This window comes from Copadichromis virginalis, linkage group LG19, assembly GCF_057382275.1.
Source record: "Copadichromis virginalis isolate Kocher_CV1m ecotype Utaka linkage group LG19, C_Virginalis_male_GT1.1, whole genome shotgun sequence".
Lineage (NCBI taxonomy): Eukaryota > Metazoa > Chordata > Actinopteri > Cichliformes > Cichlidae > Copadichromis > Copadichromis virginalis.
In genome coordinates, this window is record NC_140636.1 from 32047918 (window position 1) to 32192096 (window position 144179).

Below are 144179 nucleotides of genomic sequence, written 5' to 3' on the forward strand. Positions count from 1 at the left end.
GAGCGTTGCATCCTCAGTTTCCTGCTCTTAGCTGAGAGGAGTGGCACATGGTGTGGTTTTCTGCTGCTGCAGACTATCTGCTTCAATGTTCAACCTGTTCAGCTCTTGTGCTCTTCTGCATACCTTGGTTGTAATGAGTGATATTTTGAGCTACTGTTGCTATCAAACGCTTCTATGCAGTCTGGCAACTGTCCTAACTCTAGCCTTTGACAACAACAAGGGATTGTCTTCTGGATTTTTTTTTCTTTTCTGGGTTGTTTTCTGTAAACCTGAGATGTTGTGCAGGAAAATCCCAGTAGATCAGCAGTTTCTGAAATAGATCAACAACCATGGCACATTCAAACTCACAAATCACCTTTGACTGGTGATCTTGAGCCTGTCTTATGCCTTGAGCTCCACTGATCTGCTGCCATGTGATTGGCTGATATTTGCATTAACAAGTGATTAAAAATGTCCTTAATAAAGTGGCTAGTTAGTGTATGTTACAAATGAATGCAACTGCAATGTCCAAAACACTATTCTATTTTTCCATTAGCAATGCAAAAGCAGCATATTATTGTTACAGGCAGCAAAAGCAGTGTTATTTTAGCTTTTAGCTATTAATTAGCAGAAGAATAATTTATTGATGAAATAACTTTTACTTACAAAAAACTTTGGCCAATGTTAGTCATTTCCACTTAAAAATCTGATTTTGGTAACTGCTGCAAAAATGTGAGGACAACTTTGTGAGGGCCGCTTCAGAGTAGAAGAAGGTGCTGGTTATGTTTTTACAACAGATTTAACACGGTATTTGTGGTCTCCAGAGTGGAAAAGGTTTTAATCTGCAAAATAATTATTAGCTTCGGTGAAGCAAAAGAGGAGCCATACTGTAGGAAGCAGATTACTTTAATCAATTATGAAAGAAAAATCTCAGAAGTGTGCATGACTAAGCATATTGCAGTACATTTCCTGGGTTACTTTCCATCAAAGCACTGGCTATATGTTCTTGCACATTATGTACGTGCTCTGAGATCTGTCGCTCGCATTTAGGTACACATTTATGCTCACCCCCACACTAACCGACCTGTGTGAGACACTCAGCAGACAGGAATCCTTTCAGACGAGATTAGCTGCCAAACCTGAAATGTGCCTTAAGAGGAAGCAGGAAACTGAAGCAGCATCTAAAATGTTTTCTGGAAAATTCATTTAGTAAAAGAACAACAGGCTCACACTAACAGTAATTATGGGTTTAGCTTCATGTTTTGCTAAAATGCATCAAGCTAATTTTAGTTCATAGGTCACATACAACCTAGCTAGTGGCAGGTAAACCGAAATTTAAAAACTACTGTTCAAATACTGAAAATGTAATGAAGTGTACAATGTAAGCATATAATGCAGGATCAGTTTTCCCACATTCAGTCAGCCTGTTCTCTCTGCATGCACATTAAGGTTTACAAACGACACAGAGGACTTGCAGTCATGGTAAAACAAAAGTAAACTCTCTCTCATAGTCATGATAAAATATCAACTGGGTGCTAGCAGTTCTCAAAATTAGGTAAATATAACCTGAGACAAACAGCAGCACATGATATATCACATTATGCCATTATTTATGTATCACAAACAAAGCCAAAATGCAGACACAGTGTGTGAAAAACACTGATTCGGCATCTTTTATGGGCATCTTTGCCCAGTAACTGTGCTGCAAAACAGGCCCGAATCATAACCACCACCATGCCTGAAAGTTGGTACAAGAGCCCTTTATCTGTCCAAAGGGAATTGTTTCAGAAGACCAGATGGAATAAATCACACTGCCAGAGAAAAGACTTTCTACATGCAACCCTTCCAAACAAGCCATAGTTGTTCAGTCTTTTTCTAAATGAGCTGTCATGAACTTTAACATTTAACATGCTAACTGAGACTAGCAGAGTGTGAGATGTAGCTCTTAGATTTTTTTCCATTTTCTATAAGCAAAAAAGCCTGAAACAGGACTGCCAGTAACTGTTTGTTTTTATGTGTCCTGTGAGCCTTGATCACCCAATCATTACCTAATCAGAGAAGTGAGACAGCAGGTTAATGCGGATGACAAGAGAATAATAAGATGATGAATGAGGAAAGACACTGAGGGCATGCGTAACAGATGGACTTTAAATTGCTTGGAAATGGCCTCATAATTCTTCCTGGATTGATGGAAAGTCACAATTGCATCTCTGAGGTCAATGCTGATGTCTTTTCCTACTTAGCATCGTGTTAACATGCACCTGAATGCACCTGAACACACTTCACTTGCTGAAAACCAATTAATCCAATGCATTTGATTAACAGCACCTTGGTGCTACTTACCGTCATATAAAATCAAAAAGACTCCAACACTGCTTCTGCACTTCGGCTTTAATTTTTGGCACATGTATTATGTCTTACTTTGTAGTGCATCTGAATTTATAAACTGTTAAGATCACTGTACAATCCAGTGTAGGGGTTCTCCAATGTAAACATTCATACGTTGTAATTTGAGCGTTACTGCATTAGAAATAGCAGATCATTGTCTTAAAAGCCATAATCAGTGACTTCTTTGCAATCCAGGGGGCTGGACTGGTCCCTTTGGTGGACTGGTTCAAGCATGTGGGCCTATGTGTGGGAACCCTGACATCGATGGACTCTCAACCTGTTATTGTTTGTTTTTCACTTTCACAACTGTCAGCATGACACAGTGAAGCCTTCATACATAAATGGCTAAAATCATATATCAGTAGTACCGTTTAAGTTCACTCATAGGACTCCAAAGAGATCTTTCATGTTTATGGCTAAAATAATAAGCCTGGGAGAATATATGGACAACAGTGGGGACTGATGTTACACACAGGAAGTGAAAATAAAAGCTCTTCAGCTGCATCTGTTCGTACCGTGATTGATGAACGAGATGGTGTTAGCAGAGCAGCAGAGAGCCAGTGATATTAGGAGACGTTTCAGTCAGGGATAATCCATTTATAACAACACATTCACACATGCATGCACATACAGTCTCATATTTGACTCCTCTGTGGTGACACAGCGAGCAGGATCTCAGTGGGGCATGTATGTACCTGCTTGAGTTTCTGTTGTCTTCAAGCCAACCGTTGCTGCTTGGCGTTTACCACTGCCTTCATGCCGTCAACTAGCTGTTGCACTGAAACCCATCTGTTCTCTCCTCTATCCCCTGTTTAACTCTGTAAATGCAAAGTGGCTGATATTCATGGGGGGAGACGAGAAGGGTCTTTTTCTGCATTCTGGTTCATGCACGAGTCACTGAGGCTCGTCGTGTTAGTGAAAAGTAAGTCATGAACTCCCCAAAAAAAGGCGATGGGGGTTGGCGGCAAGTGACAAGTCAACCAGGAAAAAAAAGGGTAACGTCATGCCTGGACAGAGAGCAGGAGAAGGAGGTTTCACTTGAACAAGGGCCAAGACTTTTAGCCCAGGGGGAGGTAACAAACAGGAATAAATGATAGTGATGACACTCCTAGATAAATTTCATGTTCGTGTGATATTTGGGAATATTTGTTGTGACACAGAGTCTGACACTTACACGGAAATGTTTCCAACATCTAGCTATACCAATTCTTAATGGTTTTTATAACTGCTCTTCAACATGCTGACATTAAACTTGGCTTCTCAGTGAAAGGCTAAAGATTCTTAAACTCTTTTGCTAAAAAAAACCCAGATCCTGCTTTAAAATCTGGCCATGACCTACTAGCTGCATTTGTGATTTCTTGATACAAAATTTCATCTTATTTTGTTTGCTTTATGTACTCACCTTTTCTGAATACAGCCAGATTTATCAGTGTATTATAGACTTTTCTAGATTTTTAATCACTATATATAAGTTGTAACGGGTGTTAGTGCAGTGCTGTGATTTAACAGGTTGTAGAAGCACCTTCTGTAGCAATAAATTGAAGTGATGGTTTCCTGCATGACTTTATTAGTCTCTCACATTGGTGTGGAGGCATTTTGGCCCACTCTTCTTTACAATGTTACAGGTATTTGTTTTGCACAGCTCTCTGAAGGTCCAATTACAGCATTTCAAACTCCTTGATTCTCCTTTATCCAGGCATTAGGCTGTAGATTCGCTGCTGTGTTTGGGATCATTGTCTTGTTTCAGCCAAGCATTAGCCATCGAGCAGATGGCCTCACTTCTGACTCTAGAATACTTTGGTTTGCAGAGACCGGCTTAATGACTGTAAAGCCCCCAGGTCCCGTGGCTACATTAAAAAAAAGCCCAAATCATCATCCCTCCACCACCGTGCTTCACAGATGATATGAGGTGTTTGTGCAACTGTTAAGTTTGTTTTTGTCTAAATGTGGTGCTGTTCATTATGGCCAAAAATCTCAGTTTGGTTTCTTTGGTTTGTTTCAGACATCCTGTCTTTTACGTCAGACACAAATACTTCCTCCTGTTTTTTTTGTTTTTGTTTTACTTGAACCTGTCCGTTATTTACACTCTTAAATGTTAGGAAAGCAGAGTGGGTGTATTCAGTGAGCACTGTCAACCACTTTCTTTTTCACACTGCAGCACACACAGTTGTACTGCATCTGGCGCAACCTTTGCAACTTTTTCCGTACCATACAAATAAAGTTTTTTTTTAAATGCCTATACAAGATTTTAAAGATTTTTAAATCATCTTTTTCAAATGGATTCCAGGATAGTTTCTCATGCTGCTTTTAAATCCAACGAAATGAGGCATATATGACAAAGTTTAATTCATAAAGCATATAGAATGTAATACTTGGTGTTTACTAAGTCATATATCATTGTAATCTTCAACCTAATTTTATATGATAAAATCCTGTGAGGTTACTGGAGTGTTTACAGTCAATCAGCAGCATCTGTGAGGCTTTAATCTAAACTTTGGCTGGTCGTTTATGAGACCATGTACTGCGAGGCTTTAATGTGTGTGGAGCGCGGGTTAGAGAGTGATTGAAACTGCTGCTAAAACAACACCTTTACATGCGTGCCTTTTGTTAACTGAACTACAGACCAGTCAAACCAGCAACACCTCCATCCTTAGTCCACGCCAGGGTGGAGCAGAAAAATCACTGCAGTTGACAAGCTGGATTAGGCCAACCGTCACCTTTGGTTTTTGTTTCTATGTTGCTGTAAGGTTTCAGTCAGTTTATGTGATTGGATCTGTGACACAAGACACACAATGGCATGTTTCCACAGAAAATCGCGGGAGTATGTATTGACCAACTTTTTTTTCCATGCGTTCATTCGCATTTGTTTTTACCTGTTTGATTTGTGAAAAATACGAATATCTTTTATGATTTGTTCTGAACCAAAAAAGATAAATATAATGAATTTACTATTAAAGACACTTTTTTGGGGATTTTTTAGTTCGCTCTGCATCTGTTTTTGTGCGAACAGCAAAAAAGCAGCAAATGCACGATTAGGACTTGTATTTTGGCACAGTGTAAATTTAAGCTCTTAATGAACAAAAACTTATTTACATTTATCTTCACATTTATCTCATCCTCCAGTACATCAGGTCTGTCAGTGTGTGGCATCAAATACTATAATCATATTATTTTTAACGGCTTCATGGATAAAAGGTGGTTTAGATAAAATTGTCAAAAACTCTGACTAACGCTTAAGAGAACATAAATCAGAAAGAGTGACTGAGCAAGTAATTAATATCCAACAACGAAGTAACTGATTTTTAATTAAAAATAAAATCTTTCCATTCTCCAAGTTTTACCCCTTTGGCATTTGTAAGCAGCTCTGTTCAAACTGCTGTAACACACTCCAATTTATCCATTTGAGGACTTTTCTGTACCTCATGCTTTTCTGCTTTTGCACACTATCATTTGTGATTTCTTTCTTCATAAGTAGTTTGCTTTTGTTGACCCCTGCTGGAAACAAAGAGACATTTTCTAATGCGCAGATTTGAATTATGAAATATGGCCACCACTGGTATCCACATATGAAAATAAATACCCTCTCAAGCCCCTCAACATGCATTAAAAATAAATAAATGCATAAATGAGAATTTAGAAAGAATGACTACTCCTGGGTTCAAATCCAACATGTGATCTGGCCGGGGCCTTTCTGTGTGGAGTTTGCATGTTCTCGCCAGCTTCCTCCCACAATCCAAAAACATACAGTTAGTGGGTTTAGGTTAACTGGTGATTCAAAATTGGCTATAGGTGTGAATGTGAGTGAAACCCTGACTGGATAAATGGAAGAAAATGAACAACTGGCTTTTTTGTGCAGTACTGTAAGAAGCCAGAAGAGGGCACCACATGATAGCATGTAATTATGTGTAATCAATTTCCAGTAAAACTGTCTCCTATTCTGTGGTAAAAGAAGTAGGTTGCACAATATTTGCCCCTTCCAAAAAAATTTTTTTCCTAATTACTGAGAGCTCTTCTTGTGTTCAGGCAACACACACACACACGTGCACACTTGAACCACCTAAAGAAGGTTATTTATACTCTCAACCTTTCAGGACCCCATCATTTGTATGCAAATATCTTGCTGTAGGGTGCTCTTATCTATGGAAATTAACTGCAGGCTTCAACTGACGCTGCAGATAAAAGAGCAGGTTTGATATGAGGCCTCCTAGCTAGGAGACCCTATTATTAGGGCTAATACTTGCTGTTTCACACACGCACGCTCAAGCAGAGCTGCACTGGGTCTGACTCTTTGTCTCTTTCCTTTCTGCTCTCCTGTCTCTCGCTCATGAATATTTCACCAGTTTCATTCCCCTGTTGAGTTTTGCTCTTGCAGGCTGCTTCTCTCTAAAGCACCTTTTCATCTCTCACCTTCTTCTCCTTTCGGTTCCTAACTCTTTTATCATGATGATGAGTGAATGAGAGGAGGTGGATTGGTATCGACCTGTGTGAGTCCCAGTTAAAGCAAGAAAAAAAAAGAAGGTGGGTATTTATTATCATGCACTGCATGGGTAAACAAAAAGGTGCAGGTAATGAGCTGTCAGAGGTACTCGCTGGATTCATCATCCTTGTCTTTTTATTTGTCTATAACCTGGAGTCTAATTGCACTGTTTGCTTCATTCCACCCTGTGCTCCAGATGTGCACATAAAATGTGCGGAGATTTGTGAAAGTAAGTCACTGATGAGAAGAGCAGACAGTCACTCCACTCCACCGCACTGCACACATGGCAGGAAACAGGAAACAGGACAACATGGAGGGAAGTGCAGCAACAACACGATGCCTTCCCCCTGCTGTCCCTCCTCCTCATCGCCACACACGTTCGCTCACCGCAGATGTTCCCATGTAATTCTCCGCCCTCCCTCCTCAATCCTCTGCAAAATCGCAAAACGTCGGCGTGATACTGGTAACCATAGAAACCGCTGCACGACTCGCTGCTTGAAATGCATTCGCATCAATCCCACTGAAAACTGGGACTATTCCACCCACTAGAGGGAAGGAGGCTGGGTTCATCACCATGAACAGAAGCAGTAAACGTTAGAGTACACACACATACGCAGCCACCCACCCACAGACATACACACACACACACATCTTATCTCTTATTTTTTTGTGATTTGACACCCTACTGTACATGGAAGTGGAGCAAAACAGATCCAAGTGTCTCAGTTGATCACTTACATTATTATCATTATTTGATCACTACTACTGACCACTAAAAATATATACAGTATAAATGGTTTCTTCTTTTCTTTTTTAAACAGGGGTGTCGCACGTAAGGCTCAAAGGCCAGAATTTCTTTTTTTAATGTTTGTTTTTTGAGAATTTTAGAGGAAACACATGATAACATTCATTATCTCCCACCTGCTGTTCCAATTATCCAGTCAGGAGCCATGAGTGAACGAATGCAGAACAGGATCAGACTCAGTTATTATTTCCTGATCTAAACCTTATGCTGTCTTCACAAACAAACAACACAACCACTAAAGGCTTTAAACTCCACAGTAGTTTTCCCCTCTACAGCCGAGAGTCTCACAGTTTCTGTTCACATGTAACATATTTTCTTCAAATCTAGGGCAACATTGTAACAATGGCTTTCAGAATGTATCTTTAGTATTGGCAGTTTACTGAGCTCTATGCTCTCTGATTGGAGGATGTTATTTACATACATTTAATGTAGGCTAAACTATTGGACAATTATGTGTCATTGTGGTAGTTATAAATAAAAACCTATGCCAGCATATAGCAATATAGCAATAGTATCGATCGCAACGCTGGTATTGATCAATACTAATGTTATAGGATTGATACTTTGTTTCTATCTTCTACACTCATTGAATTGTGTTAAATAGATGATTTTTTTGGAAATGTAAAAATATACCTCAAACATGCTCCATAAACAGTAGTGCAATTTTACCGTCTCATATATTTTATTTATAGCCTATAAAGCATTTAAACAACTGAAGTTGTCACATTCACATTCCAGGTTTCCAAAAAGTTAGTTTCATAATACATGCTAACCTAAAAGGTGGGTTTTTGTTGTGTTAACTAATTACTGTAGAAAGTAAAACTCCCAGTGATTTAGTGGTTATTAAGATGTGTTAAGAATGCTCTCCCATACATAAACTGTATTGGTAGTGGTATCAGCAGTACTGGCCCTGTATTTACTTGGTATTGAATTGATACCAACATCAAGTAAAAACATGCACTCACATAATTCTTGCTGCCTTGGCTATAGCTTGGTTTTTGTTATTGTGCCTGCTGGTGCACCCGGCAGTCCAGTTATCAGCCCAGTTTACGCCCTGGGACAGCTGTCACGCTGGTATGTAAACAGCTGACTGAGTCCCATCGAGAAAAACTGTAGCTGAAGACACAATAGAGATGCAGACTTGCTCTTTATTCTATTGCACTATGAGTAGTGTGTGTGTGTGTGTGTGTGTGTGTGTGTGCATGTAGTGCCAGGTGTCAGCCAGATTAGTGACCAGTCGGCAGTGACACACTCCCCTGGAATCCTCCCTCTGTCTGTCTCCTCCCAAATCCTGTCTGACTCTGTCTGTGCTTGACTGCTTGTCTCTCATGCGCACCACATGACCTCACAGTCCAAAGATCAAGGATGCCTGCGAGTGTGTCAGCCTGCACTTGGTCTCCATGGCAACAGTCAAAGTCAGACAGGGGGAGAAAAGAACGGTGACACAAAGAGAAGCTGGTTTGAAGCGATCAGTCACACCAGGATGCAGACCATTTATGGCCCTGGGTAGACTTCACCGGGGAATGCTGACATCACCTTCATGAGCTCACTCAAGATATGATAGAAAACTCTTCAATATACCTCCCAATAAACAATAAGAATGACACATGTAACCTAATGCAGACTGGATTTACTGCAGCACCACTGTTGATGTAGGGATACATGATACTGGATGTTTTTATATAAATAATGTCAAATCTTTCAATTTTGGATCTGTATGGCATTAAACAGAGGAACACACATCTCTGACTGTGACTGTGCCCTTTTGTTTGCAAGCAGCAACCAATCAAAAGAAAACTGTCTTAAGGAGGGATAGGCTATTGGTTCTAATTCTGTGTTTCTTTTACCTCAGAAGTCAGATGTTGAGGCAGGGAGTGACATACCGTGTTCCAGTCTTAGTAGTCAGAAAAACAAAGAAAAAAAATGGTTTTATTTTGTTTCAATAGCACAGTAGAGCAGTTCATGCATCACTGGCAGTACAACACAATGGGTATTATTCTGTGCCTGAAAACAAGCATTTCAGAGCTCTATGTAAGGCGTATTTAACCAACCACAAACATGCAGCAGTGTTAGCATAGGTTAAGAGTTTTAGATTTTTTCCTCCGCTGAGGAGGTGCGTCATTATTCTGTCTGTAAACATGAAAACTTTGTAGAGGTAGCAGTCGTGTGAATAATCAGTTAAAATTTGGCTTAAATCCGCCAAAGTTTTTATGGTTAAACTATGATTCTTATAAACGTGCTGTGTACTGTCAACATACAGAACATGCCATATATTAAGCATTTAAAATATCATAAAATAACATTTGACCTTTGACCTCTCCTTCAAGATCAATAGGTTGATCTGAAGGTCAAAGTAATATTTTTTTTGTCTATATTTTGTTACTAAACATTTAAACAAACCTACCAATTGATGAGAAAAAAAAAAAATACAGTACTATATCTTTAAAAGTAACTACTGCTCAGAGAGTGAGTTGGCTTGGTTGATGTTTGTGTTCTTCAAACGCTTCTTATTACTGTTTACGTGCACTGTTATCATGTTGGGTTTGTGAAATCAGGATTGGTGGGACTTCTCTGACTTGCAAAGTAGGAAATCCAACTTTCGGGATTCCACCCGGAAATTCTGACTCAGAAGTTGGGATTTCTGGCATCCCACTTCAAATGGAACACAGCATTAAAGGGACAGTGGCCAAAACAGTTCTTTCAGACAGAGGCTGAACTTAAGAGACTGCACTAAAACTCAGTGTTACATAAATAAGCAATTTGATTGAACTGGGTGAAACAAAGCTACTTAGAGAATAAAAACAAGGAGCTTCATTCCTTACAAGGATTGCTTAGCAGCTTTACACTAACACATTCTAATAACATTAAACACACAGCACAGTTTGGACTAATGCTTGTTTGTTTGGAGTCCTTTTGCAGATATTTTAATGGTTCAAACATCTGGAAAGTATCCCTCCAGAAAATCTCCTGGGTGAGGTGTTTTGACCGTGTTCAACTGGAAGGAGATAATCATGCCTGCTCAGGACGAGAGAGATTTTGTCTCTATGGCCCTAGGAACTTGTTATTGTTCCCTTGTAGATGACTCAGGGAGGGGATGTCTGGGCATCTCTGCTTAGACTGCTCTTCATAAGCAGTAGAAAATGGATGGATGGATATTTTGTGGCAATAAATGGTCAAAATAAAGATTTGAGGTTAAGGTAAGGCTAAATGCAAATGCAGCTGGGGCATTTCATCTACACTAAGACATTAATGTCCAGTAATTTGTTTAGTAGTTAACTATAAAAGAGGTGGACTAAACAAAAGACCATAAACACGAATGTAGACACCACTGCAGACAAATAAAATAGTAAATATCCCTCAGTAGATTAAACTGGCAAAACATCTGAAATCTATAACTGCTGCAACCTAGCATCAAAATGTAGATCCCCATGGAAGTTTCTAGAATATGAAACCATTAGAGGCTAGTACTGCTAAAGTGGGGACAGTTTATGACCGGGGGTGGGGGTCTCACAGCAGGAAGGCCTTTGAGTTGTTCATTCTTCCTGTCACTACGTGGGTTTTCTTCTGGTACTCTGGCTTCTACCCACACCTCAGAGTCAGGTTCGGTTAATTAGGGATTCTTAACTGGCTGTGGGGATGACTGGTTGTCTGTTTGTCCTCTATGTGATTAATTGACAACTTGTCCAAGGTGTTGCCTGCCCCTCATGCCTTATGTTGGCTTGGAGAAACAAAATGTATGTGGTTGTGGGATGGGATGTAAAACGTTATCTCACTTTGTTCCCTTAACAAGCAGGACAGACATAAAGAAATGAAGACTGTTAATGTTCAGATTTGTATAAAATCCTGTTATGCAAACCAGTTGTAATGGTAAGAAAATAAAAGCAATAAAATTATGCAATTAAGTCAACAAGTACAGTCATCACAGAGCAGGGTCACCTTGGGAGGAGAGGAAAAAATAGAAACGAGAGCAGAGAGCTCGTCATCAGAGCAGAACATGTCCTGAGGCCTGGACACAGATTGAAGCTTCTCTCTGTCTCTGTACTCGTCTACCATCTGTGCTTCTCAGACACATAGCCAGATTACCTTGGTGAAACAAAGGCATTTTGTTTTGTGCCTGCTGAGGAAAGCTTTTATCACAAGTGCAAAAAAAAAAAGAAGAAGAAGCGAAAAGACCACGCTGATCTCTGTCTGGGTAAGTCTTGCACAATCATCTCAGGGGACCAAAAAAAGGGAGAAAAAGTAACAATTCTCCATAAAATCACTCTTGTTGTTACATCCAATGGATGAAAAAATGAAAAAAAATTGAAGAAAAGGGTTTAAAAGAACTTTTCAAAACACACGTGTGACAAAGTTCTAAGCGCCTTATCAGATTTTCCATATTTGGGCAAAAGATAATTTCCTGAAGCATTGTTTCCAGGAAGACACCGTAGCAGCACTTCCTGCAGGGATATCCTTGTATATTTCTGTCCACAGGATATTTATACTAGTTCTGGTCCTATTCATGTCCCTAATATAGTATTTAGCAAAGTAAATTAACTGAAATACTGAATGACAGGGAACATTCGGCCCACGTCTTCTTTATCAGCCTCAGCCGCAGAGAAAACATTTCACTGATTGACAGTTTACTTGAGATACTCATCACAACTTCTTTTTTTTTAATTGAAGACATTGTTTCCAAATGATAATAGAGAGTGTGTGCATGCCAACTTTACCACAGAAGGAAGAAATTAGAGCAGAAATTTGAACCATTAGAGAAAAAGAGAGTTGACCCTTGGATGGAAATAAAAGTACAGACTGAGAAATAAAAATACTTAAAATAATAATAGTTAGATGAGATGACTAATACCAATTTCATCTTTGTTTGCAAAGTTTAATGAGCATTAGTTTGGCAAAAAAAACAGGGAAAGGCCAAACGTGGCTCACAAACTGTACATAAAAGGTGGGTAGAGTCCCTGTGATGTCATTCACTGTCTTTTCTACTTTGCATTTTGAAACCTCAACAGCTTTTTAGTGGCTACTGTGTTGGTTTTTTAGAGCCTGAAGTGATCATATTTGATTTAGAGTGCAGCGTGCTAATCTATCAGCTAAACCTAGCAAGCTTGCTAAGCAAGATGTAGCCATAACGTGTGAAGTAGCCTGAAGCACAAACCTCTTGGACATCTTTAGTGTACAGCCGGCTGATAATTTGATGAAAAATGGACCAAATGGTGCCAGCAGCAAAAAACATGGAAGAATAGTGAAGCCTTCACATTAACTTGGCAAGCCAAAAGTTGTTGGTTCAATTCCAGCTGGATACACAAATCTCCTTTGGGGGAATCTGGTGGAAAACTCAAACCAAACATGGCGCTGCCTGCTGTAGTGATCTCTTGCAAGGGAGAAGCTGAAAGCAGCTACAATTGTTATGAAGTGAGTAAAACTTAATTTACTACTAGTCATAATTTAGGAATCTAACTGGTTTCAGTCGCCTCAATATCATAAGATTATCCATCCATCCATTCTCTTATGCTTATTCAATTTAGGGTCATGGGGGGCTGGAACCTATCCCAGCTGTCTTAGGGTGAGTGGCAGGGTGCAGGCTGATCTCAAGATTTATTACAGTGAATCCAGTGGCAAGTCTAGGTTCAGAGTTTTAGGAGTGCTCAGCTCTCAGTCATGAGGTCATGCATACAGTGCCTTCCAATTAATATTGTAATGTTACCTTCAAAATGAATTTAAATTGGTAACGACCTATTGTGTCCAAGAATAATTCAGAATGAATAATCGTAGATTTTTATATTTTTCACCAGTTTTAGGGTGGAGCCTTTGGTTATCAAATCTGAGGCAAAGGCTCAATCATGTTGACCAAATTTTTCAAAGTAAGAAACATGCACAACATTGTTTCAGATCACACTGCCAAGCCATACACAAGAAGCAAACTGCTCAGACTGCAAAGTTGCTTTTACATTAAAGTTTTTTGAGTCATACAAATCCTCCCTATATTGTGCAGACTAAGCACAGAAAGGCTGTGATAATAAAACATTAAAAAAATATTTTTTAATTATTTGGTGAAAAATATTTATTGCTTTTCCAGCTAACTTCATTATCTGCCAGTTTACTCACCTGGTTGTTCCTGCTCTTGTACAGTTGTTCTGTCCTGGTCTCCTTTCCACTGAGAATCACACACAAACACATTAAGATAACATAATAATATCATTTGATTAATATTATTATAAGAACAAGTTGGGAATCCATATTTGATATCAGTATAACACACAGCTTAGTTATCTGAAATCATCATCTGTGACTATGGGCAAAACCACTCCCTTTATAATATACATGTCCACTCTTACCTGTTTATTTTTCACTCTTTTTGCTGAATACAAACTGCTGCTGGACATAGACGGGTAACATCGTTTTGACTAGCTCTCACCTGGATGTGGAGCTGTACTGTATACAAACAATGAAGCACAGAACAGGAACAGAAATCTTTAACAAGCTGAAATGATAAAGCAGCTCCTTTATTATTTTCGTGTGTAGCGATATACGGTACCAGCAGACTAGTTGCACAGAAAGCTAAAATTAGCTAACAATCGCTAGTGATTTAGCTCATTTTTATTGCTATTTAGAGAACAAATAAAAACAAATAAACATAAAAAATAAGCAGACACTTTATCATGCCCCAACTCAGAACATTCTCCCGCATCTTTTTAAGTGTTCATCAGTGTCTTCATTCTGCCACAAAATCGTGATTAATGACAAGCAACGATGTTGAAGCAGCAGAGCGTCAGTGTGAGCATATTAGCACCACTGGACAGTTTTCACTCTAACAAAACTCTATCAAAAGTTCTTGCTATAACTATTTGCAATCAGTCACCAAATTCATTTTTGTGCAATAATCTAGGAAACACCGATTTTACCTAATCGTAAAGAGGCCGAAGTCATATTTTTACTCTGGTGTGACATTAGAGGAACTCCAGATTTTGACACATTCATGATGGCTTCGCATGGCAGCCTCAGAGGTTCCCTTTGGGCCTGCATCAGTCTAAAGATAACATAAAGTGACTGGCACCGGTAAACTCATAAATGACCGTATCATTTCTTAAATAGCACACAATCCTTCAAGTAAAAACAAAACACACACACACATGCACACATACACACACACGTATATATATATATATAGTATCAGTGGTTATGAGGCAGACTATTTCCTACTCATTCACAGTAACTTCCTGGAATTTACAAGAAAGGTTACTGCACCTATCCAAGAAATAGTCTCAGACAAAAAGCTGTCCACTGCTGACTTTAAGACCATGAATAGTAAAGGATCTATTCTCATGTCTCTAGTATTTTTATCAAGTAAATAAATAAAAAGTAATGTCCTTGAATGACTAACTTGTCCTTGTTTATATATGCTTTTCTTTATCTCTTCTTTAGCATCCTGGTATAATGCTAAATAAGCCAAGAGAACTATAGTATGAGTGCCTAGTTACAATTGCAGTATTGATTGCACAGCAGTGTTGCACAGTGACCTGTTTAACCTGCTCTGTTTCACATATTTAGGCTCAAGCAGTAAAACTGTATCCCTTACTTGCTCTTCTTCATTCTCTCTATCAGGGTCTGCAGGCTGACCCGGCTAGCTGTTGCTAAGTTTATCTCAATAATCTGTGCCTCAGAGGCATGCAAAGGCAACCCAGAAAAGACAGAGTGCACTGTCAGAAAAATCAGCAAAGGGAGGAGGTGGTAATGGGAAGAAGGGAGGAGGATGGGATGAAAACTCATGATGGCCTGTTCTGTTTTGCAGGAGGTGCAAGCTGTAATCTCCTGCAAATGGCTTTGTCAGCACGTGGGTGTGTGCAATGGTTAAGCGTGACAGACCGTTTGCATCACATAACAATAGACAATATCAGCTTCAAATGATTGTAGGGTGTTTTTAAATTCATTAGAAATGAGCCCCATGCCATGCTCCCTGTAACCTTTTCTGCTGCTGTTTTCCTGCAAGGCTCTGGACCTGACTCAGCCACTTAATAATTAACAGCAAGCCCCCAAACCATTTCATGTGGTCCATACTAATTTGGTGATGAAGCACTGGACTGTGTGTATGTGTCTCTTATAAGCTCACTGGCTTTCACACCAGCCACATTGAATTTTTGTTATGTATACCACAAAAAGAGGTTACAGCCATTTGTTCTTTTGTCATTGAAAGAATAACTGCTCCACTTAAAGCTCTCATGCTTGTGGCTAAAATGTACACATTTATAGAAATGTATACTTTCAGAGAATACCAGGACACCACCAGAATTATGATCCAGTACCACAAAACAAATGCTTTAAAGAATTATACATAGTTTCAGACTGTGTAAAGGTGCCCTGAAGACATTCCAGCAGTTAGTAGCAAGATGTAAGATTCAAGCATAGACTGCATACTCCGAGAGGTACAACCGAGTGCTGGGATAGTGTACAGGAACATCTGCACAACATGTGGACTAAGGGCCTCAACTCCACTGACAAAGGTGATTGACAACAGCAGGGCAAAGGTCCTGTGGGATATTTCAGGTTCAGACATACAAGCAGCTGCTGTCCAACCAACCAGATGCAGTGGTTGACAGAAAACCGCAATTGTGATGGATAAAGCAGGCAAAGCAGCAACTTCAGAAAGAAAGACCATGAGCAGAGAAGTAGTAGGGGCTAAAGGAACAGCTGGATCTGATGTAAAAGGTAAAGTCCACAGAAGTTTAGGGGGTTATAAGAGATTTTGGAGATGTAACCCTGAAAAACTGTAACAGTGGCTTCAGCAGATTCAACAGGCACAACACCAGAGGTCTCTGTCCAGAAGAGTGCAGTCCTAGGAACAGCTAAGATACTGCGCAGAACTATCAAACTCCCAGGTAGAGGACCAAGCTTGACTGGCATTTTCTCCCTTTTCCCCTTAATTAAGAATGGCTTCTTGATAGCTACCCTTCCACTGAGAATATGCCTGTGAGGATTCAGTGACCAGTACATGGATCAACTAAAAATGCCCACATGCGTCTCTGGGGTCCTGTGTAAAGTCTTTGTTGTATTTTATGCCCATTTCTTAGGGACAGGACTTTCTGTTACTGTTCATGTGATGTAACCAGTATTTTAATCCTGCCACGTTCTTCTTTTGTCCTCTTGTCTATAGGTCTTTGGGAATCACCTTGTTGGTGGAAAAAATACATTTTTATGCTTGCCAAACTGTGTTATCTTTGTTTTTTTAATAGATTCAACTAAACAGATGTGAACAAACTGTGTGCACGTCTGCTAGTACTAAAGTGCCTAAAGATAACATTCAAAATTTCTGCAAACTATTGCCCTACTACAGCTGAAGAGGTTTGTGAACTGCACATCACATGTCCTATACTTGACACAACTCCATTTCTGCATGTTGTAGTTTTTCTTTTTTTCTTCTTTTCTTGAGTAATTGATTTCCTGATTTTTAGGTTTCGTAGGTTTTTTAAATTTTGTGTTGTGTCACAGGTTATAAAGATGATGTGTGCGGGAGAAAACCCATTTCTGAATTCTTTGACCACATTATCATAATTACATCATCTTGTGATGCCGTGCCTATAATGTCAACTGTAAACATACCAAATTAGTTCACAGTTTCAGCACACCATGCCAAGATATGCCTAGTTATTGCCTAAACATTTCGACCTGGAGTCCAGATCTAAGTACAACTGTACTGACCTGAGAGAGACAGGATCATGGCTAAGCTGGAAAGCTGGACCCTCCGTGGCCACTTACCAGTACTACGTGAAGCACCCTCTGTAACCGACCAGCTGCAGCACCACAGCAGCAGTGATCACTGAGATACATGGCTACAAGATGAACACTCACAAGGAGCAGTACCCTCCATGACAAAGGAGACTAGAGAAGAAGATCAAGGCAGCAAGGAGGGACGCTGACCAGCTCTTCATACTGGAGACCCTTTCTTGGATGTCTGCCAATATGATGGTTACTGGATCCTGTTCAGGGAGGTTGCTGTGGTCTGCACTTACATCCACTAGCCACTGAGAATTGCTGTTATGGGTTGCATCCGTCTCCCAAATGCTCTTCCAGTATTGCTCCATCACTGTTTATGTTTCTTACATCTGGTTGTGCATTTTAGTAAACCTTTTTTTCACCTACAGAATTGAAAAGGGAGTCATTCTAATCAAAAAGTGGTCATCATGATCATCTACTTTAATCAATTACCAAAGCAAATAAGAAACAAGCATTTTTCAATGTTTTCTCAAACCTTGTCATCCCCATTATTTCCCTTTGATTCAGCAGCAGCTTTCTCTGCAGGCATGTTGTGGCAGTGTCTGTTTGCTTTCTGTCCCAGTGGTTGTGCGGTGCCCTCTGATGACTCATAAAAAAAACTCAAGAGAAAAAAAAGAAAATAAAAGGACCTCTGCGCATGCTTCTGCGTTTTGCATTTGTCTCTTGGTCAAAGTGTTGCTATAGTGTTTGCCACAAACAAACAATAATATTCATCCTCAGTTGCATTGCGGCCACATAGGATACAGACTCTGTGACACTTTACAATTCATGCCTGGGGCACACAGCAGTGGGCCACTCATCTCACCTTTGGGTAAACCACAGGGAGTGGCCAGAATCAAACCAGCTTTAGTAAGTTTCCATTTTAGTTCATTACAGTTGAAGAAGAAAAAGGCCTGTTTGATGTCTGCGCAAGTGTATTTCTTGAACTTTTAATGCGTTTAAAAATTTACTTTCATAACATTAATTATGCATACCTAACATTTCTGCTCAACATTTTTGATGAACAAATACAGAACAGCTTATTTTTACTTTTTCTTTTAATGACAATTTTCTATCAATCCTTTAACTGCATAAAAGCAGCTTAACAATCACAAGAATACAGACTTGATGCTCACTGTGTTGAACTACAAATCTCTAGCAAGATTCAAGCAGGATGTGATTGGCATGCTAGACAAAAATTCCCAGAATGACACATCCAATGCATCCAAACGAATAATATGTTTATACAGGAAGCATATCGGTCCAAGGATTAAACAGAAGGTGGATGTGTACAGAAAATACTTTCATGCAGAGCCTTTGGTTTGTGGTACAACTGAAAAATATATTCCTACTAGGACACCAACGCCTCTCCCCTAAGAAGACACGCGTCCTCGTAATCGCACTTCCTGGGAGAAAGCATTCACTCTCTCCTCTGCTTTCATTCTTGGCTGCATTCCTGTGCAGAGTTGGTCACGTTTCAACTCAGCAAGTCGACACAGAAGCCCATCAGCCCTTCTGTCTCCTCTCCTAAGAATATGCATGCAGGGTGTTGGTAGCTGGGCGTGTACCTTGCAAACACAGAGTAACAATGCTTTTTACACAGATAAGTAGATGTTTGTGCTAATTGTTAATACCATGTGCGTGTTTCCAACTTTCCATGCAACAATAAAGCAAAAATAAATGGATGAAAAAGAGCCCATGAAGATGAAACAATGAAAAAGAGACAGATGGCAACTGGGAGAGAAAGAGGAGCACTTCAGCCTACTCTTATCTCTGTTTCATTTGGCTGAGTCTTCGGTACTGTAGCACCCTGGGTGGGAGTTTTTGGAAGCCCGCTTGTTGTGTAACACCATTTGCTTCCTCCACACAATCTATACTACAGCAAGGTTGAATTACACCGGCTTTAATCTTTATGGGGAAGGGTATTAAAATGTTTTGCTGGCTTCATGCTACCCCTTCCGACTTCCTCTTTAATACAGTGTAAAAGGGAATCTACAAAATTCAATGAATGCATTAGTTAGAAGGCCCAGTGTGTGAAATTCTTCCCTTTTCAGTCCATCTACCCTGCTGAATACACCGACTGACTGATTGGGCATTCTGATGTGAAATTACAGCTTCTCAATTTAAAAATACAATCTGTTCAATAAGTGCTGTGGGAGGACTGACAATTAGCCAATCAGCGCCATGGACAGTATCAATGTTGTTGTCAAGCTGAGTGCCAGACTGAGTGGACAATTCTGTGTGATATCAAACAAAGTCAGCCTGAATTCAAAATCAAAAACTGCATTTTTTACTTCAGTATGTCCGGGGAAGGTCTTTGTGCTTAGGAAGCACTGCAGACTGGGAGCGCTATGATCTCATTCTGAACACTGGGCTTGGATTCCCTTTGGCTGCTAGTCAAGGTCAAGACACCAGTTATCCTCTTTTTCATAACAGTCAGCACAACTTTGTATATATTTCACTTGGACGGATGATTTCTGCCTGCATCACATAAGGTTTTGAGAGGAAAAGTCTGAGGGGAAAAAAGTGTCTCTGTGGGATTTGAATCATAGTCTCTTGCGTAAATGACACAGATCACAGATCAAAGATGAACTTTGACCACCGTTTCAAGAAATGAGAGCAACAGGAGCTGTCATACATTTTCTTGACTGACACAGCTTGGTGTGAACAGGGCTGCTCAGGTGCTATATCCTGTCATCGCATAGCAACAGTCAACTCTAAATCTATGCTAAAGCCTTATCGGGGATTCACTACACTAAAAGCCTGTTTGGACTAAAAAGACTTGATTAGATTTAAAAATTGCAGAAGTGACATATTAGCCTTGTAGTTAGCCTTGTAGTTAAGTCGCACTCACAGCACCTTGAATATATTACTTGTTTTCTGAAGAGAACTGAAGCTGAGGTCTGGTATAAGGCTTGGGTTTAAGTCTCAGTTTTTGGACTAGGTTTTTAGAGTAATGAAACATTTCCACTACAGTATAGTAGTTATATTTTTTCCTAACTTCACATTGTGGCTGCTCGTTATATCGGATATAGCAACAGGAAATGTGAACCTGAGCAAGAGAAGCCGCCACACTGCAGGGTAGAGACAGCTCAAAACTAGAGCTGAAGCTATGGGAATTCCCAACCTTTTAACCAGTGCTTTTTATAGCATCTTGTCTATTGTGAACAGGAGACACTTCATCTAACAGTGGCATCTCTAAAGACAAAAATAGCCACCTTATTTGTCACCTACAGAGGCAATGCGTAAGTGTTAAATCAAATATGGACTTTTTGTTTGAAGGTCCATATTTATCTTCATTAAAGGGGACCAGTTGGGCTTTTTGTTTCCTGTCATGTGACAGAGTGCTCATATGGTGATTCGAATGATCAGTTTCAGGCAATTCATTTCCACTCTTGCCTCTATATGATGTCAATGAGGGCAGATATGCACACAGCCCATCTCCACAGTTCAAGCCAGAGGCAGCCAATCACAAGACAGCTGGCTTAAAAAAAAGGCGGTAGCAGGGGGCGGGGGGTTGTGGCACACTGTAGTGAGATAATGCTTTGAGGTCAGAGATTCATGACTGTGGTTACTATAGCATTTTGTATATGTGCGCATGTATGTATGGATTGGACTGCTTGGGAAAACACAGTTAATAAATATTTTAACTCACACTTGGTGAGCAAAGAGTGATGAACCAGCAGTGTGATTGTTTTAGTCAGTACATATGTATGTGTCTGAGCATGTTTGACTGCTGGGCATCCCTGGAAAGGCTGAGTCAGTCGAGAACCACAGGGTGAGTGAAAACAGGGTTGGGAGGGAGAACAGGTACTGAGCGTTATGAAAGCAGAGTACGTGGGAAAGGGAAAAGAAACTCGAGGACACTGTGTGAAGGGTATGCTGCAACCTAAAAAAAGCCCTTCTCTTTTCTATCACGCAAATGAGAAGGACAAAAGCCATCAGTACATATCCCAAACTCCTCTTTAGCTCTTAATACAACACAAAGATGTGTTTTACATTTTTTTTATCCACATGGCATGCTTATCTTGAAAGACATTTCCTCTTCTTTTTCTTTCCCATCTGCTGCTGGTTCTAAGAACAGAGGACCTGTATAGTAAAACAGATTAGCTGACTTTAATGGAGTACATTTTCTACCAATAGCCTATTTTAGCACACATGTTGTGTTTAAAGAGAGCAGATGAAGGGCGAAGGAAGCTCTGATTGTCCAAAATCTGTGATTTTGGAGAACTAGAATTACTGTCATGTCCATCGTAAAGCACTAGCTAAAGAGCGTGAGTGACTAAATTTAACTGAAATCCTAGGTCCATCTGTTTGCTTAGCCCATGTTCACACCCAGCAGGCATGTTTGTGCAAATTATTTTGTTTTTAAGCTTGTGATTTTAATAGGAACCAGAAACTTTAAAAAGTACTCCATGAGGCATGCTGAAAGTGCAAAAAAAACTATGAACAGTCATTACAGTTCTAATAAAATAAGAACATATGGATAAATTTGAGTTTAAATCTCATATTCACTATGTTTGCATATATGTCGATATTTGACATTAGCTGTAATAACATCTAGCACTGAAATACTCAGAGATTCAGCTATTTGTGACACATTCCAGATAGTGCATTATGTTTTTATAAATGATAAATCGTGATCTTAAATCTTCCTTTAATCGCCTGTGACTCTATAAACAAGACCTCTAAAAACAAGACCTCTAAAAGCTAAGATTCTGAAAGAAAGTGTCTATTGCTCAATTGTTGTTCTGACCTTTTCCATTTATGTCTTGGATTAAAAGGCCCCGTTAGCTTGCTTTAGGTCTGTTAGGAGTGGTAACTAATGCATCTACACTAACCCACTCATATATATGACTAAGGTACACAAACTATATGTAAAAGATTTTTAAATCGGGATGTGACCATATTTGGATGAAAGGGTAGACCTGTGAAGGGTTACATAACTATCTTGATGATTAAGGTGCATCAGTGCAGTAGGTGTGGCGAGAAAAATCCCAAATATTTGGCCAATAGAGGGGATTTAATTAGTGTCTTTTAGCAGAACAAAAAAACAATGTTACCAGACTTTCATTCAAAACACACAATTGCTTAACAATGGAAAAAAAATGCACACATAAGTGTTTGTAATGTGTCACTCGGACACATTAAACTAAGCTGTCATGTAGTTTTGTAGTAGTCTGTAGTTAAAGTGAGGTAGCAATTCTTGACACCAGCACTTGCCAGAATTGGGTTTGGTCTGAAATTTACCCGTTAAAACCTGAAATATGAAATAATTGCTAGAAATATTTGAAAATGGGGAGTTTATTGAACCATCTGACAAATTTGTTTTAAAAAATGAATTCAATTTTAATATACATATATGACTTAATTATATCATGTTTGTTATATCTGGCATTTAAAAAAAAGAGATCACACTGATGATGTAGAAGTCTAAAAAACTGTATGTATCAAATATGATAAGCTTCTATGTTATAGTTTGACATGAAAGTGATGAAGGAAATGCAAAGCAGTACACTGTTTCTTGAAGCCCCTGTGGGCGATGCAACAGGTTACCAATTTTTTTTTTCTTCCTATAGTGCCAAATCACAACAGGAGGCACTGCAAGGCACATTATATTAAAAGGTAAAGGCCCTTCAATAATACAGATAAAACCTCAACAACCAGACCCCCACTTGGTTACAGTGAGTAGGAAAAACTCCCATTTTACAGAAAGAAACCTCTGGCAGAACCAGGATCAGGGAGGGGCAGTCATCTGCCTCAGCCAGTTGGGGGTGGGGGGAGGGAGACGGGACAAGGGTTACTGCTGACATACAGTTCACCCTGGCTTAAAAACTCAGTTATCTAGAAGCTGGAAATTAGTTTAAAAAAAGAACAAAAAAAAAAAAAAGAAACGTCTTTTGTTGAAGGCTTTAAACACCTTTAATTTTGCTGTTTAGTTCGGCATTGTAAAATGGAGGTTCATGAGATTTTCACTATAATTTGGAGCTGGTCTTAAGTGGTCAATTGGGAAACTGAAGTTTTGACATGTTACTGCTTGTCAAACATACAAGAAATCAAATCAACTAATACAAGGTAAGTAAGGAAAGTCATTTTTGACAGACAATTTGCACTGCAAGCCCAGCCCAGATACAAAATTAGAAGTATCAGGTAAACTACAGATCATAGTCATTTTTTAAGTGTCAGGGAAACTGAGAGAGAGAGAGCGAGCTGTTATCTGTTGTTATCAGCTGTCATACAGGTTTTAGATGAGAGCAGCCTCACAAGGTTTTCAACACATTACGTAAGCCCACTCAGCCTATTCTGTATTGTCCTCGACATCAAAAGCAAAGACACCTTTGCACTGTATCTTTGTATTATTGTATAATAATTAATGCGGTCACAAAAGTGTAATCCCATTTACTTCAGTCAAAAGCTGATCACTTTCTTTTACCATGTGAAAGCAACAACTTTATTTAGTTGCTGCAGAATAATCTCTTCCATTGTTAGAGGGCATTACTGGGAGTTTTAAAGATGATATTTAAATCATTTAAATCAATCCTGGTGACAGTTGAAGTAGCTTAAATCCAGGCAAAAAAGCAGAATGAAAATCAAAATAAACAAGGCTGCTGACTTGTCTTCATATGTGAAAGTGGATTCAGCATTGCTATTTGATTAACTGACATACTTATGCCTGGATTTAAAGCCTACTGGATTTAAAGCTGGATAGATTTCAACACAGAAATTAGCCACAGTAATTAAAATGTGCAGATATCGACTCAAGTTCTCAAGTGATTTCTTTAAAATAAGAAAGAACCAATGAAATATTATCCAAAACACTTAAAAAGGCAAATTTCTAGTCATGAAAAAAAGCCAGAACCACACCCGCCTACAGTGCCCACAGCTTGTGGAAGGCAAGGGCGTGATTGGATAAGCATCACCATGGCAATGCGATGACGTCTTCATCCCTTGGTCTCATTGGAGGAAACCCCGTGGGCCTCAGTCTCTGCAGCGTTCCGCTCAACCAAACTACCACCATAAGCCCGCCTTTTCCCCCCGCGCTAGCCAGCTACAGGTTTACAGAGCTTACTATTCCTGTCAATCAAATGCGAGACGGACTTATGATTGGAGAGTCAACACTCAGATGACTTTCCCCCCCCACACCCCCCTTTATTTTAGCAGTTCAGTTGGGTTTTTTCTGCTGCCACCGCCGTTCTTCTCCTTTCTAGTCACTATCTCATAACGGAGCATTTTGGGGAGAAAATTTAGACTTCATTAGGTCAGCAACAGTGAGTATTTATTTTTTTCCTGGAAAATATACGGTTAGTGGTGGATTGCTTTAGTGACACGTTGTGGGTACGTTTAGGCTTTTCTGGAACTAGTGACTTTTTTTCATAATGAAAGGAGTGGCCGTTGTAGCCAGCTAGTTCTTTTGCTAACTCGCTAGCTAGGTGCAGCAGACAGCTTTGTGGCGGGTTCAATTGTGAGACGGGCTTGCCAGTAGATCTCCTACTTCCGATGCTCGCAGCAAACCGCAGCTTTAAAAGAACCGTATAGCGAGATCAAGTGTCTTTACTGTTAACACTACAGGTTACTTATGTTTGGGATCGGAAATTTCTGTACGCTAAAGCGATTTAACGCGTTCAGTTTGGAAAAATTGTGCTATTTTAAACCCGTTTTTACGCCCCGTTACGATTATCGTTGGGATATCTTGTCCTCCAGTTGTATATTGATATGTCCCATCGTACTAATTGTTAACGTCTTTCCGCAGCTTGTGGGGATTGCCACAGTCCATCCCATCCTACGGCCATCCTAAAGCGTAACAGTCCTCGACTGTCACTCACCTTCCCGGGATTTCTCATTTCTCGCTTCAATAAATATATAAACTATGGCTAAAACGGATCTTATCCAGAAAGCCAAGCTGGCAGAGCAGGCTGAGCGCTACGACGACATGGCAGAATGTATGAAGGCTGTTACAGAGATGGGAGAGGAGCTGTCAAACGAGGAGAGGAACCTGCTGTCCGTCGCCTACAAAAACGTGGTTGGGGCGAGGCGGTCCTCATGGAGGGTGATATCCAGCATCGGACTGAAGACCGAGGGTTGCGAAAAGAAGCAGCAGATGGTCAAAGAATATCGCGAGAAAGTGGAATCAGAACTGGATGAAATCTGCAGATGTGTTTTGGTAAAGTGTATATATATTTTTAATTGTACTTATTTTTTTTTTCTTTAAATCGCGCAGCATAGCGCATGTTGCTTATATGTGAGATGGAGACCACAGTCTTGGAATATGTACTCTGGAAGCTAAGCTGTAATGTCTTATTGCTGACTAAATTATAATTATTGTAACCAACTTTAGTTAGTGGTGACTAAAACTGCAGCGTTTCTTTTTTTAGAATCTACGTTTGCTCTTGAGGGGAGTGGCAAATGCTTGATGTGTTTTGTTGTAAGGAGAGATTTCCACAAGATTTTTTTTTCTTTTAAGAATGCACTTAATTAAGCAAATAGACTTTTTACCTGAGATCTAAATATGATACGCACACACATTTTAATTTTGCATTTTAAAATTTTTTTATTTTTTTTAAAAATTGAATTCAATGCTCTTTCCTGTAAGTTGTCCTGTAAATATGGACTCTAAAACCAGTGGGGACAAGGAAGTATTCTGTTGTCCTCCCACTGTTCCTGTCTTTTGGGAATCTGGATTTCAAACAATGGGCTTAAACTTGTGAGGGTGTGCTGTAACTGAGGAAAGGTCAGATTAGCTGCACCAAAAAGGTGTCTAAATGGGTAAAGGCTTAACCTAGGAAATGCACTGCATGTATGCTGTAGATGATAGTCAGTGTAGTCTATAATATTATTGGTGCCATTTATACATGCAGAAATGCCTCACTCTTCCTCAAGTTCAGCTTGATTGGTTTAAAAAAAAAAAAAAAAAAAAAAGTCATCCTTTGTTGTGCAGATCCACCTATTAAAACCAGTCCAATTAAATACCTTCTCAGACTTTGCTTGCTGCATTTCAAGGCTTATCATTACAAAGTTGCTGGAGTATGCTTTACTACTTAACCCAATGCTACATCACAGATTGGTTCTTTACATTGTTTCTAGCTGGCCTTGATAATGGATTAGAGGGGATCAAAGTGAAACCTTAGTTATAAGATTGAAATAATTTTTCTGAGCTGATGCCTTTTTCAAATGTGTTGCAAAGACGTAGAAAGCATTCATTTTCCACAATCTTCCATGCGTGTTCATGAGGATGTGCGCTTGCATGGCAGTGACTCAGCTTTCAGCTTTCTCCCTACTGAGTCTTGACTGAGGGTCTGTCAGCAGAGAAGGGCGTGTCAGTGCTCATGCCTTAACTTGTCTGCTGAAGCCTTACAAGTTGGTAATGCACCCACAAAGAAGAGCAAAGACGGCAATAGACGAGTAAGCTGCTTATGTGCCGCCTTATTTGATTTCCTGCACAGTGACAAGTGCTAGACTTTTCACTGTGCAGACAGCAGAGGTGTGGAGATGCTTTGCTCCGGTTTTCACGCATGTGCATTTAGAGCTTTAAAACACAACTATAGGCTTGTCAGCTGAGCAGATGCAGGCTATTGAAAAGTTTTAAACCCTAAATTGTACACAGTCTAAAAAAATTAAAGCCTTCAGCAAAACTCTTAATTTCCAGCGTAGGCATCTTTGATATTCTAAAGGGAGGACACAGACACATTGCGTTATTCTGCCTGATTAACCTTTGCTATGTAAAAAGTAAAGGAAACACCCTGCAGCTAATAGTGAAATGATAAGGGATCCGCCCATACTCTGAAAGCACATCAATTCACATTAAAAATGTGAAGACACTTGCACAGTTGGGATTAAATGTAACAACACCATGCTGTGTGTGTGTGTGTGAGCACTGGTGACTGAAATCAGAGCTTTGTGTGAAAGCTCTGAAGGGAAATGCACTCCTCTTCTTGTCTATTGTGTAGAATATGCAATGAAAGAGGAACGCTTAGCACTTGTGTGTTTCAGCTGAGCGTGTTTGGAAATGGCGGGTATGGACCTTTTTGTTTGAAAACGGTTTAAATTTGTAAAACGGAAGTTGTAGGTAAAATTGATGTTTGTCTGCAGAGTATCAAGCTTTTCATTTAGTCAAACAGTTAATCTGCACTTTCAATCGGTTAAGCCATGTGAGTTTCACTGACAGATTAGCCAAAGTAATCCTCTATACATATCCACTCAAAGATGAATGACTTAGCCTAGCTTAATCATCACGAAGTTGGGGAAAATACTGTTAGGTGACCGAAACGTAACAGTTGATAGTAATTTAACTTGGAAATAGAATCTAGTAGCTAAATGCAATATTTGCACAAAGCAAGGCAATTGGTAAATGGAAAAATACGCAAATACAAATTTAAAACTAACAGTTTAAAAAGCTAAAAATAAAGTTTTAAGTAAAATGTAAGCAAAATGGCTAGATGTGGTTGGTAAGACTTTCTACATTGGTCTTTGTTGCAGATGGATGGTAAAAAGGAGTCATTTATGTCTTAAGTAACTAGTTATTTACTCAAAACTGCAAAAAGTAGTTTGCAAGTACAGTTTTTAAAGCTTAAGATGGTTTTACAACCAAAGCTTATTGCTCTAGGCAAGTAGTAAGTTAAAGAACTTTGGCTTTATTTATAAAAAAAACCCCCAAAAAACCCCATACGAAATTAGAAAGGAGAAGGTAGCTGTAAACTAGCCACTGAGCATCAGGGCTCGCGTTTCCTTCTCTCGCAAACTTGATTCAATTTCAGGCAGATTCTGAATTTGCCAGCTAGAGATGGACAGCATTTTCTTTCTTTCTCCTTTTTTTTTTTTTTTTTTAAATTTAAATGAGTATGCAGTATGCACATGGAGCAAGTATGGGTCTTTTCTGAACTTTGTGGTTTCAAGTAGTAATTATGGGAATGATCCATTGCAGCCAGAGCTTCTGTTTCCCTAGACTTTGCTCATGGAATTTCTGTGGGGATTGTGGTATATGGGGAAAAAAATCAAAAATTTTATACCGTTAAACCATTACCGTATACCTCTCAGCACTAGTCGGGATGGAGTTTGTTTAGGCATAACATGCAGGTGGAGAAATGATCAGCTTGTAGTTTCTGCTGTTACCCCAGTATGTTATGTATAGCCCACACAAATGGTTAACTTATGTTAATGTGGGTTGTATGTAGCTTTTTATTTTTATTGAAAGAAATAAACTTTGGGCACCTGATTGTATATCTTACCATAACTATATCAGATGTAGTTATCATCTAAACTGTTCAAATTCAGATGAGGTGGATTTAATTAGTTTTCTTAGTTTTCTTTGTTATCTGTGCAAAGATGCTCATTGTTAGTCTTTACTGCATGTGCTAAAATTGGGGGGGGGGGGGGGGTGCAAATGGACCATTGTAATGGGAGTATTGTAAAAACATAGTACCTTATAAAATATCTGAGAAAATCTCTAGCCTATAAGCAATGCCATGGCTGTTTCAAAATGGCAATAACGGCAGTGTCAGCAATAAGATGTGAAACCATGCTGCACAGTCCTTGCACAAAATGCAAGTATCTGGGGCAGCTGGGGACACACCAGAGGCCTGGCCTGGTTCTGTGCAATTTGGAGCAACTTCAGCTGAAATTACCACAAAGTAAAATGATCCTTCAAAATGACAGTGTGAGCATATGCACTTGACTCCTGATGGATACAGAATGTACTCGTAAAGAGCAAAGGCAGGAGAGCTTTCTAATGGATGTAGGCCAGCATGACACTTGGATGAATCATTGCTCATCCAGTGGTGTTGAATGTTGCAGTCCTCATATCTTTTAACTTGGGGCTCAATAAATAATATTCATACTGAAGTTTTGCTGTTCAGTATTTGGTCTGTAAACTTGAAATTAATCTCACATTTATTTTCACAGAAACTGCTGGAGGACCATCTAATTAAAAATGCTTCAAATTCGGAGAGCAAAGTCTTCTATCTAAAGATGAAGGGTGACTACTATAGATACCTTGCTGAAGTTGCCAGTGGAGAAAACAAAACAAGTGAGTTAACATCAGTACTACGGTTATTTTATTCTCACACTAGCATTTGTAAGTTTTCATTTATTTAAGTTTACAGTTTTGCTTCCTGCTGAAAGTGGAGTGTAGTCTTTAAGTTGAACAATTTCTGTTCAATGGATTTGTTTGGGAACTTTGATAATTACACAAATGATTTATTTTTTCCTTTAGATACCATTGAAAGCTCACAGCAAGCATACCAGGAAGCATTTAACATCAGCAAGGCTGAAATGGAACCCACACATCCCATTCGTTTGGGCTTGGCACTTAACTTCTCGGTCTTCTTCTATGAGATCCTGAACTCCCCAGAAAAAGCCTGTGAATTGGCCAAACAGGTACAGACTTTAATAGTAATCTGACAACTAATTGAGGTCTTAAGTTGTAAACAGCTGGAAATGGATCAGTTCTAAGTGTTGCTGTTTATCTTTGCACTTGCAGGCATTTGATGATGCTATTGCAGAGCTCGACAATCTACAAGAGGAGTCCTACAAAGACAGCACTCTTATCATGCAGCTCCTCAGAGATAACCTGACAGTGAGTGCTTTACTCTTTTGACATAAAACAGTTTTCACTGAACCGAATGTATCATAGTTGTTTCAGTGTCATGAACCTGATGTTCAGCCACACCTAAAATATTGCTGGGCAGTATTTTTAATTTCTAATTCAAGTTTCAAGCAAGAAGAAGGGGATTTTTTTTTTTTTTTTTTTTTGGTGTGTATCACTGTGGTTGTTGGTTTTGTGACTTTGGTGCTTTTTAAACCACAAAACTGATGTGTTAAACACTAAGTCGCACCAAGGCAAGGTAATATGTTAGCGCTGGTTAAGCTCCTATTACTCCTACAGTAGTAAGTTTTTTTTTTTTTTTGTTTTTTTTTTTCTTTTCTTTTTTCTTCCTCCTTCCCTGTACAGGAGACATCTTATATGTTGCTTAAAGATGTATATCATATATTGCCATTGAATCGTGTGCACTGACTCTTACAAAGAGTTACAAACATCTGGGGAAAAGACACACAACCTGCAAAAATTAGAAATGTAAACTTTTCCTTTAAAGAAAATTGACAAAGTATGATCACAACTAGTAAGGATGTCTTAAAGCAGTGCTGTCACTCAGTTTGCAGTTTCAGTGATAACCCAGACTGTTAATTTGCATCGAGATACCCATAAAACAACTTTGCTTGGGCAGCTGCCTTATTATTTTTTTTTTTTTTCCAGTGTCCCACCCCAATGTATGACAAGGAGTGTTGTAATTTAATTTTTTTTTTTTTTTTAAGGTTTGTTTGGAAAAAAACAATCAATACTTAGCCACAAACATTTAAATACCATTACTCTTTATCCCAAGTGACAAATCTGCAGTGTACAGATCCTTTTTGATGAAAGATGCAAGCATAAGCATGAATCGGCTATTTCTGCACATGCACAGACTTCCTGTGGTTATCCAGCCAGTCTGTGTGCTGAGGGGAAGAAGGCTTTCTGTCACTTGACAAGTCAGTGTAGCAAAGGCCAGAGCATGACTTGTCTTTGGCTTATGCATGTTGTGTGACATTGAGGTTATAAAGTCACGATTACTTTTAATTGGCTTAAAAGAAACATGTCATTCTTCAAAACCGTATCCCTTCATGATAAAATGGCTGAGACTGTCAGGTTGCGTGTTCGGATAAGTGTTGGACCCCACCCAATCAATTAAAAATGCCTTTTAACAGTGTCCCTGTTTTTTAGTGTGTACAATACAGTAAATTTTCATTAAATTGATCATAATCTGTGAATGAATCTGGATATTTGCCTGTCTTAAATCTCTCTGTCTCTCTCTCCCCCTCCCATAGTTATGGACATCAGACAGCGCCACTGAAGAGGGAGAGGGAGAAGAGGGCTCCAAGCCATCGAACTAAGAAGCCCAAGCCCATGCTGCTGGGGTTGACTCCAAAAAATAAAAGGAAAAAAAACAACAACTTTTTATACATCCTTCATTCCTTAAAATGCTCCACTTAAACATTCTACCATGAAAACATTGCTGAAAACGGTTGTGTATTAATATGGGGGGGAGAAACGACAAAAACACACACTTGATTTGGACACAAGAGAGAACCCTCCATTCCTGTACTTTGTGGTCTCAGCCATCCCCTTTGTGTGCAGTTTACCGTGAATGCTAGCTCAACATGATATCAGATTCCCTACCTCAATTAGAGGCAAAACAACTGGAAAGCTAAACTTCATAAAATGGTTGTATTTTGTTCCAATAACAAATATTACACACATACTAATTTCCTTGTATATCTTACTGTAGTACACCTGTTGCTACATAGCAGTTTTAATTTTTTTGGCCTTTTTATTTTGATACACCCAGTGAAGAAAGGACAGGAAAGCGGGGGCAGAGAGAGGGGAAGACATGCGTCAAAGGGTTGTGGGTCAGATTCGAACCCGGGCCGGCCGCTCTCAGACTTATGGCATGTGGTCGCCTGCTCGACACACTGAGCTAAACCGGCGCCCAGCAACAGGTTTAACTTCCCTCACTTTGTCCTGGGTCTGATGAAGCATTTATACTTGGTGGGTAATAGTGGGCCTCGTGTGATCAAATTCAGGGACATGCTTGTCTCTTAAACTTTGTGGTGTTGATACACTTCCTAAATATAATAAGTTGTTAATGCGCATCACTTCCTTTAAACCTCTCTGGTGTGGCGAGTTCGAGAACAGCGCTCAGAGGCAGCCAGCTTGTGGATGTCGAGGACTCTGATGTCCATGCACTAGACCCCGATGGACAGCTGGTTGAATTTCAGTGAACTTGTCTTTTCATCACTCATACACCGTGATGAGACTTGAAGTTTCCTGTAATGTCCTTAATGCATCACTGTCTTGATACTTGATGTCCACTGGGAACTAGTTGGACTTTGTTTATTTTCTCTCGTTGTAAATTTCACGTCACAGAAGGAAAACCAGACTGAGATGTGGATGTTGAAGTAGATGTTCACACTCCAGTCTGTTATATTCTGATTTATTTATAATGTCAGTCCTCCTCATCCTCCAGCAGAGAGGCCACCTTGATCTTCTGGGTCTTGTGCATCTTCAGACTGACATGGGAAACTGCTGTAACACAAACCTGTCCAAATGTCAAGTTTATCCATTTCCAATGCAAGTTTGTACACATCCTAGAAAGGGTGAAATGTTAGTCTGTCCAGTGATTGTCACTAGAGATTTGGACCACTATTTTGCTATTCATTCAGTTGTAGACACCCCCCCCAGAAGCCTTGTTGAACAGTCTGTTGAATCTGTATGTATCGGCTATGTTAACATAAATAAAACCTTTTATAAACCAAGTTCAGCCTTTGCCCTTTTCTTTTCTTTTTTTTTTTTTTTTTAATTTTTTTTTTAACTTGGTGCTTATAAACAAAAGGAAAAATGAGGAATTTTTAACTGTACTTAAAACTCCCTGTAGGATTAAATCAATAAAAAGCGAACTTGAGATGACTCAAACAGTGAATTATGACATTAAATTTGCATTTACAATTGACATTTTCCACATTTGATATGGGTTAAATGTTTACCTTTACTGCAATAAAACTTAAGCTAGCAATATTGATCTCCGCATTAGCACAGCTTGAGGTAAAATGCTTTAACAAACACTGGTGGAAAATACAGATGAAACATGAATATATTTGAAATGAAAATGTTTTGTCCCAGTGAGTTAAGTGCAATACATGACAACATATTGGCATAGAGGAAAACCTGAGATGTTTTCGATGTGTGAGAAACTTAGAATAGTGGATGTAATGGAGAACATGCAGAGAGGGTTGGCATGTCAGAAGAGGATGCTAGGGAGTGAGATGGAGGCAGATAATTTTCTGTGGCGACCCCTAAAGGGAGCAGCAGTATGTACATTTGTTCATACTCCGATTTGAAGGTAAACTCGGGATGACCTGGGCTTGTAATTTGGTGTGTTCAGTTTTATTTTGGTTATAGTTTCACTATTGGTTTTAGTTTTCAGTCACGGAGAGGATTTCTTTTTCTCGGATGCAAGATGTACTTTACTCAAGTGGTATAAATACACACTGAGGAGTATGATAAGACGATCTCAGTCATATATCAACAACTCCTCATGCTTATGTTTACGGAATTGAGATTTTCTGTGTATTTAAAATTTTAAATGCAAAATGGCATTTACATTATTTCTATAGGTTTATTTATAAACTACAGATTATATATATATATATATATATATATATATATATATCAAAATCAAGCGTTTTATCTAATGTCGTACATCAGTTTTGCTCTTCATGTGTCTGACGTCATTCGTCACTCCTTTCCAACGGCACATTAGCTTTTAGCGGATGTTTTCCATTCGGTGGACTTCCGGGTAGCTTAGCTAGCTGTCGAAACAAACGGATTATTTACCCCCGACAATGACAGCACATGTATAGAGAGCTCTGCTTAAAATGGAGAGCATACTTTTATTTACCCTTCTGGCTCCTTGCTGGGTAAACGCTGCAATTAAGCCAATGACTGCTACCGATGGGGACCACGAAGACCACCCCGAGTTTGGTAAGAAGCTAATTTAGCAATTCAGCCTAAGCAGAAGTTAGTTTACGGTAACATTAAAGCTATCTTCTGGATAATTTTGGTAAATAATAAATACTTTAAAGCAATGCCACTTATATTTTCTCGATCTTAGATATGTTATAACTTATTAACTCACGAAATCCCGAACAGTTGTTAATTGCGAGCACAGGGGCGTTTTACTGCGGTCAAGTGAGCCCTCACTTACGAAGTCGCAGTCAAGCTAGCCGCCCCGCCAGCCGCACCTAAAATGTTGTTGCACTACTCTTACGCATATTACGGTATAGGTGCCGACTGGCTTAGAAACGCAGTGTTTTGTGTCCTGACACTATTTTACTTCACAATCCACTCCCAGTTTTGGTTAATCTCCACTTTCACCCCTGTGATCCACAGCCCAAATTACTGTATGATTCAGAGAAAATTAACAATAAAATTTACCCAATTTACTCAACTATACTTTTAATGTCCTCATCTTTGACCTCAGATTACAGGAAAACTGAAAGAGGTGACGCAGATATCTCACTGGATTCTGACTCTGGGTGACCCCCACTCTGCATGCTGTGATCCACAGCCAAAATTACTGTACAGTTTTTGAGAAAATTGATAGTAAACTTTGCACAATTTACTCTACTGTACTCTATATATTCTCATCTTTGAGCTTAGATTACAGGAAAACTGTAAGAGGTGACGCAGATATTTCACTGGATTATGAATCTAGGCCATCTCCACTCTTCACCCTGTGATCCACAGCAAAAATTACTGTACAGTTTTTGAGAAAATTGATAGTAAAATCTTCCCATTTTGCTTTACTGTACTCTACATATTGACATCTTTGAGCTCTGATTACAGGAAAACTATAAGAGGTGACGCAGATATTTCACTGGATTCTGAATCTAGGCTGTCGCCACTCTTCACCCTGTGATCCACAGCCAAAATTACTGTACAGTTTTTGAGAAAATTCATGGTAAAATCTTCCCATTTTGCTTTACTGTACTCTACATATTGACATCTTTGAGCTCCGATTACAGGAAAACTGTAAGAGGTGACGCAGATATTTCACTGGATTATGAATCTAGGCCATCTCCACTCTTCACCCTGTGATCCACAGGCAAAATTACTGTACGGATTTTGAGAAAATTGATAGTAAACTTTGCACAATTTACTCTACTGTACTCTATATATTCTCATCTTTGAGCTTAGATTACAGGAAAACTGTAAGAGGTGACGCAGATATCTCACTGGCTTATGACTCTGGGTGACCCCCACTCTGCACCCTGTGATCCACAGCAAAAATTACTGTATGGATTTTGAGAAAATTCATAGCAAAATCTTCCCATTTTGCTTTACTGTACTCTACATATTGACATCTTTGGCCTCAGATTACAGGAAAACTATAAGAGGTGACGCAGATATCTCACTGGATTCTGACTCTAGGCTGTCGCCACTCTTCACCCTGTGATCCACAGCCAAAATTACTGTACGGTTTTTGAGAAAATTGATAGTAAACTTTGCACAATTTACTCTACTGTACTTTTAATATCCTCGTCTTTAACCTCAGATTACAGGAAAACTGTAAGAGGTGACGCAGATATTTCACTGGATTATGACTCTGGGTGACCCCCACTCTGCACCCTGTGATCCACAGCAAAAATTACTGTACGGATTTTGAGAAAATTGATAGTAAACTTTGCACAATTTACTGTACTATACTCTATATATTCTCATCTTTGAGCTCAGATTACAGGAAAACCATAAGAGGTGACGCAGATATTTCACTGGATTATGAATCTAGGCCATCTATACTCTGCACCCGGTGATCCACAGCAAAAATTACTGTATGGATTTTGAGAAAATTGATAGTAAAATCTTCCCATTTTGCTTCACTGTACTCTACATATTGACATCTTTGAGTTCCGATTACAGGAAAACTGTAAGAGGTGACGCAGATATTTCACTGGATTATGAATCTAGGCCATCTATACTCTGCACCCTGTCATCCACAGCCAAAATTACTGTACAGTTTTTGAGAAAATTGATAGTAAAATCTTCCCATTTTGCTTTACTGTACTCTACATATTGACATCTTTGAGTTCCGATTACAGGAAAACTGTAAGAGGTGACGCAGATATTTCACTGGATTATGAATCTAGGCTGTCGCCACTCTGCACCCTGTCATTCACAGCCAAAATTACTGTACGGTTTTTGAGAAAATTGATAGTAAAATCTTCCCATTTTGCTTTACTGTACTCTACATATTGACATCTTTGAGCTCAGATTACAGGAAAACTGTAAGAGGTGACGCAGATATCTCACTGGATTATGACTCTGGGTGACCCCCACTCTGCACCCTGTGATCCACAGCCAAAATTACTGTACGGATTTCTGATAAAATTAAATCCTATTCCATTACCAAACAAAATGAGTTCATTGAAGTATTTGCTTAACTACAAGAAATGTCTTTCCACACACAATTTAAATTTTTCAAAATGTCATTCACACACCACCTCAAGTATCAACTTCAGTTTTAGACATTATTTATTCAGTGCTTAATCACAACAATAGTCAACTTAAGGCACTTACATAATAAGTTAAACCTTACAATAATACATACAGAGAAAAACCCAACAATCATATGACCCCCTATGAGCAACAGTGGGAAGGAAAAACTCCCTTTTAACAGGAAGAAACCTCCGGCAGAACCAGGCTCAGGGAGGGGCGGCCATCTGCCTCAACCGGTCAGGGTGAGAAATTACATTTCTCAGATTACTGATTTCTCATATTACTACTACACAGTTTAGATACACTCAACAAAAATATAAACGCAACACCTTTGTTACTGCTCCCATTCCCCATGGGATGGACGTAGAGACCGAAAATTCATTCCAGATACACAATATAACCATCCCTCCCAAACAGTGGTCACAAATCAGTCCAAATGTGTGGTAGTGGGCACATCTGCCATATTGAGATAATCCATCCCACCTCACAGGTGTGCCACATCAGGATGCTGATCTGACATCATGAGTAGTGCACAGGTGTACCTCAGACTGCCCACAACAAAAGGCCACCCTGGAATGTGCAGTTTTTTGCGCTATTGGGGGTCTGGGGACCCAGAACCGGTCAGTATCTGGTGTGACCACCATTTGCCTCATGCAGTGCAACACATCGTCGCATGGAGTCTATCAGATTGTCAATTGTGGCCTTTGGAATGTTGGTCCACTCCACTTCAATGGCTGTGCGAGGTTGTTGGATATTCGTGGGAACTGGTACACGCTGTCGTATACGCCGGTCAAGCACATCCCGAACATGCTCAATGGGTGACATGTCCGGTGAGTATGCTGGCCATGCAAGAACTGGGACATTCTCAGCTGCCATCTGCCCTGAACAATGTGAACCATGATTCATCCGTGAAGCGCACACCTCTCCAACGTGCCAGACGCCATCGAATGTGAGCATTTGCCCACACAAGTCTGTTACGGCGACGAGCTGGAGTCAGGTCAAGACCCCGATGAGGACGACGGGCATGCAGTTGAGCTTCCCTGAGACGGTTTCTGACAGTTTGTGCAGAAATTGTTTGGTTGTGCAAACCAATTGTTCCAGCAGCTGTCTGGGTGGCTGGTCTCAGACGATCTTGGAGGTGAACCTGCTGGATGTGGAGGTCCTGGGCTGGTGTGGTTACACGAGGTCTGCGGTTGTGAGGCCGGTTGGATGTGCTGCCATATTCTCTGAAACGCCTGTGGAGACGGCTTATGGTTGAGAAATGAACATTCAATGCACGGGCGACAGATCTGGTTGACATTCCTGCTGTCAGCATGCCAATTGCACGCTCCCTCATTGCTTGTGGCATCTGTGGCATTTTGCTGTGAGACAAAACTGCACATTCCAGGGTGGCCTTTTGTTGTGGGCAGTCTGAGGTACACCTGTGCACTACTCATGATGTCAGATCAGCATCCTGATGTGGCACACCTGTGAGGTGGGATGGATTATCTCAATATGGCAGATGTGCCCACTACCACACATTTGGACTGATTTGTGACCACTGTTTGGGAGGGATGGTTATATTGTGTATCTGGAATGAATTTTCGGTCTCTACGTCCATCCCATGGGGAATGGGAGCAGTAACAAAGGTGTTGCGTTTATATTTTTGTTGAGTGTATCTAAACTGTGTAGTAGTAATATGAGAAATCAGTAATCTGAGAAATGTAATTTCTCACCCTGACCGGTTGAGGCAGATGGCCGCCCCTCCCTGAGCCTGGTTCTGCCGGAGGTTTCTTGCTGTTAAAAGGGAGTTTTTCCTTCCCACTGTTGCTCATAGGGGGTCATATGATTGTTGGGTTTTTCTCTGTATGTATTATTGTAAGGTTTAACTTATTATGTAAGTGCCTTAAGTTGACTATTGTTGTGATTAAGCACTGAATAAATAATGTCTAAAACTGAAGTTGATACTTGAGGTGGTGTGTGAATGACATTTTGAAAAATTTAAATTGTGTGTGGAAAGACATTTCTTGTAGTTAAGCAAATACTTCAATGAACTCATTTTGTTTGGTAATGGAATAGGATTTAATTTTATCAGAAATCCGTACAGTAATTTTGGCTGTGGATCACAGGGTGCAGAGTGGGGGTCACCCAGAGTCATAATCCAGTGAGATATCTGCGTCACCTCTTACAGTTTTCCTGTAATCTGAGGTCAAAGATGAGAATATTAAAAGTACAGTAGAGTAAATTGTGCAAAGTTTACTATCAATTTTCTCAAAAACCGTACAGTAATTTTTTCTGCGGATCACAGGGTGAAGAGTGGCGACAGCCTAGAGTCAGAATCCAGTGAAATATCTGTGTCACCTCTTATAGTTTTCCTGTAATCTGAGCTCAAAGATGTCAATATGTAGAGTACAGTAAAGCAAAATGGGAAGATTTTACTATCAATTTTCTCAAAAACCGTACAGTAATTTTGGCTGTGGATGACAGGGTGCAGAGTGGCGACAGCCTAGATTCATAATCCAGTGAAATATCTGCGTCACCTCTTACAGTTTTCCTGTAATCTGAGCTCAAAGATGAGAATATATAGAGTATAGTACAGTAAATTGTGCAAAGTTTACTATCAATTTTCTAAAAATCCGTACAGTAATTTGGGCTGTGGATAACAGGGTGAAGAGTGGGGGTCACCCAGAGTCATAATCCAGTGAGATATCTGTGTCACCTCTTATAGTTTTCCTGTAATCTGAGCTCAAAGATGAGAATATATAGAGTACAGTAGAGTAAATTGTGCAAAGTTTACTATCAATTTTCTCAAAAACCGTACAGTAATTTTGGCTGTGGATGACAGGGTGAAGAGTGGCGACAGCCTAGAGTCAGAATCCAGTGAAATATCTGCGTCACCTCTTACAGTTTTCCTGTAATCAGAGCTCAAAGATGTCAATATGTGGAGTACAGTAAAGCATAATGGGAAGATTTTGATATGAATTTTCTCAAAATCCATACAGTAATTTTGGCTGTGGATCACAGGGTGAAGAGTGGCGACAGCCTAGAGTCAGAATCCAGTGAGATATCTGCGTCACCTCTTACAGTTTTCCTGTAATCTGAGGTCAAAGATGAGGACATTAAAAGTATAGTTGAGTAAATTGGGTAAATTTTATTGTTAATTTTCTCTGAATCATACAGTAATTTGGGCTGTGGATCACAGGGGGGAAAGTGGAGATACACTAAAAATGGGAGTGGATTGTGAAGTAAAATAGTGTCAGGACACAAAACACTGCGTTTCTAAGCCGGTCTTCACCCATACTGTAATATACGTAAGAGTAGTGCAACCACATTTTCGGTGCGGCTGGCGGGGCGGCTAGCTTGACTGTGACTTCGTAAGTGAGGGCTCACTTGACCGCAGTGGCGTTTTCACATGTGCAGACTTTTGTAAATGAACGAACTCAGTATGTCCTCGGTCTTATGTGACAGTTTTCCCCTTCATATTCCAGATTCTCTGAACTCAGTCCTGTCAGATTATGAGGTGCTGCCTTTGTCAGGCCTCCAGTTGCACTCTCTGAGGAAGAGGGACGTCCACACCCAGTCCCACCTTGAGCGTCTGGTGAGCTTCAGAGCCCTGCACAGGTACAACAATGAGCTCTTTTAAGCGATGTTGTTGAGTCGCTTCACTTTTCCTTTAGGTTTGTGTTAAAACAAAGACCCCTATAGCTGTGCACATGAGGTAAAAATCTTGATCAAATCTATGAGCAGATTTCCACTGTGATATTATACATTGGTTTTGGAGTAATGAGGACCTGGTAAAACATCTCTAACGTGTTTGACATGTTTTTTTTTTTTTTTTTTATCAGTCTCTTTAGAAACACAAATTTGTGTTTGTGGCTCAGAGATTATAACACTGATCTGCTGTTGTCTGACTAGTCACTATATTCTAATAATAATAATGATCACAATCAGTGGCACAATCAGGTCTCCAAGTGTTACAGAGAGGGTAAAAATTAATCTCATAGGAGCTTTGTTTTCTTTAAGCCATTTTTCTTGCACTTTCCTGATAATTCTTTCCTGATTTTCTCAAAGCATGCTTTGTTTTTCTTTCGTTTAGTCTTAACTGGGCTGCTTTTTTGCCCGAAGCACTCAGAACCTTTTCTTTTATTGGTGAATCCTACATGTGCATTACTGCCATCATTGCCAAATAGCAGTAATGGCAGAAACTGTGTAAGTCTTGGAAAAAGCTAAATGTTTTGCGTTCTACCTTTTAGAAACTGTTAAAAATCCACACAGCCATGGCTCAGTACAAACCTAATAGACTGTTGTGGCTGTTATAGACTGTTTTGTAAGAAGTGTTATTTGTAAAAAGAAAAGGCTCAGTTGAAGCGGTGAGTTCGTGCCTAGTTCCCTTTGTCTTGAAAGGGGAACAAGAAAGGTTTCAGTTTTGTTAGTTTTGTTAAATCCTCTCACGTCAAAAATAATTGAGATGACAATTCTAAATTTACACAAACTGTAAAATCGAAATGTGCCCAAAGACTATTTTTTTGCCTGCTCTATTTAATAATTGCAATTTATATTTACTAGCAAACTCCTGTGCGAGGTGTTTGGTGCTCAATTGAACTGTCAAATGTACAAATATATACAATTGTGGGATTTTTATAGAATATTTGTATATGCTATATAGATGTTGGCCCTCACACTGGATGTTCTACAGTGTTCCAATCTAGGAGGAGATACAGACACATACACACCGTGACACCAAAGTATCGAACCGAACCGTGAATTTTGTGTGTCGTTGCACCCGTAGTGAATACTATGTCTGCTAAACCCAGTTTGATGTCTCACACAGGACCAAACAGCCATTTATTAGTTAAGTAAAATATGTTATCTTCTTTTCCAAATCCAGACATTTCAAACTTTACTTGACCACAAACACAGACCTTTTCACGGACAACTTCCAAGCTGTGTTTGTTGACAAACACGGGATGAAGGAAAATTATGATGTTCACCTCCAAAACTATTTCACTGGCCATGTTGTTGGTGAGTGAATGAAAAAAAACACATTTTCAGAATATAATTTTTCCAGTCTTTCATTTTAGAAGAGTTACAGTTTATATGTGGAAATCAAGCAAATTTTTATATATCTGAAGTAAATCCATATTTATTAAATGTTACTAATAATTTGTTTTATGTTCGCAGGGGAGGAGAATTCGCGTGTGCAGGCACACATAGACGGAGATGAGTTTTCTGCTCACATTCTGACTGATGAAGCAGAGTACAATGTAGAGGTATGCATCTGTATACCTGCTGTCTCCGTGCCAAAATAGAGGGAGAATTTAAATTCAGTATTTTTCTTTGTAAGACGCTTAACCTTAGCTGTTTCACATCATCAAGCCCACACTCCTGAAGCATGTAACGGCAGCAATAACAAAACCAATACAAAACCCCAAAATCTATATGTATACAACAACTGAGTACAACGTGCTGGGCTTGCTTGCTGAGATATCATAAAATATTACCAGTATAGAGCTTACCTATAGTGTCAGTTGAAAAAGATGCTAGATTAGTAGAAAGTGAGGCAGCTAAATAATCGATGCCTTGTAGAAATGAGCTTATTTTGTGTGATTAAAAATGCCCAATATCTGTTCTAATTATTCACAACTAACATGTGAAACTACACAGAAGTAAACGATACAGTGCATTTTTCATATTGTGTAAATCTGACACACCTGCCAGTCCATTCCCACCACACCACTACCCTTACTGTCTTTTTTTCTCCAGCTATCAATACTCACGTTTCATCAAGCTCTGTGATTTTTTCTCTCTAATACCAGCTCTTTCTTTCTCTCTTTAAAAAATTTATAAAAATGCAGCCCCTGTGGAGATTTACCGATTCCCCAACTGATGGGAGGTTGCTGGTTTATCGCTCAGAAGATGTCAAGAATCTGAGCCGCATTGCTTCTCCAAAAGTGTGTGGCTACGTCAACGCTGAGCCCCTTTTGCCACAGAATACCAGAGGGGACTGGGAAGGGCAGGAGAGGGTGGACCAGGAAGAGGGTGAGCTGTGCTTTTTAACTCTCTTGAAGTGGTGAATCTCGCAAATCTGTGCAGATATTTGTGCTGTTACAGCGTGGGCTCTGTGCTGGTGTGGATTATAGGAGTAGGTGAAAAAGAGTAGGAGGATAGCAAATGTTTAAGGTGGAGAGAAGGAAAGAGGAGCCTGTAGTGAGACAAAGGAGGTGGGTGTTGGATTCAGTCACTTTAATACAAGCCTTTCTATCTCCATCCTGTGTTATGCACATACACACTGATCACAAGTAGGCATTATGTAAAAACCAAATGCCTCTTCATTCTTTTGTGCTGCTTTGGAAATGTAAAGAATATAACAGCGCGATGTGCCAGAGGAAATGTATGCAACAGCTCTCACTGGTTCCTGGTTGAAAATGCTCTTTGGGGAAATGAGCTGAGGTTAAGGTTCGTATGGAGGAGGAGGCATTAAAATTCATGGATGCTCCTCTGCCCAATGAGCGGACTCTGAGTCGTCACTGGTCTCCCACTGCTTGTTGTGGAGGACAGTGAAGCGCACACCCACACTTTTGAATAGTGTCGAGTGTACTGTGTGATGTAATGCCCCAAAGGATGTTTTCCTGTTTTCCTTTTCTGTAATGCATTATTTAGGGTGTGTGAGTCTCACTTAAACATTTCTAGGTAGAATATTCAGATTTTTATGACGAACATACTGTGACCGTTACACGGTAAAATGACTTTGCACATGCATTCGAATAATTTATTTATTTATTTTTAAATTGTATTAATCGTCATTCTTTCCTAAAGGATTTGCTGTTGATTTTATCTTGGGTAGTAGGTTGTAGATTTTTAGTCTATTAAAAGCACAGATTTATAATGAAGGATCGCCTTAGTTTATATGGAGGGCTGCAAGAGCCAAAATGAGTTAAATAAATTATATATTAATATGAATTGTAACATTTAATGTGTAAGTAATTAAATATTATTTTATTTAAAAAATGTAAAAGATTGTTTATGTATTTATTTTAAATTTTAATTAAATATTGACTCATATTTAATTAATTATCTAATGATGTGTGTTGTTGCCAATTTAGTCATCCAGATGAGGAAATCCCCAAAAGTTGGTTTTGTTCATCTGGATTTTATCAAAGTGACAAAACGTTCGTTCCACTGAAAGCGCTACGTCCAGGTGAACAGAACCAACTTTTGGATGTTTAATGATGTGATTGTTTAATTTATTTTTGCACTCATGGCCCTCCACCTTTTATAGAAGAGTTTTTTTTAAAGCTGGGTGATGTAGGACTCTTTGCACAATAGGAGGAATTGTGCAAAGAGCCCCTTAAAATAACCCCCAAAACCCTTAAAAATAACCCAAAAAATAAAATAAATAAATGAATAAAATAAAGCCATCTTCTGTTTAGTTTGAAAATCCTTGCAGCAAGAGAACTTTGTTTCCTTCGTGTCTAAACACATATTTGGCTTATATTTGAAGGACCCTGCTGAGGAACATGATTAATTGAATATTGACAATGAATGCAGGGGCAGCAGACTGGTGCAGCGGTTAGCACTGTTACCTCACAGCATGAAGGTTCTGGTTCTGTGCCCGTGTGGGTCGTCTGTCTTCTTCACACAGTCCAAAAACATGCATATTAGTTTAGCTGTTGATTCTAAATTGTCCGTAGTTGTGAGTGTGAGCGCGAATGGTTGTTTGTGTGTCTGTGTTAATGTTGTTGTAAACCGCCAACCTGTCAGGGGTGTACCTCGTGATGGCTAGGTTGCGACCTTAAATTGGAAAAGTGAGTGGGTAGATGGATTAATGTAGAGCTGGGCGATAGAACGATAACGATATGTATCGCGATATAACTTTTACTCGATAGAGAAATTAAGCTATCGCGATAGACCTCGCCGCTCTTGTTCTCTTAAAAAAAAAAAAAAAAAAAAAAAAAAAGGTCAGCCGATCCAAATTCAGTAGCGCAGAGCCGAACCAATCACAGCCGCAGCGTCACGTCGCGTGACTTGTTACATACAGCACAAGTGCCAAGCCGCACGTGTGTTTGTTTGGGAAGCAGCCAGCGCGTAATGGAGGAAATGAGTGTGCCGACTAGAAAAATCAACCGAGCGTGACCGAAGAGAAAACAGATGATGGTTCCAACGCCGGAGAGATTGTCGAACGGAAGAGCCATAGAAGTTCCGTAGTGTGAAGGTATTTCGGCTATTTCAAGTCTGACAAAAAACAGAGTAGCGTGCACTGTAAATTGTGCCGAAAGCAAGTCTGGAAATACAATAAACTGGTGCATGCGTCACACTGTGCGCCACGTTATTGTTTCGGTGAAATGAATTTCTACAATACTGTTAATTCTACTCTCTGCAGTGTTTAAATGCTTACATATACACACAGTTACTGTCCCTCCACACATACGACTCGGTTCTGCTTCTATGCCCCAGCTTTTACTTTTTCCCACCGAGGCTTCTAGACTTCTGATTGGCCAACATTTCGGCACGGTTAGGAATCTAGCGCCACCTGCTGCTTTGGCATGTTCATAGCAGCGTTTTCCTTCATTTCTGCCTTTATGTGTGGACGGGATTATTTTTTAAAACGGAAACGGAAAATCTCCGTTTTCAAAAATACCCGTGTACGTGTGGACGTAGCCTCAGTCTCTGACTGGAAGCGCTAATTCGTCATTCGGCTTTTGTCAGACTAAAGTAACTGTTAAAACTGTTTGAAAAGCTCAGCTATACAACAAGGAGAGATTGAGAATTTCCTTTTAGTTCTCAGTTTATTTGATATTGACAAAAGTTAGTCAGTTTTGTCTGTTCTTCTGTAAAACAAACTAAGATTTATTTTTAGAATTAATATTTTGTTTCTAAGTGGAATTGACAATTTAGTCTGTTTCATTTGTTCTATTTTGAAACTTAAACGCTTTAGCGGCTGCCTTTTGTGTAGTTTGCAATATTTGCCTTTATTTATCTGAAAAAGTCTCATGTTCCTTAAGTACATCTACCCTGTTGAACTTATTATGGGAAATAAATATTTAAAAACAAGCTGCTGATTATTTCACATTTTACTTGTGAGCAACGGCACATTTAAATCTTACAAATATAGTTATTTGGCTTATATCGTGATAGATATCGTTATCGCCTGAAATGAAAAAAACATATCGTGATATGAAAAAATCTCATATCGCCCAGCTCTGGATTAATGCTAGACTTTTAATAAAGGAAGAACAAAGCAACTTAAGCGGACTAAAAATAAATAACTGAGTATATCATGAATACCTACGCTTAAGGTAGGTGATGGAGCCCAACACTGTATGATCTGCGCATTAAATTACCTTGTGTTTACAGTGGCTTTGTTCCTCCCTGTAAAGTACACCTCATCCACATTTATTGTGCTGTTAAACCTCTATAATAAGGCTAAATCTGCTATTTAAATCTGGCCTGAACAGAGGTAGAGCTTAATCAGATCACAGCCAAGCAAAAAAAGAGAAGTCATGTTACTATATCTGAAAATGAGGACAATTAACAATGGGATATTGGAGCGTGGCCTCATTGTCCAGCATCTTTATGTACTTTGTACTTAATCTGTCTTACCTGAGACTTATCTGGTGAGGCAATGCTACAAAAAAAGATTCTACTTTTCTGAATCTTTTGCTTGTACTTATTCTTTCTCTCTGCTTCTGTTGCTTCGTCCTGGCAGAATACCACCACAGAGAGAAGAGACAAGTTCACGATCACAAGAAGAATACCTGTCCCCTGTTGCTGGTTGCAGACTACCGCTTCTACAGACACATGGGCCGCAAAGAAGAGAGCATTACTCTGAACTACCTGGTCTGATTTTCTAATGTGTTATTATACATGTATATTTCAGCAGAATAACTTTTGTCACATTTTGTTTCCCGTTGAAAGAGTAATTGTAAATAAAGCCAGCAGGAATTTTGTTGTTTGCATATTCAGGTGTGTCAAAATGCTTTATTTGTATGTCTGATTATTTTCTTTTCCTTTCCCAGATTGAGCTAATTGATCGAGTTGACGATATTTATAGAAACACAACATGGAGTAAGGAATTTAAAAACTATGGGGTCCAGATCCATCAGGTGTGTACGTGGCTGTGTGTCATAACATTACAGTACTGTCAAATATTGACATTTTGATCCACTTGTGGCGATTTAGTGTCAGTCGGTGCTGCTCCCAGCCTCACGATGGCTGATGTTTTATATTGCGTCACTCCGGAAATGAGGCTGAGAATAACGCTGCCCCCTCAGTGGCTTTGAGAAGTGCAATTTTAGGAGAAACTGGAAGCTTTTGTGCATTCCTCGTTGGGTAATTTAATTTGTTCCACTGGCTTTGGGAATGAATAGAAACACTGTTTGTCACACTATGAACTCAGTGCGTTCTCACTGAAAAGATATGCATTCATTTAGCTGCTTAATGACTAATTTTCTTCACAATAAATGTCAAGAGGAACTTGAACTGTGTCACATTTAACCCCCAGTAAGGGTCTGAAAGGGAACGCCCAACACATTGCTCTTATTACTTTAATAGCTTTTCAAATAAAATGTTCCACGTAGCACTTATTATTAGCATTACACTTAGGGGCATGGCTTTAATTTAAATTTTGTATTACTCAGAAATGACACTTACTGAAATTGTGTCTTTGGTTACTATTCGCAGATCATTATTAACAAGGAGCCTACAAAGCCTCCCCCTAACCAGCCCAACTGGGTCCATTACAACATGGAGGACAGCCCTGTAAAAGGAAAGGAGGTCTGGGACGTGAAGAGACTTCTGGAGGTACAAAAGCAAGAAAACCAAAGTGTATAGATACACAAAGTTCAAAGGGGCCTTTTCAGGCAAAACTGACTGGATTCATATTTCCAAGATTAGTTTTGGAAATCATTCAGTTCAACTCAATCAGGTTGTTTAATCCATTTACACAAATGCATAAAAATAGTGAGTTCAAGTAGCTGAGCACAGGTTTGTTTGAGGTAATATGGTAAATAAGTTGAGTGCATCATGTAAAATGTCCTGGTATAAGATAAATATTGTTCCAAATCAAAGAGTTTTACACAGAGCTCAGTTTCTGAATGTCCAATATTTTTGTATTGCCATTGAAAAATAATTAGGATTTACAGAAATGGTGACAAATAAGAATCCTCTTGTCCTGCAGCAATTCAGCTCGGACATTGCTGACAATGCCTCTAGTGTGTGTCTGGCCCACCTGTTTACATACCAGGACTTTGATGAGGGGACACTGGGTCTGGCGTATGTGGCCCCCTCCAAACCTCAGGCTCTAGGTGGACTCTGCCCAAAACGTAAGATCACTTTTTGATTATTTGCATGGAGGATTTTTCTAATGTCATTTTGAAAGCCTAACTTTTAGCGTTTCCCTGTTAGGACAATTAGCTCCATTAAAATTTACTGCACTGGCACAGCTCTTGACCAGATGGACAAACTATGATTTCTACTCTGTGAAGCTAAAAACAAAAAGAAAAACGAGCCATAATATTGAAAAGAAACCAAACAAAAAGCCATGTGTTGGAGGCTTTTTTTAGAACAAACAAAAAAAGGTACTGACACTTTCCTTTGTAATTTTCTAGCTTACTATCCATCTCATTCTTCAAAGAAGCCGAGTTATCTCAACACAGGCCTGACAAGCACCAAGAACTATGGCAAAACCATCCTCACAAAGGTCTGTTTCGTCTCATTTCTTTAGTCATAATTTCAGAATAAAACGAGTTGCTGGGTGCAGTTCAGCCAAGATGTTACGCAACATGTCAGTCTGCCAAGCTGAGGTTCTAGGTAGAGCAGACACACCTTTTTGTGTGGGTGTGATGAGTATCGATGTCAAGTCAGGCTGCATTTTGACACCCCAAGTAGCGTTATGCTCCACGCTCATCTGCAAAACGCTTACTGTTATAAATATAATGTGCAAAACTTAACTATGTAATTATAACTTTTACCTTTATTTTAAACAGAATGGATTTTAGATTCTAGATTTATTCTTAGGTAGCTTAAAAATTAAGCATTAAAAATTAATGTTGTTTTTGTCTCATCAGGAGGCGGATTTGGTAACTACTCATGAGCTGGGCCATAACTTTGGAGCAGAGCATGATCCTGATAATATACCGTACTGTGCCCCCAGTGATGACCAGGGGGGGAAGTTTGTCATGTACCCTATTGCTGTGAGTGGAGATCATGTCAACAACAAGGTAACTATCCATTCATGTAATATAAAAACATATATGCTTGGTAAGCCTGACATCATTAGCTATTTCCAGGGTTCAGATGCTTCTTCACTTCCCAAAGTAAACACAGTGAAGCAACACTGAGAGTTAAATAGTCCAGGTTCTTTCAGCTACAGTATCATGATCAATGTGTCTGTCGTCCAAGGTGTTACAATAAAGTTTAACATCCAGGTATCCATGAAAAAGCAGCCTTAGAAATGATCGAGAAGCTAGTTAGCTAGTTTCCACCTAAAGAGGAGATGCCATGTTATGATTAAAGAGAGAAAAAACAAAACTACACTGTACATCTTTGCACACTAAACATAAAAAACTAAATGTCAATGACCTTTGGAGGATTAGTGAAATTGCGCTACTTGAAATAAAGTTGAGACCTAAACACCAGGAAGATGAAAGAGGAGGGTTAAACTGTTCTTTGTGAAAGTCCATGTTGACACAGAGACAAATACAGTCACATGCCAGGAAGAGAGAACGTCTGCAATGACCCACAATGTTAGTCATTAATACATAGCTGTGTGAATTAGTATTACTCACTATGAATAAGACCTGATCCTAAGCTTAATTAAATCTTGGTCCTTCTTATGTTGAGCTCACAGGCTGCAGTGTACACAGTGAGTTCTGGATTTAGTTTAAATATGTGCGGCACAGGAGTAGTGCTGATAAAAGGCCAGATAGGTGATTATTTTTGGCAGGATTAAAGAAAAGACAACAAAAAGAAAACAACCATGATAAGCACAGTAGATACTTGGTCCTGGAGACAGGGCTGGCATGTCATAACTAGACAAGGGGGGGGGCAGACCCAACAATACTTCAGCTGTGCTCGTAGTTCAGCTACTACTTGATTTTCTTTGATCAAAAAGTTGTGGGAATGGACAAACTATTGGTTATAAGTGATTGGCATCATCTTTTTGTGCAACTCTGTGGTGAAATCAAACGGTGTACAGTGTGAGAGGTCAGAACAGCAAGTCCACAACAGAAACAGAATTATTATCGTTTTGATTACTTTCATTTGGACTTTTTGTTTTTCATTTGGTTAAGTTTCAGTAAGTTTCCAGAGTGAGTTTGCTCGTTTCAGTTATCGTTGAAAATGTTTCGTTTCCATCCATCCATCCATCTTCATCCGCTTTATCCGGAGCCGGGTCGCGGGGGCAGCAGCCTAAGCAAAGAGGCCCAGACCTCCCTCTCCCCAGCCACCTCCTCCAGCTCATCCGGGGGAACACCAAGGCGTTCCCAGGCCAGCCGAGAGATATAATCTCTCCAGCGTGTCCTGGGTCTGCCCCGGGGCCTCCTCCCGGTGGGACACGCCTGGAACACCTCACCCAGGAGGCGCCCAGGGGGCATCTTTGTCAGATGCCCGAACCACCTCAGCTGGCTCCTTTCGATGTGGAGCAGCAGCTGCTCTACTCTGAGCCCCTCCCGGATGGCCGAACCTCTCACCCTATTTCTAAGGGAGAGGCCAGCCACCCTTCGGAGGAAGCTCATTTCCGCCGCTTGTATCCGCGATCTCGTTCTTTCGGTCACTACCCACAGCTCGTGGCCATAGGTGAGGGTAGGGACGTAGCTCGACCGGTAAATTGAGAGCTTCGCTTTTACACTCAGCTCCCTCTTCACCACGACGGACCGGTGCAGCGTCTGCATTACTGCAGCCGCAGCCCCAATCCGTCTGTCGATCTCCGGCTCCCTTCTCCCATCACTCGCGAACAAGACCCCGAGATACTTGAACTCCTCCACTTGGGGCAGGAACTCATCCCCGACCCGGAGTGGGCACTCCACCCTTTTCCGGCTGAGAACCATGGCCTTTCGTTTCGTTTCCATTTAGTTTTTATTTGTTTCAGTTTTAGTCTGTAATGTTATTATTGTATCGATGGATTATGCCAGAGGCAAGGTTTAGGAAAATCAGTTTCAGCTTTACATTTTAAACACAGAACTTGTAGAAAGCAGTCGACTTAAAGTCCCCTTTTGTTACAGCCAAACAAATAAAAATCTGACCAGTTTTAATTATTTTCGAAAGTCTAGTTTTTATTTTAGTTAGCTAAAATGTCACATTTTGTTTTAGTTAACCATAATAACCTTGCCAACAAGTTGTACTTGAGGGGGCAGATCAATCAAATTTACAGCAGGTAGCATTGTTTATTTATTTTTTTAAATAGGCTATGATGCCGTTTAGTTTGAATAGACTGCTGCATACCAGGATATATGTCTGCAAGATGAGCTGAGATGATACAGAATGTGATGGGCAGAATGGATGGCAGCTTCTGGTTGTGCAGAAGGTGGGATAACTGAGTCACAGTTGTTCCTGTGAAATTAACAACACACGCAAAATCTTATGCGCTTCCTCCATCATTGGCCTTATGATTTCTGCAGCTTCACATCAACCACGTTAGGTGTTTGAGGAGAAGCATAAAACAAGATAATTGCATAAACTGTTAAACCTTTTGAGATTCAGGTTTGGAAAATTTAGAGGCAAGTGATTTGCGTATGTCATTATTTCAGCGTTAAAGATTCATGACTATTCTTTGTCACATCACCTTTAATCACACACACAAAATAACAGTAAAAATTTAGTCCTCTTTAACCTGTTACAGATTAATTCTTATCTTCTTGTTTTTCCTCAAGCATTTCTCCAACTGCAGCAAGGCTTCTGTAGAGAAGACATTAAGTCACAAGGCACCGCTGTGCTTCAAAGAGAGGAACAGCAAAGTCTGTGGAAACTCCAGAGTGGAGAATGGGGAAGATTGCGACCCTGGGCTTCTCCACCTCAATGATGACCCCTGCTGCACCTCCAATTGCAAGTTCAAAAGTCATGCAAAGTGCAGGTATGAAATCCAAAAGATGGATCTATAAGGAATTTTTTTGAAAAACAACAATCGAATCAAATGTTGGATTAATTGATTTCTTTACAGTGACAGAAACAGCCCTTGCTGCAAGAACTGCACTTATGCAAAGAGAGGAACAGTGTGCCAGGAGCCCATCAATGCTACCTGTAAAGGCAAATCAGTCTGCACAGGTGATCGCCTCCTGCTGGTGTAACACGAGAACTGCAGCAGTTATTCAAGCCTGCCTATTAAAAAACTAGATAAATTAACCCTTTTCTTCACATAACAGGTAACAGCAGTGAATGCCCACCTCCTGAAAATGCTGCTGACAAAACAGTGTGTGTTGACAAAGGCCTGTGTCGCAATGGAGAGTGTGTGCCCTTCTGTGAGGCTGAGCTGAACCTTCAGCCTTGCGCTTGCAATGGTGATTTTTATTTCTTTCAACAACATTTGAAAATGTCTGAGATTTGCTGAATAAGCCTGGAGACTCTCACTGATTATAGAGGTAATCAGATGGAGGAGTATCTAGACAAGCAAAAATCAATGAGTTTGGAAAGAAATGACAAGATCACAGATGAATTTTTCTTTTTTGGATTTACAGCTGGAAGTAACATATTAAGAATAAAAGGGACTGTTTGAATAAGCTTGGATATTCTTTCAATATATCCAGGATATAAATGAATAACAGTTCTCAATATTTTTTTAAATGCTTCTTGTGTTGATCGTCTCTTCTGCTTCCAGATACTGAGCACTCCTGTAAAGTGTGCTGCAGGAGTAAAAATGGCACCTGCTCTCCCTACTCTAAAGCTGGCAACTTTCTATTCCTTCGCAAAGGAAAACCCTGCACCGTGGGCTTCTGTGATGAAGGCGTGAGTTACCAAACCTTTATACTTCTCTGCTCTGCAATCAAGAAACCTGCTGATCCTATCATATTTCTGTATTTCTGAACTACAGTAGTGCTGACAAAACTGTGTCAGCGTTACAACATTTTGGAGATATTATTTTTATTTCAATGTCAACTTTGTTTTCGGTCATAAAGGGAAAGTGCATGAAGCAGGTACAGGATGTGATTGAGAGGCTGTGGGACTTTATTGACAAGCTGGACATAAACACATTTGGTAAGTCGGCGTTAAAAAGTGTGTGAAAATGCTTCCAGATACAATAAGACTCTGAATAATTGTGATATTGTTTTAATGTTTATGACTGTAGTAGCTTAGCTTAGTCAAATTCAAAGTTTTTCTTCTTCTTCTCCTCTTTTGTGTGTTTATCACTATCCTCCACCTCATCACCACATCAGGGAAGTTCTTGGCTGATAACATAGTGGGCTCAGTCGTGGTGTTTTCCCTCATCTTCTGGATTCCTCTCAGTATCCTGGTTCACTGTGTGGTAAGAAGCTGCTGAATATCCATTTGCACTGATCCCCATTGTCTTCAGTGTACAATGAGCAGCTGATATTTGCATCATTAGCACTATGCTTATGCTGTCCTTTTCTGTTACCTCTATCTTTAGGACAAGCGACTCGACCAGCAGTATGAGGAGAACACAAAGTCATTTTATTATCCTCCAAATGTAAGTTCTTCAACTTTCCAGTGCTCACACACGCTGATCCTGTGCACCACCGTTGCTCTCTTGCACCAGACTAACCAAACTAATCCAGTTCCATATTGCTTCTTAAAAACTGACCTCTTTAATCAAGCAGGGAGAAGAAACAGGAAGGACTGTAACTGAGGATCAGGGATTGGCCTTTTTTCATTGCAAATGAGACATTAAGACATAAATTCAAAACTGCAGTGTAACATTTAAAGTTCAAAGTATTGCTTATATCTTATGCTGGAGCATACGGCAACCCCCTCATTGCCAGAAAACAAGATCTGTTTTTAGCTCCTCTTCTTTCCAGCTGACTTTCCTCAGATTGGCTGAGCCTTTTAAACAGAAGGTTTAACCAAAAGTCTTGTGTGTCTGCTGCTGATTTTCCTTCTCTGATCATCCTGCAGCACCAAGAGTAAAAGGAAACATGATGAAATTAGCATTTAGAGCATCTTAAGCCTGAGCTTTTAGTTCATAGGGAGCCTGGCCATGTTTTATATGTGCTTCCCACATTGAAACGGTATATGTGTGACAAAAGATGAGAAAAATCAAAATAGGCCAACTTTAAAATTTGCTAACAGTTATGGTTTTTGTTGCTGAGCTGGGAAATTGTGGTTTTACCTTTAATATCATTATTTGATGTTGGAAAAGGCTAGTGGTAAACCAGCCCAGACCTGGAAAAATAAAAGGGTAAGAATGAGAATCAGAAGACTCTCTTTAAATTGTATAAACCAGTGGTCAGATAATCCACAAGCAATGGCCTCACTGTCACTGCTGGGTTTTCTGAATGACCTGTCCATCACTCTTTGCCTTGGAACTGCAGCAGATGGTGGAAATTTGTAGTAGAGCTCCCGCCATAGGTGAGTGTGTGTGCGACGGCTTGGTGTTGCAATGCGTTGCCATTGAGTCCATGACGGTGCATGGTCAGTGGCCCACGTTTGGGATACTCTTGCAGTCACTTACTGCTTGATGGTAATCACTGATCCAGCTGCACATTTGCAGCCCCTCGAACTCGTCTTCATCTGACAAATAAAGCGAGGGAGGCTCGCACAGCTTCATGTGACTGAACAGCTGTGGAGCAGCAGATCAGGAATTGCCTCAAGTAAGCAAGATTGCACTTTTGGAGTATTCAAACATCGAGACGACCAAACGGGTTTCACATTGTTGTCGTTCGTGAAATTGGATGCAGTGTGTGTCGACATTTTTCAGTTTTTAGTTGCTCTTCAAAGCCAAAACAAGAAGCGTTTAGGTGACTGTTTTTATTTTTTGTTTAGTGGCTGTGTGCACTGTGTGAGGTCCTTCTTTGGGTTTGATTGGAGGGAGAAGAAAAAGACTGGGGGGTACATTCCTCTTAAGACCTTTCTTGCAGACATTTTGACTTGTTAGAGCATTTTAAGCGCTCGCACAAATGATCAAATTAATGATGGCTTAGTTCCATTTAGGTTTGCTTTTAAATCCTGCAGCTGAACCAATGTGTTTAATATCAGGGTGCTGGTAACCCTAAATGGATTGCAGTCATAATTAATAAATCACATTTGCCTGACACTTCAAAATGGTCAAAGGCAGAAAGGTTTTTGTTTTTACTCATTCCCACCTTAAGATATTGGGTGTGTTTTAAGAGTGTAGATAAGAGTAGATAGGAGCTACTTAAAGGTAGCGCAATCAGCAACATGAGGTTATTATTATAAAACATATGTTGGGGAGTTAAACTGTAAAGTTCTGGGATACATGTGATGCTCTGAATTAAACAGAATGTAGTAAAAAGGGAATGGGTGCCACCTCAGTCACACACAGCTGTGACTTGCCTCCGTCCTCACATGTTGTTCTCCCTCTTCAGAATCAAGACGTGCTGAGCAACCTCGAGTCAGCATCCGTGCGCATCGTCAAGCCTCTTCAGCCTCCCTCCTCCTCCGGCGGCCGGACCGTGCCCTTCATCCATCAACAACAGCCTCAGCCGCAGAGCCAGGTCCGGGCCACACTCGCAACCAACACCAGTACCCCGGCCCCCGATCTGAACTCCGGCCCCACCCCGGACAGCGCAGGGGGGCTGCGGATGGCCACCATCCAGGAGGACACCAGCAGCGGCTCTCACCTGGGAGAGGAGGGCCTGCTGGAAGATTTCACAACCGCAGGAGCCTGCTCGTCGGCTACGAAATCCTCCTTCGAGGATCTGACCGAACAGAACCTACCAGCCAAGGACCGACGGCGCCTTAAGAGGCAGGAACGCATTGATACTAAAGAGACGGAGTGCTGAGAGAGGAAAAACAAAAAACAAGTGCGTTTGCACAAGCGTCCTGATATTTGTTTTGTTTTTTTTAGGGAACACGAACAAATGTGCAGCATCATATGCTTTTCTTTCTTATTGCAACCGGTATTAAAGCGTAACATATCTTTCTCAGATCTTAGTGCTCTAAAAGTGTTTATTCAGTCACATGAAATTAGATTGAGCCACTGAACAAATACAACACAGGAAGTCTCAAAGCCCTCTAACACTAAATCCAAATAAGTTCATGTTTTTGTGCCTTTTTCACTAAGGTATCTATTTCCATGGCCATTTGAAGCTTTTGAGTGTCTGTGGAAATAAACCTGCCAGTTCTTTAAACAATGTTCATTTTGTTTAAGCTAATGGCTAAATGTGTTTCTGACAATGCAAATATTGGTCAGGAACAAAAAGAGATTATATTAAATATTTAACTGTAATCCCTGCAGATTGAAAATGATTACACAAATACTTATTCGTAGGTTTATTATGTGTTATATGGTAAGTAACCGTAACATTTCTTGCTCCAAACAGCGCCTAGAAGCAGAACAAACCTTAGCAGTACGATGCAGAATTCTCTATATTAATGTTGTAAGTGTAACTATTTTTCAGTGAAGGAAACATTTACTGGAAGTGCAAACAACACATAAAGGAGGAGTTGGTCTAGAAGTATTTTAACATCACTGGAGAATTGAAGTTTACATGCTTACACATTCTGTCTCATCAGCTGTTTCTTTGAGGTACTGTGTAAGTAGCATTATTGTTTTATTTGGTAGGCGGAGCTTAAAAGTGGGGAGAAGTAATATCAGCTTTGCTAAAGCTTCAGTATTGTGATGTTTGAACCTGTAGAAAACAATATGGTGCTTTTTTGGATTTTGTGACCAACTATCCCACGGTGACTCTCATCTATATACAATTCCCAGCAGCAGACAACTCCAACATTCTGTATTTAATATTTGAATATATATTTTTTAATTTTCTGTCTGTGTGCCAAGGTAAGCTATGCACCTGTTTATTGTTACCTGCTGTGTCTCATGTTAAGAAAACATGTATGGTCAAAATAAAAACACTAGCTTTTAGTGTACAGGATGGATGTGAATGTTAGTGAACAAAACAGGCCTGCTGTATATCAGATGATGTGTATATTCTTAATGTTTTTATGCTTACAAAACTCTACTCAAGTTTCTTTTAAAGTTTTTGCTTGCATTTCCTACACAAATGTCAAAATAATAAAAAATCTTTGTGCACTGATACATGGTCTCACATTTTTATCTATTCAGCTGCTGTGTGATGCACACCAGTGGTCCTCACTGCGCAATGTTAAATGTTATTTAGTTTTTTGGTTATGTCATAGAATAAAAAGGCCCACATTTTGGAAGGATTTAAGCCCATAAATAAACAGCAGAAATATCCATGTATAGAAAACCTTTTTCTATTAGAAAAAATTCTAATAATGTATAGATACATATCAATACTCAATAACTCATTGTTCCACTTACAATAGCTGTAAGTGCAGCTTACCATGACTTGAGTGTTATCTCACACATCAACCACGGTAAAGCGTGTTATAGACAAGCCAGCCCACTGTGACCATTTCATGCTTTGCCTCTTTCAAAGTGTGAAATATACATGCATGCAAAAATTGCAGTAAGCTGTGGTTACAGCAGAGGGAGACATTTTATTTCAAGCCAAAGTGAAAAGAACCAGAGGAAAGCATTTAAAAATGAAATTATTAACACATTTACAATTAAATGTACATCAGCTGCCTAGCACTGCTCTGCTCACTACTGTGATATGGAGTTGCACACAAGTGTTTCTGTTTGCAACACTTTGCAAGATGTTGAAAGAGATGGAAGGAAAGATCTTACTGTGAACTAGCTCCGGCCTTGAGTTGAATTATTTCTTCAAGAAGTCACTTGGATGAGTGACGAAATGTTTCTCCCACACATAGGGTTTTAGATAGCACCTCCTCTCCTGACTTAGCTTGTTTTTGTTTGTTATTTTGGCCTGTGTTCACCAGGGAGTTAAGTTTTCAGTGGAGACAAATAAACCACCGTTCACTTAATAAATAGTTTTTTCTTCCCAAACCGTCACTTCCTTTTTAACCCTTATGCTACGTTCCTGTACCCCTAGACTGGGGCGTAACACATCTGAAATGAAAAGCCTGTAAACGTGTGTTCCAGCCTCCTGACTTTGCTGGCACTCGGTCTTCATACTCGACTCCAGATCTGGACTTGTGTTGAACTCGACTGAGGTGGTCTGATCAGACACAGCGCTGCTGTTTGCTGCAGCTGTCCAAAAATCACAGACAAAGTCAGGAATGTTTTTACCTCGTCTAGCTGCTCTGTGTGTGTGTGTGTGTGTGTGTGTGTGTGTGTGTGTGTGTGTGTGTGTGTGTGTGTGTGTGTGTGTGTGTACAGGTCACATGACAGCACAGCATTTTCTACCCACAGTTTGAACTGAGCAAGAAATAACAAATGTATTTATTCAACTTACAGACAATAAAAAAACAAACAGAAATCAGTGTAAAATTTAATAACTTTTATTGATGTTAACTTTTTTAAAAGTTATTAAAAAGAAAACCCCAACAGAAAAACCCCTCTGAGCAAGCACTTGGCGACAGTGGGGAAGAAAAACTCCCTTTTAAGAGGGAGAAACTTCCGGCAGAACCAGGCTCAGTGAGGGGACAGCCATCTGCCGCGACCGTTCCAAGGGGTTATCACAATTTTTTTCTACAATGCATCAACCTTGTTTTGTCTCCTGGTGAAACAAAACAGTCGGCCTATAGATGAGAAAAACCGACGTATGCAACTTGGCTTCTTCGAAAGTTTGGCTGCCTCTTCTATGAAAATTTTAACAATCGTATTGTCGACTGTTGGTTCATTTAATTCCATGTTTTGCAGAACTACTTCTGCCTCTTGCCACTGTTTACACAGGGCTTTGAAAATCACCTTCTCAAAGTTTTTGAACTTCCTTAAGGGGATTTGATCAATTTCATCCCTGATTTTAGCCCAGATTTTTTCGCTAAGCCTCTTGTAGATGGTTAAAACTCTTTCTGGACTTATGACTTTACCTGATTTTTTTATAACCCGCTTAACTAGTTCTTCCATACATGTTTCCACAAAAAATCGGTATTTTTCTTTGTTTTGAGACAATTCATCCTTTGCTACCAAAGGGTGTTTTTTGAATTGATTTTGCATGCTGGCTTCATGTTGAGCCGAGGATTTCTTTGGGGTTACATCATTTTCCAAAGAGGTTCCTGCTTTATCTACAGCCTGCGTGGTGTCACGGTTTTTCTTGTCTATTGGAGTTCTGGGCTCGTCAGATGTATCAATGATATTTGTGGCAACATTTTCTGCTGTGTTGTTCACGTTGACTGTTGTTTTCTGTTGTTCAGGAGCTGTCTGTGTCTCCTTTGAGGCCACTGTTGTTGTGATGTTTTCTGTGATGTTGATCAAATCCCTTGTTTTCTGTAGAATCACAGCCTTAATGTGATCTGCCAGCGATGCATTATCCTCTGAGTTTTCAGGTGTTTCCATGGTATTTTGGATATTAGTGATAAGTGTGGCACCAGCGGAATTTTCTGCTGTGCTGTTCACGTTGACTGTTGCTTTCTGTAAAATAACAACTGGCACACAGATTAGATTTCCCATGATGCGGTCACCTGTGTTAGAGGTCTGTGCAAGTTCAGGAGCTGTTTCTGTCTCCTCTAAGGCCACTGTTGTTGTGCTATTTTCTGGGATGTTTAACAAATCCATTGCTTTCTGTAGAATCACAGCCTTAATTTGATCTGCCAGCGATGCATAATCCTCTGAGTTTTCAGTTGTTTCCGTGGTATTTTGGATATTAGTGATAAATGTGACATCAGCGGAATTTTCTGCTGTGCTGTGCAAGTTGGCTGTTGTTTCCTGTGAAATATGAGCTGGCATTTCCGTGTTGCGGTCAACTGTGTTAGAGGTCTGTGCAAGTTCAGGAGCTGTCTGTGTCTGCTTTAAGGCCACTGTTGTTGTGCTAGTGACAGCAGTGTCCTGGCAAAACCTCAGTTCTGCACCTGCTGACAGTGAGCATAGGGCAATGACATTATCTACAAAATTACATAGCCTTCCTATGGTGGCATTTTCGGCGTAATCAGACCGCAACTGTTGCCACTGCTCATGTGTAACATTATTTAGCAATTCCTCTAGCAGTGGCCTAACATCATTTGCAGGAGTGGAATGACTCCTGACATTGTCTGGATTGCTCCTAGCTGTGTTGTTGTCCATTTTGCTTCAATATCTATTTGTTTGCTGTTAATGTCTTCTCTCTGTTTGTTAAAGCGAGCGTTAGAAAAAACAGAGTTGCAGAGGGCTATTTATAGGTTTTTGTCTGTATGACGTCTTTGAAGCCCCGCCCACTTCAAGTGTGACGTCTTTGAAGCCTTTGATCTAAGCCCCGCCCACTTCGAGCAAAAAAAGAATGCGCTCGGAGAGTGTGGTTTGTTTGTCTCTCTCTCTCTCTCTCTCTCTCTCTCCCCCCCCCCCCCCCAAGCTTCATCACAGCCTCCCATAATAATAACTTTAGTAATGGTAGCAGTTAAAATATTGTCTGGTTTCATTTGGAACAACGATAGTTGTTTCGTTTATCGTTGATTGTTGATCTATTACAGTCGACCAGGTGACAACAATCACGTTGAAAAATCATTTATTTATAGTTGGCCGGAAACTAAAGCTGCTGTCACTTGGACTATTCCGTAGCACCCACCCGAGTAGTCGTCCTCGTCCCTGCACTGCACGTCGATCTCAGGTAAGAATGTATTTATTTAGTCATTGTTTGAATGCTGAATTTGGAAAAACAGTCAAGATTGCTTGATATTTATAGTCTATTAAAATGTATATTATAGTATATTTAAAATGTGGGGAAAATTTCTCAATAGAAATGTCTAAAATATCATAATTTGGTTCCCAAGTATAAATAACATTTAAAGCTATCTTGGACAGAAGGAAAAGAGTATGTATTTCTTAGAAAACGCGAAATCTGCACAAACATACCATTTTCATGTCATAATGTTCTTTCTGTTATAAAGCTATATTAGCAAAGGTGCTGTAAAGTTGTTAGCAGTGTGTCAGCTTGGTGACCTGCCACAGAGTACCTTTGTGACGTCATTCGCTATGCTCCAGATCGGATGGGTGGTGCAGGACGCCCGACGACTCTCATCTATATACAATTCCCAGCAGCAGACAACTCCAACATTCTGTATTTAATATTTGAATATATATTTTTTTAATTTTCTGTCTGTGTGCCAAGGTGAGCTATGCACCTGTTTATTGTTACCTGCTGTGTCTCATGTTAAGAAAACATGTATGGTCAAAATAAAAACACTAGCTTTTAGTGTACAGGATGGATGTGAATGTTAGTGAACAAAACAGGCCTGCTGTATATCAGATGATGTGTATATTCTTAATGTTTTTATGCTTACAAAACTCTACTCAAGTTTCTTTTAAAGTTTTTGCTTGCATTTCCTACACAAATGTCAAAATAATAAAAAATCTTTGTGCACTGATACATGGTCTCACATTTTTATCTATTCAGCTGCTGTGTGATGCACACCAGTGGTCCTCACTGCGCAATGTTAAAAGAAAGGCTTCATTTTTATCAGCTGGTTTTCACATAGGCCAAACATCTCTAAGGATATTTCTCCATTGTCTATAAATACATGTCAACAACATGTAGCAACAACTACTACTGATTCATACATGTCCATCACTTTGGATGAGTGCATGTTTTTTTGCACACTGTCATCCTGTGCACTGTCCCAGCATGATTAGACCTTAGCGATGAACCTTGTTGCCAAAAAGCAAAGCCAGTGGGAGCAACATCTTCCAGAGCTAAAGCTCCGTTCACCAGCACTACTGGTGAGCCTTGTCTATAACAATGCCATGTTTACATCACATACCAAATGTAGTCATTTTTTTTAAATTAACAGAATGATATATAGGATGTGATACTGATTACATAGTACTGATCCTCACCTGAGTACATTTTGTTTTATAATTTCCCTGAGGTCCAGAACATCTCCATCATAATGATCATATCTTGTTTGGGGATGCTGCCCTGCCACACAGTTTGTAGGCCTCAAAAACCTGTTGATCTCAGTACACCTGCAGATTCAAGGAGACATACTTTTACAGGTGACAGTATGTACTAAAGTATATGTAATTTAAACTTTTTTCATAACATTATGAAGTTGTGTGATATGCGAGTGAGAGATTATGACAAACATCCAGAAAAGTCTTGTGATCATGCAGTCATGTCTGAAACTTCTCCCACACCGAGTGCAAGACAGGGTGGAAAAACCCTTTAATTCATAGTGTTCTTGTTGCAGTGAAACGCTAAAAGATTTAAAACAAAAAATAAGGGCACATAAAGTGACACTGCTTGCTTTTTGCAAACTACTTTCACAAAAAGCCCATTATGGATTATGCTCAAGTACACTGTTGTGTAAAATTTACTTTAGTAAATTTACTTGTTTCATGCTTGGTCATGCAAGTTCTGTAAGTGAGTGAAAATAATTCCACAATTTTTTTTAGACATTTTTAGACACTCTAAGCTTTTTGAAAAAGAAAATGATCAAATTGTAACACAGAGTGTGGTCAGACTGCTTTTGTTACACACAAATACCTGTACACATTTGTAAATCTTAGTTTACGCTAAGAGATCAGAGGAGAAGGGTGGAGTGCCCACTCCAGGTCAGGGATGAGTTCCTCCTCCAAGTGGAAGAGTTTAAGTATCTCAGGGTCTTGTTCACGAGTGATGGGAGAAGGGAGCAGGAGATCGACAGACAGATTGGTGCTCTCAATTTACTGGTCAATCTACGTCCCTACCCTCACCTGTGGTCACGAGCTGTGGGTAGTGACTGAAAGAACAAGACTGCAGATACAAATGGCTAATATGAGCTTCCTCAGAAGCGTGGATGGCCTCTCCCTTAGAGGGGAGGCCAAGTGGCTTCTTTCCACATGGAAAGAAGCCACTTGAGGTGGTTCGGGCATCTGAGAAGAACACCTCCTGGGGTGAGGTGATCCGGGCATGTCCCACTGAGAGGAGGCCCCCGTGCCTTGGTGTTCCCCCAAACAAGCTGGAGGAGGTGGGTGGGGAGAGGGAGGTCTGGGCTTCTTTGCTTGGGCTGCTGCCCCCGTGATCCGCGATCCAGTAGAGTTGAGTATGTGGGTTACGCCCATTAAAAACTTGCCAAATTTTCTAATACAATACCAAACAGCACATTCTGCTATTCACTCTTGCTTTGAGCTTTGATACCCAGGTGCTCCAGTCATGTTCCTGATTGATACAAGTTTGATTTACTGAATACTAGCTAAGCAATCTAAGCAATCTACAGAATCTACAGAATCAACAAATTTCTTCCAGTCAGCGAATGCTGCATATAATTTTATTTTTTGCTTGTTGCAACGTGCATAAAATTAAAAGGTTAAAACTAATGAAACTAGTTTTGAAATTTTTTTTTTTATTTGATTCAATTTTATATCATGAAATATGCAGAAAAAATAGAATTGGGCTGAAAGGTCTAATGCTTCATAACGTATTCAGGTTGTGTATCATATTTTTTAAAAGTAACTAAGTAAGAAAGTAACAAATTACTTACAAAAATAAGCAATCAGTAAAGTAATGGGATTACTTTCTTGGAGACGTAATCAGTAATTAGTAAATAATTACTATTTTCAAGTAACTTGACCAACACAGGGTATTACCGTATGAAGTGGCAGATGTTAAAGAAACTGTTCGGCTACATGTCCAGTAGGTGGTGCAGACGACTGTCAGGATCCACTAATTCACCACAGTCAGAGTCTTTTGGATTACCTCTGCATCAGCTGAAGGAGTTAGTTTATTTAGTTTTTTGGTTATGTCATAGAATAAAAAGGCCCACATTTTGGAAGGATTTAAGCCCATAAATAAACAGCAGAAATATCCATGTATAGAAAACCTTTTTCTATTAGAAAAAATTCTAATAATGTATAGATACATATCAATACTCAATAACTCATTGTTCCACTTACAATAGCTGTAAGTGCAGCTTACCATGACTTGAGTGTTATCTCACACATCAACCACGGTAAAGCGTGTTATAGACAAGCCAGCCCACTGTGACCATTTCATGCTTTGCCTCTTTCAAAGTGTGAAATATACATGCATGCAAAAATTGCAGTAAGCTGTGGTTACAGCAGAGGGAGACATTTTATTTCAAGCCAAAGTGAAAAGAACCACAGGAAAGCATTTAAAAATGAAATTATTAACACATTTACAATTAAATATACATCAGCTGCCTAGCACTGCTCTGCTCACTACTGTGATATGGAGTTGCACACAAGTGTTTCTGTTTGCAACACTTTGCAAGATGTTGAAAGAGATGGAAGGAAAGATCTTACTGTGAACTAGCTCCGGCCTTGAGTTGAATTATTTCTTCAAGAAGTCACTTGGATGAGTGACGAAATGTTTCTCCCACACATAGGGTTTTAGATAGCACCTCCTCTCCTGACTTAGCTTGTTTTTGTTTGTTATTTTGGCCTGTGTTCACCAGGGAGTTAAGTTTTCAGTGGAGACAAATAAACCACCGTTCACTTAATAAATAGTTTTTTCTTCCCAAACCGTCACTTCCTTTTTAACCCTTATGCTACGTTCCTGTACCCCTAGACTGGGGCGTAACACATCTGAAATGAAAAGCCTGTAAACGTGTGTTCCAGCCTCCTGACTTTGCTGGCACTCGGTCTTCATACTCGACTCCAGATCTGGACTTGTGTTGAACTCGACTGAGGTGGTCTGATCAGACACAGCGCTGCTGTTTGCTGCAGCTGTCCAAAAATCACAGACAAAGTCAGGAATGTTTTTACCTCGTCTAGCTGCTCTGTGTGTGTGTGTGTGTGTGTGTGTGTGTGTGTGTGTGTGTGTGTGTGTGTGTGTGTGTGTGTGTGTGTGTGTGTGTGTGTGTACAGGTCACATGACAGCACAGCATTTTCTACCCACAGTTTGAACTGAGCAAGAAATAACAAATGTATTTATTCAACTTACAGACAATAAAAAAACAAACAGAAATCAGTGTAAAATTTAATAACTTTTATTGATGTTAACTTTTTTAAAAGTTATTAAAAAGAAAACCCCAACAGAAAAACCCCTCTGAGCAAGCACTTGGCGACAGTGGGGAAGAAAAACTCCCTTTTAAGAGGGAGAAACTTCCGGCAGAACCAGGCTCAGTGAGGGGACAGCCATCTGCCGCGACCGTTCCAAGGGGTTATCACAATTTTTTTCTACAATGCATCAACCTTGTTTTGTCTCCTGGTGAAACAAAACAGTCGGCCTATAGATGAGAAAAACCGACGTATGCAACTTGGCTTCTTCGAAAGTTTGGCTGCCTCTTCTATGAAAATTTTAACAATCGTATTGTCGACTGTTGGTTCATTTAATTCCATGTTTTGCAGAACTACTTCTGCCTCTTGCCACTGTTTACACAGGGCTTTGAAAATCACCTTCTCAAAGTTTTTGAACTTCCTTAAGGGGATTTGATCAATTTCATCCCTGATTTTAGCCCAGATTTTTTCGCTAAGCCTCTTGTAGATGGTTAAAACTCTTTCTGGACTTATGACTTTACCTGATTTTTTTATAACCCGCTTAACTAGTTCTTCCATACATGTTTCCACAAAAAATCGGTATTTTTCTTTGTTTTGAGACAATTCATCCTTTGCTACCAAAGGGTGTTTTTTGAATTGATTTTGCATGCTGGCTTCATGTTGAGCCGAGGATTTCTTTGGGGTTACATCATTTTCCAAAGAGGTTCCTGCTTTATCTACAGCCTGCGTGGTGTCACGGTTTTTCTTGTCTATTGGAGTTCTGGGCTCGTCAGATGTATCAATGATATTTGTGGCAACATTTTCTGCTGTGTTGTTCACGTTGACTGTTGTTTTCTGTTGTTCAGGAGCTGTCTGTGTCTCCTTTGAGGCCACTGTTGTTGTGATGTTTTCTGTGATGTTGATCAAATCCCTTGTTTTCTGTAGAATCACAGCCTTAATGTGATCTGCCAGCGATGCATTATCCTCTGAGTTTTCAGGTGTTTCCATGGTATTTTGGATATTAGTGATAAGTGTGGCACCAGCGGAATTTTCTGCTGTGCTGTTCACGTTGACTGTTGCTTTCTGTAAAATAACAACTGGCACACAGATTAGATTTCCCATGATGCGGTCACCTGTGTTAGAGGTCTGTGCAAGTTCAGGAGCTGTTTCTGTCTCCTCTAAGGCCACTGTTGTTGTGCTATTTTCTGGGATGTTTAACAAATCCATTGCTTTCTGTAGAATCACAGCCTTAATTTGATCTGCCAGCGATGCATAATCCTCTGAGTTTTCAGTTGTTTCCGTGGTATTTTGGATATTAGTGATAAATGTGACATCAGCGGAATTTTCTGCTGTGCTGTGCAAGTTGGCTGTTGTTTCCTGTGAAATATGAGCTGGCATTTCCGTGTTGCGGTCAACTGTGTTAGAGGTCTGTGCAAGTTCAGGAGCTGTCTGTGTCTGCTTTAAGGCCACTGTTGTTGTGCTAGTGACAGCAGTGTCCTGGCAAAACCTCAGTTCTGCACCTGCTGACAGTGAGCATAGGGCAATGACATTATCTACAAAATTACATAGCCTTCCTATGGTGGCATTTTCGGCGTAATCAGACCGCAACTGTTGCCACTGCTCATGTGTAACATTATTTAGCAATTCCTCTAGCAGTGGCCTAACATCATTTGCAGGAGTGGAATGACTCCTGACATTGTCTGGATTGCTCCTAGCTGTGTTGTTGTCCATTTTGCTTCAATATCTATTTGTTTGCTGTTAATGTCTTCTCTCTGTTTGTTAAAGCGAGCGTTAGAAAAAACAGAGTTGCAGAGGGCTATTTATAGGTTTTTGTCTGTATGACGTCTTTGAAGCCCCGCCCACTTCAAGTGTGACGTCTTTGAAGCCTTTGATCTAAGCCCCGCCCACTTCGAGCAAAAAAAGAATGCGCTCGGAGAGTGTGGTTTGTTTGTCTCTCTCTCTCTCTCTCTCTCTCTCTCTCCCCCCCCCCCCCCCCAAGCTTCATCACAGCCTCCCATAATAATAACTTTAGTAATGGTAGCAGTTAAAATATTGTCTGGTTTCATTTGGAACAACGATAGTTGTTTCGTTTATCGTTGATTGTTGATCTATTACAGTCGACCAGGTGACAACTATCACGTTGAAAAATCATTTATTTATAGTTGGCCGGAAACTAAAGCTGCTGTCACTTGGACTATTCCGTAGCACCCACCCGAGTAGTCGTCCTCGTCCCTGCACTGCACGTCGATCTCAGGTAAGAATGTATTTATTTAGTCATTGTTTGAATGCTGAATTTGGAAAAACAGTCAAGATTGCTTGATATTTATAGTCTATTAAAATGTATATTATAGTATATTTAAAATGTGGGGAAAATTTCTCAATAGAAATGTCTAAAATATCATAATTTGGTTCCCAAGTATAAATAACATTTAAAGCTATCTTGGACAGAAGGAAAAGAGTATGTATTTCTTAGAAAACGCGAAATCTGCACAAACATAACATTTTCATGTCATAATGTTCTTTCTGTTATAAAGCTATATTAGCAAAGGTGCTGTAAAGTTGTTAGCAGTGTGTCAGCTTGGTGACCTGCCACAGAGTACCTTTGTGACGTCATTCGCTATGCTCCAGATCGGATGGGTGGTGCAGGACGCCCGACGACTCTCATCTATATACAATTCCCAGCAGCAGACAACTCCAACATTCTGTATTTAATATTTGAATATATATTTTTTAATTTTCTGTCTGTGTGCCAAGGTGAGCTATGCACCTGTTTATTGTTACCTGCTGTGTCTCATGTTAAGAAAACATGTATGGTCAAAATAAAAACACTAGCTTTTAGTGTACAGGATGGATGTGAATGTTAGTGAACAAAACAGGCCTGCTGTATATCAGATGATGTGTATATTCTTAATGTTTTTATGCTTACAAAGCTCTACTCAAGTTTCTTTTAAAGTTTTTGCTTGCATTTCCTACACAAATGTCAAAATAATAAAAAATCTTTGTGCACTGATACATGGTCTCACATTTTTATCTATTCAGCTGCTGTGTGATGCACACCAGTGGTCCTCACTGCGCAATGTTAAAAGAAAGGCTTCATTTTTATCAGCTGGTTTTCACATAGGCCAAACATCTCTAAGGATATTTCTCCATTGTCTATAAATACATGTCAACAACATGTAGCAACAACTACTACTGATTCATACATGTCCATCACTTTGGATGAGTGCATGTTTTTTTGCACACTGTCATCCTGTGCACTGTCCCAGCATGATTAGACCTTAGCGATGAACCTTGTTGCCAAAAAGCAAAGCCAGTGGGAGCAACATCTTCCAGAGCTAAAGCTCCGTTCACCAGCACTACTGGTGAGCCTTGTCTATAACAATGCCATGTTTACATCACATACCAAATGTAGTCATTTTTTTTAAATTAACAGAATGATATATAGGATGTGATACTGATTACATAGTACTGATCCTCACCTGAGTACATTTTGTTTTATAATTTCCCTGAGGTCCAGAACATCTCCATCATAATGATCATATCTTGTTTGGGGATGCTGCCCTGCCACACAGTTTGTAGGCCTCAAAAACCTGTTGATCTCAGTACACCTGCAGATTCAAGGAGACATACTTTTACAGGTGACAGTATGTACTAAAGTATATGTAATTTAAACTTTTTTCATAACATTATGAAGTTGTGTGATATGCGAGTGAGAGATTATGACAAACATCCAGAAAAGTCTTGTGATCATGCAGTCATGTCTGAAACTTCTCCCACACCGAGTGCAAGACAGGGTGGAAAAACCCTTTAATTCATAGTGTTCTTGTTGCAGTGAAACGCTAAAAGATTTAAAACAAAAAATAAGGGCACATAAAGTGACACTGCTTGCTTTTTGCAAACTACTTTCACAAAAAGCCCATTATGGATTATGCTCAAGTACACTGTTGTGTAAAATTTACTTTAGTAAATTTACTTGTTTCATGCTTGGTCATGCAAGTTCTGTAAGTGAGTGAAAATAATTCCACAATTTTTTTTAGACATTTTTAGACACTCTAAGCTTTTTGAAAAAGAAAATGATCAAATTGTAACACAGAGTGTGGTCAGACTGCTTTTGTTACACACAAATACCTGTACACGTTTGTAAATCTTAGTTTACGCTAAGAGATCAGAGGAGAAGGGTGGAGTGCCCACTCCAGGTCAGGGATGAGTTCCTCCTCCAAGTGGAAGAGTTTAAGTATCTCAGGGTCTTGTTCACGAGTGATAGGAGAAGGGAGCAGGAGATCGACAGACAGATTGGTGCTCTCAATTTACTGGTCAATCTACGTCCCTACCCTCACCTGTGGTCACGAGCTGTGGGTAGTGACTGAAAGAACAAGACTGCAGATACAAATGGCTAATATGAGCTTCCTCAGAAGCGTGGATGGCCTCTCCCTTAGAGGGGAGGCCAAGTGGCTTCTTTCCACATGGAAAGAAGCCACTTGAGGTGGTTCGGGCATCTGAGAAGAACACCTCCTGGGGTGAGGTGATCCGGGCATGTCCCACTGAGAGGAGGCCCCCGTGCCTTGGTGTTTACCCCAAACAAGCTGAAGGAGGTGGGTGGGGAGAGGGAGGTCTGGGCTTCTTTGCTTGGGCTGCTGCCCCCGTGATCCGCGATCCAGTAGAGTTGAGTATGTGGGTTACGCCCATTAAAAACTTGCCAGATTTTCTAATACAATACCAAACAGCACATTCTGCTATTCACTCTTGCTTTGAGCTTTGATACCCAGGTGCTCCAGTCATGTTCCTGATTGATACAAGTTTGATTTACTGAATACTAGCTAAGCAATCTAAGCAATCTACAGAATCAACAAATTTCTTCCAGTCAGCGAATGCTGCATATAATTTTATTTTTTGCTTGTTGCAACGTGCATAAAATTAAAAGGTTAAAACTAATGAAACTAGTTTTGAATTTTTTTTTTCAGTTGATTCAATTTTATATCATGAAATATGCAGAAAAAATAGAATTGGGCTGAAAGGTCTAATGCTTCATAACGTATTCAGGTTGTGTATCATATTTTTTAAAAGTAACTAAGTAAGAAAGTAACAAATTACTTACAAAAATAAGCAATCAGTAAAGTAATGGGATTAATTTCTTGGAGAAGTAATCAGTAATTAGTAAATAATTACTATTTTCAAGTAACTTGACCAACACAGGGTATTACCGTATGAAGTGGCAGATGTTAAAGAAACTGTTCGGCTACATGTCCAGTAGGTGGTGCAGACGACTGTCAGGATCCACTAATTCACCACAGTCAGAGTCTTTTGGATTACCTCTGCATCAGCTGAAGGAGTTAGTTTATTTAGTTTTTTGGTTATGTCATAGAATAAAAAGGCCCACATTTTGGAAGGATTTAAGCCCATAAATAAACAGCAGAAATATCCATGTATAGAAAACCTTTTTCTATTAGAAAAAATTCTAATAATGTATAGATACATATCAATACTCAATAACTCATTGTTCCACTTACAATAGCTGTAAGTGCAGCTTACCATGACTTGAGTGTTATCTCACACATCAACCACGGTAAAGCGTGTTATAGACAAGCCAGCCCACTGTGACCATTTCATGCTTTGCCTCTTTCAAAGTGTGAAATATACATGCATGCAAAAATTGCAGTAAGCTGTGGTTACAGCAGAGGGAGACATTTTATTTCAAGCCAAAGTGAAAAGAACCACAGGAAAGCATTTAAAAATGAAATTATTAACACATTTACAATTAAATATACATCAGCTGCCTAGCACTGCTCTGCTCACTACTGTGATATGGAGTTGCACACAAGTGTTTCTGTTTGCAACACTTTGCAAGATGTTGAAAGAGATGGAAGGAAAGATCTTACTGTGAACTAGCTCCGGCCTTGAGTTGAATTATTTCTTCAAGAAGTCACTTGGATGAGTGACGAAATGTTTCTCCCACACATAGGGTTTTAGATAGCACCTCCTCTCCTGACTTAGCTTGTTTTTGTTTGTTATTTTGGCCTGTGTTCACCAGGGAGTTAAGTTTTCAGTGGAGACAAATAAACCACCGTTCACTTAATAAATTGTTTTTTCTTCCCAAACCGTCACTTCCTTTTTAACCCTTATGCTACGTTCCTGTACCCCTAGACTGGGGCGTAACACATCTGAAATGAAAAGCCTGTAAACGTGTGTTCCAGCCTCCTGACTTTGCTGGCACTCGGTCTTCATACTCGACTCCAGATCTGGACTTGTGTTGAACTCGACTGAGGTGGTCTGATCAGACACAGCGCTGCTGTTTGCTGCAGCTGTCCAAAAATCACAGACAAAGTCAGGAATGTTTTTACCTCGTCTAGCTGCTCTGTGTGTGTGTGTGTGTGTGTACAGGTCACATGACAGCACAGCATTTTCTACCCACAGTTTGAACTGAGCAAGAAATAACAAATGTATTTATTCAACTTACAGACAATAAAAAAACAAACAGAAATCAGTGTAAAATTTAATAACTTTTATTGATGTTAACTTTTTTAAAAGTTATTAAAAAGAAAACCCCAACAGAAAAACCCCTCTGAGCAAGCACTTGGCGACAGTGGGGAAGAAAAACTCCCTTTTAAGAGGGAGAAACTTCCGGCAGAACCAGGCTCAGTGAGGGGACAGCCATCTGCCGCGACCGTTCCAAGGGGTTATCACAATTTTTTTCTACAATGCATCAACCTTGTTTTGTCTCCTGGTGAAACAAAACAGTCGGCCTATAGATGAGAAAAACCGACGTATGCAACTTGGCTTCTTCGAAAGTTTGGCTGCCTCTTCTATGAAAATTTTAACAATCGTATTGTCGACTGTTGGTTCATTTAATTCCATGTTTTGCAGAACTACTTCTGCCTCTTGCCACTGTTTACACAGGGCTTTGAAAATCACCTTCTCAAAGTTTTTGAACTTCCTTAAGGGGATTTGATCAATTTCATCCCTGATTTTAGCCCAGATTTTTTCGCTAAGCCTCTTGTAGATGGTTAAAACTCTTTCTGGACTTATGACTTTACCTGATTTTTTTATAACCCGCTTAACTAGTTCTTCCATACATGTTTCCACAAAAAATCGGTATTTTTCTTTGTTTTGAGACAATTCATCCTTTGCTACCAAAGGGTGTTTTTTGAATTGATTTTGCATGCTGGCTTCATGTTGAGCCGAGGATTTCTTTGGGGTTACATCATTTTCCAAAGAGGTTCCTGCTTTATCTACAGCCTGCGTGGTGTCACGGTTTTTCTTGTCTATTGGAGTTCTGGGCTCGTCAGATGTATCATTGATATTTGTGGCAACATTTTCTGCTGTGTTGTTCACGTTGACTGTTGTTTTCTGTTGTTCAGGAGCTGTCTGTGTCTCCTTTGAGGCCACTGTTGTTGTGATGTTTTCTGTGATGTTGATCAAATCCCTTGTTTTCTGTAGAATCACAGCCTTAATGTGATCTGCCAGCGATGCATTATCCTCTGAGTTTTCAGGTGTTTCCATGGTATTTTGGATATTAGTGATAAGTGTGGCACCAGCGGAATTTTCTGCTGTGCTGTTCACGTTGACTGTTGCTTTCTGTAAAATAACAACTGGCACACAGATTAGATTTCCCATGATGCGGTCACCTGTGTTAGAGGTCTGTGCAAGTTCAGGAGCTGTTTCTGTCTCCTCTAAGGCCACTGTTGTTGTGCTATTTTCTGGGATGTTTAACAAATCCATTGCTTTCTGTAGAATCACAGCCTTAATTTGATCTGCCAGCGATGCATAATCCTCTGAGTTTTCAGTTGTTTCCGTGGTATTTTGGATATTAGTGATAAATGTGACATCAGCGGAATTTTCTGCTGTGCTGTGCAAGTTGGCTGTTGTTTCCTGTGAAATATGAGCTGGCATTTCCGTGTTGCGGTCAACTGTGTTAGAGGTCTGTGCAAGTTCAGGAGCTGTCTGTGTCTGCTTTAAGGCCACTGTTGTTGTGCTAGTGACAGCAGTGTCCTGGCAAAACCTCAGTTCTGCACCTGCTGACAGTGAGCATAGGGCAATGACATTATCTACAAAATTACATAGCCTTCCTATGGTGGCATTTTCGGCGTAATCAGACCGCAACTGTTGCCACTGCTCATGTGTAACATTATTTAGCAATTCCTCTAGCAGTGGCCTAACATCATTTGCAGGAGTGGAATGACTCCTGACATTGTCTGGATTGCTCCTAGCTGTGTTGTTGTCCATTTTGCTTCAATATCTATTTGTTTGCTGTTAATGTCTTCTCTCTGTTTGTTAAAGCGAGCGTTAGAAAAAACAGAGTTGCAGAGGGCTATTTATAGGTTTTTGTCTGTATGACGTCTTTGAAGCCCCGCCCACTTCAAGTGTGACGTCTTTGAAGCCTTTGATCTAAGCCCCGCCCACTTCGAGCAAAAAAAGAATGCGCTCGGAGAGTGTGGTTTGTTTGTCTCTCTCTCTCTCTCTCTCTCTCTCTCTCTCTCTCCCCCCCCCCAAGCTTCATCACAGCCTCCCATAATAATAACTTTAGTAATGGTAGCAGTTAAAATATTGTCTGGTTTCATTTGGAACAACGATAGTTGTTTCGTTTATCGTTGATTGTTGATCTATTACAGTCGACCAGGTGACAACAATCACGTTGAAAAATCATTTATTTATAGTTGGCCGGAAACTAAAGCTGCTGTCACTTGGACTATTCCGTAGCACCCACCCGAGTAGTCGTCCTCGTCCCTGCACTGCACGTCGATCTCAGGTAAGAATGTATTTATTTAGTCATTGTTTGAATGCTGAATTTGGAAAAACAGTCAAGATTGCTTGATATTTATAGTCTATTAAAATGTATATTATAGTATATTTAAAATGTGGGGAAAATTTCTCAATAGAAATGTCTAAAATATCATAATTTGGTTCCCAAGTATAAATAACATTTAAAGCTATCTTGGACAGAAGGAAAAGAGTATGTATTTCTTAGAAAACGCGAAATCTGCACAAACATACCATTTTCATGTCATAATGTTCTTTCTGTTATAAAGCTATATTAGCAAAGGTGCTGTAAAGTTGTTAGCAGTGTGTCAGCTTGGTGACCTGCCACAGAGTACCTTTGTGACGTCATTCGCTATGCTCCAGATCGGATGGGTGGTGCAGGACGCCCGACGACTCTCATCTATATACAATTCCCAGCAGCAGACAACTCCAACATTCTGTATTTAATATTTGAATATATATTTTTTAATTTTCTGTCTGTGTGCCAAGGTGAGCTATGCACCTGTTTATTGTTACCTGCTGTGTCTCATGTTAAGAAAACATGTATGGTCAAAATAAAAACACTAGCTTTTAGTGTACAGGATGGATGTGAATGTTAGTGAACAAAACAGGCCTGCTGTATATCAGATGATGTGTATATTCTTAATGTTTTTATGCTTACAAAGCTCTACTCAAGTTTCTTTTAAAGTTTTTGCTTGCATTTCCTACACAAATGTCAAAATAATAAAAAATCTTTGTGCACTGATACATGGTCTCACATTTTTATCTATTCAGCTGCTGTGTGATGCACACCAGTGGTCCTCACTGCGCAATGTTAAAAGAAAGGCTTCATTTTTATCAGCTGGTTTTCACATAGGCCAAACATCTCTAAGGATATTTCTCCATTGTCTATAAATACATGTCAACAACATGTAGCAACAACTACTACTGATTCATACATGTCCATCACTTTGGATGAGTGCATGTTTTTTTGCACACTGTCATCCTGTGCACTGTCCCAGCATGATTAGACCTTAGCGATGAACCTTGTTGCCAAAAAGCAAAGCCAGTGGGAGCAACATCTTCCAGAGCTAAAGCTCCGTTCACCAGCACTACTGGTGAGCCTTGTCTATAACAATGCCATGTTTACATCACATACCAAATGTAGTCATTTTTTTTAAATTAACAGAATGATATATAGGATGTGATACTGATTACATAGTACTGATCCTCACCTGAGTACATTTTGTTTTATAATTTCCCTGAGGTCCAGAACATCTCCATCATAATGATCATATCTTGTTTGGGGATGCTGCCCTGCCACACAGTTTGTAGGCCTCAAAAACCTGTTGATCTCAGTACACCTGCAGATTCAAGGAGACATACTTTTACAGGTGACAGTATGTACTAAAGTATATGTAATTTAAACTTTTTTCATAACATTATGAAGTTGTGTGATATGCGAGTGAGAGATTATGACAAACATCCAGAAAAGTCTTGTGATCATGCAGTCATGTCTGAAACTTCTCCCACACCGAGTGCAAGACAGGGTGGAAAAACCCTTTAATTCATAGTGTTCTTGTTGCAGTGAAACGCTAAAAGATTTAAAACAAAAAATAAGGGCACATAAAGTGACACTGCTTGCTTTTTGCAAACTACTTTCACAAAAAGCCCATTATGGATTATGCTCAAGTACACTGTTGTGTAAAATTTACTTTAGTAAATTTACTTGTTTCATGCTTGGTCATGCAAGTTCTGTAAGTGAGTGAAAATAATTCCACAATTTTTTTTAGACATTTTTAGACACTCTAAGCTTTTTGAAAAAGAAAATGATCAAATTGTAACACAGAGTGTGGTCAGACTGCTTTTGTTACACACAAATACCTGTACACGTTTGTAAATCTTAGTTTACGCTAAGAGATCAGAGGAGAAGGGTGGAGTGCCCACTCCAGGTCAGGGATGAGTTCCTCCTCCAAGTGGAAGAGTTTAAGTATCTCAGGGTCTTGTTCACGAGTGATGGGAGAAGGGAGCAGGAGATCGACAGACAGATTGGTGCTCTCAATTTACTGGTCAATCTACGTCCTTACCCTCACCTGTGGTCACGAGCTGTGGGTAGTGACTGAAAGAACAAGACTGCAGATACAAATGGCTAATATGAGCTTCCTCAGACGCGTGGATGGCCTCTCCCTTAGAGGGGAGGCCAAGTGGCTTCTTTCCACATGGAAAGAAGCCACTTGAGGTGGTTCGGGCATCTGAGAAGAACACCTCCTGGGGTGAGGTGATCCGGGCATGTCCCACTGAGAGGAGGCCCCCGTGCCTTGGTGTTCCCCCAAACAAGCTGAAGGAGGTGGGTGGGGAGAGGGAGGTCTGGGCTTCTTTGCTTGGGCTGCTGCCCCCGTGATCCGCGATCCAGTAGAGTTGAGTATGTGGGTTACGCCCATTAAAAACTTGCCAGATTTTCTAATACAATACCAAACAGCACATTCTGCTATTCACTCTTGCTTTGAGCTTTGATACCCAGGTGCTCCAGTCATGTTCCTGATTGATACAAGTTTGATTTACTGAATACTAGCTAAGCAATCTAAGCAATCTACAGAATCTACAGAATCAACAAATTTCTTCCAGTCAGCGAATGCTGCATATAATTTTATTTTTTGCTTGTTGCAACGTGCATAAAATTAAAAGGTTAAAACTAATGAAACTAGTTTTGAATTTTTTTTTTCAGTTGATTCAATTTTATATCATGAAATATGCAGAAAAAATAGAATTGGGCTGAAAGGTCTAATGCTTCATAACGTATTCAGGTTGTGTATCATATTTTTTAAAAGTAACTAAGTAAGAAAGTAACAAATTACTTACAAAAATAAGCAATCAGTAAAGTAATGGGATTAATTTCTTGGAGAAGTAATCAGTAATTAGTAAATAATTACTATTTTCAAGTAACTTGACCAACACAGGGTATTACCGTATGAAGTGGCAGATGTTAAAGAAACTGTTCGGCTACATGTCCAGTAGGTGGTGCAGACGACTGTCAGGATCCACTAATTCACCACAGTCAGAGTCTTTTGGATTACCTCTGCATCAGCTGAAGGAGTTAGTTTATTTAGTTTTTTGGTTATGTCATAGAATAAAAAGGCCCACATTTTGGAAGGATTTAAGCCCATAAATAAACAGCAGAAATATCCATGTATAGAAAACCTTTTTCTATTAGAAAAAATTCTAATAATGTATAGATACATATCAATACTCAATAACTCATTGTTCCACTTACAATAGCTGTATGTGCAGCTTACCATGACTTGAGTGTTATCTCACACATCAACCACGGTAAAGCGTGTTATAGACAAGCCAGCCCACTGTGACCATTTCATGCTTTGCCTCTTTCAAAGTGTGAAATATACATGCATGCAAAAAATTGCAGTAAGCTGTGGTTACAGCAGAGGGAGACATTTTATTTCAAGCCAAAGTGAAAAGAACCACAGGAAAGCATTTAAAAATGAAATTATTAACACATTTACAATTAAATATACATCAGCTGCCTAGCACTGCTCTGCTCACTACTGTGATATGGAGTTGCACACAAGTGTTTCTGTTTGCAACACTTTGCAAGATGTTGAAAGAGATGGAAGGAAAGATCTTACTGTGAACTAGCTCCGGCCTTGAGTTGAATTATTTCTTCAAGAAGTCACTTGGATGAGTGACGAAATGTTTCTCCCACACATAGGGTTTTAGATAGCACCTCCTCTCCTGACTTAGCTTGTTTTTGTTTGTTATTTTGGCCTGTGTTCACCAGGGAGTTAAGTTTTCAGTGGAGACAAATAAACCACCGTTCACTTAATAAATTGTTTTTTCTTCCCAAACCGTCACTTCCTTTTTAACCCTTATGCTACGTTCCTGTACCCCTAGACTGGGGCGTAACACATCTGAAATGAAAAGCCTGTAAACGTGTGTTCCAGCCTCCTGACTTTGCTGGCACTCGGTCTTCATACTCGACTCCAGATCTGGACTTGTGTTGAACTCGACTGAGGTGGTCTGATCAGACACAGCGCTGCTGTTTGCTGCAGCTGTCCAAAAATCACAGACAAAGTCAGGAATGTTTTTACCTCGTCTAGCTGCTCTGTGTGTGTGTGTGTGTGTGTGTGTGTGTGTGTGTGTGTGTGTGTGTGTGTGTGTGTGTGTGTGTACAGGTCACATGACAGCACAGCATTTTCTACCCACAGTTTGAACTGAGCAAGAAATAACAAATGTATTTATTCAACTTACAGACAATAAAAAAACAAACAGAAATCAGTGTAAAATTTAATAACTTTTATTGATGTTAACTTTTTTAAAAGTTATTAAAAAGAAAACCCCAACAGAAAAACCCCTCTGAGCAAGCACTTGGCGACAGTGGGGAAGAAAAACTCCCTTTTAAGAGGGAGAAACTTCCGGCAGAACCAGGCTCAGTGAGGGGACAGCCATCTGCCGCGACCGTTCCAAGGGGTTATCACAATTTTTTTCTACAATGCATCAACCTTGTTTTGTCTCCTGGTGAAACAAAACAGTCGGCCTATAGATGAGAAAAACCGACGTATGCAACTTGGCTTCTTCGAAAGTTTGGCTGCCTCTTCTATGAAAATTTTAACAATCGTATTGTCGACTGTTGGTTCATTTAATTCCATGTTTTGCAGAACTACTTCTGCCTCTTGCCACTGTTTACACAGGGCTTTGAAAATCACCTTCTCAAAGTTTTTGAACTTCCTTAAGGGGATTTGATCAATTTCATCCCTGATTTTAGCCCAGATTTTTTCGCTAAGCCTCTTGTAGATGGTTAAAACTCTTTCTGGACTTATGACTTTACCTGATTTTTTTATAACCCGCTTAACTAGTTCTTCCATACATGTTTCCACAAAAAATCGGTATTTTTCTTTGTTTTGAGACAATTCATCCTTTGCTACCAAAGGGTGTTTTTTGAATTGATTTTGCATGCTGGCTTCATGTTGAGCCGAGGATTTCTTTGGGGTTACATCATTTTCCAAAGAGGTTCCTGCTTTATCTACAGCCTGCGTGGTGTCACGGTTTTTCTTGTCTATTGGAGTTCTGGGCTCGTCAGATGTATCAATGATATTTGTGGCAACATTTTCTGCTGTGTTGTTCACGTTGACTGTTGTTTTCTGTTGTTCAGGAGCTGTCTGTGTCTCCTTTGAGGCCACTGTTGTTGTGATGTTTTCTGTGATGTTGATCAAATCCCTTGTTTTCTGTAGAATCACAGCCTTAATGTGATCTGCCAGCGATGCATTATCCTCTGAGTTTTCAGGTGTTTCCATGGTATTTTGGATATTAGTGATAAGTGTGGCACCAGCGGAATTTTCTGCTGTGCTGTTCACGTTGACTGTTGCTTTCTGTAAAATAACAACTGGCACACAGATTAGATTTCCCATGATGCGGTCACCTGTGTTAGAGGTCTGTGCAAGTTCAGGAGCTGTTTCTGTCTCCTCTAAGGCCACTGTTGTTGTGCTATTTTCTGGGATGTTTAACAAATCCATTGCTTTCTGTAGAATCACAGCCTTAATTTGATCTGCCAGCGATGCATAATCCTCTGAGTTTTCAGTTGTTTCCGTGGTATTTTGGATATTAGTGATAAATGTGACATCAGCGGAATTTTCTGCTGTGCTGTGCAAGTTGGCTGTTGTTTCCTGTGAAATATGAGCTGGCATTTCCGTGTTGCGGTCAACTGTGTTAGAGGTCTGTGCAAGTTCAGGAGCTGTCTGTGTCTGCTTTAAGGCCACTGTTGTTGTGCTAGTGACAGCAGTGTCCTGGCAAAACCTCAGTTCTGCACCTGCTGACAGTGAGCATAGGGCAATGACATTATCTACAAAATTACATAGCCTTCCTATGGTGGCATTTTCGGCGTAATCAGACCGCAACTGTTGCCACTGCTCATGTGTAACATTATTTAGCAATTCCTCTAGCAGTGGCCTAACATCATTTGCAGGAGTGGAATGACTCCTGACATTGTCTGGATTGCTCCTAGCTGTGTTGTTGTCCATTTTGCTTCAATATCTATTTGTTTGCTGTTAATGTCTTCTCTCTGTTTGTTAAAGCGAGCGTTAGAAAAAACAGAGTTGCAGAGGGCTATTTATAGGTTTTTGTCTGTATGACGTCTTTGAAGCCCCGCCCACTTCAAGTGTGACGTCTTTGAAGCCTTTGATCTAAGCCCCGCCCACTTCGAGCAAAAAAAGAATGCGCTCGGAGAGTGTGGTTTGTTTGTCTCTCTCTCTCTCTCTCTCTCTCTCTCTCTCTCTCCCCCCCCCCCCCCCCCCAAGCTTCATCACAGCCTCCCATAATAATAACTTTAGTAATGGTAGCAGTTAAAATATTGTCTGGTTTCATTTGGAACAACGATAGTTGTTTCGTTTATCGTTGATTGTTGATCTATTACAGTCGACCAGGTGACAACAATCACGTTGAAAAATCATTTATTTATAGTTGGCCGGAAACTAAAGCTGCTGTCACTTGGACTATTCCGTAGCACCCACCCGAGTAGTCGTCCTCGTCCCTGCACTGCACGTCGATCTCAGGTAAGAATGTATTTATTTAGTCATTGTTTGAATGCTGAATTTGGAAAAACAGTCAAGATTGCTTGATATTTATAGTCTATTAAAATGTATATTATAGTATATTTAAAATGTGGGGAAAATTTCTCAATAGAAATGTCTAAAATATCATAATTTGGTTCCCAAGTATAAATAACATTTAAAGCTATCTTGGACAGAAGGAAAAGAGTATGTATTTCTTAGAAAACGCGAAATCTGCACAAACATACCATTTTCATGTCATAATGTTCTTTCTGTTATAAAGCTATATTAGCAAAGGTGCTGTAAAGTTGTTAGCAGTGTGTCAGCTTGGTGACCTGCCACAGAGTACCTTTGTGACGTCATTCGCTATGCTCCAGATCGGATGGGTGGTGCAGGACGCCCGACGACTCTCATCTATATACAATTCCCAGCAGCAGACAACTCCAACATTCTGTATTTAATATTTGAATATATATTTTTTAATTTTCTGTCTGTGTGCCAAGGTGAGCTATGCACCTGTTTATTGTTACCTGCTGTGTCTCATGTTAAGAAAACATGTATGGTCAAAATAAAAACACTAGCTTTTAGTGTACAGGATGGATGTGAATGTTAGTGAACAAAACAGGCCTGCTGTATATCAGATGATGTGTATATTCTTAATTTTTTTATGCTTACAAAACTCTACTCAAGTTTCTTTTAAAGTTTTTGCTTGCATTTCCTACACAAATGTCAAAATAATAAAAAATCTTTGTGCACTGATACATGGTCTCACATTTTTATCTATTCAGCTGCTGTGTGATGCACACCAGTGGTCCTCACTGCGCAATGTTAAAAGAAAGGCTTCATTTTTATCAGCTGGTTTTCACATAGGCCAAACATCTCTAAGGATATTTCTCCATTGTCTATAAATACATGTCAACAACATGTAGCAACAACTACTACTGATTCATACATGTCCATCACTTTGGATGAGTGCATGTTTTTTTGCACACTGTCATCCTGTGCACTGTCCCAGCATGATTAGACCTTAGCGATGAACCTTGTTGCCAAAAAGCAAAGCCAGTGGGAGCAACATCTTCCAGAGCTAAAGCTCCGTTCACCAGCACTACTGGTGAGCCTTGTCTATAACAATGCCATGTTTACATCACATACCAAATGTAGTCATTTTTTTTAAATTAACAGAATGATATATAGGATGTGATACTGATTACATAGTACTGATCCTCACCTGAGTACATTTTGTTTTATAATTTCCCTGAGGTCCAGAACATCTCCATCATAATGATCATATCTTGTTTGGGGATGCTGCCCTGCCACACAGTTTGTAGGCCTCAAAAACCTGTTGATCTCAGTACACCTGCAGATTCAAGGAGACATACTTTTACAGGTGACAGTATGTACTAAAGTATATGTAATTTAAACTTTTTTCATAACATTATGAAGTTGTGTGATATGCGAGTGAGAGATTATGACAAACATCCAGAAAAGTCTTGTGATCATGCAGTCATGTCTGAAACTTCTCCCACACCGAGTGCAAGACAGGGTGGAAAAACCCTTTAATTCATAGTGTTCTTGTTGCAGTGAAACGCTAAAAGATTTAAAACAAAAAATAAGGGCACATAAAGTGACACTGCTTGCTTTTTGCAAACTACTTTCACAAAAAGCCCATTATGGATTATGCTCAAGTACACTGTTGTGTAAAATTTACTTTAGTAAATTTACTTGTTTCATGCTTGGTCATGCAAGTTCTGTAAGTGAGTGAAAATAATTCCACAATTTTTTTTAGACATTTTTAGACACTCTAAGCTTTTTGAAAAAGAAAATGATCAAATTGTAACACAGAGTGTGGTCAGACTGCTTTTGTTACACACAAATACCTGTACACGTTTGTAAATCTTAGTTTACGCTAAGAGATCAGAGGAGAAGGGTGGAGTGCCCACTCCAGGTCAGGGATGAGTTCCTCCTCCAAGTGGAAGAGTTTAAGTATCTCAGGGTCTTGTTCACGAGTGATGGGAGAAGGGAGCAGGAGATCGACAGACAGATTGGTGCTCTCAATTTACTGGTCAATCTACGTCCTTACCCTCACCTGTGGTCACGAGCTGTGGGTAGTGACTGAAAGAACAAGACTGCAGATACAAATGGCTAATATGAGCTTCCTCAGACGCGTGGATGGCCTCTCCCTTAGAGGGGAGGCCAAGTGGCTTCTTTCCACATGGAAAGAAGCCACTTGAGGTGGTTCGGGCATCTGAGAAGAACACCTCCTGGGGTGAGGTGATCCGGGCATGTCCCACTGAGAGGAGGCCCCCGTGCCTTGGTGTTCCCCCAAACAAGCTGAAGGAGGTGGGTGGGGAGAGGGAGGTCTGGGCTTCTTTGCTTGGGCTGCTGCCCCCGTGATCCGCGATCCAGTAGAGTTGAGTATGTGGGTTACGCCCATTAAAAACTTGCCAGATTTTCTAATACAATACCAAACAGCACATTCTGCTATTCACTCTTGCTTTGAGCTTTGATACCCAGGTGCTCCAGTCATGTTCCTGATTGATACAAGTTTGATTTACTGAATACTAGCTAAGCAATCTAAGCAATCTACAGAATCTACAGAATCAACAAATTTCTTCCAGTCAGCGAATGCTGCATATAATTTTATTTTTTGCTTGTTGCAACGTGCATAAAATTAAAAGGTTAAAACTAATGAAACTAGTTTTGAATTTTTTTTTTCAGTTGATTCAATTTTATATCATGAAATATGCAGAAAAAATAGAAATGGGCTGAAAGGTCTAATGCTTCATAACGTATTCAGGTTGTGTATCATATTTTTTAAAAGTAACTAAGTAAGAAAGTAACAAATTACTTACAAAAATAAGCAATCAGTAAAGTAATGGGATTAATTTCTTGGAGAAGTAATCAGTAATTAGTAAATAATTACTATTTTCAAGTAACTTGACCAACACAGGGTATTACCGTATGAAGTGGCAGATGTTAAAGAAACTGTTCGGCTACATGTCCAGTAGGTGGTGCAGACGACTGTCAGGATCCACTAATTCACCACAGTCAGAGTCTTTTGGATTACCTCTGCATCAGCTGAAGGAGTTAGTTTATTTAGTTTTTTGGTTATGTCATAGAATAAAAAGGCCCACATTTTGGAAGAATTTAAGCCCATAAATAAACAGCAGAAATATCCATGTATAGAAAACCTTTTTCTATTAGAAAAAATTCTAATAATGTATAGATACATATCAATACTCAATAACTCATTGTTCCACTTACAATAGCTGTAAGTGCAGCTTACCATGACTTGAGTGTTATCTCACACATCAACCACGGTAAAGCGTGTTATAGACAAGCCAGCCCACTGTGACCATTTCATGCTTTGCCTCTTTCAAAGTGTGAAATATACATGCATGCAAAAATTGCAGTAAGCTGTGGTTACAGCAGAGGGAGACATTTTATTTCAAGCCAAAGTGAAAAGAACCACAGGAAAGCATTTAAAAATGAAATTATTAACACATTTACAATTAAATATACATCAGCTGCCTAGCACTGCTCTGCTCACTACTGTGATATGGAGTTGCACACAAGTGTTTCTGTTTGCAACACTTTGCAAGATGTTGAAAGAGATGGAAGGAAAGATCTTACTGTGAACTAGCTCCGGCCTTGAGTTGAATTATTTCTTCAAGAAGTCACTTGGATGAGTGACGAAATGTTTCTCCCACACATAGGGTTTTAGATAGCACCTCCTCTCCTGACTTAGCTTGTTTTTGTTTGTTATTTTGGCCTGTGTTCACCAGGGAGTTAAGTTTTCAGTGGAGACAAATAAACCACCGTTCACTTAATAAATAGTTTTTTCTTCCCAAACCGTCACTTCCTTTTTAACCCTTATGCTACGTTCCTGTACCCCTAGACTGGGGCGTAACACATCTGAAATGAAAAGCCTGTAAACGTGTGTTCCAGCCTCCTGACTTTGCTGGCACTCGGTCTTCATACTCGACTCCAGATCTGGACTTGTGTTGAACTCGACTGAGGTGGTCTGATCAGACACACCGCTGCTGTTTGCTGCAGCTGTCCAAAAATCACAGACAAAGTCAGGAATGTTTTTACCTCGTCTAGCTGCTCTGTGTGTGTGTGTGTGTGTGTGTGTGTGTGTGTGTGTGTGTGTGTGTGTGTGTGTGTGTGTGTGTGTGTGTGTGTACAGGTCACATGACAGCACAGCATTTTCTACCCACAGTTTGAACTGAGCAAGAAATAACAAATGTATTTATTCAACTTACAGACAATAAAAAAACAAACAGAAATCAGTGTAAAATTTAATAACTTTTATTGATGTTAACTTTTTTAAAAGTTATTAAAAAGAAAACCCCAACAGAAAAACCCCTCTGAGCAAGCACTTGGCGACAGTGGGGAAGAAAAACTCCCTTTTAAGAGGGAGAAACTTCCGGCAGAACCAGGCTCAGTGAGGGGACAGCCATCTGCCGCGACCGTTCCAAGGGGTTATCACAATTTTTTTCTACAATGCATCAACCTTGTTTTGTCTCCTGGTGAAACAAAACAGTCGGCCTATAGATGAGAAAAACCGACGTATGCAACTTGGCTTCTTCGAAAGTTTGGCTGCCTCTTCTATGAAAATTTTAACAATCGTATTGTCGACTGTTGGTTCATTTAATTCCATGTTTTGCAGAACTACTTCTGCCTCTTGCCACTGTTTACACAGGGCTTTGAAAATCACCTTCTCAAAGTTTTTGAACTTCCTTAAGGGGATTTGATCAATTTCATCCCTGATTTTAGCCCAGATTTTTTCGCTAAGCCTCTTGTAGATGGTTAAAACTCTTTCTGGACTTATGACTTTACCTGATTTTTTTATAACCCGCTTAACTAGTTCTTCCATACATGTTTCCACAAAAAATCGGTATTTTTCTTTGTTTTGAGACAATTCATCCTTTGCTACCAAAGGGTGTTTTTTGAATTGATTTTGCATGCTGGCTTCATGTTGAGCCGAGGATTTCTTTGGGGTTACATCATTTTCCAAAGAGGTTCCTGCTTTATCTACAGCCTGCGTGGTGTCACGGTTTTTCTTGTCTATTGGAGTTCTGGGCTCGTCAGATGTATCAATGATATTTGTGGCAACATTTTCTGCTGTGTTGTTCACGTTGACTGTTGTTTTCTGTTGTTCAGGAGCTGTCTGTGTCTCCTTTGAGGCCACTGTTGTTGTGATGTTTTCTGTGATGTTGATCAAATCCCTTGTTTTCTGTAGAATCACAGCCTTAATGTGATCTGCCAGCGATGCATTATCCTCTGAGTTTTCAGGTGTTTCCATGGTATTTTGGATATTAGTGATAAGTGTGGCACCAGCGGAATTTTCTGCTGTGCTGTTCACGTTGACTGTTGCTTTCTGTAAAATAACAACTGGCACACAGATTAGATTTCCCATGATGCGGTCACCTGTGTTAGAGGTCTGTGCAAGTTCAGGAGCTGTTTCTGTCTCCTCTAAGGCCACTGTTGTTGTGCTATTTTCTGGGATGTTTAACAAATCCATTGCTTTCTGTAGAATCACAGCCTTAATTTGATCTGCCAGCGATGCATAATCCTCTGAGTTTTCAGTTGTTTCCGTGGTATTTTGGATATTAGTGATAAATGTGACATCAGCGGAATTTTCTGCTGTGCTGTGCAAGTTGGCTGTTGTTTCCTGTGAAATATGAGCTGGCATTTCCGTGTTGCGGTCAACTGTGTTAGAGGTCTGTGCAAGTTCAGGAGCTGTCTGTGTCTGCTTTAAGGCCACTGTTGTTGTGCTAGTGACAGCAGTGTCCTGGCAAAACCTCAGTTCTGCACCTGCTGACAGTGAGCATAGGGCAATGACATTATCTACAAAATTACATAGCCTTCCTATGGTGGCATTTTCGGCGTAATCAGACCGCAACTGTTGCCACTGCTCATGTGTAACATTATTTAGCAATTCCTCTAGCAGTGGCCTAACATCATTTGCAGGAGTGGAATGACTCCTGACATTGTCTGGATTGCTCCTAGCTGTGTTGTTGTCCATTTTGCTTCAATATCTATTTGTTTGCTGTTAATGTCTTCTCTCTGTTTGTTAAAGCGAGCGTTAGAAAAAACAGAGTTGCAGAGGGCTATTTATAGGTTTTTGTCTGTATGACGTCTTTGAAGCCCCGCCCACTTCAAGTGTGACGTCTTTGAAGCCTTTGATCTAAGCCCCGCCCACTTCGAGCAAAAAAAGAATGCGCTCGGAGAGTGTGGTTTGTTTGTCTCTCTCTCTCTCTCTCTCTCCCCCCCCCCCCCCAAGCTTCATCACAGCCTCCCATAATAATAACTTTAGTAATGGTAGCAGTTAAAATATTGTCTGGTTTCATTTGGAACAACGATAGTTGTTTCGTTTATCGTTGATTGTTGATCTATTACAGTCGACCAGGTGACAACAATCACGTTGAAAAATCATTTATTTATAGTTGGCCGGAAACTAAAGCTGCTGTCACTTGGACTATTCCGTAGCACCCACCCGAGTAGTCGTCCTCGTCCCTGCACTGCACGTCGATCTCAGGTAAGAATGTATTTATTTAGTCATTGTTTGAATGCTGAATTTGGAAAAACAGTCAAGATTGCTTGATATTTATAGTCTATTAAAATGTATATTATAGTATATTTAAAATGTGGGGAAAATTTCTCAATAGAAATGTCTAAAATATCATAATTTGGTTCCCAAGTATAAATAACATTTAAAGCTATCTTGGACAGAAGGAAAAGAGTATGTATTTCTTAGAAAACGCGAAATCTGCACAAACATAACATTTTCATGTCATAATGTTCTTTCTGTTATAAAGCCTCGTGAAACAAAACAGTCGGCCTATAGATGAGAAAAACCGACGTATGCAACTTGGCTTCTTCGAAAGTTTGGCTGCCTCTTCTATGAAAATTTTAACAATCGTATTGTCGACTGTTGGTTCATTTAATTCCATGTTTCGCAGAACTACTTCTGCTCCTAGCTGTGTTGTTGTCCATTTTGCTTCAATATCTATTTGTTTGCTGTTAATTTCTTCTCTCTGTTTGTTAAAGCGAGCGTTAGAAAAACCAGAGTTGCAGAGGGGTATTTAAATCAAACAACAGACCTTTATTCGTTGTCAGCAACATAACACCATACAAGCCAGGTCTCCACAGCTCTACTCTGTCCATACATAAATGTGCGGAGATCGGTAGTCGCCGGTGCCAGCCCGTTACAATGGTAAGGTTTCTCCTGAGAAAATAACATGAGCTGCATGTAATGACTGCCGCTATACTCACACACCCACTAGGAGACTCCCCCAACTACTACAGTAGTAGGGCAACCCCCCCCCCCAGTGGTGGTATAACACAATAAGGGTTGTTACAACGTCAGGGAATACAAGAAGGGCCACAACGATCCTAATGTTCTCCTGTGTTTTTGTGAGTGATCACCTATGAGTGCCGCCCTGGTTATAAGAAGATGTTCTGGATGAGTACAACATTCTGGATAAATTCCAGTCTGGTTTTCGTAGAGCTCACTCTATTAAACCTGCACTCCTTAGAGTCTCCGGTGACAGCTTGATGAGATGTGATGCAAGTGAATGCTCTGTTTTGCTGATGTTGGACCTAACCTTTGCCCCTGATATTGTTGACCAACATTTTCTGCTAGATAGACTAAGAAAAATTTGAGTCAAAACAAGAAAACCAAACAAGCTGCCCCCAAGTAACGCGTTACTGTAATCCAATTACTTTTTTCAAGTAACGAGTAAAGTAAGGGATTACTATTGCAAAAAAGGTAATTAGATTATCGTTACTTTCCCGTAAGCACGCTGTGTTACTGTGTTACTAAAACCTTGATTTTTTTGTGAGTGTCTCATGACAGTGACGTAAGCGAGTGCAACGTTCGTGGCAATCAGCTGTGTGCAGATCAACAATGGATAATATATGGAGTGCAGGAGAGAGTATGAGCGTGCAGCGTTTAAAGCGTGGAAGTACTGACCTTACTTTGAGTTTGATTCTGTAAAAAGTGACAAAAACATTAGCGCCCGCTGTTCACTGCGTGTGAAGAAAACTTCTTTTTACAGCGAAAACAAGCCCTAAACTTCTGAGCAAGCACCGAGTACGCTCCCACGGAGCGGGAAATTCACAGACAAACTCGTGGATTCTTCCACTGACTGCTGCGGCACACCTGCACCAGGGTAAACCTCCGCCTACCCCACTCCTGCTATACAGGTGAAAAATAGAGCAACAGGACCACTAGTTTTCGATTTTATTTATTTTCTGCTGTGTTTCACTTGCATCTATTTGAAAGAGTGAGTGTAAACACAAAAACCTATTTTATTTTATGTGCTGGAATGTGCAGAAAATAGGTTTAAATGTTAAACAAATTTCTTCCAGTCAGAGAATGTTGCATATAATTACATTTTTGCTTGATGCATAAAGTTAAAAGATTAAAACTAATAAAACAAGTTTTAAAAAGAGACTTTTCCATTTGATTACATTTTGTATGATGGATTATGTAGAAAAAGTAGAATTGGGCTGAAAGATCTATCGCTTTATCACCTATTCAGGTTGTAAATCATGTTTTTAAAAAGTAACTAAGTAACTAAGTAATTAATTACTTTTGAAAATAAGTAATCAGTAAAGTAACGGGATTACTTTTGGGGGGGAAGTAATCAGTAATTAGTTACTGATTACTTTTTCCAAGTAACTTGACCAACACTGGTAATGATAGTGGTCAGACTTACAGAACAAACTTCTGCTTTTTATTTCTCAGTGGAAAGCAGTTCCTCTGAAAATTTGCTGCTTCTGGACTTGGAACAGAATTTAGATCGGGTAAAATTTCCTGATATGGATGAATCTCTAGACGGCATCTAAGATGTAAACTTCAGCATGAGAGTTGAAGTTCTGCACAAGCCCTGGTTTTCACCATGTTGGCAGCCATGTGGGGTGCTTCATTCCTTGGGCAAGAAAACTCACTCAGTTTCACCCTTTTTTGTGGCATCCATGTTTCTTCCCTCTGTGGCTGCGGATGGATTTGTTTTTGGAGCTGTCTTATAGTCAATGTCATCCAGGTCCCACAAACCCAAACACCCTATAGTGTTGCTGTAGCAGTACTGACCAGAATGTTTAGATATCAGTTTTCTGTGTTTTCACAGGCCCTTTGTGCACAAAAACTAATTTTTTATTCTAATGAATGAACTCAGCTTGAATCAGTTATAAAAAAAAAAAAAAAAAAAGCTTTATTTTCTGTTGCCTACATTCTAGAGGGTGATGTTGCCTCAACACCTAAACAGGAAACTGAGTTCAGTTGGGTTAAAGTGAGATATGGGAGGTGAGGAAACGAGAAATCAGCAGGGGAAAAAGAATCACAAGTCACTGTGATCTTTATAGTAGTTTTATAGCAGCATCTACTATCCTACTCCTACTCTGAGGTTTACTGCGCTTTGTGGATTTGCACAACTGAATTCAACAGGATGTAAGCAGATTTTCATGTCTTCGCTCATTTCCATCCCCTACATTTACAGTATACTGTTTATACCGTCTTTACACTAAATCCTATCAAGTTTGTATAAAGGTGGAATTCAGCAAATGCATCTAAGGATCATTAACATCTGCCCATGAACACTGTAGCTACTGTCCAACAAAGTGCTTTACTTTAAATCCATCAAACATATTTCAACCACCATTTAAATAACACAAAGTTAGCATAGCTCAGATTATCATATTTTTTTTGTTGCAGAATATGACCCCCCCCCCCATTATTTTACATCATAAACAGATTCAATATCTGATTTAACACATTTTCTTTAGGCTTTCAGTTTATTAAGAAAATGTGTTAAATCACATTGGGCAGTCCTTTCTTTCTCCATCTCTGAGAGAAGTGAGCTTTCAACGTTACTCCCTTTAAGCTCGGTCTTCTTCTGCAGCGCCAGCTAGATGCTAAAGAATAGAGGCCACAACTTACAGACAACTGCACAATCGGGTGTTGAGCCTAAAAACAAAACCCAAAAGGAATCACCAGCTACACCATTAGGATTGCCTTATTGTTCAGGCTGAATCAGTTTGAAGGCCTGCATATACTGTATATATATTTTTTTTTAAAAAGTCTGTCTCAGTGGGTCAACCACTGGATCCACCCAAAGGTGTCATATACTCCATAATGCCTCAGCAAACTGTGTTTAAAGTCCACTAAATAAACCACCTCTTTATTTAAAATGGCTCATCTGCAAAAAAGAAAAAAAAATAAGGCATGCAACACCATCAAATAATGACTCTGATCAAATGTGTTAAAACTAAAGTAACAAGCCTGTTTTTAAAATTTAAGGAGTAGAAAGTTTTGACATTTGTGTAAAAATGCTGGGAGTAGATGCTCAAGTGAAGCTTTTTATGTATAAGTCTTCCTATGATTTCTATCCAGGCATGCCACAGAATATAAAAAAAAATGTAAAAATCTTTATTGTGCTTTCATACATGGTCTAGCATTTGACACATTAATTCTTATGAACCTTTTTGCATGTTGATTTGCATGATGCAATCTACTATAAGGCTCTCTGCACAATCGTGAAACAAGTGTCCTTCACTGATCACAGAGCAGGCTGCTCTCGGGGCTCTTGGCGTCCACGTCTCCCCAGTAGGGCAGGATGAAGGGCAGGTCAGCCACATGGCTCTCCAGCAGCCTCCACAGATGCTGGGCCACAAACTGGTTTCCTTTCTCTGAGAGATGCAGCCCATCAGACAGGTAGACCGTGTAGTCCTGTACAAAAGATGATAAAATAAGACATCTGAGGCCAAAAGACCTGAAAACAGAAACACTGTATACAGGAATACAAGATCATATCAGATTTTAAAAAAGGAAATCACAGTGAGTGCATAAAAAATTATATACATTATAATATTGATTGGCAATATTAAAATTAACCGTTTAATACCAGAAAATCTGACAAAATAATGAAATTATAATAAAAAAAATGTTTGTTATTCATTTGAGAAAGCATTTGTTTTTTTATGTTATGGATCTCATTGGATTACTGCAGCACCTGAATGCCAAAAGACTCAATATCAGCAACAAACAGCAGCTAGAAGTATTGATCCTCACCTGTCCATCTTTTTGCATGAGTGTCCAGAGATCCAGGACGTCTACACCACACTGACCAGCAGCTTCGACACACGCCTGTGCATACTGCCCCGCTACAGAGTTGTGGCGATTGAGAGGACATCCTGCAGGAGACGCAAAGGGATGCTCAGGATCTGCGTAGGACTGGGTGTGTAAAAAGACAGGAATGAAGAAGGAGAAAAGCTCCTGTTACCTTTAAGAATGCACTCCTTCTCCCAAGATGGCTCATGCAAGGGGGGAGGTGTGATGAATATAACTCTGTCAGCAGTTACGCCAGCAGAGGCCAGAAACCTGGTCATCTCCTTCAGGTTCTCAGAATACTCGTGCACAGGCACATGCTGCTGGCTCTTACCTGTAAACAAGGAGATGATAATATACAGACACATTTATTAATAAAAATATGTCATAAAAATTCATTTAAGGCTGTGGCACTTGCAATTGAGACATTATAATAAACATCCAGCAGTCTCTTGTCATCACAAAAAAAAATGTTCCCAGCAGTCATTAATGTATAATAAGAACAGCAGAGAAATGAGGATTCATCCGTGAGGAGAGCCGGTGACTTTTTTAAAAAAATCCAGCAATAAATCCAGCTGTCCAAGCCAATATGGTCTGTGATGTCTTGACTACCAGTCATGACATTGTTGGAAACTCTCAAGATGCCAATAAACACCCACTGGCCACCAGAGATGGGCAATAACGCGTTACTGTAATCCGATTACTTTTTTCAAGTAACGAGTAAAGTAAGGGATTACTATTGCAAAAACAGTAATTAGATTACCGTTACTTTCCCGTAGGAACGCTGCGTTACTAAAACCGTGATTTTTTTTTTTTGCAAGAATGTGTCATGACAGTGACGTAAGCGAGTGCGACGTTCGTGGCAATCAGCTATGTGCAGATAATATATGGAGTGCAGGAGAGAGTATGAGCGTGCAGCGTTTAAAGCGCGGAAGTACTGACCTTACTTTGAGTTTGATTCTGTAAAAAGTGACAAAAACATTAGCGCCCGCTGTTCACTGCGTGTGAAGAAAACTTCTTTTTACAGCGAAAAAAACCCTAAACTTCCAAGCAAGCACCGAGTGCGCAACGACGGAGCGGGAAATTCACAGAGAAACTCGCGGATTCTTCCACTGACCGCTGCGGCTCACCTGCACCAGGGCAAACCTCCGCCTGCTTTACAGGTGAAAATAGAGCAAAAGGACTGCTGAGTCTTTGATTTTATTTATTTGCTGCTGTGTTTCACTTGCATTTATTTGAAAGACTGAGTGTAAACACAAAAAATATTTTATTTTATGTGCTGGAATGTGCAGGAAATAGGTTTAAATGTTAAACTAATTTCTTCCGGTCAGAGAATGTTGCATTTAATTTAATTTTTGCTTGATGCATAAAGTTAAAAGATTAAAACTAATAAAACAAGTTTTAAAAAGAGACTTTTCCATTTGATTACATTTTGTATGATGGATTATGTAGAAAAAGTAGAATTGGGCTGAGAGATCTATCGCTTTATCACCTATTCAGGTTGTAAATCAAGTTTTTAAAAAGTAAGCAAGTAAGTAAGTAATTAATTACTTTGAAAATAAGTAATCAGTAAAGTAACGGGATTACTTTTTGGGGGAAGTAATCAGTAATTAGGTACTGATTACTTTTTTCAAGTAACTTGACCAGCACTAGGTATACCTGTTTGTTAACACAAATATCTAATCGCCCGATCACAGCAGTTTAGCGCATATAGACACGTAGACATGGTGAAGATGACCTGCTGAAGTTCAAACTGAGCATTGAAATAGGAGAAAAAGTGATTTAAGTGGCATAGTTGTTGGTGATAGATGGGCTGCTCTCAGTTTTTCAACTTGCATACAACTACGTTGTCCAGACTAGCCTCTCTGAATGCGTGAACCTTGAAGCAGATGGGTTACAGCAACAGAAGACCACACCGGGTACAACTGCTGTCCGGTAAGAACAGGAAACTGAGGAAACTGCAGACTGAACGCCACAATGCCCAGATTGTCTCACACTGGCTTGTTGAACATGACAGTGAGTTCACTGAACTTATACGGCCTCCACAATCGGAAGATCTCAAACTGATAGAGGGCCTTTGGAATGTGGTGGAATATGAGATTCACATCATGGATGTGCAGCAGGTCTATGATGCTATCATGTCAACATAGCCAAAAATCTCTGAGAAATGTTTCCAGCACTTGAATCTATGCCATAAAGAAATAAGACAGGCCTAAAAGCTAAAGGTGGTCTAAAGTGGCACTAGCAATCCGTACCTAATAAAATGGCCTGTGAATGGAATCTCTGTCAGGCCGATTCTGGCCCTCCAGGCCTTATGTTAGACACCCCTAGTGTAGATCACTGCAAATGTGCAAGTATCTGTTAAATTATAACAAGAGTGAGCATGCTCCAGTGAAGCTGTACCTTCCAATGCACTGTCATTGGCTCCGAAGAAAATGGTAACTGCTTCTATCTTGCTGTCTGCTGAATTTTCAGGGTTTATGAGGCGAGGAAGAACAATCTTGCCCCATCTGGAGTTATAGCCGGACAGTCCTCTGTTTATAACATCACATTTTCTAAAGGCAAAATAAAATCGCAGATACAGAGATCAGTCACATTAAGCAACTGCTGCATAACACAAGCACAATTTCTCTTAGAAGAAGTGTGTATTTTTACCTGTTTGGAAGTGAGAGCTATTATGAAGGGAATGCAATTTAAATGGAACTACACACCTTGCAAGTTTATCGGCAATTTCTGCTCCCCACCCATTGGGTTGAAATGAAACCTGAAAAAATCAACAGCACCGATTAATTATTTCCACACTAACAGTCAAAGTGGACAGTGATTGAGCAGACAAATAGTAAAATAGATTAAAGTGTAAACACTATCTAACCTGTGTGATGGAGTCCCCAAATAAAATAACTTTAGGCCAAATGATTGACGTGAACTTGGACATGGTGAAGCCAAGCCGGTTCCTAAAGAAAGGAAAGAGAAACGTCAGATTTTATAGGTAAAGCTTGCACATCAAATGCATTGTTTACACTGTAAACTCAGTTTCCGAGACGCGTTAAAAGTGTTTGCACAACAACTCATTAGAATTTATATTTTCAATCCACAAATTACCCAGTAGCCTTGGAAGAAGAAGGAAGGAAGGAATAAATAAGGAAATGTCTCCCGCACTTTTTAATGCTGATGGGGCTTTTATTTTGAAGGTTCCCGGAGTACGTTTTCCCCTTCCGCCTTGTTGTGTCACATCAAAAATCTTCCGTGCGAGCTGCAGAGTCTTGTGTGGATTCTTCAAAGGTCCAGCTAATAAATGAAGGTTAGCTCCCGCTATTATCAAGATTTTCAAATAGCAAAAAACAGATAGTTTAAATTTATACTCCTTGGTACTGTTTTGGACAAATTTAGCTCCAGATAAAAAGGAACTGTGATGGAATTCAAGCTAGCGTCAGCTGTACGTTACATTCATCCGCGGTAAACTTAACTACACGTGAAAAATGGATGAAAACCCCCCCAACTCCTTTCATATAATCACTATTTATTAATGTCTAAACGCTTAATTGAAGATAGTGTATTTTTATCCTTTAATGCCCTCTTATATGGGCTTAGTTAGCACTACGGGCATGACACTGTCAAATTCCACTGACTATGATCTCCAACCACAGATTGTATTTGTAGTTTCCAACCTGACGAACCTGAGTCTCAGATAAACACAGCAATGAAACAGCCTGACACAACAGATGCGTCTATTAATAAGACTTGTGTTAGGATTAGGTGTTGGAAGGTGATGGGCTGGGATAAAGTCAGGGTTTTCCCTGCATATTAAAAATGGTATTATTAACAATATCATTAAACATTTTTTTTACGTGAAGTTTACTCAAACTTAAATATATTTTTGTTTATAAAATTCCCTAAAGTAAGTAGGAAATTGAAAGACTGTTGTAATATAAGATAACATAGGCTTTGCGTAACAACATGCAGACCAGCTGTGGCTACAAAGGCTTGTTTTGCTGTTAAAATATTCCCAAGATGCCTATGTTTAATGTCCTCTTTGTGTCCTTAACAGCAATGTTGCGGCGTCCCAAGCCAACTGACTCAGAGGCAGACCTCCTGAGAGAGCAGGAGCACTTTCTCACTTCAGGCGCTCCCTCCGCCGCCAGTGTTGTCCGCCGCCCTGACAAGAGGAGAGGAGAAGCTGGAGAGGGAGAAGGGCAGAGTGGGGAGAATGAAGGGAGCCAGAGGGATGTGGTCACCATTGAAGGTTACAGATGACACAGATTTTTCACAAGAGCATATTGTGTTTTAAAACTTGTCTGATTTTAACTTTTTGGGGTCTCTTGTGTAAGTAGCTAAAGCTCAGCTGTTCTCTTAAATGCAGATCTTCCAGATCAGCTCCCTTCTCTGACCCCAGCCCCTCCTAAGAAGTCTCGCTTTAAAGCGAGTCGTGTCACCTTTGAGGATGAGGATGCCGAGGAAAGGCTGGACAGACACGACACTCACATCAGTGCCGTTCTCTCCAGAATTGTTGTAAGTGGAAGCTTCTTGTCTGTTCTCAGTTAGACTTGTTTAATGTCTTGTTTGGTGTATCCATAGTTTGGGATTCTTTTAGTTATTTATTTTACGTATGTGTATTTTTTTTGTGTCAAGGAGAGAGATACCAGCTCCACTCCAATATCTCTACCAGCATTTACAGGCATGGCTTTCCCCAAAGTGCTGCACCGCTCAGAAACCAGCAATCAGGTAAAGGTCAATAATATTATCTCTTCTTTAAATTTTAAAATTTCTTATCAGCCACTATAGATTCATAATCAGTTATTATATTTATTGCAGTAAGTCACCCCCTCTTCGTACGATGGCATGCTATTTTTGCATTCATTTGGTGTCGTGTGAAATAATCCTGGTTTTTTTGTTCCCTCCCTGCAGGCACCTCTGTCATCAGCTGGAGGAAAGAAGAGCATCTTTGCTCGTCAGATTGCTGCCCAGAAACTAAAAGAGTGCAAGACAACATTACATAGTTTATCTGAAGCTGCTCCAACCCCAGAAACTACTATGGATACAGATCAGTGTGATGCTGCAGGTGGGGTTAACCATTAATATCACAAATGCAACACAGGTCTCAGTTTATTTGTGTGTTTTCGAAGAATTTAGGAATTACATATTTTCAGCAGTAGTAACACTTTCTGAAAAATATTTTTCCTCCCTTCTATACCATCCTCTTTGTCTCTCTGTTCAGTAGAACCAGCAGCAGTCTCCGGTCCCAGGTTGGTGTCCGGGCAGGGGCTTCAGGGTCCCGATAGCTCAGGAGAGACCATGAGGATCCACATGGAAAACCAGGCCAAGCTCCAAGCCATGTCCCAGTCTGAGATACTCGAGGAGCAGAAGAAGCTCTTGTTTCAGCTCGGTAGGCATTGATGTTGTCGGCAGGATCTTTTCTTTATAATGCACGTTATAATTAAGATGTGATGGGGTGGATTTTCTATCCATTTAGATGTACTAGTCACGTACATCACACTTTTTTTTATCACCATTTCTGTACAGCATGTAATGCAGTTATTTTTGCTTCTCAGATCCTAGACTGGTGGACTTTGTTAGATCTCGCAAAGCACAGAGCGTCCCATCCTTTCCCTCCCCATCCAAACACCCCAAGGACAAAAGTGGCACAGAAGATCCTCCAGTTCAGGATGTGAGCAGAGAGTCAGGCTCCTGCAGTGCTGCAGTGTTGTGTCAGAAACCCCAAGAGGTGGAGATGGAAGGAGAGGAGGAGGAGCTGTCAGCGCCACCACCTGCTGTGACGGGTATGATTTATTCAAATTCAACACCAGTTTCTGCTCTCTGCTGCTGGTGATTAAGATGAAAGTTAGATTCTAATATATGTGGATGATGTTGTTATTAAGTGTGCCTATGCAATAGCACACTTTCACATTGTTCCTGTGCCTGCTTTCCTGGTAAGATTGAATCCTCATTTCTGGGATCTTAAATTTGCTTAAGGAGACCAATTTTATCCACTTTTTAAAGAGACGATGACACTTAGCTGTTAACCAGCATTCCCTCACTTCCCGGTCAAATATCTTCTTCTCATTTCTGCACGCTTTTCCGCTCTCGTACTTGTCCATCCTCTCACTGTGTAACTTAATGTCAGATGTAGTTGCTGCATGGCTAAAACTGATTCATATCTCCATTTGGAGTGATAGAAGCCTCTCTTTGAAGTTTTATTTCAGAAAATGCAAAAATCAACTTCACCCCTTAATTTGTTGCTTATACATCACACGAACCCCCCAAAAAGTTAGAACTTCATTATGTTATTCTGTCCTGCTTGCATTGGCTACAATTAATAGCCAGATTGTTTAAGCTTCTAGTCACGTTTAATGAGTGCTGAGGTTTTTGCAGCAGATGCAGCTTCTAAAATTGTTTGGAGAAGTTGTTTTTGGCTAACTAATTGTCATTTTCATTTACAATGCTACGCTGTTTTTACCACAATGGATGCGTCTGTGAATACAGAGGAGGATCTGCCAGTGAAGCCTCAGAAGGAATGGGTCCACATGGATAAGCTGGAGCCGGAGAAGTTGGAGTGGTTGAGAGACTTGCCTGAACCCAGAAGGAAAGGAACCAAGAAAGTAAGATCTGGTATTTGACTTGCAAGTAATGAAAGATCTAGTTAAAATTCTGTATTTTATTCAACACTTTCCGTTGTTTTTGTGTGTCCTGATAGGCCATGCAGGCTCGTTTTGACTTCGCGGGGACTTTAATTCCGCCCACTGAGGATCTGCCAACGCACCTGGGCCTCCACCACCATGGAGAGGAGCCTGAGGTCAGTCAGCACAAAGTCACAACAAAAAGACAACTTTACCTCCTTAAAATTGGAGTGATGCTTTTATAAAATGACAACAATGTCAAGTTCCAGTTGACTCCTTGGTAGAACACAGTAGAACCTACTGGATTGTGCGTGTAGATTAAATATCACAACCTGTGGCTTAATTTTAAGTTTATGTCATGTTTTTTTACTGAAGTACAAAAACAAGACTGCAGAGGATTTAAATAAGATTGAGGTTTGTAGTGAAACACACTTTGAGAGCTCAGTAAGAGTAGAAAAGCACTAATAAGTACCTATCCATTCACCATTTATCTGTAAGTTTTCTCTGTTATTATTCAGTCTGATTGATCCCATCAGACTCAATTTCTTTCTCATTCATTTAAATTCAGTTCTTCTCATATCTGCACCTGTAAAAATGTATAAACTCTTATCATGAGATCTCATCTTGACATTTGTCCCCAGCGGGCAGGTTATTCCCTGCAGGAACTCTTCCTGCTGTCTCGGAGTCAGGTCATCCAGCAGAGGACGCTGTCGCTCAGCACTCTGGCGAACATCCTCTCAAAGGTACCAGAACCTAGACGCATGAAGTTCCACTCTTAGCTTTAAGAAGCGTGCCTCTGTCATGTTGCTGGATTTTTTTCTTCTTCTTCTTTTTTTTTTTGCAGGCGTGTGCTGGGGAATACGTGTCAGTTCTGAAAGGCAGCGTGACGTCTACTCTGCTCGACGCCGGCCTGCTCTTTCTGCTCCGCTTTGCATTGGACGATAGCGTGGAGGGAGTGATGTCTGCAGCTGTGCACGCTCTTAAAGCACTGCTTGTGTGTGCAGAAGATGAAGTAAGATTATAAAGCATAAAGCCAAATATTGCAATAGTAATATAATAAAAATAATAATAATAATAATTGTTTAACCTGCACTAATTTACTCTTTGTAATTTTCTATATGCACTATTTGAAAAAAGCAAATAAATAAATACAAATATCACAGAAATTTGTCCTCATACTGAGGACTAATATAAAGAAAGAACTATATCATGTAAAACTCAAAGCTTTATTTCGATGATTTGTGCATAAACAGCACAGCATTGACTCATTATCGGATAATATCTTTTAAAACACATCAGCTGAATAGAATAGAATACACTGTTCCTTTACTGTAAATGAGTACAAGTGTCTGAAACCCCAGTCAAGTTCCTCTTACAAATGAGTTCCCTCACTCAGGAGTGTCTGGACTGCACTTTTTCCTGGTTTTGCGGTCTGGCTTCCTTCCCCCTGCTGCCATCTGCTCAGGAGGAAGAAGATGAGGAGGATGAAGGGCTGGATGAAAGTATGAAGGAGACGGCCAAGGAGAAAGAAGAGAGGAAGAGCGATCATGAAGTGGCCAGACAGGATGCTGTCAAGGTGAAGATCTCAATATCCCTTCTTTTTTTGCATTCTACATGTTGCCTTCGTGACCTGTGGATGGAAACTGATCAAAGGTTTCTGATTTCAGGGTTTGTTAAAAATGAAACTGCTCCCCAGGCTGCGTTACATTCTCGAGGTGGTCCGACCGTCACCTCGGGTGGTTCAGGATGTCCTGGAGATCCTGACTCGCATTGCTAGGCATTCCTCCTCATCTGCTACGCAGGTAACAACAGCAACTTTTTAACAACTGAGAAGTCTTTAAACTCAAAGTCCTTCATAGCTGAAATACCTCTTGGTGTATCCCATTCTCAGGTGTTGGATTGTCCTCGTCTGATGGAGACAGTAATGTCAGAGTTTCTTCCCACTTCCTGGTCACCATCATCTCAGTCCATTTATGGACTTCCACTTTCCAGCGCAATGAAGCTTCTAAGAGTTTTGGCTACCTCTGGCAGACATGCCTGTGCAAGACTGGTAAAATCAATAAGTGTAATTTTTTAACTGCAAAGATACTCGAGTAATGAGATTTATAATGCATTGATTCTGCAAGCTGCCAGTCCAGGGGCCGACTTTTAAGACAAAAGCTATAAAAACAGTGTTTAGCGTTACTTATGATGTATTCCTGTTTTTAATATTAGTAGCAAACATGTTTTTGGGGGCTCATCGGTGTACTGTAGTGGGAAAACACATTTGGCTTGCACTCAAAAGATCCCTGGTTTGAGACCAGTGGTTATAAGCTAGTGTGCTCCTAGTACCAGTCCTAACCAGGATAAATGGGAGGGTTGCATCAGAAAGGTGTAAAATCTGTGCCAAATAAACATCCTCTGTGGAGACCGCTGGAAAGAAGGGTAATCGGTGTTGTGCCTTCTTTTTTGGCCTTTCCAGTTAAACTCTCTGGGAGCGAGTGAGCGATTGTCTCATCTCCTGAGTGCAGAGCCCAACGAGCTGCTGCTGGAGCCGACCGAGTCCCTCAGGATCACCACAGAGGCCTACAGGCTGTGGGCCGTAGCAGCCGGCTATGGACAGGCGTGCAAATTATACATGTAAGTTATAATGTGAGAGCGATTACTGCCACATTTCTTAACACAGTTATATCTGTCATATTTAAAAAAATGTTGCTATGTTGATGCACTAGTGAGAAAATAGAATAAAATGTAAACAATTAATGTCTGTATCTACACTGAGATAGAAAATTTGCAAATGATTCTATCAGGAATTTGCACATTTACTTTATGATGAGCCAACAGCCTGCTAGATAAAGGGTCCCTTACCAGTTTATATTGTATGTGGCTCCCTTCGCGCTCTGTCCAAACGTAAGAGCCAGGCTCTCCTCTTCACTCACAGTGAGTATTTAATTGCTTTGATTTGCTGTGTTTTCCCGCAGAGACCTGTATCCAGCCTTAGTGACAGCACTGCAGTCTGTTCACAGACTTCCACCTGCCTCAGATCCTCTGCAACCTCTGCAGCTCCAGCGGTTTTTGGCTCTGCTTTCTCTGCTCACGCAAGTTACACACACAGCTGGCTGCCATCAGGAGCTCCAGGCTGGGATGGTCAGGTACAGATCAATGAAGCCATTCTGCTAGAGAATCTGGAGGAAGCAGTGTTGGCTTGAACGCTCTGATCTTACATGTCAGTTCCTCTGCTTTCACTGCAGCTCCGGTGGAGAAGAGTGCCCTCCCCCTCCTCCTGTATCTTGGGGTCATGTCACAGGGTTGCAGACATCCTTAATGGGGCATTTGAAGGGTTTTATTAAGAACCTCGATGATCCACTTCAGAAAGACGGCAGCCTCACTCTGATACCAGTTTACCTTGTTTACCTAGAAGCGTACTACCATCAGCTCTCCAGACAGGTATTTCCTGCCTTTCCCTTCCATAAATGAGATGTTTCATATTTATTGTTACTTATGCTAAGTTAAAATTTGATGTCATGTGATTTCCCAGCTGGCGAGTGGTCATCGTGTATCCTTCCTTCTGCACGCTCAGTTTAAGCAACAGTGAGAATGCAGCTAATTATGTCCTGTTGTGCGCTACATGTGACAAAGAGGAACTTGAGGATTATCTTGTTCGCTGTTTACGTCTCAAATTCCTTGAAACTGATGAACATGTTGCTCCACAGAACTGTTTCAAGCCCGTGGAGACTCTTCAAGAGCTCGAGCTGCTGACATCTGATGCTCTTCTCCCTCTGATGTCTCACAGTGTTGTGCAAGGCCTGATAAAGAATCTCAAGTATGTCTGAAAACAGATGGCAATTTAGCCTTTTTTCCACAAAATTTGTGTTTGAGTTGAACCTTTAACATCATTCATTATTATTTAAAAAAAAAAAAAAAGTTGGGCAGGGATAGCTCAGTAGGTAGAGTGGTGGCCCCATGATCGGAAGGTCGGGGGTTCGACTCCACTGAACGGCTACCCTGAGGTACCCCTGAGCAAGGTACCGTCCCTGCACACTGCTCCCCGGGCGCTGCATTGGTGGCTGCCCACTGCTTCACTGGGTGAATGGGTTAAATGCAGAGGAACTATTTCCCTATGGGGACTAACACATACACATTATAACAGCACAGTTTAATGTTTTTTTCCACACCAGGTCTTCCTCTGTAGTGTGTAATGCTCAGGCTATACCTCTGGGCCCAGAAATCACTAATAACCTCCCTGGATTGGCGTGCATGGGATGGAGGAATCGTCCGGGGCTGGTTGCTCCCAGCTCCCCTTTCCCTCTTCTGACTGGACTGGGGCTCCTATTGGAGACGATCACAGGGATCCATAAAGGCCTCAGCAGCAAGGTAGGACTGACTGTCCTTGGGGTGTTTTTATTTTGTTGTTGTTTGCTGGTTTTATACATTTTCTGCTTCGTTTATGTCCAACCAAAACATAGAACTAATGAGTAAAGCATGTGGACTCTCCTTGTAATGAAGGTATGGGTACTCTTTGCACTCTGGGGCACATTGTTAGGTACACCTTTGTAGTATGAGGTTAGATTCCCTTTTTGCCTTCAGAACTTTTGCCTTAATTGTTTGTGGCAATGATTCAACGAGGTGCTGGAAACATTCCTCTAAGGTTTTGGTAAATATTGACATGATAGCATCACACACATTTTTTGGCTGAACATGATGACCACATCCCATAGCTGCTCTATTGGATTAGGATCCACTAACTATGGAGGTCACCTGAGTACAGTGAGCTCAGCTGATACTAAGGGGCCCACTATCACCACCCTGAGTCATTGATACAAGGCAGGATGGATCCATGATTTAGGTTTTTATTTCAAATTCTGACTGAATGTCGCAGCAGAAATCAAGACTTATTGTTTTCTAATCTTTTGTTCAGTTGTGGTGAGTCCACATGGCTTGTAGTGTTAATTTTCTCTTCTTAGCTGACAGGCTTCGAGGCTCGATATGTTGTGCACTGAGAGATGCTCTTCTGCATGCTTTAAATGTATGCATCCATCTGGCAGTAACGGCCATGCCGTGTCATTCTGATGCTCAGCTTGAATTTTAAGAGGTCGTCTTGACCTCAACGTCGTGCCTAAATGCTGCCATGTGATTGGCTGATCGTATATTTAGATGTCCCCGCTCTCACTCACTAGTTCACCGGACTGCTTCTGTCGGAGCCTGTGACTGGTTACCTGCGCAGCTGCAGTCGGGCTACACCCAGCCTGTCTCACACCAAGGCTTGGCTTCTACGTCACGAACACCACCTCCTCTACCTGCTGCTGCGACTGGCTCACAGACTGGTACGTCCACTCCATCTTTAATGTTGAGCTCAGTTTAGCCATGTTATACAGTATTTTAAACCATTTTTCTTTCAGGCTTTAGTTTCCTTCTTATGCCGCAGCTTGTATGATTCCTGGCTAGTTCATTTATTTTTGCCTTGTATGGAATGAAAATGGGTGCAGCCCTTTTCTACTTGATTTTGGTGTTTTGAGCATAAGATCAGATTTTATCTGCTCACTTGTTGATGTTTAATTATTTATTTTAACCTAATCATGTTATTTTTTCCCCTCTGTTTTACCTCTCTCAGGTTCCCCTCGACTCAGAAATAGCAAAACATGCCTCACTTTACCACCAGGTGGCGCTAGTTGTACTGCCTTGGTTATTGCCAGGCAGTGAATACCTGGTACATGAACTGCTCTCCACCATTGTCTTCAGCAAGGACTTTATATCGTATGTTTACCTTTAATCAGTTTAATCTGAGATAAGTGAAGCACCTACAATATTACTCTAAAGTGCCTGAATTTTTATAATTACTTTTTATTTTGATAGTTTGTCTAAATCGATGTTTAAATTAGTGCCTCAAAAATGTGACTGATGGTTGTCCTCTAATTTTGCTAACGACATTATATATAAAATTTAATTTCTTTGAAATAAGATTAAATGAACAAATGACCCATTTCCATCAAAAATTTCTCGTTCTGTTTCTTCGCTTATTAAATTATCAGGGTGTTTATGTCTGTTTCTTTGATTTCCAGAGAAGGACACAGCGGAGGACCTGAGGCTGTGGAGCTGGGGGAGCTGAAGCTTCATGAGGAAACACAAAAGGACACCTCTCCCTCTCTCCAGACTGTCGGGGCTCTCCTGAGAGAAGCCTGTGTCCAGCTGCCATCCATACGAGGTTGCTTCCTCACTCACCTGGCCCACCTGGAGTCGTCTGTAATAGTGTCCAGAGATGCTCTCCTGGGCCACAACCCCTGGATCAAAAGTCATCTCTTGCCAGAGCTCACAGGTCCCATCCTGCCATCTGATTGGCCTTTCCTTCCACTTCTCAGCCTGTATGAGCAATCAGGGGTGTCTGATGGTGGAGGGCTGGCAGTGGAGGAGCTTCCTCAGGGGGCTCTGCAGGCTGTGACTCACTGTCTGCAGTGGTTGCTGCTGCTGGAGGTCTGGAGGGAGGAAGCGCTAAAGGTATTCAAACAAGTCAAGTCAGTTGCCCGTCTGAATTTTCTCAGAGGGCTTTGGTGTCAAGTCTCAGCGGAGACCACATAGAAATCTGATTATTAACACATTTAATTAATAGGCAATTTTGTGGGGTTGTTGTACATATAAATGGAAAAGTTTTATATATTCCATGTCAGCCAACAAAATGTATATCAGTAACAGCAGAACTGATCCATTATATAGTAATATAACTAGTACATGCACATACTACTGAATTGTTTGGCCTGTTTGGCAAACTGATGTACTTAATCACATTTAAAAAATGAAAACATAGATGTGGTAGATGCTGTTGTTTGTCGTTTAGCTCGTGCCATTTTGGCTTTTATGTGAGGTCATCGCTAGGCTTGTATGATGCAACTTCTGGTCATATAACACAGATGTTATTGTCATGAAATGAAAACAGAAGGATGCCTTCATAAGAGGTTGCAGGTCCATCGAGGCTAAAAACACGTCCTGTTAGTCTGTTACTAGTTGGTTGCCAGGCAGCGTGATGGTGGCGTAATGTATCATGCATAGTTCAACTTTTTTGTATATAAATTAGTTATTTTCAGGAAATAAAAATGATATGAAGCTTTTATAAGTTGTTACAGGTCCATAATTGCTAAATATAGGCCATTTCAGTTCATTGCTAGGCAGTTGCTAAGCAACATAATGACACCTTTAATATATGATATAGATAGGAACCTTCAAGCGCCACAAATGCACCTGTATACCAAGTTTGGTTGCTCAACTCCAGATGGTGTGGGAGGAGTTTATGGACAGAGACAAACAAGCACACTAATTTTTTTGTGCGTGAGATAGTGAGATGCTGTCATAGTAACACTTTAGAAAGAGGCAGAGGGGTGGTAGAGAGGGGAAGGCAGAGTTAGAGGCCATGATAAACGTTCGCTGTATTCATTCTGGAGTCACCGAGTGTCTGAATATGTGACTTCTTTTGGTATGTGCTTGTTTTACTCTATAGAAACTGATGTAGGATGTCTGACGTGCTTGCTGTGTTAGGTGACTAGCAGGCGCAGTTATCCAAAATCTATAACTTTTACTTCATATTCTCCTTTCACAGTAAATCAAATGTCAATTATTTGTCAGTTTATTAGTGCTAGTCTTAAAATATAGTTCACATATATTTTAAGATAGTTCACAATTTTCATAGAGAAGTACTTTGTACATGCAATGGAGTTACAAAGAAAACCTACACCCTTCAGATGTTTCTTCTGTAGATCTGTTTCCTTATCACATAAATTGATTGCTTCTGTGTCATGCTGTAGGTGGTCCTCCCTGTCGCCAAGTTCGCCCGCCTGTCCTGTGTGTTCCTCTGTTCCAGTGACTTGTTCCTGGAGAGACCCGTTCAGAGGCTGACCTGGGGTCTGTTCAGACTGCTCACCAGGTCTGATATGACACATTTAGCTTTTTCTTTTACACCAACTAATCTCTAAAAGTTAACAGTGACCCTTCATTTTCAGGAGCACCAAGCTGGACTCTTTGGACCTGAACGTCCCTCCTCCAGGTCTGGCCTCATTCCAGGACTTGTATTCAGCCCTTGTGTCCCAGTATGAAGCTGTGTCTTTTGGAGACCGGCTGTTTGGTTGCTGGGTCCTCTTGCCCCTGCAGAGGAGGTACAGCACCACCATGAGGCTGGCGGTGTTTGGCGAGCACGTGGGGATGCTGAGGTCTCTGGGGGTCACTCTAGAACAGGTAACGATGATGGCGTAATGATCTCTGTTGAAGTGATTTTTCCACTTCCTGTTATAATAAGTTATTTATTGTTTATATGTCTGTCTTGTCATTTGAAGCTGTCCATTCCTATCGAGAGGTTCACCTCCCCACCTGAAGATTCCCTCCCTCTCCTCCGTCTCTACTTCCGCTCTTTGGTAACTGGGACTTTGAAGCGCTCCTGGTGTCCTGTCTTATATGTGGCTGCTTTGTCTCACGTGAACTCCTTCATCTTCTCTCAGGATGCTGCTGCACAGGTACAGCAACACTTGACACACTGAGCACTGAGTTGCTCTGCTTTATCTGAATGTTTTAGGTGTGCATTCATATTAAGATTGTCCTTTGTATCAATGGCAGTGAAAGCTAAACCCGGCTGCCACATGTCCTGCAGCTGCTCTGAATAGACCCTGGGTTTGTGGGAACAGCTTCTACATCTGCTTTTGTACATTTTTGGATCAAAAAGGAGCTTGTTGGGTGAAAGTCTTGACAATTTGACAAATGCACAAAACCAGTCCTCATAATATTTCTATTTATTCATGGGTTTGTAACTTTGAATTGGCTGCAAGTGTTTGAAGTTAAAATGAGAAACACATCATATTTGCTCAATTCACAAAGGCATTATTTTAGAGGGGTGAAGCTGAAAACATTCATACGTGCAGTGGAGCAGCATTAAACACGGAGACATAAAGTGTACAAGCCAGGCTTTGATCTTGAATTCCCTTGTTCTTTTCCAGGAGGTTGAAACCGCTCGACACAGTATGTTGAGGAAGATCTACTACCTGACTGACGAGGTACTCCTCTCCTTTTAGCATGCACTGGTAGTTTTCCTGCTCTCTTTCTGCCTCTGGTCTTTACATGCTGTGTTCATTGATTACTCATTCTCCCCCCTTGCCTCTCTGCTTCTTGATGATTTAGTTATTACAGTCTTGCTAAACTCTCACTGTTTTCATTGCGTGCTTTACCAAAGTGGAGCTATTGTGCTCAGTCTTAGCTCCACATTTCTATTCTTGGACTGTACTGGAGTAGATTTGTGTGACTCACAATACAAAATAATCCTTATTTATTTTGTACTGGGCTTTGCACAGCCGCTTTAGTTCCTCTTTTAGCTCTCTCCTTCCTCCTTCCATCCATTTAATCCAGATGTAAACAGCAGATTGGTAGGACTTCTGTGCTCAAAGCCAGAGCTCTTATGAGACCAAATTAGAAAACTGTCTGAAGCCGATTGTTTAGAACATTATGAAGTCTGAGCTTTCAGCTCACTGGGATTACTTACACATACGGTGACCTCACTGTGAGCATGGATATTTTAAAAGGTTTATATGTATGATAGAAATAGTGAAAAGTACATTAGTTCTTTAAATCCAGGTTTTAAGTAGTGGCCTCACTTCAGTTGAGTGCATTTGCAAAACACTGTTTCATTATAGGCCTGCATGTCCTGCAGTTATATTTAGAAACGTAGTAGGTTTTGAATTTTGAATCACTTAGTTTTGCATGTTTGTGGAGCTCAATGGGGGCAAATATTTAGTTCTTCTTGGCTTGAAAGGTCAAAAGCTTAAAGATTTATTGTTTTAAACTGATAATATTCAGAGTGTGCAGTGATCGCTGTCTGTTTCCTACTGTCAAGTGGGGATTTTATATTTTTAAACTAGTGCAAATATGGGCTTTGACGTATTTACATGAACGACTAAATCAAACTACGTGTCAGGCAGCGGGTTCAGGAGCAGCAGGAGGAGAGGAATCAGCGTTTGTTTCAGAAATGTGGCAGGGAGCAGGTTGGGTTCAGTTAGCCCTCATCATGGAACAGAAAACTCACTGAGCTCGTCATCTCAGGGTGAACAAATTCTACTAAAGCTGCTTTCTGGAACAAGGCCCTGATTTTCGGGGGAGAGTATGTTGTTAATAAGTACTTTTATTTCCGTAACGGGAAGTGCTGCACTTCATTGACGACAGAAATCCATCTTCAGGGAGGTGATCAATGAAAGATGGTCATTGAGGCAGAGGCATGCGAGGAGCTGTCACTTGTGCACATTTCATACTGTTCTGATTAAGTGCACGTCCAGCCTAGCATGTAAACACCAGGTCTGGTTAAATCACATAGTGTGTAACAGTCAGTATGAAAAAGGAAACGCGTGTGTTTAACCTCAGCTGGTGTCTCTATCCCCCCTGGTAACAGCAGGGTCCACATGGGGCACAAGCATGTCTTGTTGGGAATATCTGGTTCACACAATCACTCCTGCTGCTCCTCTCACATCTTTCTCACTGTCATTCTCTCATTTCCAGGTGTTGAGGAGTCACTTGCTGCTCTTCCGTCTGCCCCAGCATCACTTACAGCTCGGCTTCGACATGTACGAACAGTTGCCTCCCATTAGGGCCAAACGTTTGGAGAGAGTCCTGGGACTGCAGGAGAGCAGTGTTGACAAAGGAGACTGAAAAGAGTGATAAAAAACCTGAAGAAAAATAACAGGGTTGTATTCTCAAAATAGGCTAGGCAGAGGCGAGATGCGGTATTATGAAAGCAGAAGGTGCTGCACCACAGCGAGATGTTCATTTCAAGGCCTAACAATGTCACATGTAGTTGTTTCTGTGGCCCTTTTTTCTTTAAACTAAAGCTGAGTTAGACTCAGTTTCTAGTGCTTATGGTAGCCTGATGAGGCTCTCACTGGAAATTCTCTGAAAATTATTACATTGAGGCCAAAGTTTAAATAAAAATGTCAAATGTTTTCTTCCTGTTTTGTTACTAATATGTTTGTATATTTGCAAAAAATGCCACCATGTGTTCCAGGTTCTTAAAAAAATATGGCAGGGCAGTTCTTCCTGCTTCACTAGTGCCTGAAATGATTGTAAATAAAACTGATGTTTGAATAAAATATGTGTAACCTTTTATCCCATTAAACCTGAGCTCTGAAATTTTTACCTTCTTAATATTAGTATGTTTGTGAAACATCCTGTGTAAATAAGACATTCATGGGGGAACTGAGACTAAAATGAATGTAGGAACGAAAGTGCTCCTGCGGTGTTGGTACATCTTAAAACGTTCGCTTCCTGTTTAATTGCCTGTTCGTAAATGTTAACATATTTGCATAATTGTTGCACATAACAATCAGCAAGTTTTGGTTTCACGACTTTTTGTGCTACAGCTGAAAGAGTAAGTGGGTTTAGGTGGTATACCTGCATTTCTGCAATCGTCTTTGTGTTAGGTTCCCCTAAAAAGGTCCAGGGGATGAGGGAAAGTAACAAAGTATCCAGGTCGAAAAAGAGACAAGGAGGCAAAATGGTTAGATTAAAAAGTTTTATTACAGTTTTTCTCAAATGCTAAAACACGTCACAAACGTTACCACCAGGTCCCCCAATGGCCAAACACAACACCCTTCTCTAAGGCTACATAAACACAACCACACCTTCCCACTGCAAAACTCAAACTCCCACACCAAGAGAGCAGCTCGAAGCTGTCAAAACTGTAAACACTATACACAGCATTACACACTACAGCAAAACAATTGAAAACAATGCTCAATTTGTGAGAAGGTTCTTTGGTTCATAACTGCCAATGCATATTTTTATAAACTGTACAGTAACGGATCGTCATAGAACCCTGCAGAGGATTAGGCATTTAGATTTGTGAGTTTCACATGAAGACTATAAATCTATAAAAACATCCTGCATGTACGTACACTACTGTAACACAACTCAATGCAAAAACAATCTATCGCACACAACAGTACTCTCGGAAACATGATCAGGGTGTGAAGTCTTTTTTATTGTCTACACGGTCATTTTACAGTATTACACACAGTCACTGTGCGGCATCATGTCGCCGAGCTGCATTGGGCCACATCACCTCATCCACATCACAGGCTATATTGTCCCTTGCTAGGCACCGCGGGAAAAACGCCCTGGAATGGCGAATCCATCCCTGGAAGGCCTCCACTGGGATGTCAGCACAGGCCAGCTCCATTGCCCGTACGAGGTTCTCTCTTGTGTATGGCTGTCTGTCATACACCTTCCATCTCCATGATGAGAAGAACTCCTCTATAGGGTTCAGGAAAGGGGAGTAGGGTGGCAGACAGACGTTTAAAAAGTGGTCACTGTTGGTGGTGAACCACTCTCTGATTTGGTGTGTCTTGTGGAAGCGGACGTTGTCCCAAATGATCACATACATGTGATGTGCTAGCCTAGGATGGTGTTGTTGACGGTCCAGGAGGATGTCTTTTAGCTCCTCTAGGAAGGTGAGGAGACGTTGGGTGTTGTAAGACCCAAGGACAGCATGCCGGTGGACAAGCCCCTCCGTACCCATAGCTGCACAAAGAGTAATATTACCCCCCCCCCCCCCCCATTGGCCAGGGACCTCAGTGATGGCTCTCTGGCCAATGATGTTACGGCCTCTTCGCCTTAGTTTCTGGAGGTTGAAGCCAGCCTCATCCAGGAAGAGGTACTCATGGGGTCTGGCCATCGCGTCCAACTGCATTATCCTCTGTGAACATGGGAAAGCGTACAGGTGTTCAGAACGGTCAATCAGGTAGCACAGTATTGTCCAGAAGTAATGTAGGCCACTAAGCAACACAGTATGTCCACTAACTGTACTGTGGACATGGATGTATACGTACTTGCACATACTCGTAACGTTGTCCTATGTGTCGCGCAGAGTTGCGCTCAAAGGGAACCCTGTAGACCTGTTTCATCCTCATCTGTTGGCGCCGGAGAACTCGGTCTATTGTGGACACGCTGACAGCATCAATGTTCTCAAAGTTTACATTATCTGCAATGACTTTGTCTCTGATCTCTCGGAGTCTAATGCAGTTGTTCTCACGGACCATATCTGCAATGAGGGTTTCTTGTGCCGCTGTGAATATGGCAACCCTCCCACCTCTATGTGGCATTCTTTCAGCTCTAAAGAAAGAAACATGTGTTGTCAATTGACTGATTTATATGTAAAACTACATGTAAGTAGACCACTTTCACAGGTCTGTAAAACTGTGTTGTAAGGTAGTAAGTGAGACATTTCCTGTATTTCCCCGATAGGAAGTGCACACTTACCACAGACTCAAGTGCCTGTGGTAAGTGTGTGTCTTCTGCATTATAAATTAATCTCTCCACGATGAAGTTGTCTGTCCTCTTGTGCATCTTGGGAATCGGTATTAATATATTGTTTTCATTATTAGGGACATTTTTCAAGAGAAGCATCTAAAATATAAATGCAAATTTGACTGCATGTTTTTTCCCACCCCCCATAGCCTGGACTGGATTCTGTAGAAATACAGAAGTCATCAACACCAATGATGTCGAGAAGGTGAACTTGGAAATTTCTCTGGAGGTATGGGAGATAATCTTGAAGTAATAATAATAATAATAATAATAATAATAATAATAATAATAATAATAAAAATAATATAATATGATAAGTTACACTTGAATTGTGTAGTGTTCATCTATAAGTGTTTAATGTTAATCAAGAAAGTGCAGCTCTTTGCAACCTTAAAAGACAAACTGTAAAAAAACATATTGTGAAAAGTTAGTGTGCTGCATTTAAAATCACACTTCAGTAAAAGTACAGATGCAGATTTAGGTGTCTAGTCTTGCCTGCATATTTATAATCTCTTTTTTTTTAAATTATTTTAACGGACACTGTGTGGAAGCTATGTTAAAGGATGCATGTGGAGTCAATATCACCTTGACCACTGATTTTTAGCTCCTTTAACATTTATTTTTGTCGTTCAGCTTCCTGAGAAGACTTTCCTTTTCAACTGGACTCCAAATAAGGTAAGCAGTAGGCTAAGTGCTTAGGTAGTTATCCTTGACATGTGTTTCCTCTGTATCGCGCCTCCATTTCAACCATGGCGACCTCTCACACATGCAGTAGCGGTTTTTGAAACGGGCGACGTCATGCCAGCGCATATCGGGAATGTCATAGGCACCGATTGGTTTTCTATCACCCATTTGCTGGGAGTAAGGGCACCCTCCGTTTGCGAGGTGCGCCTGCTGCACAGAGAGGAGAGGGCGTGATCCTCGGGTTGGGGGGTGGGTGTTCATACTGGAGTGCAAAATTAAACCCAATGGAAGACGGACAAGAAAAGTTCAAAGCCATCAGGTGCTCAGTTTAGAAAAAAGAGAAAAGAAACGAGCAAAAGATACGGATAAGAAGATGTGTCATTGGATAATGGCAGGTCATCCTGAAACAATCAGAATACTTTATTAATCCCTAAGGAAATTATGTGGGTTATAGTTGCTCCAAGAAGAAATGGTAAAAATGGTAACAGTAACAGACTAAACTCCAAACAATACCTTATGTTACAGATTTTACACATTTAAGAAATAACACTAACATATAAAAATGCACAAACATTTGGTCCACAGCATGCAAGGTACTACTGTCCTTTTTTTAGCATGCACTGGTTTTTTCTTACCGGTATGTGAAAAACAGGATGTGGAGACCTGAAGTAATTTTTTTCCCCCTACTGCTTGTGATCCTGTTCTCTTTCTCTGGTCTTTACATCCTGTGTTCACTGATTACTAATTCTTTCCCCTTTGTCCGTTTTTTTGCTCTATTGTCTAAAGGTGAGCAAAGATGCCCAACGGATTTACTTTACCAAATGGACCACCCCAGCCTTGCCATAATGGTCTATTTGATTCAGCTTTTATTGTTTATTTTATTTTTTATTTTCACTTGCTAAATATGGGACAGACTTGACTGAGGAAAAGAAAGGGGAGAAAGAAAGAGGGAAAGAGAAACAGCGAAGAAGAGGGACGGGGATAAAGGGCAAAAAACAACAAAATAAGCAGACAAAAAATACATATATCAATCACCTGGATCACCTGTTGAGAAAGAAAAAAGAAAATAAGAAGAAGAAAAAGAGAGTAATAGAATAAACAACATCACGATGATCTATGGGAATATAACAGTAAATACTAACTATTAAACACGATTGTGCAGCACGTAAGATCGACACAGCATGCATTTATTGACATGAATGTTAATTATTGCTGCCTAGCAATGGTAGTGACTCTGAAAACGGAGTGAATGAGAATCGATAAGGAATTTTATTGGTGGGCGATCTCGATGATGGGATTGGATTTACTAAAGTCTTATCAATTCTTATCCTTTGTGAGGAAATCAAACTGTAACTGAGGTGCAGAGGTAAATTAGAATAGAACAGTCCTTTAGTGTCATTATACATGGACAGTGAATATTCTATGACTTAGTATATTAAATCCAATAAATATAAGTGTTTTTTGACTCTTACAGCATCTGATATTGAAGCTGAAGTTGATCTGTAATGAAATCCAAGTCATAATAGCCGCATGCCGTGCAGTGAAGACACACCTCGAAGAATTCATGGCTGAACTCAAAACCTCTTTCCATGTGAAGATGATCTTTGTCAACACAACCACGTTCAAGTGAGTTCTTTTTCCTTCCCCTTTAAAAAAAGTTTTGACTTAGCAGTTCAGTGATACGTGTTCACTTTGTGCATGTGTGTTACTGAAATATTTTATTTTTTACTTATTTCCAGTTATACTAAATTACTCGTGCTACTTCACTTGAGCATTGGGAAGTGAAGGTTACACTTCCCTATGCTCATGTGCAAAATATTAGGCAATGCTTTTAATTGTTCACTTATCTGTTTGTATCAAAACAGCTCTGACACTTTACGCCACAGCGATGAATCCTCTGGTTGTTTCCTGTGGTGTCCTGGATGCGGGCAGCTGCTCCTCAGGCTGCTGTTGGTTCTCTGGAGATCGGGCTTTCTTCGGAGCATCCTGCAAAAGCTCCATCAGATTTGGTGCACCTGGAGCCCACGTCAGCGCCTTGTGCTCTTTGTTGTGTTCCTCGTGCTGTTTCTGATTACTTTCTGTTGCTTCTTGAGGAATGCTGTCCTGCTGAGAGAGTGCAGCTGTCATGGGGGCATGTGCTGGTGTGCAGCAATCTTTAGATGTACAGTATGTGTCAAAGTAACGTTCACATGAATGTAGGATGGAAAGTTCCCCAGCAATGTCATTATTCACTTCAGTTTGAGACTGGTTATGACCACCATTATACATCCATCTGTTCAACTAAAACTCCTAAAACATTAATGATTCAATTGAGTTACTTACCTTCATTTACTTTGCAATGTCTGCTGTGGTAATCTCTCTCCCGTTCATACAAATGAGTACTTGTGTTGCAAATGTTCCTGCTGGTGAAGGAGTGTCCTTTACATTATGGTAGCCATGTTCATCCTCCATTTTTTGTCCACCTGGACGCTTACTGTACTTTACCCTAACCTGTTTCAGGGAGCATAACACATGTTTATCTGTTTTGCACTGAAAAAAAGTGTTTTTTATACACATCATATTAATTAAAAAAACAACAAACAGTTCAGAGTAGTCACTGTGACTGTTAGGATTTTAGGATAGGATATTGAATTCTAATATACACCATAAGTAAAACACTTATTTATTCACACCATGCCTCTTTGAGACAAGAAAACAGGAAATTAAAATGAATCAAGCCATAAAACTAATATCTCTGTGATTAAACTTTGAAATAAAGAGGCTGGATAATTGGCAAACAATTGGCCACTCGCTCTTCATTTCTGGTGGTTTGACAGAACATTTGGTGCAGTGGGAAAGTTTTAATATTCTGAATAAATATCAAATAAAGGTCCTGCTTTGAATTAACAGGTGTAAAAAGTCAGAGCCATTGAAACTATTATGAATTCTTTAAATCAGTTTCTTCCACTCGTAAAGGTTAGTCCAGTTTATACTAATGCTATACTTATATATAAGTATACAATCTGCTGTAGTTAATAAAATGAATCTAGATGCGGTGTAGCAAAAGCTAAGGTAACACTGGCCAATAAGTTATTCTTAAAGGTGTGGTGGGTTTTGACACTGGTGTCTTGTCACATGTAATTGGATGTAGTGTAGCAGGTGAGACTCGGCATACCTGAGAAATGTGCCAGAAATCTGTGAATATGTTTACTGTCAGGGCCACAGCCAACAGTAATATAAAAATGCCATCATGGGAATTACGAAAAAAGGAATCTTATACTAGCTGGAACACCAACTAGTAATCTATAGAGACCAACACTGGACTTTCCCCTGCTACACTGACAGACAACCTTTAAGCTCAAAAACAGGCCTTACAGGAAAGAACAGAGAAGCCTCAAACAAGCCAGTCCTCTATGTCCCAATCTGACTCAAGATAAGTGACAACGAGGGAGTCTGCACAAGAAATTTAAAAGACAATTCCTTAAATATAAAACAGTAAAACCAATGCCACAAAGGTTTGCTGCCAGGTGGAGCTTTATAGTCAGAAAGGCCCAGATGAGTTGCTAACTACCTTACTGATACTGCCAGGAATCTTGGAGTTTTCATGGATAGTTCCTTCAAACTTGACAAACAGGTCTCTACAGTGGTAAAAACTAGCTTTCATCAACTACGCCTAATTTCTAAGGCTAAACCCTACATACCACACAAAGATATGGAGAAACTCATTCATGCTTTCATTATGTCAAGACTGGACTATTGTAACTCACTCTACTTGGGTCTACAATCTTCTCTTCTGCAGCGTTTGCAGCTGGTCCAGAATGCCGCAGCACGTCTCTTGACCGGCACTAGAAAGTTTGACTCTATCACCCCTGTTCTGAAAAATTTACACTGGCTTCCTATCAAATATCGAATTGATTTTAAAACTCTATTGTTTACTTATAAAATTTTGAACAATATGGCACCTGACTACTTAGCTGATCTCCTCTGTCTGTACAGCCCTCAGAGAGCTCTAAGATCATCGGGCCAACTGCTCTTGGTGCAACCTAGGTCTCGGCTGAAGACCAGAGGAGACCGTGCCTTTGCCGTTGCTGCACCCAGGCTATGGAATACTCTCCCTCTTCATATTCGCGCGTCAGATTCCATTCAGTCTTTTAAATCACGTCTAAAAACGTATTTGTTTGATCTGGCATTTAAGGCGAATTAGGGTAATTTACATCTGGCTCTGTATTCAGATTATGTGATTATCTTATATTTTATATATTTCTAATTTATATTTTATTGTGATTTTATTTGTACTGCGATTTTAATGGAAAGCACTTTGGTGTACTTCGGTCTTAAAAATGTGCTATATAAATAAATTTTGATTTGATTTGATTTGATTTCTGCGGCGAATGTGTGACACATGTGAATGTGTGATGGGCGTCACAATATTAAAACAATATGACCTGCACTGCACCTGCTTATAAACGACAAATACCTATTCTATCATATGGTAAAAGTGTCCACATATGATCATTAGATATGCATATTTATTATTAAAATCTGCATCGTTTACACACTGTTAGCACAACTGATAGATGTTAACATTAAATACATGTTCGCTGCTCTTTAAAGATGGTCATTTATTTCCTCAGTCTGCTGCTCTCTCTTCATGAATTCCTTTAACATGAGCTGCAGCATCAGTCTGAGAGGAGTCAAATGATTAAAAATTAATCCACCAGGACACTTCCCTGAGGATCTTGCCTACGAACACGCTGAGTTGAGGAAAAAACCACAAAGATCAGAAATCAGGACATTTCTCGTTTGTAGGTTTAGGTTTGGTTTGAAATGGCTGCAAAGCAAGGACTGTCAAATGCTCGTTTCTGCAGGAGAAATTTGGGTTCGTGTCCAAGAAAGTGGCTAACAAAGTTTCTGTGTTAATGAATGAACAATGTTTGTACAAGAACCCCAGGAAGTAATAAATAATAAATAGATCAGGTCTAAAGAACTGAGAGTGGTCACTGTTGTGTTTACTCAGCTTTTGAGAAACATAATAATATAAATGCCTGCATTTGTCTAAACTATGACACCCTCAGGATTACTCATTCTGCCATTTTCCATCAAAGGTGAGAAATAAGCTTTTACAGTGTGCAGCACCACCTCATCTGTTTCAGAATCACATGCATCTGAACGGTATGAGGGCGAGCACGTGCTGTTTATCATACTAAGAGCGAGCACACTGTACTTTATCTGATGGGGGTTTCAAACTTGGGCTTGAATACATTTTGTTAGGTGATGTTTGAGATTTTTATTATGTGTATGTGTGTATTATTGATCATAAAAAACAACTTCTTTTTGTTTCCTTTATCTATTAATTCTGGTTTCATACAAACCTTTTTAACAGTCTAAAGATACTGAGGTAACATTTCATGTTTTGTGATTGGAGTATAGCTGAACTGTCAGGGTCAGTCTGCCAATTTGACGAACAAGCATACCGCAGCCTTAATACCGCAGCCTTTATCTCACAACACCAGTGAAGTGTTTGAACAAGGGCCTCAAAAGCTGCTTTGACTATGTGCTGACACTTTCCATAAACTATACATTTTGGTGCATAACTGATGAATCGACATTCCCACAGATACCACCAGATGTCAACATTTTACTGGTTTGCTTTAAAACCAAATACCTAGGAATTGACAGCTTCTTTCAGTCTCAGCTGCTTCGTGTTTTATTCCAGAAAACAAAGGCACCTGTCAGCATTTAGCTCAAGGCACTGCTGTGCAGCCTCTCAGGCAGCATTTAACAGAAAGTATCTGAACTCTGATAGGTTCAACTACTATTTAAAGGCCAAATCATTAATTATCATTAATTAATGGTGATATTTACATTTTCAAAAGCTATACTAAAACATAACCGTGTTCCTATTTTTGCAGAGCTGGGAGAGATTTGCACCCTCACGGTGGTTTGAGGTTCTCCATATTTGCATTTTGGAAAAAAAAATTGTTGAATTTTGATGACAAATTTAAGCTCAACTCTGTTAAACTCCTTGAAAACCCCCTTAGGACAGATTATTATGACTAAGTATTCTGTCAGTGCCGTGAATAGCGATAAGAGATTTTTTTTTTGGAGAATCAGACACAGAGTAAAATCCTAATTGTAATTCTTCCCTCTCACCAGGGAGAGGTGCTGTTTAGACACATGTAACTCTTGTCTCTCTCTACTCCAAATTTTCCAAAGTCTGGGACATGCTGGAACCTAACTGGACTAAATGAGTGTCACCAGGTCCTAATGCCATTAGGCGCTGTTGTAATTCACTGAAACTGATTTCATTAGAGAGAAGACACGATGCCCTCACGATGTCCTGCTAACAAAGCCTGCCTTGAGGCCATACCGATTCATATGGCAGCTAGAAAAACAAGCAGAGGGAAACATTGTGAGAGGAGAGGAGGCTAAACCTGCAAATATGACTTTACAAAGAAGAAACTCTGAGAGCAGGGTACGTGTGGCACAAGGAATTTGCATTTATAAATAGCTCAGCACGCATTTATCCGTTATTGAATTTTTATCTGTCTGTGTGAATTACGTTTTATTTTTAAAACTGCATCCCACAGAAGTTTTACTAGTGGATATTGATTCATTCCTTGCACAGAGCTTCGCTGGGTTCAGTGTTTGAAAAAGAACACAGTGAATACATGAATGTAAATTCATGGAGGAGCTGATTTGCTCCTTGCTGTGTGCTACAAACCTCCAAAGCCCCAGTAGCCTACACTCCCTAGATCATTCATAAAAAATAAAAATAAAAGTTTAAACCAACCAGAACAGAAACAGGTCAGCTGATCGTGATCAAAGTCTACATTTAGTTCTTTAATTATTTATTTTTTTACAACAAATTTGCCCTAATATGCGCCAACACCCTTCATTTACATCATCTGCTGTTTTTTTTTTTTTTGTTCAAAGCGCAACACACGCTGCTATTGCGTGTTTCTGTCAGGTTTGCTGCTCATATCTCCAGTCTTTTTTTTTCTTTTTTTGTGTCCGTCTTCTTTCCTCTGTAGTTTAGAGAGCATTAAATATTTAACACTGATCTAACAAAGGCTGAGCCTCTCCAGCCAGGCTGAGCTGTGGATCCCAGGATGAAAGACAAATTAGGCTTCGCCAGTTTACTCTTACTCAAGTGACTGAAAGCCCAGTTAAAAGAAAAGAAAAGAAAAAAATATCCAAAAAACATCCTGGGAATTTCTCTGCTTCTGCTGTATGTGATGTGCACATGTGCATGTATGTGAAGATAGGGGGGGCAACAAAAGCCAAAGAAATGTTAACATATGGAGATGTAGAGCATGAGCTTGGACTTAATGTGAGTTTGCTATTCCTTTTTGCCTTGCCAGACATAGTATGTGAGCCTAAATGACAATAGCCAGACACGCCCAAAGTCAGGAAGGCAAGAAAAAAAAATCACAGAATGAACATTACATGGTATACATATGCAGCTGGTATTAACTCACACATATTTGCGCAATGAAACCATAACATCAAGACTGATTTAGTATGAAAACATGAATAGTGATTATTCTTGTTTGCTATGACTACAGTTGTTTTAGCCTGTAGACTTTACCTCTAAAAAGATTTTAAAGCATGCATCATAAAGACTTTGATACTCATGTGAAACATGTTGCTTCTCATGAGAAATTCACAGGGAAACATCACTGAAATACACAGATTACATCGTGTCTGTTAACAGTTTTAGCATCTTTCGGTTTAAGTGGCTGTTTCTCCAAAGAGCTAAAAGGAGACAGCTAGAAATAGTCACAAATATGAATCATAATGAATGGGCACTATGCAGTATTATCACTTCATAATTTACAGCCATTTTTAAGTCAGTATAAGTTATGCCAGTTGTTACTGTAAAGTCTGATGTGCTGCAGCTCAGAGGCCAACAAACAAAACTACTACTACCGCTATAAGCAACTTTCCTCCATTTGTTTGCTAACCTGTGCCTGTGCGTGTCTAAATCTGTGTAGTTTCCTCACGACTTATGTTCCTGGTAAAGCGGTATTGCTTGATTATTATCATTAACAGACAATTGCCTTATTAGTCATCCACCAGACATGGAGCAACATTAGGATTCATCTGGAACTGTGCCTCCGGCCACCTGCCAAACGTAGGGCCAACATTTGCTCTCATTTAGCAACTAAAAAGCCTGATATTTCCCTCAGAAGTTTGTGGGGCTCAAATCAAAGGTAAAATGTTTCCCTGTGTTCATCAGCTAGTCTTTAACTGTGTCTGCCTGCTGCTTAGCACTGAGGAGGTGGTATGTGTTCCTTTAGATGTTTTACACGGAAAACAGGTGTCTGTTATTGGTTTGATGTCGGTAAAACCACAACTGTTAAAACACTTAGCTGGCCTTAAACCTCTGGATAGTTGTTTTTTCCCCAGTTGTCACCTTTCACATAACACAAAATCTTTGGGATCCACTGTTAATAGTTTTAGAATGGCTGCGTAATTTGAGGTGTGATTGTACATGAAGTCTTATAAAGCTGAGAGACATTAGCTAGCTTAATCCTAATATGCACATATGGTTATCATTTAATCAAATTATAGTTACTTCAAGTTGATTTCCAGAAGGTTATCAGTGTGCTCCCAGGTTGGTGTTTTATATATATATATATACTGTATAAATAATAGCATGATAATACACCAGTCAGGCATAACATTATAACCACTGACAGGTGATGTTAATAACACTGATTATCTCTTCATCGTGGCACCTGTTAGTGAGTGGGATGTGTTTGGGAGAAAGTGAACATTTTGTCCTCAAAGTTAGAAGCAGGAGAAGTGTTTTGGGCTTTGAGCAAGTTTGAAAAGGCCAAAGTGTGATGGCTAGACTGGGTCAGTGGTAGTGGTAAACAAGTGAAAGGGTGCTGGGCGGCCATGGCTCACTGATCGCTTATGTGGGGAGCAAAGGCTGATCCATGTGGTCTGATCCAGCAGACGAGCTACAGTAGCTCAAAAGTTAATGGTGGTTCAGTTAGGTGTCAAAATACAAAGTTCATTTCGGTTTGTTGCATATGGGGACCAGCTGCTGACTCCTGTCCATTGCTGAAGGCACCAACAAGGGGGATCAGAACTGGACCATGGAGCAGAAGAAGCCGGCCTGGTCTGATGTATCACTTGGACGGCCCTGTGCGGCACTTACTTGGGTAACACCTGACACCGGGATAGAAAGAGGGCAAGCTGACCGAGGCAGTGTGGTGCTTTGGACTATATTCTGCAGAGATCCTGGGTCCTGCCATCCCTGTACATGATTCTTTAACACGTACCAACTACCTAAACATTGCTGCAGGCTGTGTACAGCCTTTCATTGAAACTCTATTCCCTGATGGCTCTAAGTCAACAACGACTTTGAGGTGTTGACATGGTCTCCAAATTTCCCAGATCTCAGTCCAAGCAAGCATCTGTAGGATGTGCTGGACAAACAAGTTCATAGAAGCCCCACTTTTGCAGCTTACAGGACTTAAAGTATATGTGGGTACGGGGGCGACCGTGGCTCAGGGGGTTGGGTCACCGGTTCGATCCCTGGGCTCTCTGTCCTGGTCGTTGTGTCCTTGGGCGAGACACTTACCCTACATCTACTGGTGTTGGCCAGAGGGGCCGATGGCGCGATATGGCAGCCTCGCTTCTGTCAGTCTGCCCCAGGGCAGCTGTGGCTACAACTGTAGCTGCCTCCACCAGTGTGTGAATGTGAGAGTGAATGAATAGTGGCATTGTAAAGCGCTTTTTGTAGCAGATGTGGAGCGTAAAGTCCAAACTGGTCCCAGTGGTAATAGGAGCTGTAACCCCAAAACTGGAAGAGTCTCTCCAGCAGATTCCAGGCAGAACCTCAGAGGCGCAATCCTAGTTAAAAATACAAATGCTAACCTTTCCTACATTTAGCCACTAGGAGCAGTAATGATTATAAGTTAAAACTTTTGCTTATGCAGCAATTATGGTCTAATTTTTCTTTAAATTGGTTCATGACAAAAAATAAGCAGTGTCTTACAATTTGAAGAAAAAAAAATACAATTTGAAGAAAGGCTTCTGATTGGCCAAAAACTTGGCCTACGTCTGTACCTTAATATACTCTCTCTCTCTGATCCAGCTCATGTGGTTCAGTTATGTTTTCTACATAGAAATTGTGATGTTACTGTGATCATAACATCTAGTATTTTTTGACTGTTATGTGTTGTAGGCTGAGTCTTTAGTTTATAAATAGTCCTGTCATTCTTTTGTTAATTTTCATGTTGTAGAGCTGTATTAATGCTGTTGTATTCCCTGTGCTCCCTGGTCACCTGTTCCCAGTGTTTTCTGGAACTTTTGTATTAGATGACTCCTGGTGACTTATGTTTTTGTGGGGACTCTCATCAAATCACTTTGTGTTGATAACATTTCCTGCTCAGCTAAGCATGACAGTGCCAATGACTCCAGTTCCTATTTTACCTCTACTTTAAAATAACAAATAATTTTGATGGGGTTTGACCAGCTTGGATGCTTTTGGATGTGCCTAACTCATGCCCTGAGCACCTCTGTTTGCTTTCTTAAGCTCTAAAATCTGAAACTTATACATTTTTTCCTGTGAGTGCACAGAGTATCCTGCAGCAAAACTGACTTTCAGCCCTTATACAGATTCATATTGTTGCTGGTTGTAAAAGTAATAATAATAATAATAATAATGGATTGCATTTATATAGCGCTTTTCGGGACCCCTCAAAGCGCTTATCTGACAAGAGCTTGTGATTACCCTTCAATTTAACATGAAGGCACCCAGAAGCTGCTCTTGTAGTAGTTTAAACATCTAAATCGTACAAATTCTTCACAGGTTGCCTGTTAAAACTTGCGATATAAAGAAAATATTAATTGCATGTATGGTGTTACAAATATTATCTCTTTTAAAGATTCCTTTCAATTAACAAGACTGCTTCCATTTTTACTTTTGGACACTATGTGTCACAATATGTTTTTGATGCCACCACAGACAACTAACCTGTGTTTACAGCTTAATTACCGTGTTAAAAACACATTAACTTCCTCCTAAATGGAAAAGGCTGAACGTTAAATTAAGCTTTTCCATTAACCCCCAATAAGGATAGCATTTCTGTGGCACAACAGGAGGTCAAAGTGAATGAGTCAGTACAGACTAATTAATTAGATCTATAAGTGTGTGTGTGTGTGTCTGTGAGAGTGACATAGAAAGAGGCGGTGTATGGATGTACTTATAAACCCATTAAAACCATCAATACAGAAGTGATCACTTGGAAAAACAGCTTTGCATTAATCATTATCTATTAAACACCATTAGTGTGATGTGACACACACACACACACAACTTCGGCAGCGACAGTGATCAAGTGAGTAGTTGAAGATGTGCAGAATGATCCTGCTTTAGACTGGCATCCAGGTAATGATCAATAACAGGCCCTGTTGTGCGTGTGTGTGCTTGTGTGTGCGTGTGTGTGTCGTTACTGAGTTAGAAGATGTCGAAAGGCACAATCGACTGAGAGAAAACCACTTATGATCAGTTTAAACATTGTGTTAATCTATCCTCTACAAACCGGCTTCATGAATTGGGACTTCAGGATTTTGTTTTGTCCCTATTAAAGCTGTCACAGTTCTTTATTAACTGTTGACATCTTTACCTCTGTGTTAGCCCTGTGATGGATTGGCAACCTTTATATAACCTTTATATAACCTACAATAACGAGAAAACCCCAACAATCATACGACCCCCTGTGTGCAAGCACTTGGCAACTGTGGCAGGGAAAAACTTTCTTTTAACAGGAAAAAAACCTCAGGCAGAACCAGGCTCAGGGACAGGAAAGAAAAGAGAGGAGAAGGAGGCAGAACAAAAGAAACACAAGAGCAAGAGTTTAAAATGAATTACCAATCATTAAATGCAATGATGGCGTGGAAAGTGAACTATAAGCTTTATGAAAAAGTAATGTTTTAAGCCCAATCTTAAAAGTAGAGAGGGTGTCTGTCTCCCAACTCCAAACTAGGAGCCGGAAAGCTGAAGGCTCTGCCTCTCTATCTGCTTATGGAAATCACACGTGTCTGTCAGCAACAGACAGTCTGACAGTCTGGCAGCAACATGCCCTATTCGGACAGTACAGAACTGTGAGGTCCTTAAGATAAGATGAGGCCTGATTATTCAAGACCTTGTATGTGAAGAGAAGCATATAAATTAAATTCTGGATTTAAAAGGGAGCCAATGAAGAGAAGTCTCTCTTTCTTGTCCCTCTCCCTAAGCTTGCTGCAGCATTTTAGATCAACTGAAGGCTTTTCAATGAGTTTTTAGGTCATTGTGATAATAATGAATTACAATAAACCAGCCTACAACTATTAGAGTAAATGCATGAAGTACTATTTCAGCATCACTCTGGGACAGGATGTTTCTAAGTTTAGAGATACTGTGCAGAATCAGAATCAGAAAGGGTTTTATTGCCAAATGTTGAGCAGGTTTACAACATTAGGAAATTGCTGCAGTACTTAGTGCAAACATACTGTCAGGCAACGCTTAAATAAACATAAAAATAAAAATTAAAAGTGCTAAGTAGATAGATATATACATGAATGCAGGTGGTGATCAGTGCAAAAATGGAATGATGCAGTGAACACAGCGTAGGGTCATGTGTTAGTGGTGCGAACAGTCATACGGTTATTGTTCATGTGTCCAAAAGCAGAGGGGAAGAAAATGCAACAAGGCAGTCCTACATATTTGTTTAATATGTGCGTCCTGTTCATAAATAACTGACCACACAGTGTAACCGGGAGCCACAGCAATGCCATCTATCTTGTACAAACGCTGGTTTAACTGGCTTATGTTTGCATTTAGCTCTAAGGCAGTGAAGAGACACAGCTTATCAATGTTTCAGTGCTTCAGACACCTTAAAGAAATTTCTGGTCACCTCGATTGACATGATGAAAGAAATGATATGTCACACATACACAAACACAACCTTTCTGTATCCACATGCAGCTGTGCAATGCTGCTGCAGCAAAAGGAAAATCTGGTTTTAAAATTCCCTTCTCCATGATCCAGCTATTTAACACTCATGTGGTTTGATGCAGTTTGTTATATGAATTTGCTTTTTGTTTTGGAAGATCTCAAAAAACACAAGCTGAGATTGATATGCTGTACTCCAAACTCATAAATATTTTTGGACAGGAGACACAGAAATAGGTGGTCTCTTCCCCTGCTTCTTCCTCCCCTTTACTCACATCCAGCTGGCAGATCCAGAGCCATATTATTTCTGCTGACCTGTGTGTGTGTGTGTGTGTGTGTGTGTGTGTGTGTGTGTGTGTGTGTGTGTGTGTGTGTGTGTGTGTGTGTGTGTGTGTGTGTGTGTGTGTGTGTAGTGCTGTGCTTAAATTCCATATGTGCAGATATCCATGACATTGCTCAGTCACATCATTTTAAACCGTAATGTGGATCTTCTGTTTTTTATTTTTGTTCTTTCGAGGCTGTTTACATGTTGTGGACGGAAACAGAGAACACAGCGGGTGAACAAAAACACTTCTATAAAATGAAAGTGTAAACAGACATGAGGCAGGGAAAGATCACCGGGGATGTCTCCCATAGGCCTGCTTCTTCTCAGAAGCACTGAGCTGAGACTGATCTTGTTGTTGGATTGTAATCCTGTTGTTGTATATTGAATTATTTATCGACTACCACAGCATAAATACTGCTTTGTATGGACTGTATTCCTACGCTTGTTCATGCACTTCCAATTGTGAGTAAAGAGAGAATTTCCTTCTTTTCTCTCTACCACTGTAGTGACACCACTATTTGGTCTGTGTTTTTGCCCATTTGTAGATGGTTACCAGGCAACATGACATCATAATCAATCATGAATCATTCAAGTTTTTGTGGATACAAACAAGATGCTTCTGTTGTGAAATGAAAATAATGCTATGATTTTATAAGGTGATTAAAGCATAGGATAGTGTAGGTCAGAACTTTCAGAACTTAAGATGTGAGATCGAGCTTTCCTCTTACTGTCAGGGTGCTCAAACTGAGGTGTGTGGGCCTCGCTGGTGTCCTATGGGTGCAAAGTGCAACAAGAATGCACTGCTGTACATTTTGTTCATCCACAGGGAAAAGACTACAGTGGCATTTCTCCTCAGTTTCATCTCTTCCATTTCAGCTATCAAAGGACACTAAACCTTTCTAACACAAATGCAGCTGGTTTTATAAAATACACCAACCAACTCAGCAATGGTTACAAAAATATGCATATAAACTTTGATAGAAAAACTATTGCCAACACAAACCACACTAACTAGCATTTTTTTTCCTGTGCGGTGCTCAATCATTGCTTGGCCCCTAAAAATGTCTAACCTGAGAACGCCTCTCAACTAAGACAATCAGGCCAGAAATATTATTTTTCTAGTTCTCTGGTTTATTATTACAAATCTTTTTCATGCCTTGCTTCATATTCCTCGGAATAGTTTAGATAATTTTTCCATATTTTGCAAGTGTTTGTATTTTTCTTTATTCCCTTCTGACCTCAGATTTGCCCTATTATTTCTATAGAAATGTATTGATTTGACTTAAAGCTGACTAAAGATAAAGCCATCTCAGCACAGTACGACATCTTGACAGGGTGACAAATTAATAGCTGTGATCCAAAGATTTGCTGGCTGGAGTTCTCTTCAACAAGAATGCCTAAGACTCACGTTCAGAGATATAAAGATATTATCAATTCTCTCTGAAGACGTGACCCCGAAGTTTGTGCTTTGAGTGCAGGGATGAACCTGAAAGAGAAATACCCTGCGCTTGTTTATCATTCTTATCATCATGTAATTAATAACAATATCTGTCAAGCCCTTACATAAAATACAGCCAAAGGTATTCTCTTAATAAATCCCACTGAGCACCTTTTCCAGAGGAGGGGTGAGATTCTCCCATGTGGGAAAGAAATAGTAAAAACAGGTGGTAAATGTTTATTTGATATATGACTTGGATATATGATATAGCAAAAATAATACCATTCACATTTTTCTCATCCAACATCTTTTCTTGAGCTTCAGGCTGTCTCAGCTATTACTGGTGACTTATTTTGGACATGTTAGCAGTTCATACAGGGCAGACAGAGAGAGAGTAGACCTTCACATCTACAGCCACTTTTGAATCACCAATTGAACCCAACAGACATGTCTTTCTAGTTAGTGAGAACGGTGACAGCCTTCTTACGGTGAGAGGACAGAATTTAAATAGTTAACACTTTTTTTCCCCATATGGATTTGTTTCTTCTTGGCCCAAATTTTTCTTTTTAGCTTCACCAATTTTTTATTCTACTGTGGAGACAATATATACATTTCTCTGGATTTAATTCCTATCTGTGCAAGCAGATGCTGTAAATGTGGTTGGAGAAATCTGTAGAAAACTGACTACAGGCCAGTGTGCGCCTGTTGTTCTTCCTGAAATCTGCTGCATGTGTTCAGCACATATGGAAAGCCCACTGGGAATAGCACAGCTTCTAGTCGCCTCGGCTCAAAGCATCAATTTGCTGTGGAATTTCCACCATTTCCTCTTGAATCAGGAACATGTCCTCATGTGTTGTAGATGTAGCCGTGAAAGCTGCCATTGTGGTTCTGACCTAAGATCTGAGTACATTGTGCATATGTATTACCAATTAAGTGCATTTCTTTTCCTCTAGTACAGTTTTAAGCAACCCACATCTGAATCGGCAACCTGAACTTCTCTGTAAAGTCAGAAATTAATCAAGCATGCATTCAACCACTAAAGCTAATTTTTCTGCTCAGGAATGCAAGTAAATAACTTTAATTTAGCATCTTAGTCAAAATAATCACAATACTGATTTATGCTTTTTTGTACATCAGTAAATTAAAAAAATCCATGGATAACAGCAATAATTATATTTTAATTAAGAATATCATTTTGATTGAACAGCTTGTGTACTTTGAACCATTACAGTATCCATCTATTTATCGATCGGACGATTTAAGATCATAGCATACAGTGGCTTGCAAAAGTATTCGGCCACCTTGAACTTTCCCACATTTTGTCACATTACAGCCACAAACATGAATCAATTTTATTGGAATTCCACGTAAAAGACCAACACAAAGTGGTGCACACGTGAGAAGTGGAACGAAAATCATACATGATTCCAAACATTTTTTACAAATAAATAACTGCAAAGTGAGGTGTGCGTAATTATTCAGCCCCCTTTGGTCTGAGTGCAGTCAGTTGCCCATAGACATTGCCTGATGAGTGCTAATGACTAAATAGAGTGCACCTGTGTGTAATCTAATGTCAGTACAAATACAGCTGCTCTGTGACGACCTCGGAGGTTGTCTAAGAGAATATTGGGAGCAACAACACCATGAATTCCAAAGAACACACCACACCAGACAGGTCAGGGATAAAGTTCTTGAGAAATTTAAAGCAGGCTTAGGCTACAAAAAGATTTCCCAAGCCTTGAACATCCCACAGAGCACTGTTCAAGCGATCATTCAGAAATGGAAGGAGTATGGCACAACTGTAAACCTACCAAGACAAGGCCGTCCACCTAAACTCACAGGCCCAACAAAATGTTTGGAATCGTGTATGATTTTCGTTCCGCTTCTCACGTGTGCGCCACTTTGTGTTGGTCTTTCACGTGGAATTCCAATAAGATTGATTCATGTTTGTGGCTGTAATGTGACAAAATGTGGAAAAGTTCAAGGGGGCCGAATACTTTTGCAAGCCACTGTACGTGCATCACCACCTCACCAGTGCCATGCACCGCTTTTTCTTACAGGAATTGCTGTAATTCTTCGTGGCACAGACTCATCACGATGCTGGAAAACTTCCTCAGAGAATTTGGTTCATATTGACATAACTGCATCACACACTTGAATCAGATTTGTCAGCTGCACATCCATGACGTGAGTCTCTCATTCCACCACATCCCAGAGGTGCTCTATTGGAGATCCGGTTACTATAGCAGCCACTTGAATAAGCAAACTAATTGCCGTGTTCAGGAAACCAATTTGAAAAGATTTGAGTTTTGTGACATGGGGAGTTATCCTGCCGGAAGCAACCATCAGAAGATGGGTACACTGTGGTCTGTGGTATTGAAATAATGCTCAGTTGGTCTTAAGGGGCCCAAAGGGTGTCACGAAAATATCCCCCCCACCACCAGCAGCAATGTGAACTCATACAAGGCAGCAAGGAGATCATCCTGGCACCAACAAACCTGCGTAAAATATGTGAACAGAATCAACTGCTGTAAAAAAAGAGAGGTGAAATAAAATAAGTCTAGACTATTGAACAGTTTTATAGGCTCTTCATTTCTGCCTCCTCCACTCAGCCAAACATCACACTATCACTGATTCCTTCTTATATAACTCATGGTTATAAGATTATTAATACCTCCTGCCAGCAGCTGCTTTTGAGTAAATATTTATTTGGGATTCAAGATTGCTCAAACTTTTGGGGATTAAAATGAACGCTGTACGTACCCAGAATACCTTCAAGTGTTTTGTAGCTGTCAGATTAAAGTGATGGAAAACAAGTAAATGGGTAACCAAAAAGGCAGCAATGGATGAGCAGGCTTCAGAAAAAATGCCCTCATATCTGTTCAGTTAAGAGTATCACTTGACCTCAAATAAATAAATAAATTTTTTTTTAAAAAGCGGATGCTTTCTCAAATCAGCCGTGTAAGTTTTAACATATGCGTGTTATACACAAAACATCACGAATGAGAACAAAATCTAAAAAACAGTATTTATACCATTATGCTTTATATTCCCAACATCTTTGGTGAAAGCATCAAAGACCACATCAACTGCAAAAGTTTAGCTGATCACTCAAAAGAAATTAAAAAGCTAACACACATCTGTCCTGCGTGACATGGTTCATCGGTCAGTTTTTGTGAGGGATTAATTATTCCAGTATCAATGGAGGGAAACAAATCCCATATGACCAAATAAAAACCCTTTTTGTGATGTGTTATTATTTACATACTAAAGGAAAGAAATATTCTCTTTTCCTTTTTAAACCAGCCCACTCGACCTCCAGCATCTGCTGTGGCAACAAATCGCCAGGGTGCCAAAAATTGCAGTTCCTTTAATGGCCACTTGAGGCCTTTTAATACTTGGAAGCTAAGGTGTTAATGAAGTTAAAGAAGAAATGGGTATGTTTGTAGTCTAGTACAAAAATTGTTTGTTTCTTATTGCTATTTTCCACTTTGATATAATTGTAAGATGGCAGTGTATTTTGCTAGAAAAAGGTAGAAAAAAAGGTTCTGTAAGTAAATGAAGTGTGCAAAGGAAGTATGCGAGGAAATACAATAAAGACAAAGACAAAGACAAACAGATTTTGTACAGTTCTAAAGTCAGTATTTGGTATGATCATTATTTTTGAAACCCAGCCTGATCTCTCTTTGGCAAGTTAATTTCTTTAAGCCTTCAGGAATAGTTCTGTATGTTCTTGAAGGAGAAGAAAGTGTTCTTTGGATGCTGCCTTTTGTACTGTTCTCCGTAAGGATGTTCCCAAAAAGCTTAATCTTGAGATCAGGGCTCCGGGGAGGCCATCGTGTGCTTTTCTGTCCAGGTATGCTTTTACTGTATTGCAAGTGTTTGGGATTGTTGTCATGCTGAAAAATGAAGCTCTTGCCAATCAGATGTTTTCCAGATCCGATCTCTCTCCTGACCTCCCCTGTACACGCTGACAATGATTTGAACTAACACTTTTGGATTCATCTCTCCACGAGATTGACTGATTTTCAGTCCAGTTCTTGTGTAATTTTATCTCAGCCTTTCTCCCCGTTTCCCTTCATTAAGAATTATTCCTTGAGAGCCATCCTTCCTCTGAGACCTTCTGTGATGAGGGTTTGGCAAACAGTAGATGGATTAACTGTAGCCCCAGATGCATCTCTCAGTCCTCTTTCAGGACTTTTCAGTATTTTCCCCCCAATTTCTTAAGTACACAACTTTTATTTTCTGGTCATCTGCTGTTGATATTTTTGCCACTTTTTCTCCTCTACTTGTCCAGTTTCCTGACCTTTCCTTAAACAGATACTCCACACAACGGCACAATATATCATGGTGTGCCACCGCTTTTGGCTAATAGTTATTTAGGAATCACCTTGTTGGTGCAAAAACACTATTTTATGCTGGACAAACTATTTTATCTTTGGCATTTTATCAAAGATTCCACTAAAGACGTGGGAACAAATAATGCATTTTTGTGACAGGCTGCCAAAAACAAATTGCCAAAAGATGCCATTTAAAATCGGTTCTTTGCTAAGTTGTCTGTCGTATGTAGACACTAGCCCATCCCTTGCCTTTTTATGCTCTAATCATTCATAGACCAGTGTGTGGCTTAAGAAGTGGATTAAGTATCAAAACAAAAAAACAAAGAAAAACAAAAAGCATTCCTCTGAAAATGGTCAGGTACAAGGAGTGGACTGAAAATGAGAGAAAAAGCAGCAAATATTCAAAGACTTTGAGACACCTTCTGAGAATTTTTTTTTAACAACAGCTTTGAAACTCTGACTCCTTGCAAGTAAAATATAAAGAAAGGAGGCATCACTCAGGATAATTAAAGTCTAAGAATTGAACCTCTTTTTTAATCTGTGCTTGTGCTCTGAGCATTTGTATTTGACAAAAATGTTACTCTTTGATAAATTGCACATAGATTGCACAGGAAGCTTGTACGCCATACTTTCTGCACTTATTTCCATTTTCATTCTACCCTCTGACTACACTTTACCCTCATAAAAAGGAAACATGCCAAACTTTCCAGACTTCAAAGACAATAAAACAAAGGATAACTTCATAAGAATGCATTTTATATAAGTATCTTCCTTAATCCCCAAACAAGATAAGCCACTATAGCATGAGAAAAAAATACAATACCAAATATGAATGGCTACTCTGTTGATGTCAAAATCTACATAATAGAGAATATGATCACATTTTGGGCCAAACTCAGGTTTGCATTGAATGCTGGAGTATGCACACACACACACACACACACACACACACACACACACACTGTAGGGATAGTGTTGACTCAGGAGAATTAGCAGTAGCAGCATCAGCAACGCCTTTGATCACTTAAATGAGATTTTTTGCTGCTTCTCTGTCCAAAAGCCAAATCGTGACGAGTGAGAAGTTTGTGAAGTGAAGAGAAGAGAAAAGCTCACTCATTCATGATTTCATTTCCACCATTATCATCCACATCCCACCTCATGTCTCTGTTCATTGGCTAGAAAAAAATCAGATTCAACACAAATGGTTAAAAGTAGGATATATGACAGCGATAAGAAGATGTGGATGACTTTGGATAGCTGTTTCTCGCTGGTTACAGTTTTTCCTCATGGATATTATTGCTTTTTATCACCTCCACATTTTGTCATTGTGGACATATTCCCTTCCGGTGGCTATCCTCCCCCGGCCAGTCAAGTTTTATGTTTATCCATTACGCCCGTTTATAGAAGTCATTGCTCATCCGAGTCAAGGATCGGAGGATAGTAAAGCCGCATGTAGAGATTTTTTATTATTATTATTATTTGTGGTATGGGGATACATTCAATTACAGGAATAGGTTTTAGAGTTTTTTGCAATAACTGATTACTCATGAATTGTGGTCTCATCTTCATCTAAGTCAGGACACAAATAGTTGTGCTCATATCTATCTAACACTCTGAGTAATGACACACACTGCAGGGAGGGGAAACTTCATTTATCCCGCACACTGCAAGGCGTTCAGGCCCTGGGGTAGCAAAGCAGTTTGATCCCCACCTCCATCAATCTTTATTGTTTCAAAGACAATTCAGTGTTTGCTAATAGTTTCTTGTTTTCCTACAAACACAATATTTTGTCACAGACCTAAAAAAGTCTGCAAAGAAGGGGAAGTGGGGGAAGCAAGAGGTTCGGAGTGGAGAGCCAGAGGGCAGCGAGGTGATTTCCCGAATTACCTACCAGAGTGTTACAGATTTGATACTGGCACATGAGCAGAGTCTGCACAGAGGAGGAGAGCATAGGTCCACAGGTAAGTATGAGGAACAGGGCACAGGGAGTTAACTGTGAGTCAAAACACTAGGGAGCCTGAATAGTAATATCACGTAAATGGTGGAACGATTTGGCAATGAATGAGCGGAAGGACCGGCTTCTTATTGCAGTGGGTGAGTAATCAGTGCGTGTGTGCGGAAACCAGGAATAGCCTCGCCTCTGGAAATACGGAGCACAAAGCGCACATGCTCACTGAGGAAGAGAAGTAGAGAAAGATGGAGCAAGAAGAGCAGGGAATAAATAGAAAAGGTGAGCTGTCACCGAGGAACCGGAACACCAGGGGCCATGACAATTGTCCCACTAGTACTGTGGAAGGTCCAGCTGGTACTTTGCAAACTGTGTTTTTATCTTAGGATTTCTTTCACCTTTGTTTGTGTTTCACACGGTCCTCTTGAAGGGAGACAAATTTATCTTATCATGGAGTAATAAACACTTGGGTCTTTAGAAATGTTTTTGGAGCCTGCGCATCATTATAATTCTTCTTCTAAGGTTTTATGAAAGTTATTGTAATTGAGGCATGGCTCAGTCCAACCAGTCTTTCTCATGACAAGTAGACATTGTCAGTAACCAGATTTTTTATGTTTTTACACTAGCCTTTGCTGCCAGTCGGAGAGAGAATTATTCAGTGTGTTCAATAGGCAGCACGCTCATACAGTATACCCGCTCCTCTGCTGCTTCTTCATTAACGAATTACCTAAATGAATGAATTACCCTCAATACAAAAAAAATCTGAATAATCTGTAATGTAATAATGTGTTTCAAATTCATCATATGTACTCTCGTGTCTGCCAGAAGATGACACTGATAAAAGAAGAAATTGGAGACAAGAAGCATGTGGTTACCTTGCGTACATTATGTAAGTGGCACCGCTGTTTGAAAATTCACTAACCAAGATCACTGTCTGTAGTTCAGTACTCAGTGAAATGTGAAATAAGGTCACAGTCACCTTTTCTGTACCTTTTTGTTAAAGCTGTGGATAATCAAGATTACGTTGTAACACTGATGGTGATGGCTGATTTATGAATTCTTATGTTCTTTTGCGTCTTGAGTCTTTTGATTTGCACCAAATCATAACAAGTCATTACATGGAAAACAAATGTTTAAACTGAGACATTTACAATTTAATAAAAAATATCAGCTCATTTTGAATTTTACGAACGCAACAAGTCTCAAAAATGTTGGGAGGGGGCATAAAAAGGCTGGCAAAGTAAGTGTTACTAAAAAGAAACACTTGGAAGAACCCTTTGCAACAATTTACGTTAAATGGCAACAGAAACGTGAGTGGGTATGAAAAGAGCATCATAGAGAGTTTCAGAATGATGTTTCTCAACAAAAACTTGAAGACTTTAAATATCACGTCATCTGCAGTGAATAACATCAACAGAGAAAATTTCTGAAGAAGCAATGCATTAAACAGTCATGCAGATCTTCAGACTTTTGCTATCTATGAAAACAACCATAACTGTAAAGCACGTTAAAGCTCTATGAAGCAAAGAAGAAACCACATGTCAATGTGAGAAAAGTGGGAAACTATTCTGTGGTCATCCATCCATCCATTCGCTTCCGCTTATCCTTTTCAGGGTCGCGGGGGGCGCTGGAGCCTATCCCACACTGTAAACCCGAACAAGTTGACTGAACTTAAAACTTTTGTGGAAACTGATTACCTCAAAAGATTTAAGTACAAAAACTCATATCTTCTAAGTATGGGGTACTCAAAATTTGTATTTATTGTTAACCTAAAAATTTTAAATTATATTTTATATTTTATTAATTGAGCTTTACTCAAAGACTGTATACTTTAATTTCAATATTTTTGTGTTTCTTGTAGTTTATTATTTTGATGCAACACAATGCAATTATATTACAACCTAAACTCAAATTATCTGATTATTAATTAAAAGATATTTATGTTGTGAGTGTAGACTACTAAAAAAAAAAAAAGTACGGAAATTCAGTTACTTTACATTTTGTTTATTTAACATTTTTTCATGAAAATTTAAAAACATCACAAATGTTTTTATGAAACAACTAACATGGACATCGGCACCATAAAGTGAGCATTATAAATTCTGTGTAGAACATTTATCTTTTTATAAACTCACAAAGGACGACATCAGTCCTAATTGCATCTTTCTCAAAATACACAAAAATGCAAAACAAAAAGTCAAATACTAATCACTTTTTTTTAAATAGAAATGAAAAACAATTTTTTAAAATGGGTACAAAGATGATCAGCTTCCAAATAACCAGATAAGGCAGTCAAGTATAGGAAAATTAGGTAAACTGATGGAGTTAAATCCACCCAAAGCCTGTAGTAAACTTAAAGTGCTTAAAGTGCTTCAAACAAAGTGCTCAGTAACAGAGTGCGTGTCCTAACAAACATTGCCTTATATTCCTTAAGAGCATGTAGGCAGGGGTTTCAGGGGTTTGCCGTCATCAAGCCCCATGAAGATATTTTGGACTAAGGCAAATGTGTGAACCAGCTTCCTGGGGTAGTCTAAATGCAGAGCATAGATCAAGCCAAACAATAAAGCAAATGCATTTGCAAATCTGGGAATATCACACATCACCTAGTCGCCTTTCACCAAAACAGCCATGCTTGAGGAAGTAAAATGGACTGGACTGGGAAGCGCCGTCGGTAACCACTGTGAGAAGGGCAACTGGAGTGTCAATGAGGGTCGACTCATCCAATGCGTCCGCCTGGAATAGACACAGTATCAATGGTAAATGGCCTGTATTTGTATTGCGCTTTACACATTCAGTCATCCAGACATTCACACCCATTCACACACTGGTGATGGCAGCTACATTGTAGCCACAGCCACCCTGGGGCGCACTGACAGAGGCGAGGCTGCCGGACACTGGCACCAGCGGGCCCTCTGACCACCACCAGTAGGCAACAGGTGAAGTGTCTTGCCCAAGGACACAACGACCGAGACTGTTGGAGCCAGGGCTCGAACCGGCAACCTTCTGATTACAAGGCGAACTCCCAACTCTTGAGCCACGATCGCCCCAATTAAATAAGTAAGGTTGGTTTGAGAGAATGTGACAAGCATGACCTGTAATCTAGCAAAACATTCAGCAGTGTAGTGGGTTACTTTGTAACGAGTTAGGGTACTCTACTTTTTTTGAAAAATGTACATTAACGTGTTAGCTTCTTGCATTACATAATTTGTATTTTTATTATTTTTCTAAAAAAAAAAGTAATTTTTTATTTCATGACTTTATCTCAAAAAGAAACTAAATCTTGACTTCAGCCTGGTTTTTGGGCCACCTGCAGCATAGCCATAGTGCTGTGATACGCCTGTGCCCTGCTCCTGACCTGTGTGTGTGTGGGTTTTCTACAGAGAGGGTATTTTGTTTGTACAATTTGGTAGCTGCTAGGGTATTAAATTGTATTTAAAAAAATCCATAGCATTTTATCTTACTGGCAGAATTTAAGTAATGCAAAAATACACTTACATTACATGTCTAAAAGAATTCTGGGTCCTCCTCCCGCAGGTATACAGGAAGGGCACGAAGTACTGCAGTGCGTTTCACGTTGATATCAGGCGCCTCCTAAAAAGGGAAAAGAAAAGTTCATTTAACGCAAAGTTTTCAGGTGTCATTCTTTGGGGAGAATACATGTTTATGAAACTGCATGACATCAGACTCTACTAAATTTTGGAGACTTTTCTTTTAAGATACAACCTTTCTGTCTCTTGTGACAGAGAGTATGTTTCTTAATCATTTGACAAAAACCCTACACAGTATTTTAAAATAGTGTTCTCCAGATCAGAGCTGTGATCTATATAGAACATGGGGTTCAAAGCAAGGAAAAATTGTGTGTTTATCAGTGAAACCTTTAATTTGTGTTAATTTTATCATTATCAATATATGAAATCTTCACCTTAAGGGACTTAATGAATGGTTTCTTCAATAGATCTTTCAACTCACCTGTGTTTACTGTCTCCACCTGAAATTAATTGCAGTCTGAATTTTTTTTTCTTCTGTCTTTTTGTCTTTGGCCTTCAGCCTTGGAAGAAAAAATAAAAATATTGAAAACCTTATAAGCACACTAAATATACAACACCTTGCTATATTTCAATTGTTTTAGATAGAAGTTGCCACTGCTAGCTAAGTCACTTTTGAATGATGCTAATGAGAAGAAAAAAAAAAAAAAAACCTGCCGAACAATGAGGCTGCTGTTGTAAAAACGCCAACTTTCTTGCGTTGGCAAGGGGTCGTTAAAATATCACTAAGACCCTTTCTTTATGTGTGATTCTTCGTAAAACTGTGTTTTAATTGGTTAAAACTGTAAAACTGACGACATAATCTATGTTTGAAAAAGAGCGCGAACAACCGCGAACAACTATTCACCACCTGGGTCTGTGCTTTTTAACACAACAGCGCATTCGAAAACAAGTTATTGGCTGCAACATATTAATATACTTGCTTTTTTACGGAAAAAATAAACATAACGAAGGTTCCATTTTACTTACAAGTTTCTCCAAATGTGTTCTCCAGTCGCTCGAGAAGGGCAGCCATATTGAACAGAATTTTCTGTCACCGTCGTTCAGGTTAGAGAGAAGACGTCATGACGTCCACATGCGGAGCTCGGAAAAAAACATTTACTCAAAAATCATAATTAAGAAAGCAGTATTTACTCTTAACTTCTAAGCCATGTACAATTATAACTGTTTGAATCGTTAACCGAACAGAAAAGTTTTAAGTTGTTTCAACTTTGTGAGGAATTTTAATTGTTATATCCACAAACTTTATAAGTCAGGTAGACTGTTGGGGTTTACAGTGCAGCTGTCATAGGGCGAGAGGCAGGGTACACCCTGGACAGGTCGCCAGTCTGTCGCAGGGCTAACACATAGGGACAGACAACCATTCGCACTCACATTCACACCCAGTGACAATTTGGATTATCCAATTAACCTATCCCCACAAGCTGCATGTCTTTGGACGGTGGGAGGAAGCCGGAGTACCCGGAGGGAACCCACGCAAACACGGGGAGAACATGCAAACTCCACACAGAAAGACCCCGGCCTGGTGTTGGAATTAAACTCAGGACCTTCTTGCTGTGCGGCAACAATGCTATCCACCGTGCCACCGTGCTGCCTATTCTGTGGTCAATGATCTGAAATTTGTAACTGTTTTTCAAAAATATGGACCCTGCATTAAAGATCAGTTAAAAAGCCAGCATGTCTCATGGTATGGGGGTGCATTAGTGCCTATGAAACTGGCACTAATGCACCCCCATACCATCAGTGCTGAAGAGGTATATACAGATTTTAGACCAACATATGCTTCCAGCCAGACTATGCAGGGAAGGCCTTCCACATTTCAGCAAGACATTACGAAACCACATGCTGGACCCATTACAACAGCAGAAGAGACTGTGTACTGACCTGGCCATGTCTGCATTCCAAACCTTTCACCAAATGAAAATGTTTGATAGATCATGAAATGAAAATTCTTTTTTTTATATTTTAAACATTTTATGCAAATTTTACACAGCATCCCAGCTTTTTTTGGAATTTGGGTTTTAGTACAAACTGTATCTGACAAATGTAAGGTTGCAGTTACACTATGACTTATCTTTATTTACAACCATCCTACATGCCACATAGCTTGTTTTACACTAATCTTTCATAACACAGATCCTTTATTCTTTTGATAAGTTTGTATGCATTAAAGTTTCCCCTCTCCGAAGTAGAAAAGATTTTTGCCTCGTGTTGCACAGCCAGAGCCCCGCTGGTGTGGTTAAAAGGAACCCCAGAGAAGCTGTGACGCTCCTGCATGGCTTCCAATCGATCCTATAATGGAGTTGTTTGTTGCAAATTGCAGTGGCACTAACAAGTCAGCAGGCTTATTTGACCTGTTTTTAATTATGGCAATTACACCAGATGCTAGCTCTGAATAGCAATGGGGGTCCTCCTGACCATGAAATGCACCATCCATTTTTGAGTCTGGTAAACAGGAGGTGTCTCGGGAGGAACTAAGAGAAAGAAAAAATACCCAGTGGGTAAATTTCTATATTTTATTTTAATGACAAAAAAAAAAAGTTTGCAAGTAAAGCAAAGCAGTGATGCACTCTGTCCCACATCCCACGTTTTAAAAATGACTTTTGATGTATTTTACTGAAAACAACAACAACAACAACAACAATAAAAAGAATCTCTTGTGGTCATGGTTTGGAAAGATTTGATAAGAATGTGATGAAAACCAAACGTTAATCGCAGTAGAAAAGTCTAAAAGTCTTAACCTTTCTTACCTGCTTTATTTGTAAAAGTGTGACCCACAATCCCACCTTTTACAGATGATACTGAAACAAATTTAAAATAATTAAAAGTGTCCTATAAAGAGATTAAACTTGCTGTTTTTCTGCTGCTTTAGCCATGACCATCATTACAATTGGGATTGAATATCCATTGGTTTATGCTGAGAAATTTCTAAGGTAAATGACAGAAACTGCTCGTCCATTACAGAGGAGACTCTCATACTTAGTATTAACAACACACTCAAGTTACACTGCACTCGTCAGTGTGTCTGCGTCACCTCTATCTCTCATTATTTCTTAGCTCCTTCATTATCTCACTGTCGTCTGTCTGCTATATGCGAAGCATGCTGTGTTAAATTGGGCCACAGCTTAAAGTAAAGCTTGGCCTGAGATCAGTGAAGCTGCTGGTTTGGACTCTAGCTGAAGTCAGCATGGCCCTGCCCGGGCCCCTCAGATCAGTTAGACACAGAAACTCTGCTTAATCAACTGGATGACAACTGTGAAGCTCGAGTTTCTCTCCCAGCTGTATCCCCTGCCATTAGCGAGCACTGGAAATGGAAAGAACATCATTTTATGTCTTTTATGGTACCTGAAAGTTGAAGCCTTTACTTCAAACTGTTAGGGATTTAATGGGGATGAAGTTGTTGTTGTAATCATGTGTTTCAGATAACTCAAGAGACTCTTGACATTATCACAGAGAAAAAGAAAATTTTCCTGTTTTGCATGATCTGTAATAAATCATTTATGCAGCTTTTCAGTTAAGCTACTCAGTTTTTGGGCTTCTAGATCACATGTGGTTGAAAAAGTGTCCTTAATGCAAGGAATGTCTTGGACTGTCACCTAAGACTTGAAAATAAAAGTGATTAAAGACAGCCCTGTCATCATGCAATAAAATATGAAGCCATAGTCGAACTTTTTTCCCCGCACACCAGATGTGTCAGGATTTTTCTTCTTGTCATTCGATCTAACAAGATTACAAATTACAGCGTATCTTTGAGCTCAGATGCATCAGAGGCCTGAATTTGCGTCACTTTCATGAGTCAAAACTGCCGGTAACAATTATTTTCATTGTTTATTCATTTGTTGTTTATTTTCTTGATTAATCAAGAGATTGTTTGGTAACAGGACATGTTGTCTATTAAAATAATCCTTTTGTCCTAGAAGATTTTGACATATCAACTGCAAAAGCACATGTGAAAATGATGACATTAGGTATCGCTGCCAAGTATAGTTCGTGCTGGCTCACATTCACATTGTCATGCCTGTGTGACATGTTTGAATAACACAAAGGTTCGAAAGCTCCACTCATCCGTTCACTAAGCAAATCAGTCATTTGTTGGTACATTTGATTCAATATACACTTTAATACAAAATAATTATGAAGCACAGCAATCTCTAGTACAGGAAATTGTACCCCACTTCAGCTAACTTCATGAATGTCGGCTTTTATGTAATCATCTCATTTAACACAACAAGTTAGGCGCTAATGCTGCCAGATAATGTGACTAGATTACTTTCTGAAAGTGATGCTCAGCAGATGTGTCTTTCAGTGGCTCATGTTCTCTTTTGCCTGAGCCAGAGGTTTTCAGAAAATAATATTAATCCTACTTGAATCACATTTTAGACTTTAGCACTTCAGTCTAAACTGTAAATTCTTTCTTCCTTATCTTCTTCTGCTTTTTCTTTTTCTGCTCTTCGTTCCTTGGTAGCTATCGGTAAATAAACTGCTCCAAACAATGAAGTGAATATCTGATCATTGGTGCTGGGCTGTGAGCAAATGTCCCACTAAAGGATAAAGGACCTCATGCCACCATCATGAACATACACGTCAGTAGCTTGGTGGAGGTTATTTGCAGTCCTCCTCTTGTTCCTCCTTGCACAAAACAGCAGGAGCCTCCTATGGCTCCTTGTATAACTGTCCATCTAATGGCATTTCCTAGTCCTGAGACTACACTAGGAGAAACAGCAAACCTTGTGACGGCATCCTGCAGGATCTGGACTTCCCCGGCTCCCTGAGTGGGCTGCAGATACTGTCTCATTTTACTAGTAGTAACTTGATTTTCTTATGCTAAGTTTGTGATAATATTAATTTCTTGTGTTATTATGTAGTTAGGGTTTAGTTGAGTTTTATTCTAGTTTTTGTTCCGTCAATGTCTCCTGTTTATGAGTCTTTCCTGTTTTATTTTGAAGAGTCCAGTGTTTCCATGTTCAGTGTGTTTTGTTTTACTTCCCCCTGTGGCGTCATGTTCATTTATGTCAGCTGTGTTTCCACTTCCCTCATTACCCTCCTGTGTATTTAAGTCCTCTGTCTTCCTTTGTTCAGTGTTGGGTTGTCTCGCTTTATGTTGACTCAGATTATGTAAAGGCGTTTCTGCTTCCTACTGTCAGGCTCAGGCTCTTGTTTGGATTATTTCACAGTTACACTTTCGCATGTTCCCATTCAGTTTCATGTTTTCGCCGTAATCATCGCTTTCATAGTCAGTAATAGTTTCCCCTGTTTTAGATCCACTTTTTCGTCTTGCCTTGTTTTTCTGTTTTTGTATCAGCCGTATTAAGGGCTCATTTTTTGTTTGACATCAGTTAGTTTCTCCCGTTTAGACGGATAACTCTGGTGGCTGATTTTTGTTTTCCAACATAGTTTGATGGCAATTCAAAGCGACCTTGTGTACTGCTGCCAGCTGCTGGTGCCAGCAGCCTGGGCAGTTGAGACGAGTGGATTTGGCCATCATTCCCACTGTTTGTGATTGTTGGGTTGCTCTACTTGGAGTAACTGATCTTATAATTTACAATAAGACCAGTTAGTTAATTGATTGACTTAATTTATTCAGTTTGACCACCAAATGCACTGAACAGCATCTTCCACTTACATTAGCTACTTAGGTAGTGTTACTTAGTTAACATTACTGTTAAATTATAAAGGTGGGCATGCTTGTCACTGGGAGATTAATTGCATGCTGGTGTTATTGGGAACAAAATACATTTTCTTCTGCTTATCCAGTTCAGGGTTGCTGGGGGTTCTGAAGCCTATCCCAGCTGCCAAAGAAAGAGGCGGGGTACACCTTTGAGAGGCTGCCAGTCCATCACTGGGCTATAAAAATATTTTCTCTTAATATTTTAATCTGCTTCTAGTAAACATCTTGGTCCTCTGCATACACAGGGAGGCTAGATAAAGTGTGAGCTTGATCTCAGACTGGGGCCTTTGTAAACACTTTGTATTTTCCTTTCAGCTGTTTTCCAGGTTGCAACTGAAAACTCTCCTGGTTGTCTTCCTGATTGTTGAGACATTGTTGTCGGAAAGAGCATTACATCAAATGTAAAGGGACAGCTTACACTCCAATTCACACATTGTGTAGAGAAGTAATGGCAACTTGTTGACTTGCTGCAAATTCTGTTGGTTTAAATTCTGTTGTGTTTAATGAATTTGGCTGCTTTAAATTTAAAAAGTTAACACTGATTCACACTGTCAACAGACAAAGTATGATTATATATTGTAAATGTTGTAATATCCTCCCAGGTTTACACATTTGCTGAACAAGCAAAAGTAGGAGACTCAAATCCATTTGGAATTGCATCGGAAAGGGCATCCAGCATAAAAAGCATCAGCCAAATAAAACAGAACAGAACTACTCACTGTGGTGACCCCTTGTGAATAAGGGAGCAGCTGAAAGTAGCTTTCAATATCCTCCAATAACACCCTCGGGCCTGAAATTTGAATTGCCTTATAAAAAGTTAATGCTACAGAGATAATTTTGAATATCCGGCACATTATTATGTAGCAGGTACAAGCAATAAAATATGTGTTTATTTTCTTTCTGGGTATTCACAGTTATATCCGATCTATGAGTGTCAGAGCAGACTAATCCAAACAGAGCCATATCATTCACTGATTAACAGCTGTGCTTTGATAAGTAAAAGTGTCTCATAGGAAAGGAAAAAAGACCAAAACCGATCTGAAACTGGAGTTTTCTGGTAAGAATTCATTGACCAACAAATTTAACGATGACATAAAACTTAAAATCGACTGATGTTAAACAGGTGGTTGTGGTGTTCTCATTCCCAATTGAGTGAGTGACTGTTTCGTTTTTCAGCTTTAATTGTGGCTCATATTGTGATGAGGAAAGGGTTATATTTTTGAAAAGACAAACAGGCTCAGGGCCTGCGGAAGATTACAAAGTGAGAGGTAGAAAAGGAAGGAGTAGTGATTATTGTGAACTGTCAGCAACAACAGCCGAGTATAACATTTCACGATTTATGTGTGCAGAAAGAACTTTAAAAGCTAATTGAAATACAAACTATAGGTCACATAAAATTGTGTGTATGCTTGTTAAATTAAAAAGTCCAGAAAATAGTAATACTAAGAGATTTATAATGCACTCCTTCGTGCTTAGTGATGGATTACTTTATGTAGCCCAGGTTTATGGCCAGACCTCCTCCTGTGAGATCTAATAGCAAAGGAGGGAGCTGAGACTAACATTTGGCAACACAGCAGATAGGAATCTAGCCTCAAATTCTCTAACTGCTCCCTCTGCAAAAACACAAACAGTGGAGTTATGCGATCCACAGAAGAAAATTATTATGTATCTCCTTTTTTCTTTTGCGAATCAGACTTCTGGAAAGGCTTGAAAAAATATTCCCCGCTGAGGTCAAAAATGTCGACCTACACCCTCAAGGAGCTGTGGTTAGTGTGATTAGCAGCGTGGCAGGACTCGTAGCCAGATATAACATCAGCAGAGACCCGATCGCAGTCCTGGAGTTGACCATAAATAAATGAAACACACCCTCGCTTTCCGCCTGCCTGGTTCATCCACAGCTTCCCTCAAAGAAACGCTTATTTAAAGGAATAGTTCAGCATTGGGAACGTGCACTTTTTTAAACTTCTCGTGCAGCTGAATTTAAAGTAATGGAAGGGATTGTGCATTAACCCTGTAAAAGAGCATTTTTGTTGAAAGTACTCATGTCCACACACAGAGCCTAAGCGCTCCATGAGGGAAAGCTGAGGTTTACGTCTGACCCCAGTCTTTGTGCTGAGCTAAACACCTGCTGGCTGGAGTATTCAGGGAGTCACTGCAAGTGTTTAATGAGGCCATGTTAAGATTGGGCCCTGAGCTTCATCACAGCTTTCAGAACCTTTACATTTAACTTTACATAAAAGTCTAATGTGTGGACTAGAGTCATTATTTGCATTATTTGCAATATTTCTATTCTACACATGAGTATTTATAATGTATTATCCCCTCTCTAATCATTAAAACAACAAAAAGATTGGAATGGTTAGTCTGGTAACAATAAAAACACATTTTTTGGACTCATTAACTGTTAAATAAATTATCATTATACATGTTCCTAATTTTACGAAATCAAGAAGTCCATAATAAACTAATAAAAGAAATTTATCAACAAAACAAACGACAGATTTTGGGCTAATGTGATAATAATAACA

General features: G+C 39.9%; 5 protein-coding genes, 4 long non-coding RNA genes and 1 pseudogene across 13 annotated transcripts; 5 read left to right on the forward strand and 5 right to left on the reverse strand.

Moving 5' to 3' along the window:
* Window positions 1-24387: 24387 nt before the first annotated feature.
* Window positions 24388-32732, forward strand: LOC146686500 (14-3-3 protein zeta-like). The gene is made up of 6 exons (XM_085442385.1): window positions 24388-24658; window positions 25141-25551; window positions 29286-29409; window positions 29596-29759; window positions 29863-29958; window positions 31245-32732. The coding sequence occupies exons 2-6, from the start codon at window positions 25258-25260 to the stop codon at window positions 31308-31310; spliced, it is 744 nt and encodes a 247-aa protein (XP_085298511.1). The 5' UTR covers window positions 24388-24658; window positions 25141-25257; the 3' UTR covers window positions 31311-32732.
* Window positions 32733-33699: 967 nt separating this feature from the next.
* On the forward strand, window positions 33700-56617 carry adam17a (ADAM metallopeptidase domain 17a). 2 transcript variants are annotated; one of them, XM_085442384.1, is made up of 20 exons: window positions 33700-33957; window positions 39939-40071; window positions 41339-41472; window positions 41632-41720; window positions 42306-42489; window positions 46157-46287; window positions 46467-46553; window positions 47131-47250; window positions 47627-47771; window positions 48057-48148; window positions 48516-48668; window positions 51318-51517; window positions 51605-51708; window positions 51807-51941; window positions 52259-52386; window positions 52557-52635; window positions 52815-52903; window positions 53027-53086; window positions 53928-53964; window positions 54942-56617. In XM_085442384.1, exons 1-20 carry the CDS (start codon window positions 33852-33854, stop codon window positions 55316-55318), a joined length of 2583 nt encoding a protein of 860 aa, XP_085298510.1. In that variant the 5' UTR covers window positions 33700-33851; the 3' UTR covers window positions 55319-56617. The 2 variants fall into 2 exon arrangements, with proteins under 2 accessions (XP_085298510.1, XP_085298509.1); XM_085442383.1 differs by lacking the exon at window positions 53928-53964.
* Window positions 56618-64448: 7831 nt separating this feature from the next.
* LOC146686502 (uncharacterized) lies at window positions 64449-66408 on the reverse strand. Its single transcript, XM_085442386.1, has one exon. The coding sequence runs from the start codon at window positions 66182-66184 to the stop codon at window positions 64655-64657; it is 1530 nt and encodes a 509-aa protein (XP_085298512.1). The 5' UTR covers window positions 66185-66408; the 3' UTR covers window positions 64449-64654.
* Window positions 66409-66593: 185 nt separating this feature from the next.
* LOC146686503 (uncharacterized) lies at window positions 66594-67465 on the forward strand. Its single transcript, XR_014916935.1, has 2 exons — window positions 66594-66707; window positions 66988-67465. It is a non-coding gene; the product is annotated as an uncharacterized LOC146686503 (long non-coding RNA).
* LOC146686504 (uncharacterized) lies at window positions 66971-76452 on the reverse strand. The gene is made up of 2 exons (XR_014916933.1): window positions 74422-76452; window positions 66971-68061 (listed from the first exon to the last, which is right to left on the reverse strand). It is a non-coding gene; the product is annotated as an uncharacterized LOC146686504 (long non-coding RNA).
* A 3024-nt stretch (window positions 76453-79476) lies between these two features.
* On the forward strand, window positions 79477-80504 carry LOC146686505 (uncharacterized). The gene is made up of 2 exons (XR_014916934.1): window positions 79477-79746; window positions 80027-80504. It is a non-coding gene; the product is annotated as an uncharacterized LOC146686505 (long non-coding RNA).
* Window positions 80505-90160: 9656 nt separating this feature from the next.
* On the reverse strand, window positions 90161-94045 carry iah1 (isoamyl acetate hydrolyzing esterase 1 (putative)). Its single transcript, XM_085441214.1, has 7 exons — window positions 93962-94045; window positions 93732-93813; window positions 93571-93623; window positions 93263-93414; window positions 91035-91193; window positions 90824-90945; window positions 90161-90481 (listed from the first exon to the last, which is right to left on the reverse strand). The coding sequence occupies exons 2-7, from the start codon at window positions 93792-93794 to the stop codon at window positions 90305-90307; spliced, it is 726 nt and encodes a 241-aa protein (XP_085297340.1). The 5' UTR covers window positions 93795-93813; window positions 93962-94045; the 3' UTR covers window positions 90161-90304.
* A 55-nt stretch (window positions 94046-94100) lies between these two features.
* Window positions 94101-108598, forward strand: rpap1 (RNA polymerase II associated protein 1). Of its 4 annotated transcripts, none has more exons than XM_085441209.1 (27): window positions 94101-94160; window positions 94908-95102; window positions 95220-95368; window positions 95489-95587; window positions 95765-95918; window positions 96075-96242; window positions 96409-96636; window positions 97340-97455; window positions 97551-97649; window positions 98115-98216; window positions 98318-98485; window positions 98870-99049; window positions 99141-99275; window positions 99365-99523; window positions 99935-100092; window positions 100434-100604; window positions 100704-100899; window positions 101166-101275; window positions 101631-101826; window positions 102630-102776; window positions 103064-103206; window positions 103512-103944; window positions 105243-105361; window positions 105438-105669; window positions 105768-105944; window positions 106422-106478; window positions 107968-108598. In XM_085441209.1, the coding sequence occupies exons 2-27, from the start codon at window positions 94910-94912 to the stop codon at window positions 108115-108117; spliced, it is 4239 nt and encodes a 1412-aa protein (XP_085297335.1). In that variant the 5' UTR covers window positions 94101-94160; window positions 94908-94909; the 3' UTR covers window positions 108118-108598. The 4 variants fall into 4 exon arrangements, with proteins under 4 accessions (XP_085297335.1, XP_085297337.1, XP_085297338.1 ...); XM_085441211.1 differs by having other exon boundaries at window positions 96078-96242; XM_085441212.1 differs by having other exon boundaries at window positions 95489-95581.
* An 832-nt stretch (window positions 108599-109430) lies between these two features.
* LOC146686508 (uncharacterized) lies at window positions 109431-110616 on the reverse strand (annotated as a pseudogene).
* Window positions 110617-134505: 23889 nt separating this feature from the next.
* Window positions 134506-137016, reverse strand: LOC146686509 (uncharacterized). Its single transcript, XR_014916922.1, has 4 exons — window positions 136953-137016; window positions 136408-136486; window positions 135934-136029; window positions 134506-135171 (listed from the first exon to the last, which is right to left on the reverse strand). It is a non-coding gene; the product is annotated as an uncharacterized LOC146686509 (long non-coding RNA).
* Window positions 137017-144179: the final 7163 nt, after the last annotated feature.

Bases quoted from the DNA above. Each gene is read 5' to 3' on its own strand.
- LOC146686500 (XM_085442385.1), top strand. From the start codon at position 25,258: ATGGCTAAAACGGATCTTATCCAGAAAGCCAAGCTGGCAGAGCAGGCT. The intron at 29,410-29,595 runs GTGAGTTAACAT...TTTTTCCTTTAG, and splicing joins CAGTGGAGAAAACAAAACAA to ATACCATTGAAAGCTCACAG. The intron at 29,760-29,862 runs GTACAGACTTTA...TTGCACTTGCAG, and splicing joins CCTGTGAATTGGCCAAACAG to GCATTTGATGATGCTATTGC.
- adam17a (XM_085442383.1), top strand. From the start codon at position 33,852: ATGGAGAGCATACTTTTATTTACCCTTCTGGCTCCTTGCTGGGTAAAC. The intron at 41,473-41,631 runs GTGAGTGAATGA...TTATGTTCGCAG, and splicing joins TTTCACTGGCCATGTTGTTG to GGGAGGAGAATTCGCGTGTG. The intron at 51,709-51,806 runs GTGATCGCCTCC...TTCACATAACAG, and splicing joins AGGCAAATCAGTCTGCACAG to GTAACAGCAGTGAATGCCCA.
- LOC146686502 (XM_085442386.1), bottom strand. From the start codon at position 66,184: ATGGACAACAACACAGCTAGGAGCAATCCAGACAATGTCAGGAGTCAT.
- iah1 (XM_085441214.1), bottom strand. From the start codon at position 93,794: ATGTCCAAGTTCACGTCAATCATTTGGCCTAAAGTTATTTTATTTGGG. The intron at 93,624-93,731 runs GTTAGATAGTGT...TGATTTTTTCAG, and splicing joins TTGGGGACTCCATCACACAG to GTTTCATTTCAACCCAATGG. The intron at 90,482-90,823 runs GTGAGGATCAAT...TCTTTTGTACAG, and splicing joins TCATGCAAAAAGATGGACAG to GACTACACGGTCTACCTGTC.
- rpap1 (XM_085441209.1), top strand. From the start codon at position 94,910: ATGTTGCGGCGTCCCAAGCCAACTGACTCAGAGGCAGACCTCCTGAGA. The intron at 97,456-97,550 runs GTAAGATCTGGT...GTGTCCTGATAG, and splicing joins GAAGGAAAGGAACCAAGAAA to GCCATGCAGGCTCGTTTTGA. The intron at 103,207-103,511 runs GTATGTTTACCT...TTTGATTTCCAG, and splicing joins TTCAGCAAGGACTTTATATC to AGAAGGACACAGCGGAGGAC.